This window comes from Lepus europaeus, chromosome 17 (genome assembly GCF_033115175.1).
Source record: "Lepus europaeus isolate LE1 chromosome 17, mLepTim1.pri, whole genome shotgun sequence".
Lineage (NCBI taxonomy): Eukaryota > Metazoa > Chordata > Mammalia > Lagomorpha > Leporidae > Lepus > Lepus europaeus.
Window position 1 is genome coordinate 16659232 of NC_084843.1, and position 144179 is coordinate 16803410.

Sequence of the window (144179 nt, forward strand, 5' to 3'; positions counted from 1 at the left end):
TGCTTAAGCAGGAGCAGAGAATCTCTCAGAACGAACACTCAGAGAGTTGACGCTGAGACAGGCCTTTGGACTCTATGTCCCAGCTTCTCATTGAGCAAACCAAAACCCAAGTCAAGGCAACCAACAGGTGGCAGGGCCAGGCAAAGGCTTCAGGGCTTCCGGCTCCCTGCCTGCCCGGGGCTCTTTTTTATGAAGCTACTGGCCTCCATATTTTTGCCCACATTACTTCATTTTTCATTCTTCAGGCTGCTAGAAAAATAATCCTTTGTTTGAATATAAAATGGGGACAGGAGTGGGAATAAGAGAACTGGGATCGTGTCAATGCTTGTTACTTGGATGTTATGCTGACAAAGACAGGAAAAGCAGTTCAAGCTGAGTTCAACCTTTGATGACTCCACTTGAGGGCAGACTCAGTTGAAGGGAAGGCAATGTTTGCCCAGCTGCTGGACCTCTGGCTGCTGTACTGGTTCTGGTGCCTCCTACACCCAAGGCAGGTCCCAGAAATTTCTAGAGACCAGAGCACTCTACTGCCTATGGACTACAGGCCATTTCCATGCCATCTTCTGTCCCTTCTAATCTAAAGAAGCCCCAAAGGGCAGGGAGCTTGTCACTTAGGTCAGGGCCATGGGCTGGATTTGTGGCAGCTAGCCTGCTAGGTCCCTTGAGGGCTGTAGTGTTGGTTGTGTTTGGTCTCAGCAGGTGTGTAGTGCAGACCCGGGGAGCAGGAGCCCCACGATGCCCTTGGTGTGAAGATGCTCTTCAGCGATCAGGTGAAAGGTCCAGGCTGCTAGAGGTGTCAGCCCAAGTTCTGGTGTGGCCCCTTCTGCACCTCTTCTTTCTCACACCCTCAGCATGAGTCTCTGGACTACTGTAAGCAGCCTGCCAGTTGGTATCTCTGCCATCGTCTTTCTTTGCACCTCCAGTCAACCTGACCCTTCCAAGGCCAGAGCACCATCCTGAAGTCCACCTCTGCCCAGGAATCCCTCCTCAACAATTCTCAGTGGCTCCCTCTTGCCCACAGGGTTGAATGCCTTCTCCTCTGTGCTCCTGGCCTGGGTCGTGCCACAACAGGTCTGCTTGTTTATCTCTTGGGCTGCCCTGCCCCCAGTGCCCTGTAAAGTCCATGCTGCTGGCTCCCATGGCATCCTCAGGGTGACCTGATGCTCACAGTCCTGCTGCAGTAGCACCGATCTGGAAGGTATCTGACTTGAGGGTATCAGTGCCAGCGACCCAGCCCACTGAACACAGCAGGAGTCTGTACCAATGCTGCTAATGTCAAAGGTGATATCAATGACACTAACAACCCTTCCGTCTGAGGCTGTGAAAACCATTGCACAAATGCCACTGACAAATGCTACCAATGCCTTGGGGGGTTCAGTGCCTTCTGTTAGGTTCTGTAGGGCCCCAGGACCTGAGCTCGCAGATCCAGGGCGTTGGAGGCAAAATGAAACGAGAGGCTCCCATCCCCACCCCAACACTACTCTCTGGCCTTTGCCGATGGCTCTCACTACCTTTCTCCTACAACAAGCTCTCAGCTGGGCAGCTCCTTGCTTCTCATGGCACCAGACCCCGAGAGGGACCATCCCACCAGCAGCCACAGTATGCCTCACTCCTAGAGCCAACATTGTCAGATGTTCATGGTATGAAGCAGGAAGGATCTCACCAACAAAAGTAAGACTAAATAGCGTGTATTCAGGACATCAGAAGAAAGAAAATTCTTTCAAGCCCGCATTCCTTAAAGTTTTTGTTAGTATTGTTGATGCCTGTTCATTTTTAGCCAGTAGCAGGTATTAAAAATGCAAGAGGAACGTGTGAACAAAAACTTAAAGTGGAGGCATTTCTCTCAAATAACTTCAGTGTTTTCTGCAGATCTGGAAAGGCCTCCCTTAATCCTCTATTTTCAGGAAAGGGTTCCAGGGTTCTGCAAAAACAGAGCTTAACAAATGCCAAGCTGCAGTTTGCAAAGGAAGAAAATACCCACTAGGGAGACTAAGAAATTTTCCAAGAGTTTCTAGAACCCAGGTTCCAGGCTTCCTTGCCAGCCCCCCACTCTTCTATGTCTCCACAGAGTGGGCTGCTGCTACCCCCGGCAATTGCGTGCAGACCATCTTGTCATGCTTTACAGATGATGTTACAAAAATCAGAGCCTGGCGCAATGTCCTTCTTTTCAGACATTGTATGTGGAAAAAGAAAAAACGAAGAAGAAAAACATAACCAGATCATTTTCGAAAATCACTCACAATCAGCTGGAAGGTATTCGGTGAACTTTGTTTTACAGCATTTTGTGGCCAGTTACAAATTTGGGTCGTGCCCTGCAATCAATCTCTGCCGGGAACTTTCACTGAGGCTATCAGGGGAATTCGAAATCAAATGTTCCAGGCAGGATCAAGAATGCACAGATGAGCTGAAGAATTGTGTGACTAGCTTTCTGGATGCGTGATGAAAGAACAGCGGGATGACTCCAGTTCAGCCCAGGACCAGGTTCTCATCCAATGTCACTCAGAATTAAACCTCTGTCTCTGATGGCACGGAGACTTTACTGACTTAAGCCCTGAGACCGAATCATCTCCCTGTGATTATTTTATTGGCTGCAAGATCCATGAAATAATAGCTACAACATGAAGCCGTACTGGGTCGGAGAGAGCGGGAGGGAACAGCCAAGTCTAACGGTTCTGTCTTTTCAGCAAGGACACACGTACCCTCTTTGCCTGAGAAACACAGCAAATTACTAACAGGTTGAGTGCAGGTCCCCCACAACTCAGGTGGGTGAAAAAAACCTTGGGAATCAGCACTGTGGCGCAGTAGGCTAAGCTTCTGCTTGTGGTGCCAGCATCTTATATGGGTGCCGGTTTGTGTCCCAGCGGCTCCTCTTCCAATCCAGCTCCCTGCTGGGGACCAGGGAAGGCGGTGGAAGATGGCCCTAGGATTTGGGTCCCTGCACTCGTGTGGGAGACCCAGAAGAAGCCAGCCCCAGTCATTGGGGCCAGTTGGGGAGTGAACCAGTGGATGGAAGACCTCTCTCTTTGTCTCTCCCTCTTTCTCTCTGTAACTCTACCTCTCAAACAGTAATAATAACTCTCTTAAACATTTGTCTTTCCAAACAAAACAAAACAACTGGATTCCATCCTCAAAAAGCAAGTCAGAGGAAGGACTGGGAATGCCATGTTTGTTTTTGTTGAAGGACCACAAAGATGTTTCATGTTCTTCCCAGAGCGAGCTATTAAATGGGGACTCCTCTCCTCTGGAGTCTTTTTGTTGTTGTTTTCTGAGAAAGTTGCACAGCAACAAAAATTGAAGGTTACATTCAAACTGCCAAGGTTTCTCCAGGATTTTAATGGAGAATTACACCCACTAAAACCCCAAATCCCACAGAAGAAAATTTGATCCTATATATGGAGATCCTTATTGACATTCCATTTGGTAAGCAACCCCTCTGGTTTTTTTTTTAGAAGTAAATTAAGCTATAAAACTAGTGGAAATAGTGGTCTGGACGCCTATCTTTGATCCCTAGAGGTGCTGGTTAAATAATAACAGTTATAGCCACAAGAAATAGCTACCATTAATGGAGCCCTTATATGTGCTAGGCTCTGAGCTAAGTGCTTCACATTAAATAACTTCTTTAATCCTTATAAGAATCCTACAAACTAGGGAGTACCACTATCCTTTTCTTACAAATAAACTGAAGTTCAGAGAAGTGAAGTAACTTGCCAAGATTACCCAACAGTTGGGTCATAAAGCAGGGGTTCAAACCTACTTAGCGTGACTCCCAGTCCTGTCCACATCTGAGACGGGAAGGAGGCTCCAGTCAGACACTGCAGGGCTGAGGAGACCAGAGCAGTGCTTGGGAAATACAAAGCCAGGGACCTGCTGGGGCCCCTCCAACGTAAGCAAGGGCATGCATTTGGGCCCCAATGCAGAAAGCTTGATGGCAGGGACAAGGTCAGAGGCAGGTGCCGGGGAGCAGCAGAGGGGAGGGAGGCTAAATGACCGTGGGTACCAGAAAAGGCCAAAGACATAAGGGCCAGGGAGCAGAGTGTCACCTTTTTAGAGAGATGTAGGCTTGCAGAAGTCCCTGCTTCATTCTTGGACCATCAGGCTGCCTGGCAAGGTTGTTATGGGACCAAGAACCATTGAGAAATAAAGTCCAGAGGCCCTGGTACTCAGGGTAATGATTACTGTTATCTTGACAGGTATTATTCCAAATTATCTGAAAGCTGATGTCTAAGACAGGACTAGACTGAGAGGTTTATTGGAGAAACGCAGTGAAGAGGAAAGAGATCAGACTGGAACACTGAGCTGACCCCCGTGAAGGAGACAAGGGAGGATGGTTGGACAGCAAGGGTCTCACGATCCAGTGCAGTTGAAAAAAGAGTCAGCCAGGGTGTTGAGGGCCGCTTGAACCACCATCACAGATTGGACGAGTCTTGTAGCTCTCTGCGAAGGGCCTCCATTGGTTCCCAGGCTGGGAACCACTCACAGGAAGTGTGGCCCCCACACAAACTCTGTCGTGGATCTACAGGGACAGCAGCTGGGCCGTCAGTCAAGTGTGCTCCCCGCCCGCCGCAGGAGGTCTGCACTGGGCATGTTCTGGCTGAGCACAACTCTGCTGGGAACCACTGGAATGAATGGTGAGTGGAGGCGCTAATGATGCATGCCCCCTCCAGGGTCACTCTACACCAGGCACACTGCAGGATGCCCAAGAAAGCCCCAGAGAACGGGGGCTATCGTTTTGTTGAGAAGTTTAGGAGGGAAGAGAGGTCTCCTGAGGAGTGACACCCACTTCTCAATCCCATCCTGGGATAACAAGCTGTGTCTTCCTAGGGAAGATTCTCAGAGTATCCAGAAACGTTGTCTCTTCCCTCTCCCTGCCCCTTCCTCTCCTCTCCCATCTAGGCAAGGGGACAGCCAGGTGAAGCTACATGTGGCTCCTTCTAGAACTCAAATCTCTCTTTGACCACTGAGTCTAATTTTCTAGAGCACAGTAAACTCAATCCACCTTTCTAAATGTTAGGTTGTACTTGCTCAATCTTTTTGAGATAAAGACCGGCTTCTGGGGGAAATGGCCTTGATTATAAAATAAAGGCAGATGGGTGGGCAGTGAGATGATGTTTGGGGAATCTACCAAAGGGGTAGGGAGGCCCTAGGCCACTCATATTGATTAGCAGGCTAAAGAAAATAGAGTCCCCTGCTCTGTTGACCCCTTGGGCAATGCCATTCTTGCCCTCCCTGGTGACCATTTCATTTAATTATTTGAAGGCAAAGTTTTATGGACTATTTGCCAGACCTCAGCTTTGTTGGGGGCATCTCGGGTTTCAGGCATTTACAAGAGTTGACCCTGGTTCAGATTCCCTTTGTGGGTTTCAGGGACAAGAGTGTGGGAAGGGGGAAGTGAGAAAGCCCAGGTAGAGGGACACTGAAAACATCCTTTTTCCTGAAAATAGCATTATGAATGAGTTTTAGAGCAATCTCAAAAAGAGACAATCGTCTACCCCCAGAGACCTGCTAAAACTGGAGGACTCTGTAACTGAAATGTGGTGGTCCTATCAGACGACACTGGAAAGATAAGCAGGCAAGGAAACTACGGAACAGTCACCTCCGTCAGAGTTTGCCATTGCCTTCCTGTCCCCGACCAAGAAACAACCCAATTTTCTGGTATTTGAGAATGAGTAATATTTAAAGGTTTAGGGAAAATTAGTCAAATGCACCTTGATTATAAACACATGTACCCATTTCACTTGGTTATTTTTAAATGCGGGTTTTAACCAGCTGCCATTAATAGCGAGTGCACGGCCCGTCTGTTTTTCCCTCTTCTTGTAATAGACACGGCAGAAGGGAAGAAATATTTAGCCCTTTTTGGATCTCTTTCCAGAGCAGGAAGAATTATTGAATATAAATTGTATCTTCCTATCTCATGAAACAAATGAAACCTAAATTAAATAAAAGGAAAATTAACAATCAGGATTAGGTAAAAAGCATTACATTTCCTTGGGGGTCGAGTTACAAAGATATGTTTTTGCAAAAGAAAGAAAGGTCAGTTACCACTATTAAACTTGTATATTGTTTTATACTAAGCCCTTTCAGTGGCCTCTCCAAGGGACCGTTTAGTTTGTATTACACTCTAATAAACTCCAGGTGTACAGGACAAACTGAATAATAAGAACCCGATGGCCCAAACTAGTTAAAAATAATGTGGTACATTCCTGGTTCTCTGCATTTAATTTATTGTTAATCATTGTTATTACTTACATTTATTGGGTAGGTTTTCCAGATTTATTAGGCACTACATTTAACAGTGTTATCGCTTGTAACTGACCATCAGTGGAATCGAAAACATATTTTCGTAAAGTCTCTTACCCTAATTAGTAAGTTGTTTCCCTTTGAGACTAAACAGACCCCCACAATGACCGTGTTATTTTCCCCTTGAGTCGCAGGGAAACTCTGGCGCAAACATTCATTTTTTGCCAAAGCCACCTGTTGGGTGATAAGGAAAGGGATATCCCTCTAGGACTGCGAGGTGGCCTTTTCGCTGCAAGCAGAACAGTGAGAGATTTAATTCTGCAGATCAGGTGTATATTCCTGTCCCATGGAACGAGGGGGTTCTCTAGGAAGTGGCTTCTAGGATGCCAAGGAAGGGAGGCAGGGAACCTGCCCCTCCACCTGCCTGGAATCCTTTTATCCAAAAGCAAGCCTTGGGTGACTGTGAGAAGGAATCCTTTCATTAAAATTTGCACTCAGCTGTTAATGAGCTCTCAGCCTTTGCTGTTCACCTGGGAGATGGACATCAAGCATTCTTGGCTGGGGGCCGGCACCTTGGCTCACTTGGTTAATCCTCCGCCTATGGCGCCGAATCTGCTCCTTTTCCTGTGTCGTGCTTTGGCCAATAGCAAGCAGCAGAAGTGACAATGCGCCGGTTCTGAGTGGAGGCCTCCTGAGGCTTCGGCGTTTCCGTATACTCCGTGATCCAGGGTCCTCGGGCATGAGGGGACACACGGACCAAAGCCTGGTCACCCCGGCCAAGGTCAGCCTTGGCCAACCAACAGGCAGCCGACCCTAGACACGTGAATGAGTTCAGCCCAGACCAGCGGTGCTGCTGTCCCCATACAGGAGGGCAGTCTCGTGGTTGTGTTATCCCACACAGCTGTGACAACGCATAACTGACATATGGTACCGTCAGATGGTCTCTAAGGACCACCCCACCTTCAAATGCCACCAGTTCCTTAGCACCGAATCCAACCAGTAGACAAACACCCAGCCCTAACTGTATCTCCAAGAGGCATTAGTGGGCCTCTTACCCTCCCTAGCCCTGGTTTCAATAGAGAACCATATTCCCTGTCCCTCCCTGTGTCTCTGGGCCCCTCCTAGGGGCATTTTCAAGGACAATGGAATATTCGACGTGGAACCACTTGGAACCATTTGAAACTCAGACTCTACGTGATTAGCTAATTCTTAGCCATACTAATGCTGCTACATCTTCCTAGGGAACTCATTAGGAAGCCCCCTAAGGTGTCATTAGTTAGAGGAAGAGCAAAAAATCAAGTAGATGTTGTTTAAATACCCAATCGGGTCTCCTACAAGGTATCCACATTAAATGATCTAAATTAGTAGTTTGGTGTCAGAGCCATGTAGAGCAACCACTTTTGCTGCCTCAGAGAGTCATTCCTCCCTAATTTTATGTTTTTGATCCAAATTGTTTTGACCCACGGTTTAGCTACACTGAGCCTAAGGAGAAGGTGAGAAAAATGGAAGGGGAGTGGAATGGAGGGACAGGAAGAAGCAGGAAGTCCCTCAGGCCCTCATCCATTCATTCATAACTGCCCAGCACGCGTCTGTTATGTCACAGGCTGGTGTCTGGCCCTGGGCTCAGGGTGCCGAGAGCAGCCCAGGCCCTGTTCTCCTGAAGCCTGAGGAGAGGAAGATGTTATACAGCGAACGGCAAGAGGGCGGCGAGCCAGATCATGAACTCCAAGCACGAGAGAAAAACAGACTCAAGCATTTGTACTGCCTTTCCACACAATCGGGATCTTACACTATCTACCTAGAAGTTGAGAGGAATTTTCTATTTTTAGAAATAATCCAGGTAATAAGCAAAGAAAGAAAATAAATTAGAATATCCTCATTTCTGGGTCTGGTGCTGTGGCATAGCGGTAAAGCTGCCACCTGCAGTGCCGCCATCCCATATGGGCGCTGGTTCAAGGCCCAGCTGCTCCACTTCTGATCCAGCTCCATGGGAAGGCAGTGGAAGGTGGCCCAAATCTTGGGGTCCCTGAACCCACACGGGAGACCCAGAAGAAGCTCCTGGCTCCTGGCTTCGGATTGGCCCAGATCCAGCCATTGCTGGAGTGAACCAGCAGATGGAAGATTCATTCTCATTTCTCCTCTCTCTCTCTCTCTCCTTCCATAACTCTGCCTTTCAAATCAATCTTTAGAAAAAAGGATATCCCCAGTTTTGCAATGAATGAATGGAGGAACTACACACAATCTGCTAACATAAAGAGAAAGACGGTCAGATGCTCCATGCCTCTGCATAGCAGACACCACGTCCTGTGAAGTGGTCTCTCCAAAACATGAAATCAAAGCCACCCCTGAGTCCAGTCCAGCTGTCGGCGTGGACTTCAGAGCCGCCTGACAGGAAACATGGATGACATGAGAACACATGAAAAACACCCAGAGGCCGCAAGCAGCAAAACCTGCAGGAAACGCGAAAGGGCACTCTGACTTTGTCACAAACGACTTGCAAGGAACAAAAACGGAATCTGCAGACAGACACAAATTTAAATGACATCCCAGAAAAGGGTAAAATTAAAAGAAAGGGCCCAGGGGTGCACACCCAGGAAATAAAACCAGGAAGGAGGAAGGTACTGGAACAAGGAGGAGACTGATGAAGTCAGGAAAACGGTGACTCTCCAGAGGAGGCACCAGCCCGTGGCGAGCTTTGGGGCTGACTGGCAAAATCCCACTGCTTGAGCTGTGTAGTGGCGTTTGTTTCATAATTCATGAAGCCACACTTACGCAATGCTCTGCGTCTGTATTCTTTTAAAGGAAAAAGGTAAAAACATTTAATTGTATATATTTCAACACATCAAAATGGGTCTGAATGTTTCCTGGTGATGTTCTGGGTGCCGGGAAGACTTAAACACTTTCGCTAGCCCACAGGGGAGACAGGCGAGGGAGACAGAAGCAGAGCTGCTGGCAGAGGGAACGGTAGGAGCCAAGGCCCTGGGGTGAGAAGAACATTGACAATCCTTGCTGTGTCTGCCAAAGAACCTGGAGATGACCAAACAGTAGGCCTTTTTTTCTTTTCTTTTTTTTTTTTTTGACAGGCAGAGTTAGACAGTAGAGAGAGAGAGAGACAGAGAGAAAGGAGAAAGGTCTTCCTTTTTCCGTTGGTTCACCCCCCAAAGTGGCCACCATAGCCAGCACATTGTGGCTGGTGCCCTGCGCCCATCTGAAGCCAGGAGCCAGGTGCTTCTCCTGGTCTCCCATAGGGTGCAGGGCCCAAGGACCTGGGCCATCCCCCACTGCACTCCCGGGCCACAGCAGAGAGCTGGACTGGAAGAGGAGCAACTGGGACAGAATCTGGCGCCCCGACCGGGACCAGAACCCAGGGTGCCGGCACCACAGGCGGAGGATTAGCCTAGTGAGCCATGCACCGGCCATAGGCCTTTCAATGAACGCTGATCGCATGGGTAAGTTATAGACCTGGCTGGGACTCGCTCAGTGAGTTTATTCATTTTTCTATTGCTGCTGCCACAATTTACCATGAACTTTGTGGCTTAAAACCACACACTTTTATTATTTCTCCATTCTGTAGGTTAGTCACTTTGCAAGTGTCACTGGGCTAAAGTCAGCAGGGTTTTGTTTTTTTTCTAGAAGCTCCAGGGGAGAATCCAGTTCCTTCTCCAGCTTGCTGAGGCAACCTCACTCCTTGGCCTTGGATCATCTTCTGTCTTCAAAGCCAGCAAAAGCCAATAGAGTCGTTCTCACGTGCATCACGCTAACCTTCGACTTTTTGGAACACTGTGATTATACTGAGCCTGGCTGGATAATCCAAGATAATCTCTATTTTCCAGTCAGTTGATTAGCAAATTTAACTCCAGCTGGAACCTTAATCCCCTTTTGCTGTGTAACAAAACACATTCACAGGTTCCAAGGATAAGGACTTGGACAGTTTGTGGACCCATTATTCTGTCCACCACACTGGGCAAACATTTGCTGAACAACTACTGTGCGCCAGGCTCTATCCGAGCACAAGAAAGAATGGACAGGTAAGGTCCCTGGGATCACAGAGCTGCAGCTCAGATCGGGGAGACAGCATGTATACAACAGACACACTGTGGGACCTGTAGACCCAGGTGATTAAAAAAAAATGAGAAGTAGAGGGAGATGAACGCAGTAACCCACCACCTTCAAAGATACTATTTGTTAATTTTCTACCTCCTAAAAACAAGAACAAAGACAGCATCTCCACTTATCCAACACACTACGTTATTCTGTTTCTAGTTGGTCTTCTATTTAAAAAATCTGAAAACAGTTAGACTTTTGGGGGAAAAAAAAACAAAACAGGTCCCCTTATGCTTATCTCTGGAATCCAATTTTACCTTGTTTTTTACAAAACATTCTAATGCAGCATGAGTGTAAAACTTTCCTGCTTCTGGTTTCCAGTGGAAATTTATGATTTGAGGGTAGACTTTTAAACATGTCACCCCTTGCCAGCATGCCTCAGGGTGTAAGTACAATAAATAAAGGGTATATTGAAATAGAATATTTCAAATAACTAGCACCATCATTAAAACATCAAATTAAATGAGCAGAAAACAAACAGATGCTAGTTTCCTTCTATAATCAGACAGTCTCTCAGGTGGGATATAGTACCAGCCACAGCAGCCAAAACTTCCCAGTTCAGTTCTTACCTTACTGGCCAGAAAAGTAAATGAAACTTCCTAGAAGAAAGGGGACGATGGCGGGGTGGGGAACCTCAGTCTTAACAGACAGACAAGATTACCGCGATTTGCTCAGAGTTTTACAAGATCTCCAACGGCAAGGGCAGATCTTCAATCCGAATCCTAAAGCGGGACCCCACGAGCACCGGCCCCAACCATGACCACGTGCTGGCTCCTTCTAAGGAGAGAAATGCTTCCCACTCAGTATCAGTACCAGAGTCCAAGGATTCCTCTTGTAGCCCAGGTTTCATGGCTTTTAGGGTGGGACAGTTCCTCCACGCATGGCAGCCTCCTTAGCATCCCCATCTCTCCCTCTGCAGCCCACTCTCCATCCTAATGAAAGGCTGGTCACCGAGTCAAACAAAAGGGTCACCAAGCATTGCCAAATTCTTTCCTGGGATGGAGGGTACTACCCCACTTCCAACAAAAGGCCTTCCTGGCAGCCCCAGTTGTAGGAGGCTCTGCTCATGGGAGGTAAGGATGCTCACTGCCATAGACTGTCACCATGGTACCCGTGCACCTGGCTGCCTGTGGGCAGATGCTCCATCCAGCTGTGTCTGCCACACCTGGCCCATCTCTGAGGATGGGATGAGATTCCAGTCAATGCCCAGAGAGGAACTGGGGAGCCAAGGGCTGAGAGCACAGGCCAGGCATCAAGGGATCGTGGCTTAAATCCAGGCTTTGTCACTTCCTTACTGTATGATAAGCAGTCACTTTACATCTCTAAACCTTGGATTCTTCATGAAAAAGTGGAGTAAGATACCCATTTCCCTTCTAGGTAATGTGAAGACTAAATGAAATCATACATGTAAGGCACTTAGAATCATGCCTGGCACTAGCAAACACACTGCAGACTGTCTTTATTATCAGCGATTATGAACAGGAAACAGCCCTTCAGAACGGCATGTTAGGAAATTTCCCATTCGTTCCGTATGTAGTAGATTCCCAGGATTTTTCTCTTGGTCTTTCTTTATTCCCAGGAAGGAAATCATTTATAGGTCTCAAGGGAATGCTTCTTACAGTTTACTGGAAATCTATTTCCACGCTGATAGTGCATGAAACCAAAAGGATCCTATTTCATTGGCCCAGGAAAGCCATTTACTGAGGAACGGTGGCAACCCTGGGAGCGCAACACCTGGGGACACTTGGTGGCTCCCTGTATCTCTGGCAGTGGCAACATCATTCACCACTTTGCCAAGACGATAAACCCAGAACTCGGACTTCATTCCTCTTTTCCTTCTACCCACTCACCCTCACCTACCCAACACCCAACCCATCAGCAAGTGCAACCTCCTAACCCTACCTTCAATCTGTCCACTTTTCTCTCATTCCACTACCATCCACCTGGCTCAAACCACCATCACCTCTCACCTAGCATTCTGCAACATGTTTCCTGATTGGTTGAATCTTACTTCCCATCAGGCAGTCGGAAATCCTTTAAAAATCAGACCAGGCCCTTCATTTTTCTACTTAGAAATCTTCCAGCGTCCTCTTGTTGCTGCACTTAGAATGAAATTCCAAGGCCCGATGTCATCTGGCTCCTATCTGCTTCTCTTGATCACATCATCACATCCCACGTCCTCCATGTTTATTCTGCGCCAGCCACACCGACCCTCCCTTTGAGCCTCAAATAAAACAAGCTCTTCCCCTCCTTTGTGTGCCTGCGCTTGCTCTTCCCTCTGCCTGGAATATCCCACACCAGATCCTCGCACATCCGGCTACTTCTCGCATCACCGGGATCTCAAATCAGATGTCACCTCCTCCGAGCATCTTGCTCCCTGCAGTCTCCCCGGTAGCCAGAACAATGCCAGGAACACAGTGAGACTCCTTATATAGATGCTTACAGAGAAGGGAAGGAATCAATAAACAGCCTAAACAGTTGGACACACAGCTTTTTAGAGGAGGATAACCACACCCAAGGCAAAGGGTGACAAGAATCAGTCTTTCCATGAGGCTTTCTCTTTGGTTCAGGGACAGATCAGTCCACCCCCACAAACCTTCCAGGCAACTGCCAGGAAAAAAAAAAAAAGCTTGACTCTTCAGAGAAACAATGAGCTACAAGTTGTGCTCCTTCGAGCAGATGGTTATCCTTGCCAAATGCCTCAGATGGCTTTTAGAGTTAAACAACCATTCTGTTGACAACAGCCCAAGAGAATGCTACAGCTCATACCCAAGGAGTATCTGCAGATTGGGCTGACATTTCAGCCCAAATTGGATTACTTTGTCCTTCCTGGAAATGCATGATCCGGTCACATAATAGGAAACTATTCAATTAGCAAGGTTCCTGGTTGTTCTGAAATGTATAGGAAAAGTGGGTGACTTTTAGAGGGAGCCTGCGACACAATGGAATCGGTTCCTGCTGCCCAAACACCCCAAGCTCATCTGTCCCAGAAAAGCAATCCAATGACATTTCCAACAACTGGACAGAAACTCTCCTCTCGTGGTCAGCTTATCATCTCCCCAGGAGGAATTTCCTGGGATGTCTCTCCGAGATCAGAATGCTCCTCGGTGAATGTCCAGAACCGGCACTGAACCAGCTGAGCTATAGCAATCCCACCTGTAAGAGGTAGCATCCTACAGAAATCAGAATGGAGGACATGGAAGAGGAGGTCATCAGAGAGGAAGAAATGTCAGGCCGGCGCCGTGGCTCAATAGGCTAATCCTCTGCCTTGCGGCGCCGGCACACCAGGTTCTAGTCCCGGTCGAGGTGCTGGATTCTGTCCCGGTTGCCCCTCTTCCAGGCCAGCTCTCTGCTGTGGCCAGGGAGTGCAGTGGAGGATGGCCCAAGTCCTTGGGCCCTGCACCCCATGGGAGACCAGGAGAAGCACCTGGCTCCTAGCTTCGGATCAGCACAATGTGCCGGCCACAGCGGCCATTGGAGAGTGAACCAATGGCAAAAAGGAAGACCTTTCTCTCTGTCTCTCTCTTTTTCACTGTCCACTCTGCCTGTCAAAAAAAAAAAAAAATGTCAGCGCAGGGTGCTGAGGCTGCCTGCAGAGGACGGGCAGCAGGCAGCAGCAGAGTCAAAACGGGGGCAACAGGGGAGGAGGTGGAGTGGGGCCCGAGAATCTTCGACCTCGAAGCCCCAGCCAGCAACTGTTTTCCTGATGCTCCCTCACCCCTAGCTGTCCTAGACCAGAAGCTCTTGAAAGGCCATGAAATTACCTAATGCAACTTTCTGTCTTTTCCTACTCGAGGACTAGCTCCGGAACTAATGATTATATCAAAAATATAAAGCATGGAGATCAGAATGTAACATTTTCTGAAACTAAAATTGCGACATCTCAGTTCAATATCGAGCAGAAAACCAAATGCCTGAAACTAACTAGCGTGTGGGTGCCATGTATACTGAGACCACTTCTGTGCTGGTCAGCTCAGGAGGTGGGGGTGGTGGGGTGGGGGTGGGGTGAGGGTCCCATGCCTAGAAGGGTAGAAAGGTGACCAACTTGTCCTTACTTGCATAACAGTGTCCTTATTCTAAAAGTGGAAGCCCCACGTCCTGAGAACCCCCTCTACAGATCTTTCAGCAAGCACTTGCTGGATGAGTGAAAGATTTGACCGCCTCATGGAGCTGTTGGAGGATCCAAGAAATTATACCTGCAAAAATGCTTTGAGAATTCTAAACTGTGTGCAACTGCAAAGTATCACCCAATGTCAAGGGTGATTATTGTGGGATTCTGTGCTGACTGGCACGGGGAGCAGCACCTGCCTCTCACGTTGAGAGTCAGATGCACTTGCCTACTGGTCCCCAGGGCCCTTGCTGTGGCTCCTTTACAGAATGACAGTCCTGGTGGGGACGTGAAGGTGGGACGGTGCAGGCTGTGATCCTGGGACAAGCAAAACTTGCTGGCCTGCACCCATGCCGAACTCTGAGCCTGGGGCTCATCATCCCTGTGTTCTGCTCCCCAGATCGGAGCATGAACTCACATTGCCGCCAAGTCCCTCCAGGTAGATGGGGAGCAGAGGTGACTGACCGTTGTCACTGACTAGGCAAGTCTAACGATCTTCTCCCCACATCCCCAAACCTCAGTCTACCTGCAGCGCTGGGTAGATTTTTGCTGGTGCTATTCTTTACCCAGGTAGCAGGTAGGTATGCAAATAGGAGAAGTCACAGGGAAATCAAACTGATTCACATCATAAATCAGTTGGATGCTGGGAGCAGCCAGTGGAGCAAGGATGAGATGTGATACACAAGCACAGAGCATCTTGATAGAGATGTGATGTGAGCAGGGTGCTGAATTTACCCCCTCTCACCCATATAGGGAATCCCTAAAAAGTTTTACTCTGGGGCCTTTGGATTGAAAATGCTCTTCCTTTTGGATGTGCGTAACTGGTTTTAAGTAAAACAAAACAACGCCCTTAGTGAAAGTGCTTTGGGCGTCACTTTCACTGCACTTGATCAGTAAGAGAGGAACTGAGACTCACCTTCAGATAAATAAGTGTTGGCTATGGATGATAAAGGTGGAGGAGAGGGAGAGGTGGAAGGGGGGAGGGGGAGGATGAGGGAGAGAGGAAGGGAGAGGGAAAAGGGGAGGGGGAGGGAGAGAAAGAGGGGGCGGTGTGGAGAGAAATGAGGATCCCAAAATTGGATCTGCCCTATTCCAGGATGAAGGGGAGGAGGCACTCACCATGGGGACTGAGAAAGTGTCAAAGCCTCCAGGAGCGCGTTAGGGGGCAGGGTGTCACCTTGCCTATGGCTGAAGTGGCATCTTCAGGAAATGCATTGTGGGCTTGTTTACGTCTACCGGGTCTACTGCGGATTCTGTTTCCTTCCAGCTACAAACCCTGAGAAGACCTGTGCAGACATGGGAATTACCGCATCACCAGCGTGCCTGACGGCACGGCCTCCCATGAATAACCCAAGAGATGAAACGCTGAAAGGACTTGTGTTCCGCAACACCCCAAGGGCTCTGCACACCCGGTCTTACTGATTCTGACTGTAACCCAGCAAAGGAGGCTCAGAGTGACTCCCCCAGTCAGCCAGAGAACAGAAGCCAAAGCCAAATCAGTCTGAAGTGACCCTCCCCTGGCCTGGGCTCAGCTGATACTAAAGCCCAGCAAGCCAACGCCTCCTATTTCCAGACCAACAGGAGGCGACAGGAAGCACCAAGGCCCTGGGAGTCTGACTGTGCACCTGCAGCAGGCACCCTCAGCTTAAGACTGACACTGATTCTGGAGAGGAATAAGGCGCTGTTCCACTGATTCTGGATATGAATAGGGGCAGTGAATAGAGCCTTGGGGCTTGGTTTCTCCTAGCGGTTTAATCAAAAATCTCCTTCAACTCTTTCTCCCTCTGCCTTTGTGAACACCGAGGTTGGAATCTAGACGTTCAGAGGGTTTCCTGTGAACGGTCAGCAGGGCCCTCTGGATCATTCTGCAAAAAGACCCAAAATACTCCAAATTCCTGAGGGGCGCAGGAGAATCAAAAGGGTAACAATGGCCAACCGGGAAGTCCTGAGGGAAGCCGCTAGGTCGTATTCCCAGGTCGGCATCAACACCTACTTGAAAGCCTGAGTCATTTTGCCAGCCCCAGGGGGCGGATGAGTCACACGGACAGACGAGAAGCCTCCTTTTTTCGTTAACCTAGTTCGCTTACCATTTGCAGGAACACTCACCGGTCTGCACTGCTCTTAAAATATCCAGATCGGTTGTATAAGATCCAGCACCATGATTGTTTGTGCAAGGTCACCGCTTGCATTCACTGATTTTGAGTCTTTTGTTACTCAAAATGAATGTTCTCATTTTAAAAAACTCAAACCAAGTCATAATAAAAAATAATTTTATATCCTCCCACAAAGATGGAAACTTAAACTCAATTTTGGAGGAATTGGGTTTAAGAATCAGAATTGGAAATGATTAGTTTAGGTTCCCAGTCCAAATTAAGCACAAAACTGCGGGGGAGGGGAGGGAACAGAGAAAAAAATGAATGGGATTTAGGACTTTCAATCTTTTCCAGAAAATAAAAGTTACCCAAGTGATTTGGTTGAACATCCTCAAATGTTATTTTTAATTGAAGATGCTTTTTGAAATTTGTTGACACAGTTAACAATTTTTTTTCCTATTTGTCAAATACAAACTGAAAGAGGAGTAAGGAAGCACGAGAGAGGGGGAGAGTTTCCTGCCAAGGTCAGCCTGGGTCAGCTGCACTTTGACACTGGGGATTCCATCTGAGCTCCTGCTTGGGAAGTTTTTAGCAACTTGACAGTCATGAACTATCTCCACTCCTTCAACATCAAAAGCCTTGAGCCATCCACACTGAGTTCTTAGAGTTCACCGTGGTGTCCACGAGTCTGTAACAAGAATATTTTAAGCCCTTAATCTGTCTTTAAAATGTCTTTTCTCCTTTCAATAAGGATGACACAGGGTGAAGAATTGGGATGGTACCTATGTTGCTCTAATTCCAAACCTTTCCACTTGGCAAGGAGGCCAGTGTCCACCTGCCTGGATCCCTTGAATGAGAACATGCTGGTGGCTCTGTGGGAACACTTCTGCGGAAGTCACAAACATCCCCAGCATCTCCCTGTCTTCACGTTTGTTTCTGCTTGGGGATGATGAGGCAGCTGATTAGCGATGGCTCTGCTCATCTCAGCTGGGCTTTGCCGAGATGAGCTAGATTCAGCAACTTGTGTCTTCTCACGCAGAGCCCAGGCCAGTGGAGCCTCATGTTGTCAGAGCAAAGAGCAAGTGCACAAATGGAAACGTGTGATGTCCTTATATGTCTCTGCTCGGAATCGGCACCCTGTCACTTCTGCCCACATTTGCTGGACAAAGCAAGTTAAATGGTCAAGGCTATGGACAAAGAGAAGAAATAGGGTGGGAGACAGTAACTATGGTTGGGTACCATCACCCAGTCTACCACAGTCTGCCCTCTTGGTCACCAATGTTTACTTTCCTCCTACCAGAACAGAATATTCACCTCTCCCATCCAAAACATTCCAAAGGCCTCCTTCACTTTTCGGTACCAGGCATACGGCCAAGGGTCTCATGATCTACATCAGCTGTGGATGTGGCTCCTCTTGCACTGAAGATCTACAGACTGAAAGACAAGTTATTGACACCCCCATGCCACTCACACATATTACAGAGACAAAACTAGCTGTTGCAAACACTCCCAGTTGAAAAGAAAAGAACACAGCACACAGGGAGGCACACAGCACCCAGCTGTTGTGATGCATCAACCCAGCTGGGCCATGGCACTCAGATACTTGGTCATAACAAACACGTGATGACCAAGCCCTCTCTCTGTTGTTTGTCTCAGGGTTGCTGGAGATACAGCTGCATTAACTCCACAAGTTCTCCCCTGTCCCCTTCCCCCGAGATGGAGGGAGGGCCCTGCAGGGGAGGCGGAGCCCTGAGGAATCTTCGAGGGGAATTACTGCAGCCAGTAGGAGGTGGGCATTCTGGGAGTGGACCCCAGGGAGGTGATGGCCCTGTGATATGAGTGAGGGGGCCAGGAGGTCAGCCCAGCTCCAACTGAATTAGAATGAGCCCTGTGAGGGAAAACGATGCTGGGAGGCTGCAGAGTTCTGTCAGATCACCAGGAGCCTTGACCATCTGCGTCAGCTCTGACCGCAGGGTACCCAGAGCTCATTTTGAGCAACCACGTCGTACAGACACAAGTCGCTGCAGATGGCCTTTCTCTCTCACGGTCAATACCTACTGTGCCTCATCGCGCCTTTTCGAGGCCATGTCCTCCTAGTTTCAAATCTTTGAAACAAAGCACATGTAGCCGGCTGCAAAGTCCAACCTGCTGTCACAGGCAAAGGGAAAGGACACCTCTTATGCAGACAAGCACACGGAGGGCCCCGGGGTGGCTTGTTACACAGACCTATGCTTTGCAATGACTGCATGTGACTCAGAGTGTCCCCCTTCCTGAGGCATCCCCCACAAGCCCAGGGCTCGGCCATCATCTCATCTTAATTTGAGAGACAGCAAGAAAGACAGAAGAAGGAGAGAGGGAGGGAGGGAAGGGAGGGGATTGCTCATCTGTTGATTCACTACACAAATGGGTGAAACAGCAGAGGCTGGGCCAGGCCAAAGCCAAGAGTCAGGCCCTCAATCTGGGTTTCCATGTGGATGGCAGGGACTGACTACTTAAGCCATCACCTGTTGCTTCCCAGGATATACATTCGAAGGAAGTTGGAATCAGAAGCAGAGCTGGAACTGGAACTCAGGCATTCTGGGATGGGATGCGGCACTCAAAGCAGTACCTTAGCCACTGCACCAAATGCCTGCCCAGCTTTCTGTGCTTAGATCTCCCTACCTGGAGATCATACAACCACTCAGAGAACCCGTGGAAAGGGTGTTTAGTAGGCTTTGCACAGAGACAATAACACATGCACATGGAAAACTCTTAACGGGGGAGAAAAACCAGGAATCCCAGACAGCAGACAGCCCCGCACAGAAAGCCACACACAACGTAAGGCTCCAGAATAGTAACCGCCAGATTCTCTGGGGATGCACTGTTCGCTTGTCCACCACAGTCGTCGCCTGCTTAGCATTTAACATACTGCAGATTTTTATCCTAACTAAAAAACAGCGACACGGTTCTCCCACCCTGGAGTGACTGCAGATGTTGTAGGAATTGGCCGTCCATGGTCTGACAACGTCTTGACCGCCAGATGGAATTCACGTGCTCCGGAGGAGAAACCAAAGGTTGCGTGGTTGCGTCACACTTGGTTTGTCAAGATGTCGCCGTTCAGGAGAGGAAGGTGCAAAAATGCAACCACTGATTTGTTAAGTTTTACTACTAAAGACTCTGTCCTCAGTTTCTCTTTACTTTTACAAAGAAATGAAGTCCTTTATGTCGTCACCACGTCTCACCTTAGCCACGCCCATGCTTTTATCTCATCAAGCGAAATGGGAAACTTGGCAGAATCGTTGAGTTGTCTCTCCTCCCTTCCACTACCGACACCTCCTCCAAGAGGCAGAGAAAGTAGATCTTCTGCTAACGACGTCTTCAGGCCTGCCCAGAAGAACCAAGGCAACGAACACGCTGAGCAAGGCTGAGTGGCAGAGAGACCCGGGGATAGGAAAGGCAAAATGGAAACAGACAGCTACAGAGGACCAGCTGTGAGTTTTTAAATAACTACATCCACGGTTGGTGGGAAGAAACTTCAGCTTGAACAATGAGTTCAGGGATACTTGGTATCATCGGTCTCAGTGCCCACAGCACGTAGGGCTCTGGCCCTGGGTTTTCTGGAAAGGTGAAGTGACAGAAGCAGCACAGAGCTCAATGAAACAGGGAAGAGACCCAGAGTGAGTGTGGGGGACCATGGTTCAACTCCCATGTCTTCCGCCAAGTAACCAGGGCCCTGCTATTCTTGGTGCCAGAGATAAAAAGTCACCAACGAGCATGTGAGACACAGCAAGCTAGGGACTTGACGAACTGGCTGCCAGAAAGCTACTCTGGGTTAACTGCACCTTCGCACCCTTACAGTGTAGGTCAGCCTACACATGCATCCCTGAACGGATCTGACCCACAATGTAAATGACAAACCAGTCACTCCTTGTGTGGGGCTAAAAGTTGTCCACACCTTCTTGAACATGTTCCCCATGAAGAGGTAGACTAATGCTCCTCCCCCCTTAAGTGGGTTGCCATGTGAATTGCTTCTAACAAATAGAATGGTGCCCATGGAGGTGATGCTGTGTAGTTTCCAAGGCTAGACCACATCAGGAGACAGACTGTCTGTCTGGTTCTTTGCCAATACATTTGTTTTTGGAGCCTGCCATGCTATAAAGAAGCCCAACCCATGTGGAGAGGCTGAACGAGTGTTGCAACTGAAGGACATTTGTACGGTGGCATTGTGTTGCATGGCCTAAGGAGAGATTGCCAGGACTTCTGGTGAGTGCTCCGGCCAGAGTCGCCCATCAGAGGAGTTCTGCATCCCACAGGAGCACAGTAGCCTCAGGGTCCTGATTGGCATCCCTGGCTGAGAGCAGTCACGCTCATGTGCACTGACGTCATGGCTCAGGGCAAGTCTGGCGATGGATTTCTGAGCTCGGCAGCTTCTGTTTGCAAATTCATTTAATTCAGCTGTGGGCCTGTCATCGGAACCATGGTACCTTGCAATCTGAGAGTTGCAGATAACTGGCGCTTGCTTGCAGCTGCTACAGAAACAAGGTGGAAATGTGAGCATCCAATGCCATTTGGATAAGGTATCTTCTGTACCCCTTTCCCAATTATTTCTGGGACAAATATGGATATCTGACATTGCCTTGTATTCCATTTGTCAGAATCCCTTGGCCATTCAGAGATGTGGCACTCCAAATCAGAGTTGGATCCCACATGGTTATTTTTTATAATTAATTTATTTTTATTTACTTGGAAGGCAGAGAGAGAGAGAGAGAGAGAGAGAGATCAATCTTCTATCCACTGGTTCTCTCCCCTAAACGCCTACAACAGCTAGGGCTGGGCCAGGCTGAAGGCAGGAGCCAGAAACTACATCTAGACACAGACCCAAGTACTTGAGCCATATCTATTGCCTCCCAGAATGTACATTAACAACAAGCTGAATCAGACGCAGGGGCGAGACTCAAACCCAGGAACTCCAATAAGGGATGTGGGTGTCCCACATTTGAGGGGTGTCCTACCCCTCAAATGATTCTTTACCAGAGTTCTCATTCCAAGATCAACCACAGAAGATACCAAGGTCACTTAACCCAAGCCCTGAAGGCGAAACCATGAGTGGAGATGGGAAGGCCAGATACCAGTGCTGGCTTGAGAAGCCCTAAGAACGCCCATGGGTAGCAGACGCAAGGTTCAGAACACAAGGAGGGCACAGGGATCACAGCACAGCGTGGAGCTGAGCAGGAGGAGCTAGTGCAATACCTAGAGCAATCTTGGGGCTCTCTACTCACTTTCATGGGAAATGGGCATATCCTCAAAGCATCAGTTACAGAGCAGGGAGAATAACTTTCCTTTACAAACTGTTTCAAGACCAGAAGCAAAATGGGTCACAGGACATAGAACTAGTAATTTTCCATTTATTCCATTTATTTATTTTTAAAAGTATCTGTTTATTTATTTGAAAGTCAGAGTTACACGGAGAGAGGAGAGGCAGAGAGAGAGAGAGAAGTCTTCCATGTGCTGGCTCACTCCTCAATTGGCTCAATGGCCGGAGCTGCACTGATCCAAAGCCAGGAGCCAGGAGCTTCTTCCAGGATCTCCCACGAGGGTGCAAGGGTCCAATGATTTGGGTCATCTTCTACTGCTTTCCCAGGCCATAGCAGAGAGCTGGATTGGAAGTGGAGCAGCCGGGACTCGAACTGCCATCCAAATGGGATGCCAGTACTGCAGGTGGCAGCTTTACCTGCTGTAACAGTGCCAGCCCCAAAACTAGTAACTTTTAAATGTGAGACATGTAATTTGACCAAAAGAAAATGAGCAGTACCTTTCAGAATAACATTAACACCCTGATGTATTAGTCATCTGTTCATTATTACTGAAATATATGAGAGGAGCCACTTAAGAAGGAAGGCTTGTTCTGGCTTACAGTTTTGGAGGTTCACAGTCCACGATCAGGTGGCCCTATAGGTCTGGTGTCTGAGAAGGGCATCGGATGACAGGACATGTTGGGAGGGAAGATCGCAGGTGAGACAGGAAACAGAGAGAGAATGACTGGGCCACACCCAGGCCTATTCACCCAACCATTCCCCAGATCTGAGGAAACACCCTCCACTGACCTTCCCAGCTCCTAAACTTCATAACTGGATCACATCAGACCCTTAATCTACTATCAATTAACATTAATCCATTAACCACTCACATAAGACTTGGAAAGGGGAGCAGGATGGCCACATTCTATGTTGGAGTACAGGGGGTTGAGTCCTGACTCCACTTTTGATCCCAGCTTCCAGCTAATGCACACCCTGGGCAAAAGCAGGTGATGGATCAAGTACCTGAGTCCCCTTCCCCAGTGCAAAGATTTGGCTTGAATTTCTAGCCCCTGGCTTCAGCTTGGCCCAGCTCCTACTGTTGAACATATTTGGGGAAAGAACTAGCAGATAGAAGATCTCTCTCTCTCTCTCTCTCTCTCTCTCTCTCTCTGTGTGTGTGTCTCTCTTCCATTGCCTTTCCAATAAGCCAACACAGTTAATAAAAGTTTTTTAAAATAAGACCTTGGGTGCCAAGTCCATAGAACATGGGCCTTTGGGAAACACCCAAACTACTGTCCAGACCATAACCCCTGATGGGTTGTGCATAACTCCTCTGCACAAATGGCTAGTTATTGCCCACCACTCCCACACACAAGAAAGCCAAAAGGAAATGCTGATTGATCCAGAATCTATGCCATTAACTTTGTAATCTGATCTTTTGCAAAGTAAAGTAAGTGAGCTGGAACTTCTTAATTCCTAGTTTTCAGTTAATATTGCACCTCATGGGCTGAGTTGTTTCCCTTTTTGACTTGGCTATCAGGAAGCTCCAAACTAAATTGACAACTCATTATAACAACTATCTGTAATTTTATATTCTGATTTTAAAAACTGCATTTCTTTGCTTCCTCTCCACCTCCCCTCCCCTTTCTGTCCTAATTTGCATTTGCCTTACTTCATATGCCTTATTTTTATCTCCATTTCTCTTTTCCTGATGATTTTTGTCCAAATACATGCTTTGCTGTATATACTTCCTGCAGAACACTTCAAATTCACTCAGAAATGACAGTAGTAACAGTCTAACAGGAAAAGCTAAACTTAATTGATCACTGTTATTTGCCAATTATTAACTGCTTTATGTGCATCGTAAGCTGTAGGGACAGATATTACCATCCCTATTTTATAGGTCAGGAAACCAGGGTTTTAGGAGCCACTTGTCCAAGATCACAAAGGGGAGAAAGAGGTCAAGTTTGACTACTGGAGGGCTGACTCCTGAGCGCCTGTTGTTCTTACCTACAGGGCTGTTGGCCTTGATGGATGAGAATGGGTCAAAGCCAGCCAGCCGGCCACAGGTGACTGTCACTGCACAAACACACACATGTGCATGTGCACGTGAGCGTACACACACACACACACACACCCTCAGCGGCAGACAGCTCAGGACATCACCTTCCCTGCTACGTGTTTCTCCTGTCTGGCAAACAGGCAGGGACAGCAAGCGGGGGCCAACGAAGGGTAACCCACAGGAGAAAAGGCGCCCAGAGGAGGCTCCTTGCAAAGGCCCGGCTGGAAGAGAAGCCGCGGCGCTCCTTGACCCCCGTGGCTGCTCCTTGCTCTGTCAGTACAGCTCTCCGAGCTGCAGACGACACACTGACATGGTTGTGCTTGCAGAACAACCTGACTCGGTGCCCCCAAAGCCCGCGGCTAAGAGCGGAGCCAGCTCCATGAGGAAAGGGCCAGGGGGCCAGGAACCGTGTGCATCGATCGCACCGTGCTCGAGCTGGCTTGAAAGTCAATACCTGCTTGGCATGCTGCAGTGCCCTCCAGGATGCCGGGAGCTGGCCCCTCGCAAAATCTGTTCTTCCTTTTCCCATAGCTGATGAAGCGGAGAAGGAAAAGGCAGGGGGCACTGAGTGGACCCAGCAACATTTGCAGCTCCGTTTATTCCCAAGCAATGGGAATGAATGGAATCATTTATTGGGAATTTATGGGAAAAGTGAGAAAATCATTTATGGGAATGATTTGGAATCATTTCATAGGAATCCTCAAGCATGACTTTGCGAGCAGGATACTCGATGTGAAGCATACCTGCCAGGCAGCCGGCGCCATTCTAAGCCCCTCTCAGGAGTGTTTGATTTAATGCTCATAGTCTACTAGGGAGACACCCATTGCCCCTGATGTCTTTGGGGAAGCTCTTGGGTACCACATATCACTTCTAGTCTCCTTTCCCTTCTTGTCCCCTCCAAAGATGGAAAAATGACTTCACTGAGGGGGGATTTGGGGAGTAAAACTGAGCATATGTGGCCGCATCCCCTCTCCACCTCTCACTGGGCCCACCCACCTGCAGGCAGAGTCCCCAGGCAGCTCTGGCCTCCTCCTCCTCAAGTTTACCCGTGGCAAGCTCTGCTCCTCTGGGTCCACTAAGTGGAGGGAGCTTAGATTTCACGCCAGGAGGGTGATTCTGTCTCCACAGCTCACTGTGGCCATGAACCCAAGCCACAGCCTCTCCAGCCCATGAAGGTCATCAAGATGGTGTTGTCATCTCCACCTGCCTGATTTCTGCGTCTCTTTCTCAATCAGAATTAACTTTGTTAGGGACCAAGGATCTGAAGGGCTCATAGACCTGCACACCCCAAGGCGATCTCTTAAGACAGATGTTATTATTAATGTCCCTTTTTAAAAGATTTACTTATTTATTTGAAAGTCAGAGTTGAGAGAGAGAGAGAGAGAAAGAGATCTTCCATCTACTGGTTCACTCCCCTAGAAGGTCACAGCAGCCAAAGCTGGGCCAGGCCAAAGCCAGGAGTTTCATCCGGGTCTCCCACATCAGTGGCAGTGGCCCAACACTTGGGCCATCTTCTGCTGCTTTTCTCAGGCCATCAGCAGGGAGCCAGATTGGAAGTGGAGCAGCCAGGACACAAACCAGTGCCCATATGGAATACTGGTGTCACACGCAGTGGCTTTACTCACTATGTCCCAACACTGGCCTTATTCATGTCCTTTCTCAAAGAAAAGAGGAGTCAGAGGAGTTGAGTCCTTTGCCCAGAGAAACACACAGTTGGCAGACCAAGCATATGCTGCCGGACAGTCTCAGCCCACAGCCTGGGCTTTTCACCATGGATCTCCCTTCCCTCTTATTTTAACCTCACAGTAAGTCCATACACTGTGCTTTATCTTTCCGTATCTTCAAGAAAAGAATTTAAGAACCTTCCACAAAGCTAAATTTGTGGAATGTCAAAGCTCTGGCACTTTTCATTCAAATGACTACACTGGGGTTCTACAATTTAATTAGTGTAATTGGCGTCTTGCTCTTTGATATGATCTGAGGTCCTGCAACATCGTGTCATAGGCCCATGCTCTGTGAACACCAAGCTGAGTGCCTCGCTGAATCTATCCCTAGTATGCAGGATCTCCTTGACACACCAGCAAACGTTAAGGTCAAACAAGCAATTTCCAACAGAGGCTACTTAATTTAGTATGCCCTTCGGTAAGAATTACTTGGGCCTCTCCAAATGGCCACACCAACAAGTAGCTGCTTATAAACTAGAACAAGATCAAGTCCTCCAAAGATAAATCCTTGATTCATAAAGAGGAAGCAGTTGATTTATGACCTCCCTAGCTCTCTGCCACTTCCCCTTCCCCTACCACAATCCTGATGTCAGCAATGCCACAAAAACTCTGAACATCATCAGAGCAGCAAACGTGACTCCCACATGCCACAAACTCAGATGTTTAAAACAAAGTCATTGTCTTCAACTAGATGACATTTAGCTTGATTTCATTTCTGACTTGAGCTCCTTGGGACACTGGTAGAAGACACTTAGTCAATGTAAGTAAAGTCATTGATTTCAGCATTTTCCTGTCCTATCTTCATCCGGATAGCATTCAAGTTCCAGGGACAATGGGGGGAAGGTGCGTATGACCCCAGCCACTGTCAGTCCTGGTAGGCATCAGCTGTGCCTTCCCATTCCTGTGGGTCCCTAGTAGACAGCGTCTGTCCTTGCTGCCATTTCTGAGAGGAGCTGATGTTTAGCCTAGGAGTTCAGACAGTGGCTATGCCTGCATCCCACCCTGGAGTGCATGGGTTTGATCCCTGGCTCCAGCTCCTGAGTCCAGCTTCATACCAATGAAGACCCTGGGAGGCAGCAGTAATGGCTCAAGTGATTACATTACTGCCACCTTGTGGAAGACCTGGATTGCATTCCCAGCTCCCAGCGCTGACCCCAGCCTAGTCCCGGCCATTGTAGGCATCTGGGAAGTGGACCAGTAAATGGGAACTAACTTTCTCTCTCCCCCTTCCCACTCTTACTCTCAAACTAATAATAAGCAAAAGACAGTCTCTGACAAAGGCACTGTTAGTCTTTATAGCTCTTCCTGGGCTGTCTCAAGCCTTCTCTGCCTCCACAGGCTTCTCACCAAGGTTCCCAGTGCCCAGGGTCCACACCCAGGGCAGGGAGAAGCTGGGATCAGGAGGCTCTCCTGGGAGCCATGTAGGAAAAGAAGGAATGGGAGGAGTGATTCCCTTTGTCCCAGATCTCCAAGTGTATCTGGAGGCTTTGCACTGAAATCCCGCAGGAGGGTATCAGACTACAGGAGACTTAGCAGAGCCAGGCCAGAGTCTGACTAATGCCCTGTGGCTCACCCTTTTTGTCTAATCCAGGGACTCACTCCCTCGTCTAGGTTACACAAACCTGTCCCTTGGGTATCCTTCTCTCCTGGACTTGGACTTCAGCATTTGAAATTCAAAAAAGGGATGCATCTGCATGACTGTGACAATCCTTAGTCTGAATGCACAGGTGGGTGATGGCGATGGCGATGACAGGGGGAAAGGGACTCTAAGATTTCTTTTTTTAAGATTTATTTATTTATTTGAAAGTCAGAGTTACACAGAGAGAGAAGGAGAGGCAGAAAGAGAGAGAGCCATCCACTGGTTCAGTCCCCAAATGGCCACAATGGCCAGAGCTGCACTGATCTGAAGTCAGGAGCCAGGAGCCTCCTCTGGGTCTCCTACACGGATGTGGGGGCCCAAGGACTTGGGCCATCTTCCACTGCTTTCCCAGGCCACAGCAGAGAGCTGGATCAGAAGTGGAGCAGCCAGGACTAGAACCAGTGCCCATATGGGGTGCCAGCACTGCAGGTGGCGGCTTTACCTGCTCCGCCACAGCACCGGCCCCTCTAAGATTTCTGAAAGCAGATGAAACACTCCTTAAAAATGTTTGTTCAAGAATCATCACAGCAGCCATTGCTGTATAATCAATTCCCCTGAAGCAAGGTGCCTTTCAGGCGCTATGTATAGTCACCTCGTTTCTTTGTAAGATTTATTTATTTGTTAGAGAGGGAGGGAGGGAGGGCGGGAGGGAGGGGGAGGGGGAGGGAGGGAGGGAAGGAGAGAGAGAGAGAGAGAGAGAGAGAGAGAGAGAGAATCTTCCATCTGCTGGTTCACTCCCCAAATGACCATAATGGCTGCAGCTGGGCCAATCTGAAGCCAGGAGCCAGGAGATTTTTCTGGATCTCCCAGATGTGTGCAGGGATCCAAGGACTTGGGCCATCTTTCACTGCTTCCGCAGGTGCATTAGCAGGGAGCTGGATCAGAAGTGAAGCAGCCAGGACTCAAACTGGTGTCCATAAGGGATGCTGGCACTGTGAGCGGCAGCTTTACCCACTATGCCACAGCACTGGCCCCTTCTCTTGCCATTTCTGTGGGTCGGGAACACAGGCACTGCTGAGCTATGGCTCAGCGTTTGTCACAAAGCTGCAGTTACCACGGGTCAGGGTTTTATTATCGGTCAGGGCGGCACCATCTCAAAGCTTGACCAGAAAAGGACCTGCTTCTAAACTTACTTATGCAGTTGTTGGCAAGATTCGGTTCCACGCAGGCTGTTGGACCGAGGGCTTCAGTTCCTCTCTGGATGTGAGCTGGAGGCCTGCCTCAGCTCCTTGCCACAGGGGCCTCTGGCTCACAACATGGTGGCTACCGTCATAGGTGGCCAAGTGAAATGGCAAAAATGAGACAGCAGACGTCACCACCCTTCATTCCCCTAATCTCACAAGTGACATCACTTCTGCCAGTACTCTTGGAACTGAAACAAGTCACTAGGTGCGGCCCACAGAAGGGGAAGTGAAGACACCAGGACCCAAATACCAAAGGCGCTAGCTGGGGGCCACTGACCGCAAGCTGGGTTGCCCCCACCTAAGCTGGCAGCACCCAGATGTGCCAGGTGAGCAGAGGAACACACTGTAGAACGTTCATACGATAGCATGGTACTCCGTGACGTAAAGGAACAGGCTGACATAAAAGGCACTTCTGGATTGCACAAGTGTTTTTGCATTAAAATAAATACGTATGAATTCTATTTTCCATGAACTTTTTCAAAGACCCCAGATAGACACAACATACATGATGGTCATAACCATGTTGAGAAGAAGCAGACACAGATGAGTACACGCTTAGAGATTGCATTTTTTTAAAGATTTTATTTATTTATTTGTCAGGTAGAGTTACAGACAGTGAGAGAGAGAGACAGAGAGAAAGGTCTTCCTTTCATTGGTTCACCCCAAAATGGCCGCAACGGCCAGAGCTGCGCCAATCTGAAGCCAGGAGCCAGGTGTGTCTTCCCGGTCTCCCACGCACGTGCAGGGAGAGGCCCAAGCACTTGGGCCATCCTCCACTGCACTCCTGGGCCACAGCAGAGAGCTGGACTGGAAGAGGAGCAGCCGGGACTAGAACCAGCACCCATATGGGATGCTGCTGCTGCAGGTGGAGGATTAACCGAGTGCGCCATGGGGCCGCCCCAGGATTGCATTTTATCAGGTTTTAGAACAGACAAAATTAATCTAGGGTGATAGATCAGTGGTAGCCTCTGGAGAGAAACTGATCTAGAAGGAGTCCAAGGAAATTTTCCAGAATGAAAGATGTCCTGAATTGTATGTGCTAGTATGGATCATGGGACTACACAGTTGAAAACTGTATATTTTACTACATGTAAATTATGCTTCATTTTAAAATAGACTATTGATAAAGCATCCCTCAGTACCTCATAATATTATTCCACTACACCACTACTATTCCTGTTTCCTTATCCCAGGAAGGAAGTACAATAAGAGATTCACTTACTATGTGCCTTAGGTAACCTTTTTAACCTCTCTGAGCTCACCCAGTCAGCAAGTTTTACACATCCACTCTTCTCTTTTTATGTTTATTGATTTATTGTTATTTATTTGAAATGCAGAGCAAGAGAGAGAGAGAGAATTTTTCATCCACTGGCTCACTCCCCAAACGCCTGCAAAAGCCAAGTATGGGTCAGGTCAAAGCAGAAGCCAGGAACTGCATCCAGGTCTCCTCATGGGTGGCAGGGACCCCTGTACTTGAGCCATCACCTGCTGCCTCCCAGGGTGTGCACTGGCAGGGTGCTGGATCAGGAGTAGAGCAGGACACAAATCCAGGCAACTTCAATATGGGACATGGCACCAGCTGGCAGCTTAATCTAGTGCACCACAAAGCCTGCCCCCCACATCTATTCTCTATGAGGTTTGTGGGATATAAAGGAGAAACAACTCAGTCAGCACTCTTCAAGGGCCTGTAACAAGAGTGACACACACATAATGAATGTAAGGTTGGGAGACAGGAGTACTGGGATGGATTAGTGATGTCTGCCTCAGGCATGAACTATGAAAGTGGTATTTGTCATCCCTGCCCTAGGGGATTAGAAGATTTAAGTGGAGCATCTGTTTCCTGAGTCCTGTTAAATCTGGTGGCAAGACCTTCCTACCTCCTTGTTCAGTGTAATTTAATTCAAAAGACATTTATTTCTTGGTTGCTTTCTGTGTACCGGGTATATTCAAACATTCTTTAATTTTTGTGATATGTCCATCTGGCCATTATAAACAAAATCTTAGCTCAGTTGCAAGATGCTTGTTGGAAGATTTCACTATGAACTCCCCATGGAGGGCAAGCCCACATACCATTTTTTCGACCTTTAAAACTCACCACAGAGCTTAATGGCAACATGTGACAAACACAGAACATGACTCTGTTCACAAAATCTGACTTTGTAAGTTAGCAAAGGAGCAGCCAAGAAGCACCCTTGCAATGATTCCATGACGTCATCACACGCCCTGATCCACACGGCACTCAGCCTTGCTACACTGCTCCACACTTCCTCACAGCAAACATGAGGATGCCTCTACCATCACCCGCATCACCCCCACTTCACAGGAGGAAGCCAAAGCTCAGGAAGTTAGCCCTTTGCTGAATGATGGGCTGTGATGGACGAACACCTTTCTCTACAATTCCTTCCATCTTGCTATAAAGCCATTTTTAAATGCTGAGAAAAACTACAATCCTGAGCTAAACTTTCCTTGTGGGCCATGCCAAAGCACTCAACATCACGTCCACTGAGCCCCAGTTCTGCCAGTTTGATCAGAACACCACTGACAGGCGACCTGCGGCAACTTAGTTCCTTTCTGGGGCCCCCGTGTCCCCGCCTGTGAAATTCAAGTACTCAACTTAGTGACAACAGAGTTTCTTCCAGATCAAAACAAAAATTTTACAATGCATATTTAAAAATGTTAAGAATCCTAAGAAAAATCATATATACTCTACCTGTGGCATAAAATTAACTTAATAATACTCCCTAGTTGATAATTAGGTTACCATTTTCTCCTAGGGACAAGTGGGGAAGTGGTTCTCTTTCCGGGTCATTAAAAGTAGACACTGCAGGAACCATATTTGCAAGATGTCATGCCAATCCCCCGCCTTCATCGACACTAATGTATTCTAAAAGCCATTTTTAGCATCTGGGAGTCAGATTATGTTTCCAAGTCAAAATGTAGTAAAGTTCATGTTCAGACAGATTTCGTCATAATCCAATAGTACCTTAATGGGTCTGTAAGCCTCAAACCACATTTTAACCCCTGAATTTTCAGGGAGAGCTTGGTCATATCATTTTTCATGGTTTATTGATTTTATCCAAGAATAAGAAAAGGCACTTACAGAAAAAACAGTTTGGTTTAACTTATAAAATCAAATGGATCCTGAGCTAGGAAGTCCAAGGAGTCTTCCACGCTAAAACAACACTGAGTGAATTGCATATAAACAACGGGGCCCGGATGAATAGCGATGATTGTCTCCTTTATAGAAGACAACAACAGCAGCACTTCATCGAGGACAAAAGGATTTCTCTATTATGCGCTGCTAGACTGCAAGATGCAAGTGTTGCATCCCCAGCAGCTAGAAGGTTGCTCTCTTCACGGTTCTGAATTTTAAAAGAAAAGAAAGCAAAGGAAATGGAGCAAAAGTGAGAAAGAGGAGCTTAATCATGGGAGCACGTTCGTGGGCGGAGGTGATTTGCTTGATGGGCCTCAGTCAGTTCACCTGGTTGGCTTTCTTCTTGGGCGTCTTGACAGCAGCTCCCTTCATTGGGACCTTTCCCTTTCTTGATTAGATGAGGAAAGAAGAGCTACCCCCACAAAGGAAGGGAGGAGAGAGGTGACAGGACCTTGGCCTTGGAAGGGACTTTGGATGCCTGCAACCTTTGGACATCTGCACTTACAGATAAGAAAACCAAGGCAACTGAAGACTGACCAAGAGGTGAAGACATTGCCTTCAGCCTCTCACAACGGAAGTGGCACCACTGACCCAAGATACTGATCTACTTTTCCAGGCTGCCACTGGTTCCAGAACATCTCACGGTGTTCCTCTAATAATGTACCTCACAGCCATCCCCAAACCTTACAAAATCTTAGGTCATTTCTGGAACAATGAAAGATCAGTATAGATGAGACTTCCACTCCTAACAGCAAAGTGAATGGGGTGGAGAGGTTAGAATCAGAACCAAGTTATCCACTCACATTCAATAATTACCTGTTATCAAGTGGAGCCTAGCAGATCAGATGAAAGAGAACATCACATCTTTTAATCAAAATAAGCAAGTATTTTGAGCATCTTCCAAGTGTAATGGGGAAAAGAGCTATCACAAGGCCCCTCAGCAACTGAGTAGCCTAAATTCAAACGCACAGGATCCTATGATGAATACAGTCTCATTAACACAATACCTGAGCAAGGGATAGTCCTATACCCTAACCAGAGAGGAGACAACAGAGGCAAAGCCAGAACCCTGCACCATGTGCAACACCTACCAATGATCAGAGATGGTTTTTGTCTTTGTCCCTTATCTAAGATCAGGAATGCCAAGAGAGAAGTTAAATCCCAAAGCCCAGGTGTTAAAACACTTTCACACACTTTCTACTCTGCCAAGAGGAATGCACCACACCTTTGCTGATTCAACAAACACTCATCAAGTGCTTGCTTTACGCTGGGTTCTGCCAGAAGCTGTGGATGGAGCCAACAAGTTCAGGCTCCTCGTGGAGCTCAGGGCCCAGTGGGAAGAATAGATCTAAGGATGGGAAGGACTAAGGCACCAGGAGAGAAAACAGGTGTGTGTGTTGGGGGTTGGGGGAGATCCTAGTTTAGGCCAAGAAATGCCTTTCTCAGGACATTCTCTTTCATCTGTGACCCGAGGCAAGAGAAGTTGCCACCCTGGGGAAGCTGGAGGAAGCAGCATCCCAGGTAGAGCATCCAGAGGGGCTGAGGTCTATACAGGGCAGTCAGAGGGAGGGGCCAGGAGGTGCAGGCGGGCAGGTGGGGAGGGGAGGGCAGGCAGTGGTGTGAGATGAGGCTGGAGCCCTGTGGGCCTGGGTGGGGGGTTTGGGTTTTATCCCTTGCACAATGGGAGCCCATTGAAGGGTTTAGGAACAGTCAATAGAAAGGAGCACAAAGGGCCTACCCGAGGGCCCCAGGCAGCCCCGTAAGCCCCACATTCAGGACCTCCCTGAGTACTAGCCGCATTGTCCCCAGTGCTCCTTTCACAAGGGTTTCTCAGCCCTTGGCTTTCCCAGTTCTTTCTCTCGGTGGCTGTCTTATGGCTCCAAAATGAACACGAACAAGAGAGAAAGAAGAAAAGCCCCCGGCCCCAGGGGCCCACGGGACTGCCGCACTTGGCGGACACACACACAGCGAGGCAGGAGAGTGAGTGCGGCCGCTCTGGGCCGAGGGGAGGGAAGGCTGAGAATAGAGGGCCAGAGGGCCAAAGGGCCAGACGCTGCACGTCAACAAAGGCCAGCCTCCCCTGAAGCCTTCCCAAGGGATGGGGAAGCAGAAGGACCCTGTATCACGCCTGAGATGTGCCTGCTCCTACATCCCCAGCCAGAAAAGAGCACAGGAGGAGGAATAAGACGCCTCTGGCGAGGGACAGAGACCATCCTGGACAGACTCCGCCGGCCCCAGATTCACCCTCCGCCCTTTGTCCCTGCTGTCCGCCTTCTGCCCTGCCAGGCACCCAGCTCCTCCAGGTCCCCTTGGTTGTGTGTGTATGTGTATGTGTATGTGTGTGTGTGTGTGTGTAAGAATTATTTATTTGAAAGACAGAGTTACAGAAAGTGGTACAATCAGAGAGAGAGGTCTTCCATTCCACTCTTACTCCCCAAATGATCGCAACAGCCAGAGCTGAACTGATTCAAAGCCAGGTCCCAGGAGCTTCTTCCAAGTTTCCCACATGGGTGCAGGGACCCAAGGACTTGGGCCATCTTCTTTTGCTTTCCCAGGCCACAGCAGAGAGCTGGATGGGAAGAGGAGTAGCCAGGACTCAAACCGGCACCCATATGGGATGTAGGCACTGCAGGCTGGGGCTTTAACTCGCTGCACCACAGTGCCAGCCCCTCCCATTGGGTTTGACCAACTGGAGGCCCTGGTGGGAGGCTGGAAGTTCCTAGGAGAGGCAGATTTTGGTGTTTACTCTCGCAGCTCTCTCCCCTGGAGCTGGTGGATTGTGTTCGCTGCTGCGGTTTTCTGAGGGCCCTGATGCCTGCCAGGCAGCCTTGTCCATCAACAGCAGCCCCCTCTCTTCACCCTGCTAGCCTGGGGGTGGTGACGGCTGCCTTCTGCGGCAAGCTCTGGGTGTTTCCTGTTCCCTCACTGGTCTCCTTACCCCTGCTCCCCCTTCAGCAACCTTTCTTCATTTTGGGCCTTCTGTTTCCTCTCCCCTCCTAACCAGTCCAAGGGGCAGTTACTGTGAGTCCTTCAGACTCGGTTTCTCCCATTGGTAGAAGCCCTTGTGAGAAATTCTTGTGGAAAACAGATCAAGCCAGATGATGCCCAAGAAAGCCTATTAGCTATTCACAATACCCAAAAGGTGGACACAGCCCAAGTGCGTATCTACAGATGAATGCATGACTCCACTGTGACCCATGCACACAACGGAATAGTATTCATCCCTAAAAAGGAATGCTTCATTTCAAGGATGAACACTGAAAACACTATGCCAAACAAAAAGCCAGACACTAAAGATCAAGCACCATATGATTCTTTTTTAAGAAAAATATTTATTTTTATTTTTATTTTATTTGAGAGGCAGAGTTACAGAGAGAAGAGGAAAGACAGAAAAAGAGAGAGACCTTCAACTTACTGGTTCACTCCCCCAAATGGCCACAATGACCAGGGCTGAAGCGAGGAGCCAGGAGCTTCATATCCAGGTCTCCCATGTGGGTGGCAGAGGCCCAAGCACTTGGGCCATCCTCTGATGCTTTCTCAGGCACATTAGCAGGGAGCTGGATCGGAAATATAGCAGCTGGAACTCAAACTGGCACCCATATGGAACGCCAGCCTTGCAGGCAACAGCTTATCCCCTATGCTACAGCACCAGCCCCTGTATGATTCTATTTACATGAACTACTCAGAGTAGAAACTCTATAAAGACAGAAAGCAAGCTGATTGGCTAGAGGGAGGGAGAAATGCAAAGAAACTGCTTCCTGAGGAACGGGTTTTACTTTGGAGTGAGGGGAACATTTTGGAACTAGAGGTGGTAGTTATACAATAGGATGTGTTTGTTAAATGTCACCAAATTTTTGGCTTTGATGTTATTTGCATTTCACGTCAATAAATTAATGGTTTAAAAAAGGAAGCCTGCTAAAATCTATAAAATGCTGAAGAATTTTTCTGATAACATTATCAGAAAAATATACACACATATATGTGTGTATGTGTGTATATGTGTGAGTGTGTGTATATATATACATATATATAAAACTAACAATCCAACACATGCACAAGACAAGGCTTTCATATAGCTAGTACAAGAGCAAAATGAGTGGGTTGGGTGATCACTGGGGCAACCGAGATGGGAATGGATTCCAGCCTGCGGCCAAGCAGCAAAAGCCAGGCCTTGGTGTGCACTGTGAAGAATGAAGGTCAGAGCTTCTCAAGCCGGTGTCACAAGGAAAGTTTTGAAGGTAACATGATCAAGGGATTGAGAACAGTGGTGAACAGTGTGGTAGGAACAGAGAGGAAGCTCAGAAGGAGAGGGGAAAAGTCGGCCCAAACTTGGTTGTTTGGACTCTCAAAGAAGAGTGAAGTGGTCCATGCTTTATTCTAGAGGGGTGGGGGATGTCGTTAGGGTCTCCAGCTGGCACGAATCAAGGGAATTTTAGGAAGGTGTGCTTGATGGCACTGCCAAGTGACAGGGTAGATAATCTACAGTCATGGAACGGCAGTTGTGGGGGCAGTAGGAGCTGCCTAGGACTGAAAGGCAAAGGTACCCAGCAGGGATTGATTTGACTTTCAAAGCCAAATGGGTAGATTGATGGGGAGGCAGCCATGTTTATTTCTCAAAGTGTGTCCCAACGAGGATTTTCCAAATAGATTTGAAAAATACCATATTAAACAAAACCAGACATGTTTGTTTACCACAGGGGTTCCCAAAGGCTTTAATTTGCAAACGTGCATTAGGGAACAGCCAGGAGTAGGGCTGCCAGATTTGGAGGGGCGGGGCAAGCCGCTTCACTGAGTCAGAATTGTATCATACAGACGATACTAAAACATTATTTGTTGTTTATCAGAAATTTCAACTTAACGGGGCATTTGCATTTTATCTGGCAGTGTTTCAGAGGGAGCCACAGTCTGCAGCCACTGTTCAGGTAGCATCTGCTGGGCCAGTATTCCAGAGCCACATGGTGGCAAGTGGCTGGCATCACAGCAAGACTACACAGGCCTCGGGTCAGACGGTGCCGGCTGTGTGATCATGGGTGAGTCACACAGTCTTCCTGGGGTCTCCAGTCCTTCTGCAAGATGGAGATGATGGTAATCATCACCTCTCTGGATCACCAGGGAGTGTAGACGATGCAACAGGAAGCAAGATCAGTAGAGTCCCGGAACAAGCTATGGAAGCAGCACTGTGCAGCAAATATCGGGGAGCTCACACACACACTGCCCCTGGCGTGTGGCCTCGGCATGTGGCAGGTGTGAATGTAACACCACCAAAGGCCCTACATAGTGACAACTTTCCAGTAGGGCTCATCAAAGCTTTCCCTTCAGCTATTAAAAGAGAAGCTCGCATTTGACCCAGCTGTTAAGACACCTTAGAGAGCCTGAGACCCATTCCTGGTTCTGGCTCTTCATCTCAGCTTCCTGTTAGTGCAGACCCAGGGAGGCAGCGGTAATTGCTCAAATGCTTTGGGTCCCTACCACCCCTGTAGGAGACCTGAATTGAGTCCCTGGCTCCCAGCTTCAGTCTAGCCCTGTTCTGCCCATTGTAGGCATTTGGAAAGTAAACCATCTCTCTCTCCATCTCTCAAATAAAGATTTTAAAAAAGAAAAAGTTAGAAAAATATGGTTTTGGCCAAACAGGCAGCACCTCTGAGGACAAGAGGTATGTGCGACCTGAGTGAATACTTCTAAGGCTATTCATGGACTTAGGTTAGTCCTTCGCACTGGCGAAGCTGTCCGGGTTAGGTATTTGGAGGACAGTCCCGGGGGAGCTCCTGGGGGAGCCACAGACCTCACTTGTCATGGGCCATCGGCAGCTGGAAAGCTGGCCTTCCAGGACACAAACACAACTCTGACTTGTAGCATCTGCCGATTTCCCTGGTGTAAATTCTCCCACCTTAGCTGATTTCAAGCCCCAGGGTGGTATCACAGAGCTCAGAATTGGGCCAAGATGCACACAATCATTTCTCACAACCTGCTAAGGGGGCGCTGTCATGCTCCTGCCCCAAGAATCCTCTAGAAAATCCTTTGATGTGGACTCTCAAAGTAAACAAAGCAGTAGGTATGCTAGATCAAGACTCACACAGAAAAGTCTTTATCTATTACGGGCACAGTCAGGGCAAAAAGGAAACATTTCCTCCTTCAGGATGGTGGTTTCCTGGACGGGCATGGGCTGTGCTTTCTAGCCCCAGGTGGTCAAGGACACTCACCTCACATGACTTTCATTACAATCAGGAAGTAATGTTTGTGCTTCACGTGTAGGAGATGTTAAATATTAGGAAGTCACAATAACAGAACTTTGAATTTGTAGGAAACCTTCCAGGCCTGAGAATCAGATAGCAGTGATTTTTCCACATGGACAGCCGAGGAAACTGGGGCAGAGAGAGTGGGGACTCGCAGAGACAGCCTGGAACCCTGGACACCTGCACGGAGGCTCAACACTGCAAAGCCAGCTTCCTGCACGTGCATTTGCAGGTGAGTAGGTTCAGCTTCAGGCGGTGGCCAGGTAACGGTGAAGGTGGGGCAGAGGGCCTGATGGAGAAGAGGAGGAAGCTGGCCCCCAGGGACCGCAGAGCAGGTGAGAGGACTTCAGGGAGGGGTGGGAGGAAGAGCTGAGTGGCTGCTGATCTGCGGTCCCCATAGAGGAGCATCCAGACCTGATTTTACGTCACAAGATTAAACAAATCTGCAAACCGGGGACATCAAGTGCTACATAGGAATCTAAAAGGCAATAAATAAATACCTGCGGTCTGACCTTTCTCTCTGCTGTGGCCCCTCTCACCTGAACATATCCCCTCCTTATGGCTGGGGGAGAAGGAAGGCGGGGTGACTGTAAATGTCTTTGGAATTTAGGAGTCAAAGATTGTTTTCAGGAAGGTGGCCAGGTCAGGAGGGACCCCATGAACCCCATCTACACCTCTAGTCTTGCATTTCGTCCCTCCCACCCATCAACACAGCCATATGGTTAACATTCTTTATTCTTTATCTGGAGATGATCGCAGACTCACGGGAAGTTGCACGTGCCTTTGCTTTGAGATGACCTCAGGCTTACAGGAAACAGCACGTGATGCCTTGGACATTCTGTGACATCTTTTATTTTTTTTTAAAGATTTATTTATTTATTTGAAAGCCAGAATTATACAGAGAAAAAGAGAGGCATATATAGAGAGAGAGAGAAAGAGAGGGGCCTTCCATCTGTTGGTTCACTCCCCAATTGGCCGCAACGGCTGGAGCTGTACCGATCTGAAGCTAGGAGCCAGGAGCTTTTTCTGGGTCTCCCACATGGGTGCAGGGGCCCAAGCACTTGGGCCATCTTCTACTGCTTTCCCAGGCCATAGCAGAGCGCTGGATCAGAAGTGGAGTGGCCAGGACTTGAACTGGCACCCATGTGGGATGCCAGCATCGCAGGCAGCGGCTTTACCCACTATACCACAGCACCAGCCCCTGTGACATCTTTTCTAACTGTGGTGTGATAGTCAAACCAGAACACTGATACTGGCATAAAATATTAACTAGATTTCAGCCAGTGTTCAGTTTCTACCAAGATTTGTATGCACTGTGTGTGTGTGTGTATGTGTATAGTGCAATGTGATTTGATCCTTCACATAGATTCACAGGATGACCACCAAATAGGATACAGAGGATTTTTTTCACCATAAAGAAACTCTCTCGTGCTACCCTTTATAGATTCATCCCCCCACTCTATTCCTGGCCCCTAGCACCCACTAATCTCTTCCCTATCCCTAAAGTTTTGTCACCTGTGTATGACATATAAATGGAATCACAGTCGTGATCCTTTTCACAGAGCACCCTTATCCACACTGTTACATATAACAAATTGAATTATGTTCCCCTCAAAATTCATATGGTGAAGTCCTAGCCCCTAGGACCTCAGAATGTACCCTTGTGTGGACATAGGGCCGTAACAGATATAAATTCATTAAGATGATGTCGTACGGGTAGGGTGGGCCTCTGATCCATTAAGACTGATGTCCTTATAAAGGGAGAACACCAAGTGAAGGCTGGAGTCTGGCTGCCGCAAGCCGGCCAATGAAGTCCCGGAACGTAAGAGAGACCTGTCAAAGACCCTTCCCTTGCACCTGCAGACACAGCCTGCACTGACGGAGTCCCACACTTCAGCCTCTCACTGCTCGTTGCCAGAACCATGAGAAAAATGGCTGTTGTCTGGGCCATTTCACCCACCGGGTTTTGCGGCCCAGGAAAACAACCACCTTGCATTTCTCCAAGTGAGTGCTCCAGTCTATTGTGAGTTTCTTCCAACTGTTCACTCACTGAAGGACATCCTGGATTGTTTCCAGTTCTAGGCCATTACAAATAAAGCAGCTATGAATATTCACAGATAGGCTTTGGTCTGGAGACAGGGTGTTCATTTCTCTGGGAAAAAGTGTCCAAGGGTGCAACGACTGGGAATTAAGTCAAGCATATGCTTAGTTGAAAAGAAAAATTACCCAATAAGGTTTCCCTATCATTAATCTTTGTAATGAATAGATTCTCTCCAACCTCTGTGATGCACTCGTTCCACTTTTAAAGACAGTAATGGATCCATAAAGGGAGGTGTGAAGAGGGAGAAGGTGGAGTCCCTTCTAGAAAGCCTGCAAATAGGACAGAGCTGTGGCATCTGATGACTTCAATGCTGACAGTGGCAGAGCAGGTTAAAGAAGAGTCATGGCCAGCCTTGGTTACCTGAAGGAAGTCAGCAATTTGACAAAGGTTGACTCAATGCTTAGCGTGTGCCAGGCTCCGTCCAACCTGAGCGCTGGGAAACCACACACAGGTGGAGGGCACTTGTTCCTCAGATCCCTTCACTCGGCTTCACAGGCAGGTAGCAGACAGATGCACACCAAGGCACCAGCTTGTGAACCACATGACTGAGTGGGCAAGGGATGGAGAGACACACGTCATGCAAGACAGCAGAGGAGCCCAGAGGTGTAAGCGTTAGAGCTCTGGAGGGGATGGAATGTCCTCGCCCCCTTCCTATTTCTTCTGAGGTAGGATGTGACTGCCTGAAACACGAGTAGGCGGCTTGGAGATGAGGTTGAGATGAAAAATGATTACTGGACAAACCAGAACACGGACACCAAAACTCAGAGTCACTTTTTTGACATCTGGAGCAACTGGAAATAGTAGGACCATTTTATTAGCCACAAGAAAAGCAGTATTTTGCAGGATTAGTGAGATCATCCATCTGGTTGAACCCATTCAGTCAGAGATGGCCCATTTCTCATGGTCTCAAAGCTTCTTTCACGGGAACACTTTCACTGTCCACCAGTTTGCTTTGTCAGTCTGTCTCCTTTTCCCCTCCTTGCCCTGTGGGGGAAAAATTATCTATGGAATTGAGACTGAGCCCTAATTAAGGGCTATGGGCAAGTTTTTAAGTCTACTGTCTCTTCTCAACTGAGAGATTTTAAGGCCCCAAAGACTAACTCAGCATTTAATCTAATCAACAAAGCTCTTGTCAATAACATGAATAGCTCTCACTTGCCCTGTCCTGAGGATTTTTATTGATCTAAAACATCTCCATGTATGTTTGACTCTATGAGTCTTTAACTTGACATCTGTCACTCGCCTGTCTTTCTCCTTCCATCTTGTCTCAGGGAAAGCTGACATAATGGAGAGCTACTCTGGAGCACACATTCAAGAACAACACTTGAGATCCTGGGTCCTCACCTCTGTGGAGTCACCTCATCAACCAACTGCTTATTCTTGAGCACGCCTGAGAAAGTGAAATTAACATTCATCTTTCCTGTTGAAGCCACTATGACTCTGGTCTTTGAAATAACAGCTGAATTTGTATTCTGAAAATACATGGAAAAATCCAAAGGAGAGAGCCAATTGATGGATAAGATAGAAAGGAGAGAGAAAAGAGAATCAGGGGCTGGCGCTGTAATGTAGCAGGTAAAGCTGCTACCTGCAATGCTGGCATCCCATATGGACGCTGGTTCATATCCCGGCTGCTCCACTTCCAATCCAGCTCTCTGCTGTGGCCTGGGAAAGCAGTAGAAGATGGCCCAAGTCCTTAGGTTCTTGCCCCAACATGGGAGACCCGGAGGAAGCTCCTGGCTCCTGGCTTCAGATTTACACAGCTCCAGCCATTGCGGCCATCTGGGGAGTGAACCAGTGGATGGAAGACACCTCCTTCTCCCCCTCCCCCTCTCTCTGCTTCTCCTCTCTCTGTGTAACTCTTTCAAGTAAATAAATAAATCTTTTTTTAAAAAGAAAAGTAAATCAGGCAAGGCTCCATTAGGAAAAGTAAGAGACTGAGATTGGTACAACCAAGCAGAGGGGATAGCTCACTGGGCTGAAGCATGTGGGAATCACTCAGTTAACATTGGTGGGCTCAAAAGCTTCCTCCCAGCAGACAATGTCCATTCCACAAACACAACATCCTCTGTCACTTCCTGGCCTACGCATGTGCTTTCTCCTTTGCAGAACACCTTTCTCACCTTCACCATCCTGCACACTTGGGTAAATTCTATTCATCTCAGATTTACTCCCAAGTGTTACTTTCCCAGAGAAAGGTAAAAGGAGGTACTCCCTCCCCAGGTACTTCCCTTGGCACTACCCCTGCCCATCAACCTGCTGCCCGTTTGTCTGTCTCCCCCTCCAGACAAAGGAGGGCAGGGAGACCACACCTGCCTGTGAGCCACCGAATCCTCAAGGCTGGCCCACCAGGATGTTCAACGATCACTAAATAAATGACCAAGCCAGAGGCTGGCTTTTGAGGGCGCTGGCCGGGCACCCATGCCCTGAGGCTTTGAGTACACAGCAGACCCTCTCTTAGCAAACCCCTCCTTCTGGGGAGACCCAGCCAGATGCCCTAATGCCTGTCCTTGGGGGAGAAACAATTGGAGCCTCCATTTCCCATTTACAATTCTTGCTACTGACTTCCCTCTCTACCTCGACCTGGCCCAGGTGACTCCAGTTGAGTTGGGGTTGCTTTCCCCCCATTTCTCTCTCGCTTCCCGCTGTGACTTGCAGTTTCTAGTGGTCGTCCTGCTGTTTGGAGCAGAGCACCTCGCGGACAGCACCCTGGCTGCGCTCCCCTACACTGCCTCCACCCCGTCACCTACCTGCCTCCACTGAGCATGCGGTTCTGGGATTCTCTGCTCCCAGCGCCTGCAGCACCAAACAGAAGCTGTGCTTTCATTGTCAAATACCCTTCACCTCCTAGTTTCTCATATCCTAATAAGGCTCAAACCAGCTGAAGCCGTTTTTCAAAAGCCACACAGATTATTCAAAACAACAACAATCGAGAAGGAAGAAAAACAGCTAAACGGCAGAAGTCATCCTGTGGGCTCAACCTTTGGTCTCGTACTGTCTTTGATGACAGGGAGTAGAGAAGGCTCACTGGGAAAACCACCTCACTTTCTGCAGCCCCACATCCCTCAGGGCCTGTGTTCCTGCCAGGAGCAAAGTGTCCAGGCCACAGATGCCACAGTCGTGCAAACGTGGGACCCAGGGCTCAGGAGGGACCCATGGCAGCCTGGCGCTCTGCCGCCCTGGTCTTGAATTCTTAGTGACTTTTGAACATGCGCCTTCCTGCCACAGTTTCATGATACGCTGGGCCCTGCCGTAGGCACTGGCTCTGGAGACCCACAGGCCGCCATCCCCCCAGCGAGGCCATAGCCTCCCAGTCTCATAAGGACTCAGAACCAAGGCCTGGAAGGGCCATAGGACAAAGGACACAGTCTCGAGTCCCACCTCGCCTTTACTTAGCTTGCAATTCACCAGCACACAGCGCTGAGCCTCAGTTTCCCCTCCTGAGAGTGAAGGAAGGTTGTTGAAGGAGTCAAAGGGCATCACGGGCTATTAACCAGACCCCCAGGAGAGACTGGGACTTTGAATATTTCAAATTGGTAAAGACATTTGTGGAGTTTTGGACAATCTCTTTAGTCTACGAAGGAAAAAGTGAATTTATCTTTGGCACAGGTACTCCCTTTTTTCCAGGAGGGGCTGTGCCCAGAGCCCTTTTGGTCCTGCTGGTAAGACCAGCTCTCATCCTAATGGATACCATTAGCAAATGTCCAGGGGAGAATCTTCAGATGAAATCTGAAGTCAGAAATCCTTTTTCTGAAAATCATGGAACTTTGACACTGCCTGCCTGCAAATTACCAGCCGTTCTTGGGAGATGAGTCTGTCTTTGTGACCCAGACGGACTCGGGAGGGATCAGGCACCAAGACCTGCATTTGGCTTCCCTGAATATTGATGTAAAGATCATGAAGACTCTGGGCCTGGCTTAGCCCTCAAAACAGGACCCAGGTTACTGAGTCGCTCCTAGGGGCTACTGAAGAAGCCAGAAGGGGTGAAAGGTCAGCGATGACTGTGAGTTGCCTGGTACTGCCCACAGCCTGGCAGACGGCAGGGGCACGTCCTTCAGAATGATGGGAGCCCACTGCTGGCCTTCCCAGGAACTGCCTTGAACCCTGGTTATGCAGATGAGGTGGACTCTGGACTGGAAGGGAGGAAGCACTTCCTTCTCAGAGAGCCACCTGCTATTTACCAGTAGAAATGTTCCACAGGTCCTGTTGGGTCCTCTAGCCTCATGAAGACCCTTGGAGAAGCTACACAGGGGCCAAGCTTACTTTTTGAGTCTAATTCCCTTGTTCCCAAACAGCAAATAAAGTTATACCAGTTCTATCCCATTTTAGCCATGCCTTAAGAGACTGAAGAAAGGAACTCATGTCCATGTTAGGAATAAAGATATACAAGGGTGAGTGTCAGCAGCTTGGAAAACAGGATGCTAAGGGTACCCAGCTGAGCTCAAGGCAGGCAAGAATGCAGAGCTGGAGGCTGGCAGGGGTGGCAAGCCACTGCCTGTGTAGACCTGGGCCACATACAGTCCTCGGGATGCCCAGAAATACCCCAGAGGAGGGGGCTTCCTGGAAGTGTGGACTTCCTTAGGGGACGTGACACCAGGAGAACAGGCAACAAAAACAAACAAGTAAGTGGGATAACCTCAAACTAAAAAGCTCCTGCACGACACAGGAAACCATCAAAACGAGAAATGACAACCTACAGAAATAGAAGAAAATACCCCGAACCAATTTATCCAATGAGGGGCCAGTCTCTACAATACGTAAGGAACTTCTACAATTCAATAGTAAGCCAAAACAAACAGCCCAGTTAAAAATGGCCTAGAGATTTGAACAGACATTTGTCCAAAGAAGACATACAAATGGCCAATGGGTATATGAAAAGATGATTCATGTCACTAGTTATTACTGGAGTACAAATCAAAACCATAATTAGATATTTCTTCACACCTGTCAGGCATGGCTATTATTTAAAAACAAAAAGAAAAAAAGTGTTGGCAAAGGTGTGGAAGGAGTGAGCGTTTTAGGTAGCAGTTAAGATACCACCTGGGATGGCCACGTTCCTTATAAAGCACCTGGGTTTCAGTCTTGTCTCCACTTCTGATTCTAGCTTCCCAGCAATGTGCACCCTGGGAGACAGCCCAAGCACTCAGATCCCTGCCACCCACATGGGATACCCAAATTGAGGCCCAGGATCCTGGTTTTGAGCTTGGGCCTAACCTAGTTATGGTCATTATGGGCACTGGGTATTTGGAGGATAAACCAGTAAACATAAGGTGTTTGTCTGTCTGTCTTTGTGTCTCTCTCTTTCAAATAAATAAGAAAAGTTTTTTAGATGTAGAGAAATTGGAATCTTTGCACTCAGTTGTTAGGAATGCAAAATGGTATAGCCACTACGGAAAACAGAATGGAGAGTCCTCAAAAACTTAAACAGAGAACAACCATGATTCAATAATTTCACTTGGGGTACATTTTTTCCCAAGAACTGAAATGAGACAATGCTGCATATACATACAATTCGCTACTACTGAGCCCTACAGAAAGGAGGGGCTTCTGCAATATAGAACAACACGGAAGAACCACGACAACATTATGCTAAGTAAACAGGCACAGAAGGACAAATACTACCTGATTCCCCTATACAAGAGGACAAAATAGTCAAATTCCTATCATCAAGGAGCAGAATGGTGGTTTCCAGGGGCAGGGGGAGGCGCAATGAGGAATCAGTCATCAGCAGGCATAGTATTTCAGTCTTACATAAGATGGATAAGCTCAGAGATCTGACGTCCAATAGTGTACCTGCGGTCAACAATAGCGAACTGACAAAAATTTAAGAAGGTAGATCTCATGTTAAGTGTCTTTCCCATAATAAGAGACAAAGGGAGTGGACTTCTTTATCCTATAAAACAGGGTTTGCATTATTATTATGTAGCCACAGTTGCCTGAATTGGGGTGGAAGTGGGGTGAGCTTCCAAAAGGGGGAGATCAACTGGACTCCACAGAAAAATGATTTACTCTGACATTTAGTGGCCAATATAATAATTGTTATTTTCAGTTGAGAAAATTAAGGTTTAGAAAGCTGAACCACTGTTTCTAAATGTCCTTTATTTCTTTGTCCTCTGCACCCCTTTATTGGAGAACCTGCCCAGTTCATGGCTCTGGGAGGGCAACCCAGGGCATCAGGGAACCCATTTCCCCAGTCACTGCTAATTGGACCAGGAACTAGCACCTGGCCCAAGAGAAGCCAATCAAATTCTCTCTCCTGGTATTTAAGGGAAGTCTCTGGGGCCAGGGCTGTGGTGCAGCAGGTTAAGCCTCTGCCTGTGGTGTTGGAATCCTATATGGGTGCTAGTTGAATCCCAGCTTCTCCACTTCCAATCCAGCCCCCTGCTAATGTGCCTGGGAAAGCAGTAGGTGACCCAAGTTCTTGGGCTCCTGGACCCACCTGGGAGACCCGGAAAAAGCTCCTGGCTTCGGATCAGCCCAGCTCTAGCCATTGCGACCATTTGGGGAGTGAACCAGCAGACAGAAGATCTCTCTGTCTGTCTCTCTCTCTCCTTCTCTCTGTGTATCTCTGCCTTTCAAGTAAATAAATAAATCTTTTAAAAAAAATAAATAAAGGACATCTCCAGCACTAAGTTGTGAGGAGCTCAGAGCATCAAGTCTGAAACCGGTACCACGGTCAGCCAAAGCCAGGGGCAGCTGACAGAGGAAGAGGCAGAGTGTAGGCATGGCTAGCAAAGTTGGTCTGTGGGGAGGACAGATGAGCAAGTGTCCAAGGAGCTGCAGAAGTAGCCATCTACAGGATGGCAGAGAGAAATGGTGGTTCCCACTCCTGGGAGGCCAGGCTGCAGGAGCCTGGCCTACAACCGGCTCCCAGGAGCTGCCCCTGCCTACTTAATACGACTCCTGTGTTTCACTTGAACTGAACTGAACGAGCTTCTTTTCTTTTCTTTTCCTTTTTTTTTTTTTGGCAGGCAGAGTGGACAGTGAGAGAGAGAGACAGAGAGAAAGGTCTTCTTTTTCTGTTGGTTCACCCCCCAATGGCTGCTGCGGCCGGCGCACCGCGCTGACCCGAAGCCAGGAGCCAGGTGCTTCTCCTGGTCTCCCATTCGGGTGCAGGGCCCAAGCACTTGGGCCATCCTCCACTGCACTCCCGGGCCACAGCAGAGAGCTGGCCTGGAAGAGGGGCAACTGGGACAGAATCCAGCCGGGACTAGAACCCAGTGTACTGGCATCGCAAGCAGAGGATTAGCCTATTGAGCCGTGGCACCGGCCTGAAGGAGCTTCTTTTCAGTACACCCAGCAATCCCTCATTGCCAGAGAGTGTGGAGACAGGTGGACTCCTCGCCTAGTGCTCTTGCTGGGCCACCACTCTACCTGCTTCTCTGGTATCAGTGGGATCTGTCTCGGGATTCAGCAGTAAAAAATGTGATTTTTCTATATCCTCGCAAGGTTCTGGATATGGCATCATGGCCAGAAAAGACCCAGGCCTCCATGCTGAATCAGGGACGGTCACATGACACCCGAGAGCCAACCGGGAGACACGAGGCCACACAGTGGCGCGAGCCAGCTCAGGCACCAAGGCAGCCTTTGTCTGTGGCCTGGCAGGGCTCCCTGTTCTGGCCCAGGACTCACGTTGCAAATTCTCGTATCAGGTGATTCCCAGAAAACAGTGTGACTCGAGCCCCGGGTGGCCAAGTCCCATGGATTATTTCCCTGCTAGGAAACAAACAACTTGGCAAGAGAAATCACTGGGTACTCCCCACCCTTGGTGAGAAAGCCAGGACCCATTCACTCTGGGCGTGGCTACGGGAATAATCCACTTCACTCCACCCCCCATCACTGTTTGCCTGCCATTCATCTGGGACCCTCCATAAAAGATAAACCTCCTCAGAAATAACAGACAATAAGAACCATTACCTCCAGGAACCTGTACAATTTCTCTCTAGCTCCAAAACTATTGTAAAATAGGGAGCATCCCTCCATCTTACAGATAAGTAACAGAGGCTCAGAGTCCTTCACCATCGCCGCTGTAGTCTCTCGCTGGCCAGTGATACAGCTGGGGTCTGCTGGCTTAACCCTGCTAACGCTAGCATTACCAAGCTTTTCAACTACAAGCAGGCTGCTTTGTTCAAGTGCTTCATTCATTCATCACCAGCAACCCTAAGGTTGCAGTTATGCTAGTGTATGGATAAGAATCCAAAGCAGAGAGCCTAAGGAATTTGCCCAAATTTGGTAGAGAAGAGACTTGCACTGCACTCTGCCTGGAAGCCCTCCCTAGGTTTCTGGCAAACCTAGGCCAGGGCTGGCGGATAAGAGTATGCTGAGACTCTCACTGATGGGCTGAGGGGACATCCTCCCCGCCAGCGTGCATTTTTCCCAGCGTCCCTGCTGGTACCCCATGCAGCATCCTGTTGGAGCTCACAATCACCTTGTAGGGTGGGCAGATCACATCCCCGAAGAACCACCTCCCAGATGGGAACAGCAAGGCTGGGATTGGTGCTGTGGTGTGATGGGTAAAGCCGCTGTCTGCAGTGCCGGCATCCCACATGGGCACCAGTTCAAACCCTGGCTGCTCCATTTCCGATCCAGCTCTCTGCTATGGCCTGGGAAAGCAGAAGATGGCCCAAGTCCTTGAGCCCTTGCACCCACGTGGGAGACCAAGAGGAGGCTCCTGGCTCCTGACTTCAGATCGGCACACTCCAGTCATTGCGGCCATCTGGTGGGTGAACCAGTGGATGGAAGACCTCTCTCTCTCTCTCTCTCTCTCTCTCTCTCTCTCTCTGCCTCCCCTTCTCTCTCTGTATAACTTTGACTTTCAAATAAATAAATACATCTTTAAAAAGAAAAAGAAAAAAAAAAAGAACAAAGCTCAGAGAGATGCTCTGTTCACTCCTAGATCACACAGCTGAAAAATGGGGCTTGAATACAAGTTCTCTCCACAGAACTACAGAGATGCACGACAGAAAACCAGAACACTAGGTAGAAAGAAAAAGAGCAGTAAAAGGGCTGAATTTGAGGAAGGTGACAGAAAACATCTCCCATCCCAAAGCCCCCAAAGTTGGGCCACCACAGTCAGAGATCTCAGGGGTCCTGAGGGGACAGTTCTGTGTCCAGAGACACCTGTGATAGTGGTGAATCAAACAGCCATGGCGACTATCCAAGAGCAGATCAGCCACACTTGAACCAACTCTTATTTCCTCTCCCTTGAAACAGGGAAGACCTTGGGTCAGTGGGCAGTCTTCCTGAAGAGCAGCCTGAGAGTAGACTGTGCACGCAACAGGTGTCCTGTGGAATGCCCCTGGGATGCACAGAAGGGGAGGCCAGAGATGGAGCAGAGACGCACTCACACAGAGAGCCCTGCTGTTCCCACAGGGAGCCCTGGAGCTGGGAGGAGCCTCATAGTGTCCTGAACGTGGGCAGGGGGCTGAGCCCTTACACTCCTATGTGGCTCAGTCATTGCATGCAGGAGTGCCCGGCACAGGGCACACATGAGCAAGGCGGCTCCCCTTGGGTGAGGGCAGCCCACGCTGGCTGTGAGCCGCCAACAACCACACTGTCAGCAGCTGAGTGAATGAGCACTTTGGTCCTCAGTAGGGACCTAGGGGTCCACCGCAGTGTCCACTTCAAACAGCATTTGGGATGTACATGGTGTGAGCACATACCGCTCTGTGCATATGCTCTTGCTCACTCGCTCGCTCACTCTCTCTCGCTCGCTTGCTCTCTTTCTCTCTCTCTTAGTCCTGCCCTGCCCAGGCCTCTGCAGCCTACCGCTTCCCCAGCCAACTGGAGCAACGTGAAAAGGATGCCTGCCTCATGGCAGAAAATCCGCAGGGCCAAAAACAGCTGGCTATTGTATTTCAGAGTCACTTCATCTGTCTGGGGCTACCTGGAAGCTGAGAGGGCGTTACCCCTTCTGTCTCCCTGGACCGACTTGCAAGGGGCCTCCATGCCGTCTATAGTTCAATTGGCACAGGCCCTGCTAGTCACTCCCCGGTCCTCCTCCATCCTAACGATTGCTGTTGGATGAGGTCCAGACACCAAACCTGAAATGTGAGTCCTCTGGTGAGGACAAACGTGCTCTGGGCTGCTTCAGACGCAGTCGCTCCTCTCCACCAAAAACAGGAATTCAGTTTGAGGGAAAGCACTGTTAGACACCACCCTCTGAGACAGACACTGAATTTCCCCCCAAAGGTTTGCTTTTCCAAGAGCTAAGTAGGGAGAATGAACAAGCCCAAGTCCCCCAACTTTATGATGGCTTTGGCCAAACCTACCCCCATTATAGGGGATTATGTTGTTACTCAATTACATAATAGATGGTTGCCTGATTCATCCAACTGTATATAGATTTTTAAAAATCCATTTCCCCCCATAAACAAGAGCATAATTTTAACCACCAAACCACTCAGAATCTTAACCCCAGCCACCTTATTTGCATTTTTTCCCGACAGAGCTTACATTTTTCATTTCTTTAATTGGACATTTTCGAGCCCTGAGCCTGACCACCGGCTGTGCAGGGTGATAACACCCTCACTCTGGGGTCCTACCCCTTCCTCTGCGACTCCCCACTGCCTGAATTAAAGGAATGTTTCATGCCTCAGGCCACTTCCGGAGTGAAAAGAATGTAGGAAGATTTGGGCTCAGGCTATTGGGTCAGGAGACGACACCAAGGGAAAGGAAACGCCCCCTTCTAACCGTGACATCACAATGGTGGCCACAAATGTGGGGGCTCTGAAACATCCTCAAGTCTTCCTTCCCGGAGTCCCGAGAACCTCGGGGAAGCTCTTAGAACCGTAGGGAAAATGAGAAGAGGACACAAGAAAAACCAGTAAGTCATCTACTCCCCAAATCCTTCAAGTATTGCCAGGCCGTATCTTCTCCCAACTCTTCATTTAATTACCTCATCTTATGAAAAGAAGCAGCTGTGACCCACGCTGACAGGACCAGCTCCATCCATTTCCCTATAGACTGGCGTGATAAATTAATATGGGCACACCTGTCATAACATGTACAGAGGGCAGATTTACAATCTAACAGCTTAAAAACCTTCCTAGAGGATTCTCTGCTTGCTCATACTTTGGGGGGGGGGGGTGTATTTTATCAGTGTATTGGGTTGTTATTATTACTGTGATTGTTGCTATTGTTTTTAATCTTCCAAGTTCTTGGAATATCCTTCCCCAGGGCGAGATCTTTGGGGGCCTTTTAACACCAGAGTAGCTTTGCAGTTAACTTGCAGCCATGGTACCATTCAAGATCAAAGAGGCAAGGCGGGATTAATGGCAAGGAATTGCTGTTCCTTTGTAAGAACTGCTGGATGTTAACCATCTCTGACCGTGTGTCAACTCCTTCCAACTCCATTCATCAATAGACTCTCTTGAAACCTCATGGATTCCCTGGCCTGTAATCTTTTGTTTCTGTAATGAGATGAAGGGAAATAACTTCCATTGAAATAAGTTGCAATTAATTATGCCTCTGAGTCAATCCTTTGGATCACCATCAGTGGCTCACAGTCGGAAGTGCAAACTCTCCTGGACTATGTGTGCGTGCTTGCTTTTGGTTTCGTGCTTCTTTTAGGAAGCAAGGAACATCAGGCAACAATAAAGGAGCTCAATAACTGATTGCAATTAAATACTTGGAGGAGGATACCAGCGTTGGAAGATGAGGTTGATATGTCTTCAACTCTTCTGGAAATAACCTCTGGCTAGAGGAGTTGGATTTGGGTCTTTCCTTTTAGATTTAAATGCTATGAGATGATTAGATTGCCTATATTTCAACTTCTGGTAGGGAGTGTGGGAAGAGGGTAGAGGGCAGGGAACAGGGACAGTAACCAAGATGAGACAGAAATGTTTATTAAAACCAAGTAAAGGTTTCATTTTACATTGCAATTTTTGCCTGGGGAAGGTTAACAATTACTTTTCAAAGATTTATTTATTTATTTGAAATGCAGAGTGACAAAGGAGGGAAAGACAGAGACAGAAAAAGATCTTCCATCCACTGGTTCACTCCCCACATGGCTACAAGGCCGGGGCTGAGCCAGGCCTAAGTCAAGAGCCCGGAACTCCAAGCAGGTTCACAAACACATTAGCAGGGAGCTGGATGGGAAACAGAGAAGCCAGGACTCAAACTGATGCTCCAATATTGAATGCTAATATCTCAAGTAGAAGCTTAACCCATTGTACCACAATGCCAGACCTGACAATTGTTCTTACAGTCTTTCCAATGCTCTACACAATAGTGTATAGAGTTTCTAAATTCAAGGATCATTGGCCAGCAGGTAATAATTTGAACTTTACAGAATTTTCCTATATATAGATTGCATACAAAACCCAGGGAAAGAAGACTCAGCCAGGAATGCCAGAGTAGCAAGCAGAGTGCTTTGGGAAATGCCACCATTTCAAAGGGAAGAAGTGAAGGAAGGGGTTCCAGGAAGCCAAACGGAGACCCAACTGCCATCCTTTACTGAGCCAGGTGTCGGGCACAGAGCTAAGAACGTCTCAAACATGAGCATCCATCAGTCTTGTTTTCAGACAGTGGAACTAAGGCTCAAGTTCAGATTCTGTTAAACAAAAGAACTGGCATTCAAAGCCAGGCCAGCCTGGGGCCACAGTATGAGCTCTTAGTCACCTCACTGTGTTGCAGGCTGATAAGAAGGAAATTCTGCAGGGACCTGGGAAAGAATATTGTGAGGAGGACGAGGAAGACATCTCAATAGCGAGGAAATAGTGTTTCTCTTGAACTATTCAGAAGAGTAAGAGGGTAAGTATTGAAGAGTCAGCATTGAACTTGACAACTAGGAAGCAGGTCACCATGCGACTTAACAGGTGTGTTTGCTCTTTTTTCCGAAGCTTAGCACAAGTTCAGGGACCACATAAGCTTTTGCCTGAAAACAGTGTCATTCTCTGGAACACCAAACTTTTCCTATAAAAAGACCAGAGAGTAAACACTCCTAAGTGTTGCAGGGTTTGCAGTCTGTTCCGTAACTCCTAACTCTGCCACTGGAGAACAAAAGCAACTGCAACACACATGCAAAGGAAGGTGCTTCCCCTAGGAACAAGCAGCGGGCTGGATCCGACACACAAGCCGTAGCCAGCCAAGCTCTTGTCTAGCGTAACTCAGCCAGCCTTCCACGTCCTGGATTCCAACATCTGTGTACTCAACATCTGCTGATTGGAAACCCCGTTTTAGGCCGATGATGCTCATAGGTTGTCGTTATTCCCTAAACCATACAGCGTAGCAGCTACTGACGCAGCACTGATATTGCGTCAGGGATTATACATAATCCAGAGATGGTTTAAAGCACACACGAAGCTGTGCATAGGTCATGCGCAAATACCGTGACGTTTCATAGAAGCGACTTGAGCATCGGTAGAGTTTGCCATGCCCTGGAGCATGTTCCACAACCAATCCCTCCTGGATGTCAAGGGACCGCCGTACTCAGCAAATACCAAATTTCCTTAACTAAGAGTTAGCTGGACCTCATTAACTTTGGGCTCAGCAATGTCCTGTCTAAGATTTTTTATCTTGAAGAAATATTAGAGAATGCTGTCTATGACATGTTAGAAGGATGGATGCCCACTGCTTCACTGTTTGTAACAGAAAAGAATGGGAAACACCAAAAATAAGAGCTTGGTTAAATGAATTATGTTACATCCCCCTAACAGAATGCCAGGCAGCCATTTAAAATTAGATACCAGAAGAACACTTGATGTGGACATGTTTCCTACATACCAAGTGAACAAATCAAGTTACAGAACAATTGGAACAATCCATTTTGCTAAACACATATTCATTTTAACGTACACAGACACAAAACCAATGACAACAAACTGAAAAGACGTGTATCAAAATACTGGCCGTGGTTGAGATGGGGATAACTTAAATTTTCTTAATGCTTTTGCATATTTTCTAGATTTTCTCCCTTGGGCAACTATTCCAGAGAAAACATGTTTTTAAAATCATGCACAACAAGGTTTCAGAAGACTGAACAGAAAAAGAGGATCCACTTACCCCTCTTCAGGTCGCCTGTCTCCTGCATAAGCCCGGCGCCACCCTGAAGAGCTTCCCCGGAGGTCCACAGACTCTGGTGGCTCCACAAACTGCAACACGAAAAGTTGGAGTCGAATGGAATCCCCACAGCCAAGCTCCTTCCTCAGGTCGGCACCCACTGAGCTGGAGAGCCACAGTGGCTGCCCGCACTTGCTCCTTCTGGGGTGGGAGAGGCCAGATGTGCACAGCACAGTCCCGCGGGTCCCTCTGACCTCCCCCTGGGAGACGCAGGCAGCGTCACCGGGGTCAGCAGTTGCGGGTGGGCGGGAACAAGAAGATTCCTCTCCCACTCTGCCCGAGAACCGCATCTCATTTAACTGCTCGAGGACGCCTTGGAGGATGCCCTGTCGCTGCTTGTAGAAGAGGAAACCCAGAGCCTGAGCTGAAGCGAAGTGGGCTAAGCCTCCGCCCACGGCACCAGCATCCCTCCTGCGGGGCAGGTTTGTGTCCCGGCTGCTCCTCTTCCAGTCAGGCTCTCTGCTACGGCCTGGGAAAGCAGCAGAAGATGGCTCAAGTTCCGGGCCCCCGCACCCACCGGGAGACCCGGAAGGAGCTCCTGGCTTCTGATTGGCCCAGCCCTGGGCATTTCAGCCATTTAGGGAGTGAACCAGCGGATGGAAGACCTCCCTGTCTCTCCCTCTGTAACTCTGCCTCTGAAGTAAATAAATATATCTTACAAAAAAAAAAAGGGAACAAGTCCAGGTGGCCTTGGGACACGAAGCAGTAGCGCTGGGGAAGACTTTCTCTCCCAGCCCCTCTGATCTCTCGAGTTCTTGCTCTGCGTCTTACGGTGTGAGAAATGGAAAGCCACCCTCTGCAAGTGGATGTTCTACTTGATTTTTAAAATTTATTTATGGCCGGTGCCGTGGCTTAACAGGCTAATCCTCCGCCTTGCGGCGCCAGCACACCGGGTTCTAGTCCCGATTGGGGCGCCGCTTTCTGTCCCGGTTGCCCCTCTTCCAGGCCAGCTCTCTGCTGTGGCCCCGGGAAGGCAGTGGAGGATGGCCCAACTCCTTGGGCCCTGCACCCACATGGGAGACCGGGAGAGGCACCTGGCTCCTGGCTTCGGATCGGCGCGATGCGCCGGCCACGGCAGCCATTGGAGGGTGAACCAACGGCAAAAGGAAGACCTTTCTCTCTGTCTCTCTCTCTCTCACTGTCCACTCTGCCTGTCAAAATAAATAAATAAATAAAAATTTAAAATTTATTTATGAGAAAGAACGCTCACATCAGTCAGTTCACTCCCCCAAATGCCCACAACAACCAAGGGGACCAAAGCCAAGAGCCAGAAGCTCAACCCAGGTCTCCCCACATAGGTGGCAAGCAACCCATTATGTCTGCCATCACCGCTGCCTGCTAGGGTCTGCATTAGCTGGAAGCTAGAATCAGGAGCCAGAGCTAGAAGCTGAATCTAGGCATCCAATGTGGGATGCTAGTGGTTTAAATGCTAGGCCAAATGCCCACCTCAGATGTTCTACTTTTTATTAAAAAGGGTTCCAAGTTCAAAGATTTGGTGGAAGTGGCATCAACTCTTCTAGCACACTGAAGGCCCTGATAAGTCCTGCAGTGAGACACCTGCCAGAGCATTTTCCACGCACCCGGCACCAGGAAGCCAATTGTCCACATGCCATCTGCTCATCCCCTGGGTACCCAGGAATCTCAGCCTCTTAGGCAGGGAGAGGCTGTGTATGACGCACAGCAGCTCAGCACAGAGAGATCACACCCTGAAGGGCGAGGGAGGCGCTGACAGGCTCAGCCGGGGAGACAGGTTACCATATCCTCTGTGAGACTCCAGCAGCTGGCACGCCACAGCCAGACTGTGAAGCCCCTCTCCCTGGACGGCAAGGGGGGGGGGGGGGGCTCAGGATTTGCGCCTGCAACGATGCAGAAACCTGGGAGGCTGTGCAAAGAGCGCGAGTGACAGCCACGCTGGTGACAAGTTAATTTCCCGGTGCGGACCGGAGCCCGCCTGACCCAAACAGGCACACAATTTGCCTAATGTTCCCTCGAGGGACTTGTCTTCCCTCCTCCAGAAGCCACCAAGGAGCTCCTCCCTCTCTCTGGTAAACAGCCGTGGATAATGTCTCCCCCCATGATCTTTCCACCGCGCCGGCCTTTGGACGCTCATTTACCCTAAATGGCTGACAGCTTCGCATTGCTCCCTGGGGGCCGCAGCCTACCTGATAGGCAGCGCTCTCACCCACTTTGATCAGCTCTTCAAGCACCTGAGAAAGTGCACAAGGGTGCGCCCTCCAGGAAGTCTGCACAGTTGCAGGCCTGGGGGTTCTAGGACTAAAGCGCCGATTGAACAAAAACCAGGCCACATTTGCCACCAGTGCTCAGCACACGTGTGTCCTTACCATCCACACACCTGGGAGTCAGCACTGCCTGTGAACCTGTACTGGCTGTGGGACTTTTGAACAAGAATGCAGCCTCTCCCAGTCCCAGACCCTTAGCCATAAATCAGGACTGGGATGAAGCGAGGTGACAGATGCCAAGCACCTAGGACAGAGTCTGACTACAGCCCCAAGTGATGATGACAATGGCCGTGGTGGTGACTGACTCTGACCCAAAGGAGTCCCTATGGCTGGGGAGAGAACATGAGCAAGTGCAACCCCTGGGAGAACTTTTAGTCCCCAAAGCTTGGTTCCACCAGGGCTGTTTGAAGAAGAAAGGCCCCCGGCACCAGCAGACGCAAGGAAAGGCCACACAGAGGGCGTGGGGTCATGAGCAGAGGAGCAGGCTCACGAGAGGAGCAGAGCACGAGGAACAGCACCAGCGAAGGCTCAGAGACAGCCGAGGCTGTCCCAGAACAGGCTGCCGGCTACATCCGAGACAGCCGGGCCCAGGAGATGAGCAGGAACAGGCAAGGGCAGCCAGAGGCAGACAGAGCCACTCAGCCCCACGCCACGAGGACACACAGAGCCCTCGGCGGCTCCACAGCTCAGGAAACAGGGGACTAAAACGATCCTGGAGAAATTCATGACAGCATCGTGACCTCTGGGGGAGTGACGACAGGAGGAAGGACATCTGGGGACAAGCGAGAGCAGCTTGCCATCAAAGCACAGTAGATCTCACCCGGAGACAACAGGCGTGTGTGGTCAGATGGGACACCAGAAACACACAGCCCACCTCAGGGCGCCTCCAGCTCTCATTCCCAAGCGGTGGGCACGTAGGGAGAGAGCCGCTCTAGCCTTGTGGGTAATGATTTAATTTTTACAAAATTGGATTAATGCATTACTTGTGTAATGAAAAATTAATTTAAAAACACAACAAGTAAGCAGTCAAGCTTCCCGGCTCTCTAAAAGAGGATCCCTCTCAGGGATTTCTCTTTGATTTGTGGGCAGAGGTTTCCACAGATTAGTCAAATGAAACACCAACATCCCGGGAAGAGTTGCTTTCCAAGGCCTGGACGCTGCCTACACCCGCCTCCTTGCCAGCCAGGGTGTAGACATGAGGGTGTCTTTAGTGAGTGTTCGCTGAAATCAACAAACCAACAGGCTGTTGTCTCAGGGTTTCTCCTTTCTCCCAACGTGCCCCTTCGAAGCCCCTTCCCGGGACTGCCGCCATGCTGTATGCTGGCAGTGGCACCAGAGATGCCACCAGAGATGAAGTTTCATGGTGCCGTAGTCGTTGGCATCAGCTGGTGACAGGGCTGATCCCCAGCCGGAGCCCCATTTTACATGCCTGCTCCTCACCGCCTTGTCAAAGGTCCCTGCAGTGCCCTATCAGCGTCAGGAGGAAAAAAGACAGAAGGCTGTGCTGGCTGGGCAGTGATCAGCAGCATAGAAGGTGCCAAGGGAGAGGGAAATATGCAGCATTAATATTTAATGCCCCTTTTCCATTTTCCCCTAATAAGCTGAGTGCTGTGGCGGGCAGAGCTGATTTATTTTGTCAGTAGTGGAAATATTTCAAGTATGAAGCATGTCACTGGGTCACACGGAACCCATCACACACAAAAAAAACACACACTGCAGAAGCTTCCAAGGGAAGTCACTTCTGGACTTGATCTCAGAGTCTGGGCTTCGGGAAGTCTTGCGAACAGCACGGGATTTCAGTAGAGATTGTTTGCGGGCAGGTGTGGGGGCAGGCATGAGAGTCATGGTCTGTCCCCCGGACGGGACAAAACACTGCACTACGGGCCAAAGGGCAAAGACTTTGGACCCATTTGGCAAACAGCATCCGTGTCCCACACTGGTGCCCTCAGCCTGTGCTACTCTCCGTCGGCGCGGATGGCTATTTATTGTAAACTCTTGGTCTGAAGGGGCCCTCTGTAGCCGCCAGAGCTTGCACTGCCTGTTAGCAGGACAGGCTGGAAAAGCCAAGGAGTTCATGCTTCTGGAATTAACCCATTAAACTGCTATCCGACGGGAGGTGGTGGATCAACAGTACAGGTTCCTTACTGCTCTGAGGTGGCCTCTATACCAACTCCCATGGGGTTGAATGCCAGCTACCCACAGCAACATCTAGCTCCTAAGTACCCTTGGTTTAGGTTTCCTGTGCTCCCTGTCCCACTTCTCCCCTTGCTCACCAGTTCTTCCCGGAATCAACCCCCAAATAGACTTGCACTCAGATCGTCATGGCAGATTCTGCTGGGCACACAGTTTCACTCTTGGTTTTCTCACTGGTCAAAATGCTGGCAGCAGCAACCATCTTGCTGGTTGTTCCGAGAACCAAATGTTGTAACGCCGTGAGGGTGCCTGCATGCTGAGAGATCAAGGCAAGACTCACTCATCTCCAAGGAGAATGTGGGTTTCTTGTGAGCCAGGCACCAAACCCTGATACTGAGACATAAGATGAGTCTTCATTCTATCCCTATGTGAATATTAATTTAGCCCGACCCTAGTAGTGTCATTAACATTCTCCTTACCATGAGCAACAAGCACATTGAAGAGGAGAGAAAACTAGAGGAAGTGCTAAAAAGACAATGGCAGAAAGAACGTTAGCTCTGAGTCAAGTAATCTGGGTTAATGGTGGTGATTATGGCTTCCCCTCAAAAGATATTTCCAAGCCCTAACCCCGCAGCAATGGATGTGACTTTATATGGAAAAAGTATACAAATGTTAATGAAGGATCTCAAGAGGCGATCATCGTAGGTTAAGGAAGTGAACCTTAAACCCAAGGACAAGACAGAGGAGGGCAAGCAGGGGAGGAGGCCAGGTGGGGATGGCAGCAGAGGCCCCATGCTGTGACCACCAGCCAGGGATGCCTGGAGCCACCAGCAGCTGGAAGAGGCAAGGGAGGCCTGTCTCTTGGAAGCTTTGGAGGAAACACGGCCCCACCAACATCTGGATTTCAGATTTTTTGTCTCCAGAACACCACATTTCTGTTGTTCTAAGCCTCTTAATTTGTGGTCATTTGTTACAGCAGCCTTGGGTAGTAACACACTGGGTACCATGAGCCCATTTCCCATCTCAAGGTCCATGAACCCTAATTCTCCTGCATGGCCCCATGTGAGTGCAGGCCTAGGACACAATACCTGGCCTTGTGCCAGGAAAGCACCTGTATTCATGGGCTCCAACAGTGATTGCCAAAGTCACAGAATCAATGGCCAAGAGTCTGGGCAGCCAAAGCAAGCCAAGTTCACACCACGGGATGACGCCGGGTAGGCTCAGCGGCTGCTGCGACCTGGAAGCTACCATGCGCTCCTCCCCACCCCCAGCAGTGGGCACTGAGGCCCCCTCCTCAACATCAGCGGCACGCTAAAATCACCAGGAGCTGCCTTTGGAAAACCAGCATTGCTTCCACCCCATGCCATTCTGATGGAATCTGTCGCAGGCTTTGGATGCTTTTCAAAACCCCAGGGATGATTTCAAGGTGTAGCTGTTCTGAGCTGTCTGACGTTATCATGACATCTGCTATTTTTCAAGAAAGAACTTTCCCATAGATTATCTCATTTAATCCTCAAAACAACCCTATGAGCGAGGGTAGACCGATATTGTGGCCCCTTTTCACAGATGAGGAAGTCCCTGGGGTTCCTCCTCCATGAACCACAGCTGCTCAGAGCACAGCCAGGACACAGACTCAGGTCTACACGGTCAACTCTGGTGCTCCAGGCAAGAACTCTTTTAGGCAAGACAGCTGGCTAAACACTCCACTCCCTCTTCATGAGGGAGGCCTCAGCTCATGGAAAGGCTATAGCGAGACCCGGATTCAGGACCCAATGTCCTTTTTTGAATATCAAATCCTAGCATCTAATGAGAAGACTGCCCCGCCAGCCACATGCCAGCAGTTTGGATGTGAGGCTGTTTTACCCCTGAGGTGTGCTGGGTACTGTGCCTGGGGCCACCACCTTTGCAAGTGCTAGAGGAGTGGAACATCGTCGGCTCTGAAATACTGAAAGCCAAGTGCAAGCTAATAATACATAAACACTTGATTGATATATACAAATGCCAGGACTGACCAACTAGTCGGCATTAACATTCTATAGCATTTGAATGCAATTTGTAGGTTAGATCTTCTTGCTTTGCCTTGCACCATGAGCTGCAAAACCTGAGAAACTGTGGCTAATCATAAAATAAATGAGTGACTCGGAGCCATATAATTTCAAAAGCGAAATCATAAAAGTCCTTTGAAGTTTTTTATAGCAAAATATAAATTTTGCTATAACGCGGGAGCCTTTCATACTGTTGATATCATGTGAGGCGGGCCCATCAAGATTAGAAACTGCCCAGGGCCAATAGAGGACTTAAAATAGCCCTGGTTATATGAAGGCCATGGTGTGCATTGCCCCCATCCCAAACCACCCTGCCCACGGCTGCTGGTGATAGGACCAGGATAGCCACGCCCACGGGCCCTGGCCTCCCCTATGCCTGAGGAGCAAGCCCAGGAACCCCCACCGTTGGTCTTGGTGGGGCAATAGAAAGATTTTGCAGATAAAAATGAGGACTTCCTCATGGCTTTATCAATGTTGATTGATGGAAATCTCCACTGGGCTTTGATTTCTTTTTAACGTTCTAAGTTCTTAAAGTCTTAAAATGATGCAATCTATAATTTATTCTCCTCCTTGGCTCCCCACACTTCCATGAACAGCTTTCCCACAAGTTCCTCCGTGCTCCTCGACAGCTTACACTTGATTAGACCAATGGGCCTGTCAACCGAGACTTGGAATCTCTGATACATTTCTCTTCCTCGCCCCTCCTTAAATGGTTCCCTCCTCTACTCTCTCCTTGCTTCCCTCTTTCTCCTTCCTTCCCCCTATTCCCATCACATTCAGCCTCTACAGTGGTAGATACTCAGAATATAGAACTGACAAGGGCAGGAGACCCACTGTAAGAACTGAAATCTAGTCGAGGGGGAGATAAGGTAAACAGATTTTTCAATAAATTATTGGAATCCAAGATCATGCAGGCATATAAGTGGGATCATAGGTTTACAGAAGAGGATGTAGAAATGAGAGGAAGAGGCTGGCGCCGCAGCTCACTAGGCTAATTCTCCGCCTGTGGCACCGATACCCCGGATTCTAGTCCTGGTTGGGGTGCCGGATTCTGTCCCAGTTGTTCCTCTTCCAGTCCAGCTCTCTGCTGTGGCCCGGGAGGGCAGTGGAGGATGGCCCAGGTGCTTGGGCCCTGCACCTGCATGGGAGACCAGGAGGAAGCTCCTGGCTTCAGATCAGCGCAGCGCGCCAGCCATAGCAGCCATTTGGGGGGTGAACCAACGGAAGGAAGACCTTTCTCTCTAACTTTGCCTGGCAAAAAAATAAATAAATAAATAAAAATAAAAAATAAATAAATAAAAAGAAATGAGAGGAAGGAAGATTATAAATCTCTATTTGAAGAAACCAAAAAAGTCTTCCCTAAGAGCATCCCTCGACCGGCGCCGTGGCTTAACAGGCTAATCCTCCACCTTGCGGCGCCGGCACACCGGGTTCTAGTCCCGGTTGGGGCGCCGGATTCTGTCCTGGTTGCCCCTCTTCCAGGCCAGCTCTCTGCTATGGCCCAGGAAGGCAGTAGAGGATGGCCCAAGTGCTTGGGCCCTGCACCCACATGGGAGACTGGGAGAAGCACCTGGCTCCTGGCTTCGGATCAGTGAGATGCGCCGGCCACAGCGGCCATTGGAGGGTGAACCAACGGCAAAGGAAGACCTTTCTCTCTGTCTCTCTCACTATCCACTCTGCCTGTCAAAAAAAAAAAAAAAAAAAGAGCATCCCTTGCCCAGGAATGCAATGTTGTTCTGATTCTATTGTTTAAAGGCAATTTGGGGGAAAGTTGAGGGGAATAGGCCAGAAATGCCACCGTCTAAAATACCTGTGTGAGGGACGTGGTCATTCTGTCAAGTTAGGGAATATAATTTTATGATGCTACTGAATATACTTTAAAAAACATTCATTTAATAACTTTCTCCAAGGGTTTGGACCCAGAGATGTGCTTGTCTTCCTACAATAAATTGGCATTAGACCATGAAAGTGAAGTAGTTAACTAAATTTCCCTTTTTGCCTTAGCTGCCAGGAAGCTTAGAGAAAAATTCCATGCCTATTAGGAGGAATATCTCATCCTTAGGCTCTTGTGGAAGATATAATTCATGATAAAAACTGGTGATCTCCAAATTTATAGCAGGGCCCAGCCCACAGGATGGAGTTCCTGGCTCCTGGCTTTGGTCTGACCTAGCCCAGCTCCAGTCATTGCAGCCATTTCAGGAGTGAACCAGCAAAGGGAAGATCTCACTCTCTGTCACTCTTTCAGATAAATAAATCTTTTTTTTTTCTTTTTAAAGATTTTTATTATTTATTTGAGAGAGAGCATTAGAGAGATAGAAAAAGATCTTCCATCTGCTGGTTCACTCCCCAAATAGCCACAACAGTCAGAGCTGAGCCAGTGAGGAGCCAGGAGCTTCTTCTGGGTCTCCCATGTGGATACAGAAGCCCAAGCACTTGTGCATCTTCCACTGCTTTCCCAGGCCATAGCAGAGAGCTAGATTGGAAGAGGGCAGCTGGGACTCAAACCAGTGCCCATATGGGATACTGGTGCTGCAGGCAGAAGCTTAACACACTACTTCAAAGTGTCAGCCCTCAAATAAATAAATCTTAAAAAAAATTATATCCAGAGTGTTAAAGTAACTCTTACCCTTCAATAGTAGTAAGACTTAAAATCCAATAGAAAATGGGCAAATTGCTTGAACGGGCACCTAAATGAGATGCACAAAAGACTAATAAATGTAAACAAAGGAACTCAACCTTAGAAGTCATCAAGAAATGCAAATGAAATTCAAAAAATACTAGGTTTTTCTGCTAGAAGAAGTAAATGAAACAAAGCAGTTGAGCTAATCCCGAGTCAACATGTGGCCCCACTATGCAGCCTTAGCCACAGTGCCTCCCCCAGGCCAACAATTCCTGAACCAGTCAATCCCCTGTTGACCAAAACAAGTCTACGAATCACGCATTTGGGTATTGGCCATTGCCAGACTGTCGTAGATGTTCCTAAATATTCAGTCTCACATCCTGTAACTGTCTCATGGCAGAACAGTAACAGTCGATGGTTAGCACAGGTCTGCAGGCAACACTTTTTGAGTATTGGTGACTTATAACTATTGTTGCCAAAATTCAGTAACCAAGTAGAACAAGACGATAAGCAGATTCTCTTGCAGAATGAAGCATTCGCCAGGTTTGATTCAGCGAGGTGGGCTGCACTGTTAACTAAGGGTTTTCCTACTTTAAATCAACAGATAGGGAAAAGACCGCTTATTCCAAAATCGCCAAGAAAACTCAAGATAACAGCTTAGGAACTAGAACTGGGTAAAAGAAAGCCGAAGTACACACCTGAAGATAACTTTGTATACTCTTGGAAATAGGAGATGATGCCCAGAAATAATAGCCCGAGGGGAAGCTGGCCAGGAAAAGGTCAGTCAACAATTTGAGAATCTTTTCCCGTTAGCCCGAATCTCTGAGAACAGCAAAACCGGTCCCTGGAGAATACACTTAGAAGGTGTGTGTCCCCTCCCTGAGGGACTTGGCACAATATTGTTTCTATGCTGAGGTCACAAAAGCATTTTTACAGAAATCAAGGGGTTCAGTCCCTGGGGGTATTGTCTTTCTTATTTCCATCTGCCTCATGGATTTTTCTCCTTCCACTTCTTTCCTTAACCCAGTGATTCTCAAAACTGCCTTTGCAATAGAATCATCTGGAAAATCTCAACAAATGCTGATGCTTGGGTCCTGCTCCCCAGAAGTCTATTCTACTTGTGTATAATGACATCCAGACATTTATGTGGTTTTAAAATCTACCTAGGTAAGTATAATGAACAGGATCGAGATCAAAAGTCACTTGATCTTCCATGGGCAGTTGGTTGTAACCAATGCATCTGTTAGCTGCCTTACTGAACTCCTGTTGTACACTGGAGATGTGAGGACAACTTACTGGGAGGCATCCAGCCGGGCTCCTCCAGAACAGAGCTGTCAAAGTGTGGTCCTTGGCTCTGCAGCATCAGAATTACCTAGGGATTTGCTGGAAAGGTAAATTCTGAGGCCTCACACCACATCTACTGAATCCGAAACTTTGGGATACAGACCCAACAAGGTGTGCTTGAAAAAGGCCTCTAGGGGTAGGTGTTTAGCCTAATGGTTAAGATGCCCGCCTACCCCATTGGAGGACCTGGGTTCAGTTCCTGGCTCTGGCTTCCTATTCCAGCTTTCAATTAACACAGACCCTGGGAGACAACAGTGATGGCTCAAGTAACTGGGTTCCTGCCACCCACCTGGGAGACATGGATTGTGTTCTCAGCTCCTGGTTCAAGGCCCAAGCTGTTGCGTACCTCTGGGGAGTGAACCCCAAGGATAAGAACAAATGTGTGTGAACTCCTCTCTTTCTCTGTCTTATCTTTGCCTTTCCATTTAAAAAAAAAAAAAAAAGCTCGTTAGGAGGAAGCAAATTTATAGAGACAGAAAGTAGAATGGCTGTTGCAGGGGGAAGGTGGGAGGATGAATGGGGAGTCATTATTTAATGGCTGTGGAATTTCAGTTTGCAAAATGAAAAATATTCTGTGGATGGATGGTGGTGATACTTGCACAACAATATGTGTGTACTTAATATGACTGAAACGGTAAAAATGGTAAATTCTATATTACATATATATCACTTTGAATAATCTTTTCCCAAAACCTGTTAGGTGACGTGGACAGATGCACAGTAAAGCCCTGAGGACTGGCCATTCATTCATTCATTCATTATGTTTCATGTACCAAGTACCTCTGCGTCCAAAGAGAGTGTGCCCCTTCCCCTGTAGGAACATCATCACTGGCCCTTGGAGTTTAGAGTCCACTGTACAGGCAGACATTAATCAAATGGTTATATGCTTTATTATTTAATGCCAATTGCAATTGTACCCCCACAGGTGGTATGGAGTGGGAGCTTATAACCCATCATGGGGCAGTCGTAAAACAGAAAACCTCTCTGAGGAAAGGAAACCCTGAAATATGATTAGGAATTCTCCAGGTGAAAGGTTGTGGACACTGCATTCTAGAAACAGGGAACAGGTTTTGCAAATGTGCCGAGGCAGGAAGGCGCTGGGCGTGCACGAGGAACTGAGGGAGGACTAGTAGGGTCGCAACAAAGCACATTTGAGGGGCAAACAGTGAGGAATGAGTCTGAGCAAGAGCTGGAGCCATGCCATGCAGGGCCTTGTGATCGCGTCAGGGATGCTGAACTTAACCCCATGGGCAAGGGAGGCTAGTGAAGATTTTGTAAGAAGGGGATACCAGAGCAGGGCCTCTGGGCTCATGTCAGAGGATTTCTCAAGAGGGTGACTTTACAGATTTGTGATTGGGTGCTGGAAACTCAAACTACCAGTGCCACGGTCAGAGGTGCGAGTTGAACATGCCCTGTCCTTTAAGATCTTTACAGCCAAGTTGAAAAGCCAGAGCTGGCACATACTGAATAACGTCCTGAGCATATTTCTATATTCATTAAAATGTTATTAAAAATCCAAGTGGCTTAATGTGAATTTATTTCTTGTTAATGCTACATGTGCAAAGGAGGTCAGCAGAAAACTGTTGCACACGGTCACCCAGGGACCCAGGCTGAAGTCACTGCAGCATCTAGAAGTCTCCTTGCTCACTGCAGGAGAGAATTCTAGAGCGTCAGATACCTGCTGTGGATTCTTGTAACACGTAAGTGCGACACTTTTCACGATGTGAAATCGCTGACTTACGGTCCACTGCCAGGTTTAATCACATGACCTGCTGGACCAGATGGAGGGTTGAAATGTAGACACACACTGTCTCTGGCAAGCATTCAAGGTCCTATCCTTCAATAACATACGCCAAAGGAGGCAGGTTTCTCACAGCACTGCTGAGTTACAGACATCCTGTTCATGGACACCCAGGTGAGGGTGAGCTGAGCTTGACTTGGCCCTGAAAAGATTAGCTGGGTCAAGGAGGTCTGAGTCTTCCTGACAGCCCAGTACCTCAGGGAGAGCGGTGGTGGGATTGCTCCCTCTTATTCATGTGCCCCAGACAGACCAGAGTTTCCTCTAGACTTCTCTCAAGCACCGAACTGTACCGTGTTAATGCTGGATGGATAAGTCCTTTAAAATCATTTAATCCAGTCCTCCCTAAGGTGGAGGTAGCCCAGGCTACTTCAGAGAGGAGAAGTAATATATCAAATGCCATAAGTTAGTTACTTAGATAAGAATAGAGTCTTGTTTCCTATCTCCCAGTGCTATTCTTACTACCTCCCCAAGAACATGATAAATTATATACAAAATTTCCAGACTTCAGGGAAATAAATAATTGACACAAACCTCAAAAATTCTATCTAAATACACAAAAAAGAAAACAACATAAATAAAAAATAGACAACAGAAAATATAAAGCATCAGAAACAAGCCTAAAATATTCAACATTACAATAAATGTGAATGGATAAAATTCTTTCATTAAAAGTCCAAGATTTTTCTACCCATGATTCAGCCCAGAAATGAAATGACACAGAATGGTTAAAAATAAAAAGAATGACAGAGAAGCTAATCAAATGGTAATAGACTTGCTGTGATAATATTGATATCAGAGAAAATAAAAAAAATTAATTAAAACTTTAAATATGACAATCAAATTAGGAGCTTTGGCTGCTTTTCTAATTGAAAAAATTGCAGTCCTAAGAAGTCAAAGCATAGGTTGTATAAGGGGTACCAATATGGGAAAGACAATGTGAAATATCAGAGATGTGTGTGGGTTTGTGTGTGCATGTGTGTGTATAAATGTGTGCATGTCCTGTGTGACTCAACTGCTTCTGGGCTCTATAAATCTATCCCATTTCCCTTTAAAAATACTTAGTCACAGTACTACACTGAGCTTAACTCTCTGTCCTCCAGGAGCTGACCCGCCCATGGGTATCTCTACAGAACAACACCATCCCAACAGGGTGCAGAATTCTGCCAGTGAGGAAACCAATATACACTCACACAAAGCCTTGGAGGAAGGGGAATAACAATTTCTCTGTGTTGTGTGAGACTAACTCGGAGGATCAATGCCTGATCCTCACAGCACAACCATGGCTGCAAAGCACACTGGGGAAACTCCAGAACTTCCAACTACTTTTTCAAGGGGCAGCCAGCTCCCTAGACCCTGGGCTGGGCCTGGTGTGACCCCAGCTGCTGAGAATTCCTTCACAGCCTCTGCCTTGCTAGGTGCTTCCAAAGCACATATCGCAAGGCCCACACTAGGACCATCTACTTCCGATTTTGAGGAGTGAGTGCCACACATACGAGTTTGTTAAGCACTTCTACTGAAGGAAAGAAACAGAAACAGCCTCCTAACATGGCCTAAGCAGTCCTCCCTTGTCTGCACTTGTATAGCAGAGCACAGGGCACAGGGCAGCAGAGGGCCTTGGCAGCATGTCAGTGAACAACACAGCTTCATAATCTCTGCTCCCACCCATCACAACTCCATGCCAAAGCATTAATGGGGGCATGCTAGACACTGGGCATGTATGGCCTGGGCCACTAGCTGTAGCTGAGTCTTTATTTCTAAGAGCATCAAGGAGCCGTGGGGCTGGCTGCTCAGGAGTGGCAGGCTTGTAGGGAGGAGGGTGTTGAATGAGGGTACATGAGAAGCTGGAGGGAAAGATCATTTCCGCAGTGGGACTCGGGGTCAGACGAGAACTGCAGCCGCTGCTGGGAACTTGACCGCCCGGCTCTGTGTCTTTTGTTACCTCCAATTGTCCCTCCCACAGTCCACCGTGGGGACCCCTGAATGCACTGCAGACATTTTTGGCAGGCTGGCCTCGGTGCTGGGCTGGCGTTCATTAATCTGCCTGCCATCAGGCCCCTGTGAAAAGAGGAAATTGATTCACACTCGCCAACAGACAAGGGGAAGAGGGGCTTGGAGCGGGACGAAGGCCCAGACTGGAGCCCGGCAGCCGGGCCTGGAGTGCTGGGGCCGCGGCGTCACCTCCACTGTGCCAGGGAGAGCGGCCCCTTTGGGGAGCAAGGAAGCCCTTCCTTGCAAGGACCTTGCAATTCAGGCAGCTCGACCGCTAATTAACCCAGTAATGGGGGCTGGCTGGGGGTGCTCAGCCTGAAAGCGTGGGTCTGAAACAAGCGGGGCCTGTTTTCTGACAGAGATGACAAACGGAGGGAGCGCGAGGGGGCTGAGAGCAGACAGCGAGGCCAGGACAAATTGCTGTAGGGAACCAGAAGGGCAGGCTCTCGAAGTAAGGGGAAGACGCCAGTGTCACCGGGCCCATGTGGGGCCTCCCTTTCAGCCCCTCTCTCAGCACAGCCCCGAGGCCACATCCAAGCGGCCTCCCCCGCCAGCACAGGGCTGAGCCCTCTGTTCTTTTGGGACGAGTGGCTCTCCAAAAGGCATGGGCTGCTCACCCTTGGTGATGTCTAGGTCCCCATTATCACATGTGATAGGAAAGGAGTTGCAATCTGTAATACAAGAAAGATCCTTACCAGAACACAGCTTCTCCTTCAGCTGGGAACGCCCTGCAGAGCGGGGCTGGGAAAAGCTGGCTCCATGCAACAAAGGGGAGAGCTTGGAGCAGTCAGGAGCAAACCAGGAGGGAGTGGGGAAGAGAGGTGGAACAAAGACAAGATGGCAGCCAGATGCCAAAGGCCCAGCCCTGGCCTTGGGGATTCACAGGCCTGCCTCTCCCACGGGTCACATGAGGGTCGCCGTATCATGGTGACAGTCCCATTCTTTGACTGGTTCCCTCAGTCCCTGTCCACCCACCTGAATATCCAAACGTGTTCCTCGTGTCTTTTTCCCTGTTTGCTAAGTGGTAGCAGACAAACAGTAGAACGCTCTACAGCCATGTGTCTCATGATGCTTCAGTGATGGACCCCAAATCCAACGGTGTCCCCAGAAGATCAGGAGCTGAGGAGCAGGCACTCAGCGCAGTGGACGATTGCTGCTTGGGATGCCTGCATGCCATTAAGGTGCCAGGGTTTGAGTCTCAGTCCCGTCTCAGAGTCCAGCTTCCTGTTCGTGTCCACTGTAAATGGTAGCAGGTGATGGTGCAAAGACTTGGGTCCCTGCCACACACGGAGGAGACGCAGCAATTGTGGGTATTTGAGGAGTGAACTGGCAGATGGAAGATCTCTCCATGTCCATCTTTCTCTCTCTGTTGCTGTGCTTTTCAAATAACACAAAAATAAAGTTTCAGGCCGGTGCCGTGGCTTAACAGGCTAATCCTCTGCCTTGCGGCGCCAGCATACCAGGTTCTAGTCCCAGTTGGGACGCCGGATTCTAGCCCGGTTGCTCCTCTTCCAGGCCAGCTCTCTGCTATGGCCCGGGAAGGCAGTGGAGGATGGCCCAAGTCCTTGGGCCCTGCACCCGCATGGGAGACTGGGAGAAGCGCCTGGTTCCTGGCTTTGGATCAGCACGATGTGCTGGCCGCAGCAGCCATTGGAGGGTGAACCAATGGCAAAAAAGGAAGACCTTTCTCTCTCTGTCTCTCTCTCACTATCCACTCTGCCTGTCCAAAAAAAAAAAAAAAAAAAAAAAAAAAAAAAGTTTCATAGATTAGGAGCTGCAAAAGCCCTATTGTCCAATGACATTGTAGCCACCAAAATGTTGTAGTAAGGCATATTTCTCAGATGTTTTTGTAAACAAACCTACTGTGCTACCAATCATGCAAAAGTATGGCACACACAATATGGACAGTGCATAATACTGGAGAATAATAAACAGTCCTGGTATTATTCCCAGATTACTACACAACCGTTATTTTGGAGTGTGCTTCTATGTGCGAAAAAGTTTAACAGAATAAGCTGTGCAGCACTGGCAGTGGCCGCGTACTTCTTTTGCATCTCCTGATTGCATTAAGAAGCCACAATTTACTTTTTTAATGCACGTACTCTTCAGCTGATGGGCATCCCACTTGCCACGATGAATAAGGTTGCCATGAACACTCACTTCCGGGTTTTTGGGTGTGCCTGTGTTTCAGTTCTCCCCCATCATGTCTAGGAGTGAAACTACCAGATTATATGGTAACTCCATGCTCGACCATTTGAGGAAGCAGCCAAACTGTTGTCCAAAACCGCTGCTCCATTTACTGTTCAGCAAAGGCACTTTGGAAGTGGCAAAGTAGGTGAATGGTTGCCAGTTCGTATCACTCGTTGAAATGGCAGGGATAACTGCCCAGCATGGTAACTTCGACAGTATGACGTGTCTAAAGTAACACTCCCCTTCCAGCCTCTCTGCCACTGCCCCCCTCTCCCCCCCGAGCAGCGCTACGCACAGCCGGCAAGAGGCCATCCGCCCTGTTTCCTTTGCTCAGCACGCACATGTCAAACTTGCGGGGGCAGATGTTTGGCCCAGTGGTTAAGATGCCACTTGGATCCCGCCACTCCCTGTCAGAGTGCCTGGGTTTGAGTCCCAGCTCCGCTCCTGATTCCAGCCACTCTGGGAGGGAGCAGGTGGTGACTCACGCAGTACTGAGGGCCCTGTCACCGACACGGGAGACCTGCATTGAGTTTGGGGATCCTGGCTTTGGCCTGGCCCAGCTATTGTGGACATTTGGGAAGTAAACCAACAGATGAAAAATCTGTCTCTCCCTGCCTGTGCCTTTCAAAGAACTCTTTCATTAGACCTACATACTTTTGTCAATATGAAAATGCATTCTTCATGTGCATGGGATTTCTTTATTAAGTTTTGTATTCTTAAAATTGGGGTAAAATATCATTTTAGTCATTTTCACAAAATCCCATAGAGTACAATCATACAGCATTTCTCCCTTTGTGACTAGCTTATTTCACTTAACATATTGTCTTCAGTTTCATCCCTGGTGTAGCACGTGTCGGAAGTCCCTTCCCTTTAAGGTTGAACAAATACAATTCCTTATACCCCACATTTTATTTATTCATCTATCCATCAATGGACACTTGGGCTGCTTCCACTTTTGGTCATTGTGAACAATGCTGCATGAATGTGGGTGTACAAATCTCTCTTCATGTCCCTGCTGTTTCTTTAGGTATATATCCTCGAATATTCTTTTTTTAAAAAAACTTATTTATGGATTTGAAAGGCAGAGCTAGAGAGAGAGAGATCTGCCATCTGCTGGTTCACTCCCCAAATGGCCACAACAGCCAGAATTGGGTCAGGCTGAAGCCTGGAGCTTCTTCCGGGTCTCCCATGTGGGTGCCGGGACTCAAGCACTTGGGCCATCCCCCACTGCTTTCCCAGGCACATCAGCAAGGAGCTGGATTGGAAATGGAGCAACCAGAACTCAAACTGGTGCCCATACAGGATGCTGGCATTACAGGCAGTGGCTTTATCCACTGCAATGCCAGCCCCTGACATCCTTTTTTTAAAAATTAAGTAGCTTTTTTTTAAAGATTTATCCATTTACTTGAAAGTCAGAGTTACACAGAGAGAGGAGAGGAGAGGAGAGGAGAGGGAGGGAGGGGGAGGGAGAGAGAGAGAAAGAGAGAGAGAGAGAGAGAGAGAGAGGTCCTCCATCTGCTGGTTCACTCCCCAGATGGCCACAATGGCCAGAGCAGCGCCAATCCAAAGCCAGGAGCCAGGACCTTCCTCCAGGTCTCCCACATGGGTGCAGGGACTCAACGACTTGGGCCATCTTCTACTGCTATCCCAGGCCATAGCAGAGAGCTGGATTGGAAGTGGAGCAGCCAGGTGTCGAACCAGCACCCATATGGGATGCTGGCATTTCAGGCCAGTGCGTTAACCCACTGCACCATAGCACTGGCCCCAAGTAACTTCTTATTGAAGTATGCATTACATTTAAAATCTTAACAGCACACTGATGTGGTTCTTCTGTTACTAAATCACCTTCATGCTCAGATGGCTCCATTTTCATGCAGAGTGTTTTATAATCTACCTTACCATCTCCATTCACAGGACATTGAACATAAATTACTAGAGGATGTTTGCTGTGGTACAAACCTCTTCACATAATCCCTTGAGATGGATATAAATGTTAGTGTCATTTCAGAGACAATGAACTTGAGAGGTAGAGCTGAAGTAACTTGTGCAAGGCTATTCTACTGCTAAGTACTAAGGTTAGAACTCAAAGCATATCTGGCTCCCAAGCCTGCTTGCTTAATCTCAGTATCCTAACTAGTAACATTCCTGATGGTCTGTTTTCTCAGTTGGCCAAGGAATGGCCTGTGAAGGGGTGAGGGGAAGGGCAGTGGGAAGGGAGGTGGACTGGACCTTCTAGGAGCCATGGGGCTGATTCTCCAACACGGGCAGAGCTACTGTTCGGCAACGGATCTCCTTTCTCAGAGGTGAGGTTTCACATAGCCCCAGAAAACCACCCCAACAGGTGGGATCTGTCGGATCACACTTCCTTTTCTGTTAACGTCTCACTTGCCAATTCTGCCTCCCGTGACTCCACCACCATACTCCTCCAGACCATCCAGGTTCAGAAACCAGAAACCCAGCTCAGATTCACTTACACAAATGAAAAGATTTGGGTACTCCTTTAACTGGGAAAGTAGGAGTGCATCTGACCTCCATCACGATTGGATCCAGAGGCTTGGATGATGTCATCAGGCTCTTATCTCAGCTTTGCTACCCTCCGGGTGATGACTTAGCTCTGTCCTGTAGGAGATAGTCTTTCTCCAGAAAGTGGGAAAGCTGGCCATCAGTAACCCCAAAACGCTACAACCATCAGTAACTCCTAAACCATCAAAGCTCAGCTCTTCCACCAGAAGGAGGACCAGTTGCAGTCTCCCAGCTTCCATATAGCTATCTCAGGGAAGGACTCTGATTGGCTCTGCTCGGGCCATATGCTAATTTCTTAACCAACCACATGGCTAGGAAGAGGCAGTATCAGAACTTCGGAAACTTAGGAAGGGACAGGGAAAATGGTTTGAGCTACCAGAGAAAGCAGAGGAGGAAGCAAGTGTGCTACGCATTCAGAAATAACAGTCACTCCCACACTTTGTCAGCCTCTGGACAAATGGGTCCTCCCAGAAGCAGCAAACTCTACCCCTACCCCCTCCTTCCCACACATACAACTTCTGTAGTCTCTGCCACCATCACCACTCAGCTCTACCCTGGGGAGTGCAGGAAGCTTAAACACACTGCTTTGGAGAGAACGCACACCTCAGGTCTATGGAAATATCCAACCCGTGCAACCCTGGCTCCTCTTTCTGGAGAAGACACTGTACTATATAAATATTTGCATCATCTGCTGCGTCTTCCAACGGACTCCCCAGGCTTGGCTCATCTTTCAGCAGGCTCTGCTGCTCCCCTACGCCAAGGTATGGGAACATGAGGTGCCCAGATGTACCCCTGTTTACACTGCATAGAGCGTGAGGCCATGCGTGTGGCTCTCTGCTCATCCCTGGCTCCTTTTGCGCTGCAGTCCCAGGCTCTGATGATTGCTTCAAGCCCAGCGGTCATGGAGAAGCCTGGTCATTTTGCTGCCTCTTCCCCTCGACTCACTGCAGGCCTGGCCGGATGAAATATCTGCTTTCCTCATCACAGAGAGGCCTCGGGTTCCTTCGCCACTTGATTGACTGTTAAATGAAAGCCAGGTCCTTTTGTTTGCTGTGGGTGTTGTGTTTGGTTGGTTGGTTTTTTACAGTGTGTCACGATGAATTCCTTTCTGGCCTGCCTCCATGGACAAGCTAGAACACCTGGCACCTTTTTCCTCCTCTCTGTTGCCTGCCCCTTCCCTTCCTGCATCCCAGCCCCAACTCGGTAAAAAGAGGGTCACCAACTACATCTTTAGGTGAACTTGGACCAATATTTCAAAGCTCCCGAGGGCTAGGACTGTGGGAAATAATAGCAGTGTGCAAAACAGTCAGATGCTCCTAAACCATCTGCCAGTGCCAAACGGAGAATCAGGTCACAAAATGCAAACCAAAGAAGCAGAACCACAAAACTTTCATTTTCAAATGAGTCATTCACAAGCTAAAGAAACTCGAACAGAAGGAGCCACTGGTGCTCTCTTGCTTACCACTTTTCCTAATTCACGCAAAGGCAATGTGTGTGTGTGAACTGTGGCCCGACATTAAGCAACCCCTTTTCTGAGCCTCTATGGTGATTTGTTCCATGAACCCTTGCGGAGCCTCCGCTATGGGCCAGGTCACTCAAAGATCAGGGGGCTGAGGCAGGCACTTGGCACAGCAGTTAAGATACCTCTTGGGATACCTGCATTCCCCATCAGCATGGGTTCAAGTCTTGGCTCTGCTCCTGAGTCTAGCTTCCTGCTTCTGTACACCCTAGAAAGCAGCAAGTGATGTCTCAGGTACCTGGGTCCCTGCCACTTACATGGGAGACACAGAACAAGGTCCAGGCTCTTGGCTTCAGTCTTGCCCAATTCCAGCTGTTGTGGGCAGTTGGGGAGTAAACTGGCAGATGGAAGACCTCTTGTCTATCTACCGCTGTCTCTTTGCCTTTCAAGTAAATAAATAAATAACTCTCTAAAAGATGAGGGAGCCACGTGCCTGCTCTAGAGGTGCCAAGGTTCCAACAGGAGAGACGGGCACGCGGAGCAAGGAAAAGCCCAGACACGGGGCCCAGGGAAGCCACGCCTGACTCTGCAGTTCTTCTCCGCTAAGGGCTCCCTATTACATTCTCCTACTCCTCGCTCCCCCTTTCTTGGCAAATCAGAATTTGGCCTGGCAGATGCACAGCCCCATCCCACCAGCTGCTCTCCCGCCCATCAGATCCCCAGCTTGGTCTGACCCAGTCTGGTCACCCTTCACCCCCAGGTGTAGTCAAAAGGTCCTTTGTCTCCGGGGATTGTGGGAAATTCCTTCCTTCCTCCCTGCTTGGGGACCTGCCACTCTTAATAGGTTCAGTTTTTGATTGTCAGCAGATGGAAGGTCAGTTCTCCAAAAACAAGGGCTTTGGGCCTGATTGTTTCTTTAAGTCTCTCAGACTCTCCCAGGGTCCCAGGCTGAATCTAAAATCAATCAGACCCCAGCCTACAGAGCAAGAGGCTGCAAATACAGAATGTGACCTGTGGCACAGGTGCCACACTTGGTTCTCCAGAGCATGCACGCCCTTTGTGCCCCAGCAGCTTCTAGCACAGCACAGACATCACACTAAGGTAGCCAGATCCTTTCAAAGATACCTGACAACAGCAATCAGAAAAAAATACCCATGGAGCATTTCAAACCTGCCATTTATTGAAATTCTGTTTTCCAGAAATCTCCCCCACTTACTTAAACACAGCGTGGCCACTGTGGTCTAATCCTCCCCTCACACACAGGCTCTTACAGCAAGGAAGCCAGGGGACTTCAGAGAGAGAGAGACAGCAAACCAGGGCACCATGTGGACTGGGGAGGCAGGGTTCCTGCTTTGGTGGCCTTTTTAGAGAGCTCTCTCCCCTTCTGTCCTACAACAGCCAACCCTGGTTTACCCAGGCCATGACAGCCACCCACACACCCTGATACCACTCCACAAGCCCCAGAAATCCAGTTATTAAAACAAAGTCACTCAAAGGCGCCATTCCCTGTGCTACTAAAAATGTCACCTTGGGTGGAAACAGCCAATGGGCATCCTCACAGCTTAGAAGCTGAAAGTCAAACACACACACACATACACACACACATACATCCCTTCCTCCCCAGGGAGGTCCCAGGGCTCCACGCAAAGGCTCCCCAGCTTGAGCCTTCCCCTTTTCTCTCCCCTCCTCTGGTTCTGAGCCTCTCTCAGTGCCTGCTTCTGTCACCAGCACAGAGTGGTCAAGGGAAAATGGCAAATAATATAATAACTCACCTTCAGGAGGCATTCACTATATAAAATAGCAGGTGCATCGCTATAAATAGCATATTGGGCTATATGCAAATCACAGGCAAATCCACCTGAGAGCTCCTACTCTATTAAATATTTTATGAGCACCAAACAACTGACTTGTTTCATGGGGCAGACACATTCCTGATGGCTAGCATTTATTGAGCACTTACTTTATGTCTACACCGGCTTCCCAGAGTGCTCAGGCATAGATTCAAAGAGAACGTTTGGCAAGATGAGTTTGAAATGGAGCGGAAGTGGTGCTCCGCCCCCACGAAGACCCACAGCAAAGGCCTGGAAATAGGGATGGAGGTCCGGAGCAGGCCTGCCACCAAGACCTGTCCACAGAAAAGACTGCTTGTTCTGAACCAGAATCTCAACAGAGGGCCCAGAGCGTGACCCAGGGCTGCATTTCTCACGGAGGCAAGGCCAAGTTTCAGAATTTGCTTCCTTGCCTGGCTCCCTTTATGGAGCAACAGAGCCCAGAGCCGAGCGAGGCAGAATGGCTGTGACAGTTTCATTTTATTTTGTTCTAAACAAGAGATAATATGAAATAGGCACCTGGGAGTGGTTTGAATTAACAACCCCAGCCCCACGCACAGCTGCATCCCAGAGAGGGGGGCGGGGGGAGTTTCCTGCTGAGCCATATTTCCTTTCAGCAATATTACATTAACACTTATGAAATACAGCCGAAAAGTCGGGCAGTATTTAGGGGAGAGAGAGAGGTACTTCCACGCACTGTGCAAAACGCACTGCCAATTAATTGGCCGTGTAAGTCTGTGTTTTCAACTCATCTGTGGCAGTCTCAAGGTCAATGAAACCATTACACATGCACGGATGCTGCAGGAGGGGACAGTGAGGAAAGGCACAGCCAATGACACTCTCTGCCTCGCTCTGCGGCCAGGGCTGTTCTTATCTGCCAGTGCTTAGCAGAGTCAGGTACGTGGGCAGCGTAGGCGTGCGTGCGTGGGCATGCGTGTGTGTGACCATGCTAATGAGAACAATTATATTTCTCCATCTGGACTCCATTAGCTGTGATTATGATGACAGACTCTCCTACCCTTATTACTATCAGGATTAGCTAACCCCATTATTACCCAGGCCCCCTTTCTCAATCTGCTCCACGAAGCCGAGGAGACGGCTTCCTGTCATCTAAGCCGTCTCGCTCTCCCACTCCGGAGCCATTGTAAACTCCCTCACCCCGGCTCAATTACCAGAGCCCTAAGAGGCCCTCTCGTCCCAAGTGACAGGCCCTGCAGGTGCAGAAGAGGCAGGGGAGGGGACAGCCAGCAGATCGTGCAGCCACGAGGCCCGCACTCACTCAACCCTGCTCACGGCACCCGGCCTGCGTCTTGCAGGTGTTCAGCAATTATCTTGGCCTTGGTTACCTCACCATTTTCAGGGTGGGTGAAAAAAATAAATAAGGCACAGGAGAAGAGCTGTTATTAGAAAATAAGAAGAGCTTGAGTGGCAAGCAGGACCCCACGTACAAAGCTTGAGGTCTGCACTCCAGCTGATGGCTTGCAGAACTGGTCTTCTCCCAGGTGCTTTGAGAATGGACACATAGAAGGGACCTGGGGTGCTCCCTGGCTGAAAACCCCAAGAAAGCTATTAAGAGTTTGGGATGTTGGGCTGCCCTCTTCCCTAGCTGGCCCCTTTGTACCTGCCCTCCCCCTCCTCCCACCCCTGCCAGCCAGAAGAGCAAGCAGGTGCATAAGCGGCAGCAGGAAGCAGGGCTCTGAACACTACGTTGGAGGAAAGCATTTGATATTTCCCCAAAAGTTCCCAACGAAGCCACTCCGGGTGGGGTCAGAACGCTGTGGGGTCCGCGGAGGTGCACTTCACGCTTCAGGAGGGTCTCGGGCTGGTAGCAGTGCGGCTGGAGACGTGCGCCATGGTGTCTTCCAGGACTCAGAAGCGCGGTGTCTCCGAGGTGCACCAGACACGGAAGTTCCTCAGCCTTCGGGCAGCTGGAGCAGCGCCTCTGGCTGGAAGAAGACGCCTCCAAGAATGCTGCATGGCGTGGACAGCAGTGTCTTTGTGCGCAAAAAGGAAGGTTGGGAAGTCCGGCCCTAGAGGCCTCCTTTTCACCCACCTGCATCCTCCCAGCCCTCTTTCCTCCTGCTTCGGAGGTCAGAGCGGTCCAGGCCCTGCGCTTGGCCCAGCGTGTCCTCCTTTGGCCAGGAAGGAGAACCAGGCCCTGATGGCTGCTGACTTGTCTATATCCTTGGTAGTGGCTGCCTCCACCCTTGGGAAATGTCCCCAAGACATTTCCTCTGCTTTGCCACTGGAGGCAGAACCCATCTCTGATCCCTTCCGTCTCACCACCTCTGCTCTCCTGATTGCCAGGTGTTGATTCAAACCTCCAGGCTTCAAACCGGAACAACCGTGGTGTCAGGAAGCAGTTGGAGCCAGAGCACGCACGGTTTCCTTGCATCCTGACCCAGAGGGCAAGGGCAGCACCTCTGTTGGAAGCTGCCTGGCCTGGCTTCCGTCAGGGCACAAGGACAAGCCTGTCCTGGCTAACCCTGGTATCTCAGAGGGGCTGTGGCGACTGGGGGAAGGCTTATCCTGAGTGCTCATCCCCCGTGGCCATTGGTACTGGGGTTGCCAGGGGACGGACCTAAGTCTTGCAGATTCAGAGGGGCCCGCTTCAAGGCAGCCATTCTAGGGGATACCCCAAATATCTGCTTCCCAGACAAATTCCACAGTCTGCACTTGGGGCAACAGGTGAGTCTCCGTGACACGCTCTGTATCCTGCGTTCATCATCAGACCCACCTGGAGCCCCAGCTGAGCACATTTGTCCCTGTGTTCAGAGAGGGGAGCGCCATTTCCGGTACTATGTGACTGTCCATCCCTCATCAATAACAGGCTTCCCGCTCCAGTTAGGGCGGCTTAATTGTAGTAGCATTTTGGGTGATCCAGGAAAGGAGAGAAACTTTCCCCTAAATCTTTACTTGGGGGGGTGAGGGGTACAGATCTATTCTGCCTCCAAAGCTCACTCCTCAGGGTCAAATAAGCAGGTGCCACATAAGCTGACATGTCTGCCCTCAGAACACGGGCATGACATGTCCACCCTCAGAACACAGGCATGATGCCCGGCGTCACCTAAACTGTGCTGGCAACCATTCGGAAATCAGGTGAAAAAAATAAGATCATTACGTGAATCATCTGAAGAACTTCAAGAGCCTTAAAAGGAAATAAATAATAATAGTTAGTGGTGGGGCCTGTGCTGTGCACAGCTGGTTAAAGCCCTGGCCTGGAGCACTGGCATCCCATATGGGCACCAGTTCTAGTTCTGGCTGCTGCTCTTCCCATCCGGCTCTGCTATGGCCTGGGAAAGCAGTAGAAGGTGGCCCAAGTCCTTGGGCTCCTGCACCCACGTGGGAGACCTGGAGGAAGCTCCTGGCTCCTGGCTTCAGCTGTTTGCAGCCATCTGGGGAGTGAACCAGCAGATGGAAGACCTCTCTTTCCATCTCTACCTTTCTCTGTAACTCTGTCTTTCAAATAAATAAAATAAATCTTTAAGAAAAAAAAAAAGGAAAGAGCACCTGGTATGGTTATTTTCTTCCCAATTTAAAAAAAAAAATAGTTAGTGGTGACAAGGAGACTGGGAAAAGGACAGTTTCCTAAGCTGTTGGCAGAAATGAAAATGGAATGGCAATTTGACAAATATATACCAAAATGCCTGAAAAAAATGTGCATACCCCTAGACTCAGCAATTCTAAGAATTTTACCCCAAGGAAATAATCAGAAATGTGTACAGAGACCCACATGTATGAATTCTCATCTTTTTGTGCAGTAGAAAAAAATATAAAAAATAACCTGAATGCCCAGGAAGGGAATTAACTCTTAAAAAAACGCTGCATCGCCGTGGAGCCACTGACAACAGGAGATTCAAATTCCCCATACTTTTTCCATACTGTAATTGTAAGTAAAAAGAAGTCAGGCTATGAAAGTTTCTACAATATTATTCCAATTTTATTACATCTATGTGTATTACATGTGTGTGGATATTGTATAAAACATAGATTTGATGCCTACACACAAATTTTTCTACATTTTCAACAATGAATATGTGGGTGTATTGTTTTTATATTATTTGGGTATATTATATTCATATTATTCTAAAGAATTTTGTGACTACAGAAAGACAATGCAGTATAGCGTGTCTTTCCTTACTTACTCATCTAAAATTCTCAGCCCTTACCCTAAGTTCTCAAAAGTTTTTTCAAAATATCAGATCTTGTCCAATCAATACTCATGCAAGGCATAAATTTAGTTTTATCAGGTATATTTTGCACTGTGTAATTTTCTAGGTAGAGTTAGTTTTCATACTGCTCACTTGTGAGAAAATACATGTATTTGCACGTCTGATGTCTGGGTCTGGCATGCTCCCAAACTGAGAGAGCTAGGACTTGTCCCGCCCATTTCCCTAGGATATCAACCCAGGAGTGGCTTCACATCATACTTCAAAATCACCTGACCTCCAGGCCACGCCTTCTCTTGTGAGCAACGTCTACCTCTACCATTAGTCCTCTTTGGTCAGCTGACCCTACCTGGTTCGTGCTCTCCCAGTCTAGTGAGCTCAGTTACTTCTCTCTCCTCCCAAGCCATAGAAAAACTATTTCCCGGGAAGAGTTGGTTAGAGGCATGAATAGAAAAGCAATCTGATCAAATTCTCACATTCCGATAGAAACCTCTATGGCCCTGCCCCTCTCTATCTTTTAAATGACAGTAGCCCATCTCCTTTCAAAGGGTGGCCTTTGAACCATCTACATCAGAATCACCTGGGAGCTGGGTAAAATTGTGGGTCTCTGGGTCCCTAATGCACCCCAAAGTTTGATAAGTGGTGGTGGTTGGAGGAGAAGCCCCTCCAGCTCCATGGCCCACTTCCCACTCCAGAGGGATCCCACATCTTTCACCAGGAGGGAGTAACGCCAGTAGCATTGCCTAAACAGTAGGCAGCAGGCACTGTTACCATGCAGTTTGTAACAATGGGGAAACTGAGGCTCGGAGCGATTAGATGGCTGCCTCCAAGGTCACCCAGCCTGGAAATGCTGGTTCTGGTTGTTCTGAACCCCAGCAGCCTTCAGAAAGACTCACTTCAAACACCGTTACAACCTGTCTCAGTCACAACTTGGCAAACTTGAAAGGCTACGCAGACATCCCTGAAAGGAGAGCGGGCAAGCGAGAAGGGGAGGGGGCGAAGCGAACTTAAGTGGTGAATTACTTAGAACGCCACACCGTGTGTCAATTCTCATTGAACATTTTGGACACCAATTTAGGCTGGTTGATGTATTATAGGTTTGCCAGAGAAGGCTCAGAACTTTGAAACTGCTCCCTTTTGTGCTTTGATTACACATTCATTCTGACTTGAAAAAGGATTATGTTGTAAGGAGCCACACACTCCCTAGCACGGCCGGTTGTAGCTGTTTCCATCTGTAATGATTGTTTAATGACTGTGTAAGAAAGTGCTGCCTGAGGTTCTCTAATCACCCAGTTTTTATTAAGCACGCAAGGAAATGGCACAGGTGCGGAATGGCCTAATTGACAGCAAAGGCTGGAGTTGTGCAAAACCTTCTTCCTACAGAGGAGGAAATGCAATGCTGATGGCAATGTGACAGCCCCTCCCCCAAGAGGGGGACCCTCCACAACATGGGGGGGAGGGGGGAGACTAGCACCTGGATTCCTCCAGAGGGAGGGAAAGTGGAACTATGAGACAAGACCGGAGAGAGAGGCCGGGAGCAAGGGGAACAGAGACTCTGAATAAGGACTCACAAAGATGAGGGAGGAGATGGCAGTCAGGGATCCTCTTCTCCCTTCTCTCATAAGCATCCTGGAGATCCAAGGCTCATCACCCCCAAGACTTGGGGAAATCTTTAACCCTAGTTAGGATGAGCTATGGAGCCGAGTCATTTAATCAATGGGCACTGAAGCCGTGCTATGAGATTGAGACAAATATAAACCAAGCACAGTTCTTTAGCCTTGAGGGGTTTGGAGTTGGGGTGGGTGGGGAGATGCAGACAGAAGGTTATAGCAATGCCCACCACTCAGGTAGCCCTTATAGGCGAAGTGGTGTGCTGACACCACTGAGGGACCGTGTTCCCATCTCCAGGCGAGAAACAAGACCTAAAGTAGTGAAGTGTTTACTCTCCTTACCTGCAATCAGGTGGCTCCTACGTGATGGAGCCATAGACTGAATACAAGTCTGGCTCCAAAGTCCGTGTCTGAACCACTCGTGATGCAAAGAATCTAACCTGGAGTTATTGTATGTATGAAGAGCCAGATGTGCCCATGTGTGGAGGGAATACAGAGAGTGGGCCCTTTTAGCCCAGTGTGGATTCAATTCTGTATCTACTACTGACTGAAAAACAGGAGACCTTGGGCAAAGAACTTAATCCCCCTCAGTGTTCTCCAGCTCAAAAACTGAGACTATGAGCCACGTAGGACTCTCCCAGAAGGTGAAGCATTCAACACAGCAGCCCCTGAGAGGTCACATGGTAGGTGTTTGTATTGCTGCCCCTCTCCTTTCTGGCTGCTTTCCAACTGGGAAATGGTGGGAGCTGGCACCTCAAAGCAGAAATAGACTCCACTGAACAAGAGGAAACCAGGATGCCCATGTACTCCTGGTGAGAGGGTAGCCAAGGGCAGCCGTTGAGTGGCACATGCTACTGTGACCCAGTGAAAATTAAGTCACCCAACCCGTAAGAGAGGAACATGTGGTGTTCATCACCATCTGTGTGCAAGACGGCAGTTGGAAGCCGTCTAGATGCCCACGACTTGGAAGTCAGCAAGAAGATCATGGGCGATGCCTATTATGAAATATGACATAGGCGCTAGCGAGAAAGTGCTATACACACATACATCATGGATAGAAATTAACAACATAAATGTGGAGCAAGAGAGAGTCCGAAAGAGATCTACAGCTTAATTCCATTCTCATAAAGAATGCTTGCACAAGCAAGTCAATAGCTCATAGTTTGCCATGATGTCGATGTAGCCAATGCATTTATCTGTATGAACATACAAGGATGTCCACATCCAAACCCCCAGAATATGTGAATATACCGTGTTATATGGCAAGAAGCAATTAAGGGTGCAGATGGAATGAAGTCAAATTGCTGTTCAGCTGACATCAAGATAAAGGGTTATTGTGTGTAATTCAGGTGGGCTCAAGGTAGCAATGGCCAGGTCCTTATAAGTGAGAGGAAATGAGAGATACACACGAGAGAGAAAAGACAGCTATTCCTGGCTTTGAAGGTGGAAGGGGACCAGGAGCCATAGACCAAGGGCAGCCTCCAGGAGCTGGAAAAGGCAAGAAAACAGATTATCCTCGAGAGCTTCTAGAAGGAACGGCACCCACCCAACAAATGCAACTCCTGCTGGCACCTGACCTCCAGAATGACTAGCTAATGAAGTGGTGGTGTTCAGCAACACCCAGTGTGTGCTAAGGTGTTAGATTAGCGACAAGAAACCAATACAACATCGAGCACGTGGAGTTGGGGAGCAGAGTGGAAGAGGTGGAGGAGAAGACTAGAAAGGAAAGAATGTAGTGCACGGGCCACAGCATGCTACGCCCTGCGCAGGAAAGTCTGCTGAACCCAGCTCTGTTCTGGGGCGAGGGAAAGAGAAGGAAGGGAGAGGAGGGAGCGAGGGAGGCAGGCTGGCTGCTCATGTGGACATGTCATCCTGGGCCCCTGGAGACTGAACGCCTGGTACCGAATAAACACATGCATGGATGAGACTGGAAACCTACAAAAGGAGGTGCATAATACATTTTAAAATGTTTAAATACAGAAATGCACTAAATATAAAAAACATGTTAAGGTAGGATAGATTACAACTTCTAGACCCACTAGAGTCACGGCTGGGGCTTCCTCTGGTGCACAGCCATCTTTCCTGTCTCACTCACCCAAAGATACTTCTGCATTGGGTGTAGAAGACCAAATGAAGATAATCAAGTCTGCCTTTACAAACAGTGGACTAATGCCAATTTTACACAATCTCCCCCAGGAACGAGAAGAGGACACATCACTTCCCAACTCATTTTCTGAAACTAGCGTTACCCTGATGCCAAGACCAGATAAAGACAGAACAAACCAAGGCAATGACAAACCAGTATCACACTTGTTCAAGACGCAAAACTTCTCAACGAAGCATTAGCAAATTGAATCCAGCAGTGTACACAAAGCATTACAGACCATGACCAAGAGGGATTTATCCAGGTATGCAGCCTGGCTAGACACTTGGAAATCAATCAGCGTAATCCACCATGTCAACAGGCTCAAGAAGACAGAGCATACGATCGTACCAACTGATGCAGAAAAAGCATTGGACAGAATCGAACACCCACCCATGACAAAAATTTATCAGCAAATTAGGAAGAGAGGGAAACTCCCTTAACTTGGTGCAGACATCTACAAACACCCACAGCTAACATGGTGCTCAATGGTGAATGCCTAGCGCTCCAACTTAAGACGTGGCCACTCTCTACTCTCATTCAACACAGTGATGGGAAAAACAATGCACTTATCAGGCCCTACTGGAATGCCTAACAGCAGAGGCTACCATCTGTACATTTAGCTCCCCTGGAGGATGAAACCCCCAGGATCTAAGTCTCTAAACGACCCACACAGCAGCCTTTCAGTCTAAGGTCACTCCCCCCGGACTTGCTCACAGCCTTAAAAAATTTATTTTTATTTTGGAAGACAGATGAACAGAGCTCCCATCCACTGGTTCAGTCCCAAAATGCCCACAATGGTCAAGGTGGAGAAGTCCCAAAGCCAGAAGCCAGAAACTTGATCCAGGTCTCCCACATGGGTGGCAGGGACCCAACTATACTTGAGCCCTAGCTGTTGCCTCCCAGGGATTTTGCATTAGCAGGAAGCTGGACTCATGAGCAGAGTCAGGATTTGAACCCAGGCACTGTGATGTAGGATGCACGTGTCCCAACCTGCAGTTTAACCACTAGGCCAAACACAGGCCCCAGCTTCAATATTTTTTAATAGACTATTTTCCCTTGGTATTGATTAATGGATCCAAACCTGCACATCACTCCCTTATTCTTTTGAAGCAAAAAAAGCTTCCCTAGTTGCCACAAAGGTATTCCAAGCTAAGAGGAAAGAATCTGAATTGCCAGTTATTTCTCTCTAGCTGATACCAGAACAAGAGCTCACCTTTTGCAAGTCTCATAATAGCAAAGTGCTTGCTCGTCCATGGGCACAGCAGATCAGACCCTCTCCTCTCACCTCTGTGCCTTTCCTTGGCTCCCCCATGGCAAAATTAATTGCTCCCTCTTCTGAGCCCCCCCGGCACTTCACAGGAGCACCTACTGCTGCACCGGCCGCTTTGTGCCCCGTGAGACCTGCAGGGACCATGCGGTGATTAATTTAGCATCTTCGCCTCCAGCACCCAGTGTGGGCTTTGGTGTGGGGAAGGGGCCCAGGAGCGGGTTGGGGCGTAGTTCACCAGCAAGGTGGGGATTCTTGGCACACAGAAGGGACTCCGTGACTGTAGCTGCTGTGGCACGTTGGAGAGATGAAGCCGAGCGGCAGCCACACCAAAGGACTCCATCAAGGACACACAGCCAGGCAGTGTCAGAGCTGGGCTTTGACACAGATCTTTTGCCTTTCATTTGGATAAACAGACACTTTTCACCTGCTGATGTCCTGCCCTGTAGCTCTGGAGGGACCCTACCCTGGGAAAGCAGCCGAGGGTTTAATTCATGCCTCAGCGTGCAAGCTAAAGAGAAAGAAAGCGCATTGTTCCTGCCGTGCCGAGACGCCGCACAGAAGCAGAAAACCCGCCGGGCCCCTAAGAGCCCTTGCAAACAGGATGCAAACCACAGAGCTCAGCCTATCACAAGTTCAACAAAGTTTTTCCCGACTGAACTCTGAACTTTGCGAAGTCTGGAATCTTTCGCAATTGCTTATTGCCTGCAGGATAGATGCAGTTAGCCCCGTGCCTCCTGGGCATGCCCTTAGCTGCAATCCTCATTGAAGTTGCTATGCTACTGCTTTCAAAACTGCTCAAATTCCTTCACTCAAGTGTTCTTAGCACTTATGTTGATAGGGAATACTTCAAAGGGTACATCTTTACTTTATCAAATCTGATCTAATTTTGCAGATGGAATCAAAGAGGTTCATTTTGAGTCTAGTCAAGTTTGCGAGCCATCCCGGAGAGAAGGCATCAGTGCCTTGGCATCTGTGTAATTAACCTAAACAGAGAGGCTCCCGAGACATGGTTGGGGGTGCGCAGGGGGGGTGGGGGGTGGTGTTTGGCCAGGCGGTCCTGGAGACCCCCGGACAGAGGCAAGTGCCTCCCTCAGTGGGGGGGGGAGGTGGACACAGGGAAGGGAAAGACAGGTCCCCACCACTCAACGCCATCCGTGGCCGGTCCTTCTCCGAAGCTGTCAAAGACAGGATGGGTGTTCCAGGGGAGTTCTCTGAAGGCGAAAATCTAACGAGCTGCAGTGTGCCTGGCGGTCTTCAGAGAGCGCTGTGTGGGATAAGGGAGCCCGGGAAGCAGGGAGCCAGGGCCCCGAGTATTAACCTTCACCCTCGGCTGCAGGAACAATCACATTGCTCCTCTCCCAACCTGGCACTTTTTATAAAATCCAAAACTTGATGTCGGTGCTAATTTGCCCCTGATACCTGCGTTTGAAGCTGGATCCAGGCCCAAATTCAGCTACCTAGCTAGACAGACAGTTCCAGCTGAGCTATTATAATTGTTACAGTCAAATGGCTGTGTGCATACAACACACCAGGGCGGTGGGAAAGCCATTGATTTGGGGTATTCAGAAAAGCTCTCTGTGGCTCAGAGAAGAGACATTTCTGGCTGGTTTGACTTTACTTTATAAATATATGTATATACGAGGGCAGCCGTTGCACATCGCAATTGAATGCGAAGGCCAAGAATTCAGGGATTCAGCGCGCACTGTCCTCAGCGCTGGGGTCCCCCTTTTAGAAAGCTCTTCAAAAACTCCCACCCACAACCGGCCCCCGCCTCCTTTGGCTTTGGACGTCGGAGGGAGCCACGCTCATCCAGCAGCCTCCAGGAGGCCCGAGGAAAACCAGCTCTGAGCTTTTGTGCAAGGCCCATGCAAATCGGCCATGAAAAGATTGCACAGCCCAGATCTCTGCCCATGTGGCCTGGCCATCAAGAGCCTGGGCCTCACTCGCCTTTCACACAGACGAGGAAAGCAGGCCAGGCCTAGGAGGGCAGAGAACCCCCAAGGTTCCTGGGATCTTTCCCCACCTCCCGTTCACCCACCCGGCTGCCCTCCAAACACATCTCTCCCCCGCAGCCAGGGTCCAGCAGCCCCGCAGCCAACCATCTGCGGGTGCTCCCAATGCTCTCAGGACAAAGCCCGAGCATCCTGAACGTAGCCGTGAGGCCTGTGAGGTGCCCCAGCTCTCTCCCCAGCCTTCTATCTCACACTCTTGGATGTGTGTGACCCGTGCAACCACCCAGAGCTCCCCACACATCGAGGGCCCCCGCTGTCACCGTCTTGAAACTCCTAACAATGTTTTTCAATGAAGAGCCCGCATTTTCACTTTGCCTTGCAAACTATGTAGCTCGTTCTACCTCCCATCATGCTCCCTCCTGCCAGAGCCTTCACACATGCTGTTCCCTCTTCACACATGCTGTTCCCCTACATGGGCTGCACCTGTATTTCCCATCCCCACCTGTGACCCCTCCACTTCTTTCACTCCTGCTCATCCCTTGGTTCCAACTGAATTGTCACTTCCTCCAGGAAGTCCTCCTTTCCCTTCCTGAGCCCCCTGTTACAGAAGCTTGGCGCACCCCACTGCCCTCCCCCAGTTGCTATTCTACGTTTACGATGCGTTTAGCTACATCGATTACTGTCTCCTCCTCTGGATGTAAATTCTAGAGAACAGAAATCATGGCTGAATGTCTTGCTGCCAGAGCCAGTCCAGTGCCAGTGCCTAGACACTTAATAAACCTTGTCACGGACATGTGCTGAGCTAATGACATCATATCATGGGCGGGGCAACCAGCCTCACACCTGCTGCTGTTGCAGGCTGTGCTGCCCCAGGTTCCTTTCTCCTTTTGAAAATTTTTGTTGATTTTATTTTTTTGTATTTGAAAGGCAGAGAGAGAGAGAGAGAGAGAGAATATCTTCCTTCCATCTGCTGGTTCACTCCCCACATTATACCAACAAAATCAGGAGCCATGAACTCAATCCTGGTCTCCCATGTGGGTGGCAGACACCCAAGGGGAGCCATCACCTGCTGCTTGCCAGGGTGTACACTGGCAGAAAGCTGGAACCGGAAGCAGAACCAGGAGTTGAATCCAGGCAGCCTGATACAGGACGAGGGCATACAGAGTGGTATGTTAACCACTGCACCAAATGCCGCCCCTCAGGTTGGGTTCCTAGTGCCTCCGTTCTAGGCTTGTTTTCTCATCAGGATAGAGTGGATAACTCAAGAGCAATTGTGAGGGGCCAACATTGTGGTGCAGTCGGTTGGGCCACTGCCTGCAATGCTGACATCCCATATGAGTGCCAGTTCGAGTCCCAGCTACTCCACTTCCAATCCAGCTGCTTACTGATGCGAACAGAGTGGCCCAAATCCTTGGGCCCCTGCACCCACGTGGAAGATCTGGATAAGACTCCTGGCTTCAGATTGGCCCAGCCCCAGTCATTGCAAACATTTGGGGAGTGAATCAATGAATGGAAAATCAACCGAGATCTCTCTCTTTCTGTCTCTCTTTTCTCCTTTTCTCTGTAACATTGCCTTTCAAATAAATAAAAATAAATCTTTCAAATAAAAGTCATGAACTTGTGAAGAAATGATGTACAGGTAAGAGCTGAGACCATGCCCCCCCCCCCCCCCCCCGCTACCTCAGGAGGGCTGGTGTGCACCGCCCATAGGACAACTCAGCATCTCCGATCCTGGGAACAAGGTTGCATAGCAGCAATTACTGGCCCAAGGTGGCACAGCCAGCAGGTGTCCCGGCTGGAGACCATCCTTTGTCCTGCGGTTGTGTCCAAGACATGGCAGTGCAGAAAGGACAGCAGCTGGGGTGAGCAGAAAGCGGCAAGAGGCAGGGGTCAAGTTCTGGCCCCATTTTGTACTATTTGTAAGGCCGTGACCAATTTTCTCAGCCCTCTCAGGTCTCTGATAATGAGAGAGGTAGCTCACAGAGTTGCTGTGAGTATAAAAGGCGACAAACCCTGGGCATAGTCAGGACCCGGTCTGGGTTAGCTCTCTGAGGGCGCAGCCCCGAGTGGCTCCTGTCCTGTGTCCTGCAGAAGCGGCTGTGTGCCACCTCACTTGCAGAGCTGACTTCCTGCCCCAACCAGAGGCACCATCCTTCCCAGAGAGAGGTGGGATTGCCCACTAAGGAAGCATTCTGTAGAATTCCTCCAACTTCCAATGTCCCTAGATGAATTGTCGTGCGCTCAACACCTGCGTCTTCCTAGACCAAGGGGCCCTGTTCCCTAGGGTCGGGGAGGTTTCAGGAGACTAGAGCCCTGGTACAGGCCTCTGAGGCTGCTCCTCCTCTCTGCCCACCTCCTCCTGGAGAAGACAAAGGCCTGGAGAGCAAAGGGTTAACCCTAGCAGGTCGTGTCTCTTCTCCACCATCAAGAGGGTTTTCCAGCCTGCAAGGTGATCTGTGAACTCTGCCTTCCTCAGGAGGAGCCCAGGCCAGCAGTGCTGTGAGCCTCCCAGGGAGGGAAGCCCCAGGGCACTGATGGGGACTGGGGAGGTCCCGAAGGTGGAACCCCAGAGTCCCGCCCCCTCTTCAGTCAGAGCACATGTACTGGGGCTCCAGCAAGGGCTTGCTTTTGGGGGCACAGAGTCACTTTTTAAGTTATTGCTAAAAATGAATAAAAAAGTGATTTTTGTCCATTTTCCTTGGTGTACACAGAATAAAAGCTGCAATCTAGGGAAGGCTCCGTGGCTTCCCTAAATCGCTCGTTATCAGCCCCGCCCAGCTCACAGCGTACAGAGCCTGATGCATGGGGGCTTGGGAAGAGTGGGCTGGAGACCTGCAGATGAAAATGATCTGGGGAGGAAACAGGAAAATCACAGAGCCAGAGGAGACTCCAAGGGAGTCCCCATTCTTGTTGTCAAAATAGGTAGGACTAAAGCCAGCCACAGACCCTTGGAGCTTCTGTGCCTCTCACAGCACAGCACTGAGGTGTTCTTTGCAACAGAGAAGTGGGTCACGCCCATTCCCGGGTCCCTGTACACAGTTCCAGGACATGAGCCCCTTGGTCCTCTCACCATCAGCGGACGCAGGGCATCAGTGAGTGGCCATTAGCTGGTCTTGACTAGGGGTCCATACCACTGGGCACTCATCCCTGCATGTCTCACGTCTGGTCTGAGAGTGTTGGAGTCCCTGCCTAATTCGCTGGCCATGAGGATGCTACTAATCAAGTGAAGGAAAATGTCCTTCAGGCAGACAACCCTGGGCGTGCATCTGTGACCTGGGAGTATTTAGCGGGACGCTTCTCTGGGATGCTCTGTACTTGCTGCTATCCCTCCTTTTACGGTAGGCCATGAAATCCCGAAGATTCTGAGCAGGGAGGGACATTCAAGGTCATCCATCCTAATGACTTGCTCTGCAGATGAGGATGCTGAAGCTTGGAAACAGAAAGCGACTTGCTCAAGTAGAGAAAAAGAACATGTAATAATAGACCTGTGCCTCTGGGGTAGAAGAAACAACTGTGTCTCATCCTTTCCCCCACTGCCTGCCTCACCTCCAACCAAACAGTCTTTCTTGACTGCCAGGGCTCTCTGCTCAATCCCCTTCCTCCTCCCAAGCCCAGATTTTATTCTAAAAGTTGCTGTCCCGTTGACAGGAAGCCCTTGCCTCTGGATAGGTCATAAGTCCCCAGCCTTCTGCCTCCCCAGTTGTCTGGGCCACACAGGAGACACTTGCAGTAGTCAGTGGTCCATGCAGGCAGTACTAAGCCACTGAGCTGAAGTCGCTCAGTGTCCTTGACACCGATTCAGGCCACATCTCAAGGCCTTGAGGGTCTCCATCAGCTGAGTCCTCCCCACTCTCTCCTTCCAGAGCAGAGAGTCAAGTTCGCACGAACCAATCTGGAGGACATGGGTTGGTCGTGTTAGCCAGGACTCGTAGAAAGGGTTTTCCATGTAGTTAAAGAGGCATCAAAGTCAGGAAACTGATACCTTAGACTTGGGATCTAGGAAGCAACACGAATGAGCCCCAATTTCCAACCCAGACAGCAAATGTAACATTAACACAGAAGAAATACTTGCCCTGTTCAATCAAAATTTTAAAAGATGGTGATTATGAGCCAGGAAGGTGTTGATGGGGAGGCAGTGGGAAAATTTTCATTTTCTATCTTGTCAGACGGATTAGCTTCCTTTAATCAATTCCATCCACCTCTCTTTCAATCTTTAAAAGTTCCTAAATTTTGCCTTTCCTTATTCATTTATTAAAAAAAAAAAAAAAAAGTCAAGGTCAAGATGTTGGCCAAACCCTCACCACCACTTGACATATTCTTTCCACTCCCCAACCAGCCTCTCCTCCAAAATGAGCCCAGGATAAAAGTGCAGCAGGCTCTGTGCATTTTAAAGAGTTAGCCTATTTTCAACTATAAAATAATATGTGGCATAGAAAACAGCATGTAGGATGAAAAAAGATCCTGTTTAGTTTCAGTGTGACATTTGCCTGGGGGAAGAAGTGCAGAGCTCATTGGCAAGCCGATTGTTGAAGCCCTGACCAGTCAGTTACAAAGTGTCATCATTTAATATGCCACTCAGCTCTGCCTTTTCCAGGCCAGAGGGGCCGAGGGTGGGAGTGGGTAGCAGAGGAGACGTAGAGTAGAGCGGGGTCGAAATGATAGAACCAAGAGGGTTGAGTGCCCACAAGAACAAAAGATTACAGAAAAGTGTATTGCTCAGCCTTCGGCCCACCTCCAGGGCCCCAGTGACTGGTGCCCATTGGCGCCAACTAGCCAGAGCCCAGTAGTTCTTGGTAATGGTAGCTGCCCAGGTGAGACGCCCATAAAACTGAGGATTCCTGCCCAACCCGTGCCCCAGACACATATACATGGGCCCCAAAGCCAAAGGACTTCATATGTCCCCTAAGATCTGGGGTCATTCTCTGGCCCCAGCCACTACCAGGAACACCAGCCTGTAAAGTTTTGGGCAAAAAGGTCAACAAATCTGAACCCATTAGCACCGCCTGCAAGCTCCACACATTTCTGTGTTCAGACATCAGTGCAAGATCCCAGCTCCCTTTCATGACTCTGAGCTTTGTATCCACCTTGCCATTAACAGGGTTCAGCCAAGGCAGGGCTTTGACTCTCCCTCTCCCCCCACTGCGGCCCCCTCTCTCGGTCTGTCAGCCTTTTCTTCATCAACTATATTTGTTACAATCAAGTGCTGTCAACTGTCACGGCTTACATACAGACTGCCAGTAAATATGTCTTTCCACTCATTAGACATTCCTCCTAGTCACCTTGGGATTTCTACCTTGTCTATCTCACTCCAAAAAACTTTTGTTCAGAAGTACGAGGCACCCACTGAGCAATGTCAGCTTGCGGCCATTACCTCAGGAAGTGACAGAAAACACCCAACTGTCACTCATTAAGATCCATTTTTTCCAGAGTTGATGTAAGTCAGACTTTGCCCCCAAAACGAATCATGATTTATTTAATATATTTGCTTCTACAAGTGTCAGCTCATCAGCTTAAAATGTTCCTCCTTTAACTCTATTGAGGACTGTACAGCAAGTTGGCTTTGAAACCTAGTTTTTGCTTTAAGGCTTAATAATTAAAACAGAACCAAGAACAGTCAAGACTCTGCTCTATAGGTGCACTTTGGTGGCCCCTGGTTTTATAATTATATGTACAAAGCAGTCGTGTTGGAATTATCACTGGACACGCTGGGAAAATCACCTCCCACTGAGCAGGCTGGCTTTCTCTGCCGGGCACGCGGGCTGGGGCAAGATGAAATGAAAATCCGAGATGGTTTGAAAGCAGGGACAAAAAATAACAATTAGAGAAGAGAGGAGGAGGGAGATGCAGTTTCTTAATTGCTTGGTCCCTGAGCCAGTGGGCAGCTCCCTGTCACACCGCAGGAGCGTGGGCACCTCGGAGGACCTGGCGCTGTCCGGAGACCTCAGGGACTCACACAAAGGTGCCATCAGCCACAGCTTTCCGGAAAAGATGCCTGAGGCCTCACTTTGACCTGGATTTGGGGAGAGATCAAAGCCTGAGCCCAACAGGACAGTGATTTGATGGGCTGGTGGCTTCCTGTGGGGGTCTCCAGCCCAAGGTCATTTCCAGCCTCTCTCCGCTCTGTTTCAGATTCGCTCTGCCCGTTCTTTCTCCCAAGAGAGGAGGGGCTGAGCTCCATGGGAGGGGCCTCTCGGAAGGTACCTGATGTTCCCCGAGGCCTGGCAGCAGGATCTCTGGCTGAGTCTCACCCAGCTCTGAGGTTTGCTTCCCTCATCCCAGGGCCCAGAGACCCAGAGTGAGATTAGTCCTGGGCCAGCTCCCATCACTAAAAGGACTTAGCCACAGATCCAACGTACACCTGGGTCAGGGTGAGTGCCAGGCGGTGAGGACAAACCTGAAGAGTGGGAAAGAAAGGAGGAAAATCAAGCCTGTGGGGTGCCTGGGATGAGATCGGTGGTCTGGGGAGAAAGCGGGGCTCCTCTTCCTTAGCAGGTCCACACGCAAGAACTGCTTGTTGGGGTGTGGCACGGAGAGCCCAGCCTCCTGTAGGTGTCTAGGCAGACACTCAGCCCCCTGGGTGAAAAGCTAAGAATTCGAAGAGTACGCGATTTTGCCAGGGGTAGGAATAGTGATGTGGTAGTTTAAGCTGCCACTTCAGATGCCTGTGTTCTCTATCAGGGGGCCTGGGATGGAGTCCCACCCCCGCCTCCAATCCAGCCTCCTGCTTACTCGCATCCTGGGAGGTAGTAGGTGATGGTTCAACTACTTGGGTCACTGCCACCCACATAGGACACCCAAATGGACTTTCCAGCTCTTGACTTCAGGCTGAACCAGCCCCAGCTGTTGCGGGCATTTGGGGAGTGAACAAGCAGATGGAAGACTCCTCTGTGTCTGTCTGTCTCTCTGTGTGTGTATCTTCCAAATAAATATATTCTTAAAAAGATTTTTCTAGACATTATTTTTTTTTTGATAGGCAGAGTGGACAGTGAGAGAGAGAGACAGAGAGAAAGGTCTTCCTTTTGCCGTTGGTTCACCCCCCAATGGCCGCTGTAGCTGGCACGCTGCGGCCAGTGCACCGCGCTGATCCGAAGGCAGGAGCCAGGTGCTTCTCCTGGTCTCCCATGCAGGTGCAGGGCCCAAGGACTTAAGCCATCCTCCACTGCACTCCTGGGCCACAGCAGAGAGCTGGACTGGAAGAGGAGCAACCGGGACAGAATCCGGTGCCCCGACCAGGACTAGAACCTGGTGTGCTGGCGCCGCAGGTGGAGGATTAGCCTATTGAGCCGCGGTGCCAGCCTCTAGACATTATTTTATTTACATATCACCACCCCACTAGTGGGCCTCCATCCATAAAAGCCACTCCCCAACACATCACACACACGTGGCTGAAGGCTCAAATGCTCACCCAGGGCCTGACTTTTGGGCTAGGCTATCCGTCTGTGACAGACACATGCCCAGGCATGGCAGGGGAGCTGGGATACAGTGCCTTGACACAGGCTCTGACAGGCAGGCACTAGAAGGTGGAGGGGACACCACACTGTCTAGGGACCTCCCTGCCCACTCAAGTGATTGGCTTTTCCCCTTCCTTCTCTGGCTCTCATGCTTCCAGCAGCAATCAGTGATATTTCTAAAACAGAATTGATCGTAAAACTTCACATTGGTACCTTCCAATGGCTGCCCATTGCTTGTAGGATAAAAGTCAAACCCCATAGGCAAACCAGCTGACCTGGCAACTCTGTCCCATGCCTCACTCACCTCAGCTTCATCACAGCTTCCACTGCCTCTCCTGGGTGCAGCCTCTGATTTCCAGGTCATTATGCAGGCCTTGCCATACCTTAGAATTTTGGCGTCCCCAAGGTCTTGTGGATTCCGTGAGAAATTAGCGCACATCCTGCTCTGAGGCAGGGGCATCTTACAGTGGAAACCAGCACTGTGACTGCCCAGGAGATGAAGAGGAAGGAAGGGATGCATGGATTGGGGCAGCAACCAGGACTTTGCATGGTACCCATGCTTCTAATGGATTTTCCCTAGACAGGGGAGCCTGATGGACTGAATCCTGATCAGGTACCCAAGAGCCAGCTGCCAGGAGGGTTGAGAAAGTAGCCATGCCATTTCCACTCCTATGCCCTTCACAACTCAGAGTGGCGAGGTCGCCAAAGGAGTTTCAGGTGCTGGGCCCCCGGTGATTAAAAAAAAAAAAAAAAAAAAAGTCCCACCGCCCCAACTCAGCTCTTTGCTGTCCCAGAGACACTGGAAAATCCCCTAACAAAGCCTAATATAGTGACACTGTGCATCCCTCTTGCTCCCCAAATGCCAGGACTAAGACTATCTACTACCAAGCACCCACCACATCCCCATCCTGCCCCCTCCACCTGACATGACTGGCAAAACGCCAAGGGGAAAAGACGCATGGAAAATCAGCCTGCAAATGGATCCCTTTCATGTTGCCTACGATCCACAGCTCCAAAAGTAAGATCAGATATGGACGCGTTTGATGGAGTTAAGTCCATTTCCAACCTTCTATTCCCTCATTTAAAACCATCATGTGTTTTAAGAAGTGAAAGGCTTTCATGTGCTGGGGATGTGGAGGGAGCTGGGCCCCTGCTCTCTGTCCAGCACCAGGAGGCTGGGACTGTGGAGGAGAAGCCCCTGTCTGCGGAGCTCGAAAAATGATTGCTAATGATCCACAGCTGGGCCGCCCAGGGGCCTGCACTCATTATAAATCAGGGTGGGCGCTGTTCCGGACTGATGCATCTCCTTGGAGACCCTGAGCTCAGGTAGGACCCCCTCCCCAGGCAGAAATGAAAGAAAACAGATGTGTGCTTCTCCTTGGTGCAGAGGGAGAGGCTGACCCAGAGCCCCCACCAAAATCCCATTTTCTCTACCACGAGGGTCTCCTCGATCCTGAACTCCGAGGCTTATGTCACCTGCACCCCCTTGTTTCAGCCTTCAGATGGGACCTCTGACACATTTGTTCAGGAAGCCCCAAGCCATGCCAAGTGCCATTCAGAAGGTTGGAGGTAAAAGGCACCTTGAAAAGACAAGGAAACTAAGACAACCCTTAGAGATGGGGTTGGAAGTGGGGGTGGGGAACGATTTGCCCCAGGTCACACCTGTCTCCAGTGGGGCCTCCAGGCTCTCACAGCTCCCAACAAGCTGGTCATCGCTGATGGTCAGTGTCCTCTACCTGCGCTCTGTCCTGTCGCAAGCAGCTGTCATCACTCATCTCTGCCCCACCAGACTGTGGGCTCAAAGGGCAGGGACTCTGAGCTCTGGTTGCCCTTTTAGAATGACCTAAAGAGGCTTAAAGATGACCAATGGCTGCTTCCGCCCCAGGGATTCTGATCTCATTGGTATGGAATCTGGGCACTGGGAAATTTTTTTCAGCTTTATTTATTTATTTTGAGAAGAGAGAGAGCAAGCTTCCACCTGCTGGTTCACTCCCCAAATGTCCATGGTGAGCAGGGCTGGCCAGAGCCAAAACTGGGGGCTGGGAATCCAATCGAGATGTCCCATATGGGTGGCAGGAACAGTCCTTGAGTCTTCACCACTGCCTTCCAGGTTCTGCATCAGCAGGAAGCTGGCATCACAAGCCAGAGCCAGGATTCCAACATGGGCACTGCCACGAGGGCCCTGGGATGTTCAGCACGCTGCCATGTGATTCTAATCGGTGTCCAATCACTATTCTAGCCCTTTTTTTTTTTTAATTTCTTGACAGGTAGAGTTAGACAGTGAGAGAGAGACAGACAGACAGAAAGGTATTCCTTTGCCGTTGGTTCACCCCCCAAATGGCCGCTACAGCCGGCGCGCTGCACTGATCCGAAGCCAGGAGCCAGGTGCTTCCTCCTGGTCTCCCATGAGGGTGCAGGGCCATCCTCCACTGCACTCCCGGGCCACAACAGAGAGCTGGACTGGAAGAAGAGCAACTGGGACAGAATCCAGTGCCCCAACTGGGACTAGAACCCCGGGGTGCCGGCGCCACAGGCGGAGGATTAGCCAAGTGAGCCCCGGCGCTGGCTGTCCATTGCTTCTTAAATGTTAATATGCATGATGATTGGTTAAAAAGCAGATTCTGATTCAGCAGAACTGGGCTACAGCCCAGGATTCTGAAGTCCTAAGGAGCTCCCAAGTGACGCTGGTGCCACTGGGCTTCAAACCACACCTTGAATAGGAAGCCTCTGGAACCATGTTCTCCGACCTTACAATGCTTGATATTTTCAGCTGGATCATTCTTCGTGTAGGCAGGGAGGTGTGGAGGAGACCATCCTGTGCATTATAGGATGTTCAGCAACGCACCACGCCCAGGGTTAATAGCAGAAGTGCTAGAGCTGTGTATGCAACCTCTAATACAACTATCAGATGTGGGTCCTAGGGTTAGTCTCCCATTTCAGATAAGGTAACTGAGGTTAGAGAAATTGGGGAATTTTCCCAATCACACAACTAGTAAGTTTTAGAAATAAAATGTAAAGACAGGGCATAGAGTCTTTCCCAGTGGAGTTCATAATTATACAATCCATACAGACACTAATGCTGCTGTCTCTACTCCAGTGTGACGAGGGCTAGGCCAGCAGCTGGGAAGAGGAGCACACAAAGAGGGCAGTCAGTTCTGCAGCCAAGTGGGCAGCCAGAGGGGAGAAGACCTCGTGTGGGAGGTGACAGTTGAGCTGGGTCTTGAAGGACAAGAGGAATTTTGCAACAATCCACTCACTTGTTGATCCCCCCACTCCCACAGCACTCTGAGCTTCTTAAAGGTAGATACAGTCTCTTAGTCTTGGCGTAGTGCCAGGCACACAGCAGGGGTTCAAAACATAGTTGGTAGATAAATGAATAAAGCTGAGAGGAGCATGAGTGAGAGTCTGGAAGTGTGTGAGCCCGTGGCATGCCAAAGGAAGAGCAGACAGGCCCCTAGACAGAGCATCAAGGTAGGAGGGGCAGGGGACAGGCAGGTTTCCGACACCCTGGTCCCCGCTCAGGATGCACTGGGGTAAGGCAATGGGATTTTGAGAAACTCCGGGATAGTGCCTCCCAGCCCCATGTTCCTCTCCTGACATCGTAGGACAGGACACAATTCTGATAGGTGCAGTGAAGTAAAATGAAGGAGTGTGACTCTAATTAGTCAGTATATTCTTTAAATATAAAAGCCCACCATGCCAATGAGCTGGTGGAGCCAAGCCTTGATGACTCCAAGCGGCTAAAGTCACAGAGAGAAGCAGCCAGACATCTCGTGCCTCCTGATGGAAGGACACATCACCACTCAGCAATGTGGTCCAGGGCCTTGAGGAGCCTCTCAATTTACAAGAGACACCGAAGACAGAGGAACAAGTTAAATGTCACCACAGGGACGCAGTCAGCACAAGCCAGACTGGGAAACTCCATGAGACAAGGAACTTGGTTTCCTGAGCGGGTGCATCTCGAGGAGGACAAAAAATAAAAGAAGCTGATGGAGGACCTACAGATAAAAGGACAATGGGAAACATTTCAGTAGGGGCTGGTAATGTGGCACAACTGGTTAGGCCTTGTCCTGTGATGCTGGCACCCCATATGGGCATCAGTTCTAATGGCAGCTGCTCCGCTTATGATCCAGCTCCTTGTGCTAGTGCCCCTGGAAAAGCAGCAGAGGATGGCCCAAGTGCTTGGACCTCTGCACCCATGTGGGAAGATGCTCTGGGCTCATGGCTTTGGCTTGGCCTGGCCCAGCCCCAGCCACTGCAGCCATTTGGATGAAACAGTGGACGGAGGATCTCTCTGTCTTTGTCTCTCTCTTCCCCCCTCTCCCTCTCCTGCTCCTCTTTTACTCTCCTCTCCCCCTTTCTCTATAACTCTTCCTTTCAAATAAATAAAAAATAAACCTTAAAAAAACATTTCAATGTAGACTTAATTGGAATCTTGATTCAAACAACTGTAAAAACAGAAACTAAGTGAAAATTTGGACATTGGCATTTAATGATATTAAGAAATTATTGCTAAAATTTAGGTGTAATTATAATTTCATGGTTTTATTTTGGAAAGAGCTCTTACCTTTTAGAAGAGAATGCTGAAATACAAGTGGGTAAGGGGGGAAGGGGAAGATATGGGCTGGCACAAGAATGGCTTGAAGCTGGTAACTGTTGAAGCTGGAAGATGGGTATACATCCCTGACTGTATAATTCGATTTTTGCTTTTTTCATAGCATTGTTTCATTAAGATGTGATTTATATGCCATATAATTCACCCATTTAAAGCACACAATTCAATGACTTTGAGTGTATTTAGAGTTGGGTGCCCATCACCAGTCAATTTTATAACATCCTCATTCCACCATCCCCCCAACAAAAACCTTGCACCCGAGCCATTTCCACCAAATCCTACCCATAGCCCTAGGAAACCATGAATCTTTCTGTCCTGTAGATTTGTCTCTCCTGGACATTTCTTAGCTGTGGCCATAGAGTATATGGTCCTATGTCTAGTTCTCTCACTTAGGGTAATGCATTCAAGATTTAGCCATGTGGCAGCATGAATCAATGCCTCATTTATTTTCAAGGCCAAATACTCTATGTAATGGTTGTACCAAATTTTGTTTCTGTATCATCACTTCATGGACATTTAGATGATTTTCACATTTGGGTTGTTAGAATAATGCTATGAACCTTGTGTACTAATTTTTGCATAGTTTTTATTTCTCTTGTGTATACACCTAGAGGTGGAATCATTAGATCATATGGCACCTCGAAGTATAATCAGTTAAGACATCACCAAACTGTTTTTCAAAAGTTGGCTGTACCATTTTACATTGCCACCAGCAATATCCTGTCTCGTTTTATGTATGTTTGAAGTTTTTCATAAAAAAAAAAAAAAAAGCCCAGCCTACCCTCAAGGGCTGAAAATCACCAAAGGCTCATTGCTGTGTCAGCATTTGCAGCTCGAATGCATCTGAGCCACTTGTACGGACGCGGGCCCTGTGAGACAAGAGCCTGGCCCATCAGCATTTTGAATATGTTCTTGTTTGTCCAGTTTTTTAGGTACAGATCTCCATTTCGCTTTGGGGACAGAGCTCTTGCCAAAAAAAAAAAAAATTAGAGACAGTAAATGACCTTAGCAAGTTTCCAGAGCGGGGAGAATTAGAGGCTAAAGTCATCCTGCAGGGCAGCTAAGTAAACGCCCGTGCGATGCCTGCCCCAACGTAATTACATAAAATGGAGGCCACAAAGGAAATAATTGCTGTGGTAAGATGAGGGGAGGGGAGAGAGTCTTCAGAACCCCAAGGTTAAATGCTGGGGCATAAAAAGATGTAAACAAGAGAAATCTTTCAGCACAACAATCTGGGGAGTAATGCACACAGAGTCCCATTCTGCAGGTGGACGCGGGCACTTGGCCGCATTATTCCATCTCGGGTTTCCATTTTCTCTGCTCAAGAGGTCTTTGACTGAAGACACAATTGTCTTCCAAAGAAAGGCTGAAATGCCCTGTGAATGACTTGAGTGACAGGCTGTAACATCTTGGATGCTCAAGAAAAAGCAATGCTAATGGATTTGTACTAAACAACATGAAAAGGGAGCAGGCAGAGGCTGCACCCGGTCCCTGAAGCAACAGCACAGGGCAGAGCCATCTTTGGGGGACTGAGGCTTTGGGTAAAAAAAAAAAAAGACAAAGGCCACCCGGGTTCCTGGAGTCCAGGCAGGACACTGCTTCCCCACTCGCAGCCGCCCTAGGGTGAGCTCTTTCTCAGTCTCTGCAGGGAATCCCTTACAACCTCCTACCAACTGCACGTCTGACCCAGGCCCTCAACAGCCCTTCCCTCTCAGACACCCCCAATAGCATAGTGTCCCAGGAGGTTGCCTAGGACAGCCCGCCAGGTACAAGAGTCCAACCCTCCCCTGATGTTTGCACACTCAAGAGCACGCACACATGAGCCGTGTTATGGGAGAACAAGAGGAAAGAAGCAGCTTCAAAGTCAGGCTCGAGAAAGGCCGCAGGTGCGCCTGATCCAGCAGCTCCTACGAAAAACGAGACTCCAGGAGACAATCAACTCTCTACGGCCACAGACTCAACTGGTGCCAGGCTGTGCGACTCCACCCTCCTCCCCCATGGAAGGTGGAACTCGTTGTGGGGAACATGAAAGAATAAGACTCAAGAATTCCAAATGCGATGTGTCCCATTCTAGGGTCAGGGAGACCTAGGATAGTTCTATCTCTAGGTTCTAGATAATCATGACCTAGAAAGCACATCTCAGGAGTTCCTCTTGAAGATGACAATCACTCTTACTGCAGGTTGTGTTGTACTTGTGTGGGAATGCCAGCAATGGGGAGGGGATGGTGACTTTGGGGGGGGGGTGATCACATGGTGCATACAAATGGGGAAACTGAGGCACAGAGTGGGTGAGATGTCCCCAGGTCACAGAGCTGATTCTCCTCCAAACCTCATCCCTGCAAAGAGTTCACCTGTCATCTCTCCAGTTAAGGAGAGGCACCATCAAGTTGTACCTTCAGCATGCCCTCCCTGTCCAAGGTACCCTAATCTCTCCCATCCTGAGTCCTCTCCACTCTCTCAGCCATCACCTAGAGTGCTCTCTCAATACCTCTGGTACGATTCCTCCTACACTGGAGCATCCGCCATGGCCCAGCCCCAGTCATTGTCAAAACTGCACCAACAGCGATCATTACAGTGATGCTGCTCCCCCTTTAAGGCTCCTCAGTGGCCCTCAAGATAAAATCCAGAGGCGGCACTGCGGCGTAGAGGATAAAGCCATCACCTGCAGTGCTGGCATCCCTTATGGGAGCCGAGTCCCGGATACTTCACTTCCAATCCAGCTCTCTGCTGTGGCCTGGGAAAGCAGTGGAAGATGGCCCAAGTGCTTGGGTCTCCGCACCCTCATGGGAGACCCAGAAGAAGCTTCTGGCTCGCTCACTCTCGCTCTCGCTCGTTCTCTCTCTCTCTCCCTGTGTGTAACTCTGCCTTTCAAACAAACAAATAAATATTTTTTAAAATATCATTAAAAAACAAAAGATAAAATATCTGATCTCATTGTCTATGAAGCCTTGCCTGGCTCGGCACCCTGTGTGAGCTGTCAAAGGCGTTGAACCCCTTCTCACTCCATTCTCCTTGTTCAAGTCACTCTGTCCTTCTTTTCTCCTTCAAACACACCTCTTTCCCTTCCACCCCAGGGCTTTTCATGAACGCTGTTCCCTCTCTGGAAAGATCTTGCCCCACTCTCCCATAACTCCCTTGCAGCTTGCAGCTCTGTCTTCCCCTGGAAGACTTCTCTGACTCCAGCGTTAGGTGAGGCTCCTTCGCATCGTGTTTCCTGGGAGAGTGATCATCCCAGCTTACAACAACATGCTCATTAGTCTGATGACTTGAATACAGTCAACCTCACTGGACAACAGGATGAAATCTATTGGGTTTCACTGTTATTCCAGGTCCTAGCGGAGGGCCTGTACCAGGCCCATGCAGTCACTATGTGTCTGTATGACAAACCACTACTAAAAAATTGGAGAGTTTCTGTATCTGATGGTAATCAATCTCCCAAAGGTCCCATGGTGTGCAACTGACCTATCCCCTCCCCTAGACCACCCCAGAATCCAGTAATTAAAGGGATAGTGTTAGGCACAGCACTTGGATAATGCTAATGTTTTAATGTCACTCCAGCCTGCATACAGTAGACACTTAATAATTGTAACCTGACTGAAGGAACAAGGGTAGTACCAGTAATTCAAGCTAGAGCTCTCAGCTTCCTGTGACTTATTCTTTCTGCTTTGGCCTGCTGCCCACCTCTCCACACTTCTTAGTTGGTGAAATGTTCATTTTTTATTTTTGTTAAACATTTATTTATTTATTTGAAAGGCAGAGTTACACAGAGAGAGGAGAGGCAGAGATAGAGAGGTCTTCCATCCGCTGGTTCACCCCCCAGATGGCTGAAACAACTGAAGCTGCACCACTTTTTCCAGGTCTCCCACGTGGATGCAGGGGCCCAAGGACTTGGGCCATCTTCTACTGCTATCCCAGGCCATAGCAGAGAGCTGGATTGGAAGTGGAGCAGCCGGGACTTGAACTGGCTCCCGTATGGAATGCCGGCACTGTGGGCAGTGGCTTTACCTGCTACTCCACAGTGCCAGCCTTGTAATATGTTTTTTTAGCAAGCTCTGGAGCGTGGCATGGTCAGGGTCACCCAGGGGTCCTTCTCCCCACTATTTAGCATTTAAGCCTTCAAGAGCACCACAGCCGGCAGAAGCCCCCTTTTGCCTCCCTGGGCACAGACATCCACAGCATATGGTTGGCACCAGCGGCAGAGGCCACGCCGGTAAACCTGCCTCACCATCTGCCAAACTCTCTGGGGAGCCCCACTTCAGCAGGAGTTGTGAGACCCTGGAAAATCCATCCACCCTTTCAAAAGAGTAAGACCACCAAGATATCAGCTCTTTATACCCATCAGTGCCCCCTCTGGAGCAGCAAGGTACAAGGAGGAAAGCATTTCTGCCATTAAAGAATGCAATTAACCGGGGCCGGCACTGTGGCGGAGTGGGTAAAGCCACCACCTGCAGTGCCAGCATCCCTATGGATGCCAGTTCAAGTTCTGGCTGCTCCTTTTCTGATTCAGCTCTCTGCTATGACCTGCGAGAGCAGCAAAAGATGGCCCAAGCCCTTTAGCCCCTGTCTCAGCATGGGAGACCCAGAGGAAGCTCCTGGCTTCGGATTGGCCCAGCTCCCGCCATTGCGACCATTTGGGGGAGTGATCCAACAGATGGAAGACCTTCCTCCCTCTCTCCCTCCCTCCCTCTCTCTCTTTCTTTCTCTCTCTCTCTCTCTCTGCCTCTGCCTCTGCCTCCTTGTAACTCTGCCTTTCAAACAAAAAATTCAAAAAAGAATGCAATTGTAACCACTTATCAATTTTGGGGCCACTCTCACCATGGTGGAGCTCCCTAACTTCTGGACAATGAGAAAGCGGTGTCTTTCTTAGTGTGGATGTCCCCAAAATCAGAGCCTGCGGAAAATAACAGATACAAGCAGGATGAGAGCTGAACCAAGGTGGGAGAAGGGAAAGAAGACCAATAAAGGGTATGCTAATGAACAGGCCACTCTGTGGGCCAAAGGGGTTCAATCCCATAGCAGACCTGGAGAGACTGTGTGGAGCCTCCTTCTGAATTGTCTGTTGGAAGGGCAAGGCAGCCGAGATATTTATCCTCCAATTTGCACCCTCCATTGGTTGAACAACCCTCTGGGGATTTGTTCTTTGGCACTTCCACCTTGCCCTATGATCTGACAAAGCACAGGCAGGAGCCATTGGAGTGATTGGAAGCTGTCTGCCAGTGGCTTCTTGGAGGTCAGAGTGATGTGTGTGAGGAGGCCCAACAGCACCTGCTGCAGTGTTCACATGCAGTAGAAGGGAAAAGTCTTGGAGGCCCTATGCAGGTGTCCCTTCTTCAACCAGTGTGGTACAGTTGGAAGCACTCCAAGTCTTGAGCTTGAATCTCCACTGTGCCATTTACAAGCTGGGTCACTGCATGAATTAACTTATCTGTACCTTACTGTTTTTTCAATCTGTAAAGAGTATACTGAAGACTAGGCTAAATCCTGTATGTAAAATGATTGGCCAGTGCTGGTGCATACAAGGCATAGTACTGGATATATTACGGATAGCAATTAACAAACATAATTACCACCTGAATAAAGTCAATCATTCACTCTTGGGTTTCTCATCATCTAGAAGACGCATCAGACTGAGGGTGTAGGACGGACATCTGCTTTATTTAAAGGTAGCAGCAGACAAGTTTCATCTTGGCTTTCTTTCATTCACTCATTTGTTCACTGAACACGTATTTATTAAGAAAGTATCTAATTTATACCTAGTTGGGCCAGCACTGTGGCTCACTAGGCTAATCCTCCACCTGCCGCACTGGCATCCCATAAGGCACCAGTTCCAGTCCTGGCTGCTCCTCTTCCATCCAGCTCTCTGCTGTGGCCTGGGAAGGCAGTGGAGGATGGCCCAAGTGCTTGGGCCCTGCACCCGCATGGGAGACCTGGAAGAAGCTCCTGGCTCCTGGATTTGGATCAGCATAGCTCTGGCCATTGACGCCATTTGGGGAGTGAACCAGTGGAAGGAAGACCTTTCTCTCTGTCTCTGCTTCTCACTGTCTGTAACTCTACCTCTCAAATAAATAAATAAAATAGGAAATTATACCTAGTCAGACAAAAGGAGTGCTGCATTAATTGCTGTAGTAGTTTCTCAGGTACACTCTACATTTACCCCCTTTCAATCTTCCACTGTTCTCTTCAGGAGAGACAGGTTACAATAATGGAAAAATACTGTTCTAACAGTATGGTGGTATTTAAATACTGAGGCCGGCGCCACGGCTCACTAGGCTAGTCCTCCGCCTTGCGGCGCTGGCACACCGGGTTCTAGTCCTGGTCGGGGCACCGATCCTGTCCCGGTTGCCCCTCTTCCAGGCCAGCTCTCTGCTGTGGCCAGGGAGTGCAGTGGAGGATGGCCCAAGTGCTTGGGCCCTGCACCCCATGGGAGACCAGGAGAAGCACCTGGCTCCTGCCATCGGATCAGCGCGGTGCGCCGGCCGCAGCGCGCCTACCACGGTGGCCATTGGAGGGTGAACCAACGGCAAAAGGAAGACCTTTCTCTCTGTCTCTCTCTCACTGTACACTCTGCCTGTCAAAAAAAAAAATACTGATCCTACCCACATAGCAGCTGCATGATTTTGAGCAAGTCTCTGAACTTTCCATACCTCTTCATCTGTACAATGGGCATAATAATACCCACTCCCAGGGCTCCTGCAGAGCTTACAAGGGTCTACATTCGGCAGTGTCAAGTCCATGACAGGAAACTCAGTACTGTTGGGTCCTCTCCGTCATTTCTGGGGCTCACATGGTTCAATAGCTAAATGAGGAAGTATTAAGAGGCAAGCATTCCACATCTCTGTGTAGAGATGAGAATGACACAACAGGCCAGGGATGAAGCTCAGCTCAACACTTCCGTGTTACCTGGAAGTACAAGTCCCGGCAGACTGTGCCAGCCACAGTGGATCTTAGCTACTCATTCCCCACTCCCGACTCACTGGCTGCACTAGTCAGGACTTGATCACTGTTTGTTTATAAGAAAATGAAACCGATCCAGCCTGCCTTTCTGAAAGGAATAACAGCACAACAAAAGTGCACTTCAGAGAACCTGCCATGGACATAGTCACACTTTTTTTTTTTTTTTTTAATTTTTTTGACAGGCAGAGTTGGACAGTGAGAGAGACAGAGAGAAAGGTCTTCCTTCTGTTGGTTCACCCCTCAAATGGCTGCTACGGTTGGTGTGCTGCACCAATCCGAAGCCAGGAGCCAGGTGCTTCCTCTTGGTCTCCCATGCGGGTGCAGGGCCCAAGCACGCGGGCCATCCTCCACTGCCTTCCCGGGCCACAGCAGAGAGCTGGCCTGGAAGAGGAGCAACAAGGACAGAATCTGGTGCCCCAACTGGGACTAGAACCCAGGGTGCCGGCACCGCACGTGGAGGATTAGCCTAGTGAGCCAGGGTGCCGGCCATAAGTTACACTCTTAAGGACAAATGTTGAGCCATGCACCACCAAGCTGGTTTGTCTTTGAGTACCAGGAAATGCCACCAACATTCTAGCTCAACAGGGCAACATATTTGCTAAGACCAGGATCTACCTACGTTATATACCACTGGACTCATGGGTCCTATTATTAGGAGAAACACCTGTGCTATAATCATTGAAGTTGTAGGGCAGGCACTGTGGCATAGTGGACTAAGCTGCCGCTTTGAATATCCATATTCTTTACAGGGGTGCCAGTTCAAGTCTTAGCCCCTCCACTCCCAATCCAGATTCTTAATGTGCCTGGGAAACAGCAGATTATGGCCCAAGTGCTTGGGCCCCTGCCACCCACGTAGAAGACCCAGATGGAGTTTGAGCTCCTGGCTTTAGCCTGCCCCAGGCCTAGTTGTTGCAAGCTATTGAGAAGTGCACCAGCAGATGGAAGTCATCTCTTTCTCTAATAAATGAATCTCAAAAAACTAAGTTCAGGGCCAGCATTGTGGCACAGCAGCTTAAACCACCAATGCAACACTGGCATATCATATGAGCACCAGTTCGAGTCCCAGCTGTTCCACTTCCAATCTAGCTCCCTGCTAATGTGCCTGGGAAAGCAAAAGATGGGCCAAATTCTTGGGCCCCTATACCCACACGGGAGATCTGGTTGGAGTTTCAAACTCCTGGCTTCATCTTGGGTTTCTTTCTGTTTCTCTCTAACTCTGTTTTTCAAATAAATAAATAAAACTTTTAAAAATTAAGTTTGTGGGGGCTGGCGTTGTGGCTTCATGGGTATAGCCACCACCTGCAGCACCAGCATCCCATATGGGCACTGACTCAAGTCCCAGCTGCTCCACTTCTGATCCAGCTTCTTACTAATGTGCCTGGGAAAGCAGCAGAAGATGGCCCAAGTCCTTGGGCCCCTGCACCCACATGGGAGACCTGGAAGAAGCTTCTGACTTCAGATCAGCCCAGCTCTGGCTGTTGTTGCCATTTAGGGAGTGAACCAGCAGATGGAAGATATCCATCTGTCTCTGTCTCTCTCTCTTTTTCCCTCTCTAACTCTGGCTTTCAAGTAAATAAATCTTTTAAAAATTAAGTTCAATTTATTTAAAAAAAATACAGTTGAATCTCTGCAGATTCTAAATCTGTGGCCTCAATCAGCTGAGGATCAAAAATACTTGAAAAATAAATGACATCTGCACTGAACACGCAGTTATTTTCCCTTGCTTTATTACCATTGCTTCCTAAGCAATACAGTATAACAGTTTTCACAATACTTACAATTAGATACTACAAGTAGCCTAGAGGTGATTTGAAGTATAACGAAGGCTATGTGGGTCATATACAAATACTTCCCCATTTAATACAGAGGACTTGAGCATTCAAGGATTTGGGCACCTGCAGGAATGCTGGACCCACTCCTTCCCGGCTATGGGGAGATCAGTATATCATTATAGCCTCAAAGGCAGAAATATAAAGAAGTGCAAAATGGCAGGAAATTATCAGGCCTTTACTACTCAAAATGGGGTCACCGAGCAGTGTGGGCACCACTTGAAGATTTGTAAAGCAAAGCAGAAGCTCGGGCCCCAGCCTGGGCCTGTGGGAGCAGAACCTGCATGGGACAAGCCCCTGACCCGGTGCTCAAGTCTGGACCACTTTGACACTGGCTTCCTACTTTGCCCATGATCACCTGGCAAGTGCTGAGTCTACCTCCCAGACACTCCGTTATTTGGCTGGGAATGCAGCTGGGGCAATGTGGGTGAAAGTGGGATTCTCATTCACAACCCAGGTTGCTTGTTTCCCGCCTGCTCTAGCCCCAGGCAGCCAGTGCAGAGAAAGGCCCCATGTCCTCATAGGCAATCACTTCCCAGAGTTCTCCAGGAGACTGAATCTCTGCACTTGATGTCAGCAGAGCCAAGTCCCCACTAGGCCGGGCCTCTCCCTAGTGAGGAAAGAAAGAGTTAACCCCAATCCCTCCTTCCCTCCGCTGTTCCTGTGTCCACACTGAGCTGAGCCCCTCTCCCACCCCGCAGCCTGGACATCTGCTTCCATTCCATCCCTCGGAATGCCTCCCTTCTCATTGCTTCCCGCTCCTCGGGGACCGCTCTCCTGATTCCTGCCCAGAAGAGTGACCTGGAGCCAGCAGGAACTGGCCCCAGAATGTCCCCACTGCCTCCTCCCAAGTCCAGACTTGCAGGTGGGGCTTGTGAAGTGATTACATCAGCCCGTTCATCAGAAATGTTCCAGCCCTCCCAGGAATCTCTCTGGGACAAGTACAAGGTTCTGGCTAATTTTAAATGTAATTAAAAGATTTTCTTCCTTTCTTTCAAGGCACGCTCAATTTCCACAGCCCCCCACCCCCCCCAGAATACAGTTCCTCTGAGGTCTTTTTCCTTATTTTCCAGCCCCCCCCCTCCCCCAATGAGAATACTTGCAACAGATGCAATCCTTTGCTTCTTTGGCTTAGTTTATCAGCAGATAGTTTTCTAAAGCAAAAAGATTTTTAATGGGATATGAAAATGTCTTTCCTCCTGAAATACTACTTATAAAAAAAAAATCTCCTTTTCTTTATTTTCTTCAAATTGCTTTATATAACCCGTTCAGCATTTTCAGGAACATAATTAAAACATCAAACAGTTTTCCTGCCGGTTAAGCTAAAATTTGAATACTTGAGGCAGCCACTATTATTAGATATTAAAATGGACTTGAGTATTTATTAAAAAGATCCTCTTAAGTAACTATTCATTTGGGTTTGTTCTGTTTAATATAAAGACAAGCCCCATAATGTGAAAATACCTGTTTCTAATAAAGATCATAATTGGTAGCAGGAGGATTTTTTTCTTATATATAAAATATGTATTTTGTTCACTATTTTTCCAGATTAATGTGGCTAATTTCCCCCATTCAACTTTATCCCTAAGGAAAAATATAGAAAGAAAGGCTATTACCAATACATGAAGTGCAGTAGTTGGCTTTCGTTGGGTATAATTGCAATCGAGAAGGCTAGTAGCTGGGTAATTTTGGTTACAATGAGAACATTGCCTGAAAAAGGATCAATTAACCTTTGGAGAACTGAAATGAGATTCCAGCGAGTGATTGTTCTAGCTAAATGCACACTTGGTCCAGGACAGGAGGGAAATACTCCTGGGGAAGAAAAGCCCATAAAACTCAAAATGCCCACTTAGCAGTGTGGGGAGAGCAGGGCACCACTCGGAGAGAAAAGGGCGCAGCGGGGATGGGGGAACCACGCGTGTGTTCGCCTTGCCTTGCCGGGGTTTACCGTCTAGATAAAGTTTTCTCTTTTCACAAAACCCCAGCAGGCTTCTTGGGTCAGGTCAATTCCTTCGACACATTGTCATTGCTAGCATGCAACATGATGGAGCTGTGTCAGCTACACAAGGGACAAGGGTGGAGTGACTGTGTGAAGGCCACGTGAGACTCGGCCCTGTCTCCCTGGGGCCTCCTGTGGAAAGAGAGGCTGGTGGGCACATCTAGAATGTGAGATGGTGTGGGCCATGGTGCAGAATAAATGAGCAGAGTATATTCTCTTTGGTTCAGGACACAATGGAAGGCTCCTCAGCGGAGGTGGCGTGGAGCATTTTGACTTTTCAAAGCAGAGAACTTCAGAAACATGCCAACTAGAGAAACCACATCCGGCTAAGCCCTCACTATGCTAAAGTGAGTCAAAGCTCCTGGAATTAATTTCATGCCTTCAACTCTGCCTACACGGACTCATATCAATGAATTCAGCCCTTGCTTTCCTTGTAGGATGGAGGAAGAATGATCAGGTGATTCACAAACATTAACTAAATGCCTACCCCCCTACCATGCTGAGAGGGTGCTGGAAAGAGCTAACAGAAAACAAAGGTAGCAAGTGCAATTCAGAGTCAGTGTGAAGTTCTGACAGTCCAGGAAGTAAACAGTAGGTAGCTAATGATTGCCACAGCGGCTGTAGCTGTGGAAGGCGAGGATCTGCCTGAGCTCTGAGGCCCTGGCAGCTGCAAAGACTCGCTTAGGAACATCGGACTTGAACTCACAGTGCGTGCATACACTACAAAGCTTGGCTCGGGTGAAGAATCGAGCAGTGGAACTCAGGGGAGGTGGGGAGGAGGTCCTTGGCTGAGCCAGGACAGGCTCGTCCAAGCCAGAGAACAGAGAGTTGCAATAAGGAGAGATTTCCCAAAAGAACGATTCCTTCCTCTCTCCGCTTCTTCTGCCCTTTCGAAGCACATCCCAGTGCCTATTCCCCCTCCAAGTTGACGACGCTGGCCGGTGTTATCTGCAGGGGAACTAGTGCTGGGAAGGTGCCCTTGCCAAATTTCTGCTGCTGATGAAAGACTTGCACTCCCAGTTCCATAACCCCCAGCCGCCCACAGACGGCCGGCCCAAAACTCCGGGTCCCAAGGTTAAGGACCTTGCGCTGCAGGTGGGGAGCGCACCTGGGCATGTCACAGCCCGGCCCATGGCCTCCCAAATGGAGCCCTGATGGATGGTAAACTCCAAAGAAGGGGTACGGCTCAGTGGAGCCAGTGTCGAGCGCATATCTAAAGCCAAAGAATTTTGTTTCATTACCCTCTGTTGAAGGAAAAACAGCTCCAAGAGTATTCCCTGGAGTGCGAGCCGGTTCTCTCATCACACGCGGTTCAAAGGCACTGGGAGGCGTGTAGCATAGCTGAAAGTGTCTGTATATAATAATGCCTTTATGATGTTGTTTTGTTTCTGGCTTGCCTTTACCTGAATTATCTGAAGACATTGTTTGAGGCTATGAAAAAATATGAATAATATTAGGCCTTGAGATCAAAAATCATTTTTTATTTCCACGGTTGTTCACTGCCAATATCCCTTGCACAGCTCTCAATTTCCCAAGCAGCCCCGAAATGCTTGGGAGAGAGCAGGTGAGGGATCTTTTTTTGTTTCTCTCTCTTTGTTTTTATTTTTATTTTTGTTATCATGCACTGGTCTTGATTTCTGAAACTGTTGAAAACTGTTTGATGCAACAAAACCAATCAAGGGAGGGAAAGCAGTTTCAACGTGAGATGAAAAGGGACCGTGCATGCCTGTGTATCAGAATGTCCGTCCAAGGGAACAAACTTTACTACCTCCCAGGAGGGCCCCGTGTGCCCCAGTGTCCCTTGAGAGGAGACGCGGACAGGGTCAGGGACCAGCTGCAGTCCTTGCAAAAGGACAAGTCTCTGCCCTGTCTTTCAAAGTGGTGAGAAACACTTCTTGTTTCCTCTTTCATGGCCCTGCGCGGTCAACCTGGCCCAGGGAAGAGCCGAGTTTGCAGAACGTGGGCAGAAGTCAGACCTTTTTCGCCCCCAATGCCTGGGCAGCCCTCACCCTGTGTTCCAACAAGCAATGAAGGGCCAAAGTCCCAGGCGACAGGAGTTCACCTCTGCATGATCTGTGGACACAGACTCCTGGGCCCCTATGGCTGAGCCTCATCCCACACAGGATCGCCAACAGCCGCCATGGTAACGCTTTCCCAACCAGAAGACAGAGTCGCTGGCTTCTGGTCCAGTGTCACCTCTAACTAGGTCACAAGTTTGCACAAGTGACCCTTGCTTCCAGGCTTCCACTTCCTTATGCTTTCTCCATTCGCCCAGCTAGCAAGACTCAGAGTCAGTCTTCACTGGCCATATTCCCAGCAAGTGTCTGAGTCACGGTCATGGCCTCAGGCCACCCCGCCCCATGCTGGCTGCCTGTGCCCTGTGGGTGGGCGTGGGCATAGGGGTGGGGGGTCAGACATCGCCTCTTGCTTCCACTCTTACCGTGGGCTCTAAACCCATCTCCCAGTCTCCACTTTCTCCCCTCTTCCCTTTCTCCACTCTACCCTCACTTTCAGATTCATCACAATAAATGCTTTTCTCATCCTATTCTTAACCTGTTCAAAGCCCACCAGGGGTTCACGATTCCTTTTGGTTAAGTTTGGACTGCTTGGCCTGCCAATCACGGTTCTCTACAACCTGCCTCAATCTCCCTGTTCATGCCCACTGCCCCCACTGCACCTACCCTCCAGCCGGGCAGTACATCCTGCCCTTTACACACACGTCTAAGTGACCACTTCCACACACTCATTCACATGGATTTCTGTACCGTGCCACCCTGCCCACCACTGTCTCTACCCTCATCCTGAACTCTGGACCACAAAAGGCCTTTCTACTTGACTTCTGTGTACAAAGATTCAACAAAACAGTATTCATAATTATGAGAGAATAGAGACAAACTGAATATCTAAGTGGAAAATAGTTAAATTTTTGGATGAGCATGCAATGACTTTTTTAAATACGTCCTTGGAGAATTAATGATATGTGAAAACCCATTGCTCTATTAGCTAAATAGATCTCAAAAGTGCTGACTCATTATAAACTCAATTTTGTGAGATATGTGCCTGTGTGTGTATGTGAAATATACACACAGGTACACACAATTCAAAATCTGGGAAAAATACATCAAAATGTTACCTGTGGGTTTTCTCCTCCTTTGGGTGCTAAAATTATGAGTACTTTAACTTTCTTCTTTATATGTATTAATGTTTTCTATAATGAGAGTGTGTTATTTTTATAAGTTCAAAGTATCACAAATAATTGTTATCCTTCAATGAGTGAAGGAAATTCTGCCATTGTGCAAGTGTCATCTCCACACGCAGTCTCTCTTCCAAGCGTTTGACAGGGGGCTTTCTCTAAGGGGCCACTGACTTATACCAAGTGGATTGAACTTTCTCTTCATCTGAGCCCCTTGCCAAGCACATGACCTACGCTGCCTTGTATCGGAGCTACTGCGACATCTTTTATCTGTCCTCTCCCCCTAAACTGGGAACACAACTACTTTCTCATCAGCTCAGGCACTGAGCGAGGCCCCCACTGGGGTTTTCCACTTGAAGTGGCCACACTTGGGCTCCACGGCTAAAAGGCGCTTGCTGTACCTCTATAGTCACAACATCTCCATCAGCCATCCCGGACAGCCCGGTACATCTTCCTTTGTTTGTTTTTGTGGTTCTACAGGGAACTAGTTTGAAGAGAAGTAGAAGTAGCTTGAGCAACCTTTATTTATTTACTCATTTCTTCAGAGAAGAGGAGGCAGCCAGCTCCACAGCACCTCTGGTCTCTTCTTGTTAGCAAGTTCAAGAGATACTTGGCAATATTGATGCCAGAATACAAAGCCTGCATTCAAGGCTTCTTAGCTGATGCTTGTGCCTAAAAACAAAGGGCCTCCTTGTTTTTAAAAACCTACGTAATAAATGTATAGCCACGACTCCAACCCTTTACCACCTTGGTCCTGGACCAGGAAGTGTCAGATGGTACACTGAGACCAACAAAGCCAGGAATCTCACAATAATCTCTAGTTTCAGGCTCCCCCAAGAGTTGTCATCCATGGACACCCCAGCTCAAGAATCTGAAGACTCCAAGAACCCCACGTATAAGGATTTTCTCCCTTGGCCTCCTGAAGCCTTGCTAAGAGGACTACTTCTGCTCTCTTCCTCTCTCCCCATGCCAGAAAAATGCAATTCCTGCTGTGTGCAGGAAGAATGGACAGAAACCACCCAGCCAGGTGGTGCTCCTACACACGGGAGTCAACAGGTGCCATAGAGCAGCCCCCACGTGTGTCCACTCTTGTCCAATTGCTTTCCATCCTTCAAATCCCACTCATATCCCAGCCCCTTAAGAAAATTCTCTGAGAATTCTCACCATCACCGCTTCCCTCTCTGCACCCTCCCAGCCAACTCAAGACTCACCCTGTGCAGCTTTATGAAAATGGCTGACACTGACAATAAAGCATCTAACACAGGGCTGATGTAGCAAACACGGGGTAACTATTATTAAGACATCATGAAGTCTTTATCAGGGCTGATCTCATCAACTGAATGTGGCGACCACGGCCTCAGAAGCAATGCTTAACTTCTCACCATCATCAAGAATTGAGTTGTTCTAGATCTTGGGATTTCTGGGACAGTTGCGGGTCTAATTCTTTGAGTACTGCATTCAAAGATTCTTCGACTAGTTCTGGCTATTTCTCTGCAACCTCCCTTGAAGCCTAACCTGCACATCAGAATCTTGGTGGGTTAGGCTGGTATCCCCAAGGACTGCTGAGGTGTGCAGGGATTCTGAACTCCTCACCACACAGCCATCCTCCTTTTCTCCTTCCTCGCAGACTTCTGCCTCCGTTCTCCCTCCACTGTTTGGAAGTCAATCCCTTGGCCCCTGGCCATGGCACGTGATCACTTACCTACCCCCGGGGACTGCTTCTGGTCATGGACACTCCTTCCATTTCTCTCTGCCTGCTCCATCCAGTCTTCCTTTTCTTTTCTTTTTTTTTTTTTAAATCAAGTCAGCCAATTTTGAATGTTTATTAATTAATTAATCTTCCAGCTACTTGGAAAATAGAACAACAGAGAGAATATGTGGGAGAGAAAAAGAGCAATCTTCCACTGGTTCACTTCCAAAATGTCCACAACAACCAGGGCTAGGCCAGACTGAAGGCAGGAGCCCAGAACTCTACCAGGTCTCTCACGTGGGTGGCAGGACCCAAGGACGCAAACTATCACTGGCTGCCTTCCGGGACACACATTAGCAGGAGGCCGAATCCAACGCACAGGAGGCAGAACTAACAGAGAGTGCCGACTTCCCAAGCTATAGTTTAATCCACTCCACAACAACACCTGCTCCACTCTTCTCTCTTGGCTCCCCTCAAACATCTTGGCTCCTGGATTTGTTTTATTTATTTATTTATTTATTTTCATTTTATTTGAAAGGCAGGGAAAGAGATCTTCCATTCACCAGTTCACTCCCCAAATGAACCACAGCAATCGGACTGAGCCAGAAGCTTCGAACTCCATCCAGGTCTCTCACTTTGGGTGGCGGGGACCCAAGTATACGAACCATCACCTGTTGGTACGTTAGCAGGAAGCCGGATCAGAAGTGGAGGAGCCAGCACTTGAACCAGACACTTAGATAGGGGATGCAGACATCTCACCTGGTGTCAAACACTGGCCCCAGCATCGTTTTAATGTGTGGGCTCTGCTAGGTCTTACGAGATGTCACTGAGCCTCTGGGGTCTTGGGTCACCTCCACCACCTGTGTCCAACTTCCCAAGGTGGTTCCTTTTCTCTATTCCCAGCTATCTTTTGTGGATAGTGATAATGAGCTTGAAGATAAAAGAGGCTTTTGCTCCCCTCTGTAACAACAGCCCATTCCTAGTAGAGTTAAAGAAGTTCACTATTCAATAAAAACCAGCCAGTTGATGGGGCAAAGTCACCATTGAGCAAGAAATCGTAGGTCGGAACTGGATTTGGCCTCAGCCTAGAAAGGTTGAGCACGAGCCACAGAGGCTTCCACAAGCCATCCAGGGCTGTGCTGAGTTTTGAGGGGAATACAAAGTTTTAGGTGAGTTGGTTTGATTTTTGTAATTTCCTAAAGACATTTGACATCAGAAGCTTCCAGGGCTCCAGACGTCTGGGTCTCTGTGGCGTGACCCAGCGTGGGGCAAGATGCGGAGAGAGCAGCCACGGCGCCTTCTGCAGCCCTCTGCAGATAATTAGCACGCCTAAGGAGCAAACAAATGCAGGCCGACTGCTCTGTCTCGGCGGCTCTCGGGGAGGTCTGGGAGAGAGGGACGTTTTCTTCCTCAACCGAGGCACGTGGAGGTGACTGGGGAGACACGCGGGGAAGATGAAAACGCCAGCCCGCGAAGCAACACCGCCACTCGCTCTGTGAACTTCTTCTGATTTGCAAATGAAATTTCTCCTACAGACAATGCAGGCAGCACCAAGGCCTGATTGAAGACACCACTCAGGAAAGCCTCCAAGTCGGAATCAGAAAAATCTCCAGCCACCGAAGGCAGAAGGCAGCGCTGGAAATAATGAACTGCATTAAGTAAGAAATTGCAAAAGCCATCTTTATGAGACAGCTGTGCGGGTCAAAAGGAAACCAGACGAGAGACATCAAGAGGAAACTCAGCTCCCCAGGATAATTGCAGCGCAATTAAGCCAGGGTGAGTCACCGCCCTGGTGGACGCGGGATCAGCTGCAGCTACCAGGGAGAGCACACGCAGACCCATCCCGCAGTCTGTCAGCAGCGACTCCCCTTCCTTGCCATCTGTGGGACCCAAGGAAACAGCCCCAGGAAATGGGTCAATAAGATGACGTCACGACAGAAAAATCAACTGCAGAGTCCACGGACATCAACACAGAAAGCGGATCTCTTAGAAACCTGGAGGTGGAGTTAAACGATTGCCCTGGGGGCTCTCAAGCCTGTGGGGGCCCTGATAGTTCCACTGAGGGGCAGCCAGTCACCCAGAGAGGAGCGGAAAGAAGTGAGCTGGAATAGCCTGACGATGCTGGGGCAATGTTTCCTCCCCATAACACCACGGGCTGAGCGCTTCTATTCCCGTTTCATAGAGGGAGAAACTAAGTTTCAGAGAGGTTCAAGAAAAGCCACTCAGGAAGAAAACACAAGATTATAGGTGGGGCATAAGAGGAGAGAGAACACTAATTAATCTACGCAAAGTCCCCCACACTCTCCTCACCCCCATCTTGGCCCCTTTACACTGCTGAATTTTAAGAAAGGCAGAGGTCACCGTACATTAAAAAATAATAATAATAATAATCCCATGATCCTCTCAAAACCCACACTGGAATCCCATGCGGCACTGAGCCATACCACAGCCCTACTGGAACACACAGCAGGTGCACCAAGCCAGGCACAGACAAAGGCCAGGGGACAGCATGCGTCTGTTAACTGCCGCATGTGTTGCAAGAGCCAGCTCCCTTGCAGTCTCTGGATTAGCAGGTGATCATGACAGAGGAGCTGCCAGGTATCACAAAGCATGGTTCAGATGTCGTTTGTCCCACGAGCGTTCAGGGGTTGAAAGTCTGGTCCCCAGCGTGGTGGTGTGAACAGGTGAAGCCTAATGTGAGGTCCTTAAATCACTGGGTGTGCCCCCAGAAGGGACCAAATTAAGGTGGTTCTTGTGAGACCCTGAGTCAGTTCTCTCAAGAGCAGGTTGTTTAAGAGTGAGCCCAACCCTTGGATTGGCTCTTTGGCTTCCTGTGGTGTGATGTGAGCTCCTGCACCTGCAAACACCCCCACTACGTGGTACTATCCCCCATGAGATCCCCAACCAGAGCCAAGTTGATGCCATGGCTGTGACCTTGAGCCTCCAGAGCTGTGAGCTAACCAAACCCCTTTTCTTTATAAAGTTACCTATCCTCAGGTCTTTCATTACAGTAATGCAAAACAAACTAACAGACCACACTTTGAAAATACAATCTGAAGGGCCGGCAACCATGGCTCACTTGGCTAATCCTCCACCTGTGGCACCAGAATCCCATATGGGCGCCGGGTTCTAGTCCCAGTTGCCCCTCTTCCAGGCCAGCTCTCTGCTGTGGCCGGGAAGGCAGTGGAGGATGGCCCAAGTGCTTGGGCCCTGCACCCGCATGGGAGACCAGGAGGAAGCACTTGGCTCCTGGCTTCGGATCAGTGCAGCGCGCCAGCCATAGCGGCCATTTGGGGGGTGAACCAGCGGAAGGAAGACCTTTCTCTCTGTCTCTGTCCCTCACTGTCTAACTCTATCTGTCAAATAAATAAATAAATAAAAGAAAGTTTCAAAAAGAAAATACAATCTGAAGTTTTCATTCCTAAAACTGAAAGTGTCCAGGGCGAGTGTTATCAAGCATTTCCCTTCCCCGCCAAGACTGCCTGTGCAGATCTGAGAAGGTCAACATGCCGAAGAGCAGAAACAGATCAGCCAAGAGTCCCGATTCCCACTGCTGGCATCTGAATGGCCCTATGGGAAAACAAGTTCATTGCAGCTGTAAATTGTAAGCAGTGCTGTACTGAAGCTGGCTGCTACCTTCCCACAAAAAGTCCACTGCTACATATTCAGAAATTTGCAAGCCAACAGTTTAAAGCTCCGAAACTTGACATCAGCCGTGTGGACACCATAGGAATTGGCCACCACTGAAAATCAAGGCTTTGTTTTTCTTCCAGAGAATGAGGCTACTGGTTACAGGTAGCAGAAAGCCTGCTCACACCAGCCTAAGTAACACGTGAGATGTGTTTGTTGTGATAACGAGGAAATCCAGGGGTAGAACCGCCTTTCCCGATGGCTGGATGCAAAAGCTCAAAAGAAACTGTTACATCTTGGTCTCTTTCTCCTTCTTTTCACTCTGCCCTTCTCTGCGTCAGTTTTATTCTGCGGACAGGTTTTCTCTATATAGAACAACTTCCTGCTCCATACTCACATTCATCCAACCTGCACATCTCCAGGAAATGAAGACTATCCCCTTTCTAGCTCTTGGAGAGAGCGAGCCTGGAAAGATTTGTATGAACTTCAGTTCATATGCATATCCCTGACTAAGCACAAGGGGATGGAGAGCTCTAACTGGACAGCAAGGGTCATGCACCTGCCTTACCAGGGAGAAGTAGCCCCAGTGTTTGACATTAGGAGATTTTGAAAACCTAAGCTTGGGATTGAAATTTGATGAGCCCCTCTGACTTCTATGAGACCACAGACGACAGCAGGCAAAGGTTTTGCTTAGTCTATCTGTGCCCCAGAAAATGGAAAGGATTTACAGAGTTCATAGAAATCAGGCCACGAGAAAGTCCATATAAAATTGTCAAGGCCTGGGCTGTCCTGTGGCTTAGCAGTTTAAGCTGCCATGTGCAGCACCAGCATCCCATAGGGATGTGTTTCGAGTTCTGGCTGCTCTGCTTCCAATCCAGCTCTCTGCTACTACACCTGGGAAAGCAGAAGATGCCCCAAGTGTTTGGGCCCCCTGCACCTACTTGGGAGACCTGGAAGAAGCTCCTGTCTCCTGGCTTCAGCCTGGCCCAGCATTGGCTGCTACAGTCATTTAGGGAGTGAACCAGCAGATGGAAGAACCCACCCCACACCCCCATCCATAATTCCTTTCAAATAAATATTTTTTAAATGGTCAAAGCAATCAGATGGGAAAATGGGAAATGTAAGTGTATCCCAGCCAGGCGGCCCTGGGTAACATTAGCTTCTAACCCATGAGGGCTGAGTGAGATTTGCATGGACAGGCAAGTCAGATGCCCAGAATGTGAGTGCTCAGTAATGGTAGCCATTGTCGTCGTCGTCATCAGACATCATCAACATCATCAGACATCATCAACATCAGCAGCAGCTATAGAAAGAAAATGGTGGCAATTGGACCTGCCTGTGCGGTGTTGAGATATTCCTGTGCTGGGCCTGGCCTACCATAGCCACTCCGTAAACAGGGTAACGAGTCTTATCACAAGGAGACAGTACTTCCTTAAGATGCCATTCCTCTTGCCTCAGCTCTTTTGAATCATCAAAGTATATCGCTGACATTTTTTGTTTGTCCTCTGAGTACATTAGGCAATAGCCAAACAAGATAACCATTTTTGTCTCCAAAAAGAACCTTCTTGGAAATGTGTCTCTCTGGCAGTTTTTCCAGAGCAGGTGGGTTTGGTTGGAGGAAAGTCAGATGCTAGCAAATATTTTCCTCATGCTGATTTCCCAAGAAAATTGTGCAACTTCCTAAAAGACTAAAAAAAAAAAATCCTCCACATCTCTAACTTCAAAAAAGACATGGAAGCAAGTATAGCGACACACCCAGGGCAGGTTACTGATGCTTGTTGCTACTTTTGAGGCAGCCTTGATGACAGGAATAGGGGCAGAAGTAGAAGTTCAAAAAAATAATAAAATAATTCAAAGAGGCTGATGGGAAGTTTTGTCACCCAAAGAATAATAAATGCTTGTGATGGCCCCCTGGGCACAGCTGTTGAGGGAAGAACAGTGGGCTGGATCGAGTAGTGGTTAGAGCTATCCTGAGGGAAACACCGTAAGGGAGAGCATCAGTGCGGTGAGTGGCTTCCACGCCCCTAAGGCTGCTTGTGCTCTTCCCCTACTTTCAAGGCTTTGCAGCCCCAGCAGAGCCCATGAGAACAGACATTAGGGCCCAGCAGCGCGCCCTGGGAAACTGGGCCAAGAGAAATGATGCCATCTGGGCGGGCCCACCATGTGACTCTCAGGGATAACATCCATTTCATTTGCATGGATTATGGGTCTTGAGAGACACAGCTGACACCAGGACAGGGAGTGCAAGCCCTTAGGTCGCCATCAGCCAGGCTCAGCTGCACCCGATTATGCCACACAGCGCCTGTTACGTTCCTGGATCAAGGAATTCAAGGTCACATACAAATAGGGTGTTAAAGGTTGACAGATCCAAAGAAGGCCCACTGGGCAAAGGCCGTCTTCCTTAGAAGTCCACCCTGATCTACACCTATCAAGTTTCAGGGCGCTTCATGCTTTTTCCCCCAACACGAGTGAAAACTACGGCCTGCAGATGTCTTCCTCGACACATAGTGTCCAGACTTCATTTGTTCTGTGATATTTCACATGTATTCCTTTTTTAAAAAATGACTTATTTATTTGAAAGTCAGAGTTACAGAGAGGGGAGGTGGGAGACACACACACACACACACACATACACAGATTCCATCTGTTGGTTCACTCCCCAGATGGCCCCAATGTCCAGGGCTGGGCCAGGTCAAAGCCAGGAACAAGAAGCTTCTTCCAGGGCTGTGGCAATGACCCAAGCACTTGGGCCATCTTCTGCTGCTTTCCCAGGCCATTAGTAGGGAGCTGGATTGGAAGTGGAGCAACTGGGACAGGAACCAGAGTCCATCTGGATGTCGGCACTGCAGATGGTGGCTTCACCCTCTACACCACAGTGCTGACCCCTCATGTATTCTTTTTTTTTTTTTTTTTTTGGACAGGCAGAGTTAGACAGTGAGAGAGAGAGAGAGACAGAGAGAAAGGTCTTCCTTTTTCATTGGTTCACCTCCCAAATGGCCATTACGGCCGGTGCGCTGCGCCAATCCAAAGCCAGGAGCCAGGTGCTTCCTCCTGGTCTCCCATGCGGGAGACCATCCTCCACTGCCCTCCCAGGCCACAGCAGGGAGCTGGACAGAAAGAGGAGCAACCAGGACAGAATCTGGCGCCCCCACCGGGACTAGAACCCGGGGTGCCGGCCCCGCAGGTGGAGGATTAGCCAAATGAGCCGTGGTGCCGACCTCATGTATTCTTTTTAAGGTCTTCTAAGTTTTGGGTCAAAGATATAATTCAAGTTTCTTTATTTCAATACCATGATAAGATACTAGCATAGTAGCAACTCCCAAGTCAAATATAAGAACAAACAATCTTGGATGTAAAGGAAAAGAGATGGTTGAGAATAATTAAATATTTGATAGGTGCCAATGTTAAACATAAGAACTAAATCTGAGGTGAGGAATTAACTTGGGCAAGAGAAAAAATATTAGGATTTGCAAAAGACAGTCACATAAAACTCTTGAGAATCAAATCCTGGACATAGAGCTAATTGATTGCTGGGCTAATAAAGAACATGAAATAGATGAATAACTTCATCATTTAGAAAACTGAGAGGATACTGAGACAGAATACAGTATAAACTGACAATGAATTCAGAAGATAGTTGCTGTAAACTTCATCTAACAGCACTGTTGGTCCAGATGTCACCTTGTTGGAAGGAATGTAGGAAACAGAGCAGAGGAAATAGAAGGCTTTAAAAAAAAATTGTGGAGGGGCCGGCATTGTGGGGCAGTGAGTTAAGCAGACACCCGCAACACGGGCATCCCATGTGAGCATTGGTTCGTGTGCCAGCTGCTCGGCTTCTGCTGTAGCTCCCTGCTAATGCACCTGGGAAAGCAGCAGCAGATGGCCCAAGTGCTTGGGGCCCTGTCCCCACATGGAAGACCCAGATGAAGCTCCTGGCTCCTGGCTTACCTGGCCCAGCCCTAGCTGTTGTAGCCATCTGGGGAGTGGAACAGTGGATAGAAGCTCTTACTCTGTCTCTTTCCGTCTCTCTCTGTAACTCTGCCTTTCAAATTAAATAAATAAATCCTTGAAAAAAGAAGTCTAAAAAAACTTAAAATATTTGTAAAAATCTCCAATGATGCCAACGTGATAGCACGAGGAGATGGGGAAGGGGTTAATAAAAGCAAGCGAAGATCACAGTGTATGTCTGTGTATATGCACCTTAGACATGACAGAAGACAAAAATTTAAAGAACGTGTGTTAAAAGCCTAAGGGGAGGGGATGCACACTTGGCCTGCAGTTAGGACACCCACATTACATATATTTTTAAAAAATATTTATTTATTTAAAAGGCAGAACTACTGAGAGGCAGAGACAGAGAGAAGAGAGAGAGAGAGAGAGAGAGAGAGAGAGAGAGAGAGAGAGAGAGTCTTCCATCTGCTGGTTCACTCCCCAGATGGCCGCAACGGGCAGAGCTGCGCCAACCCAGAACCGGGAGCCGCTTTGCTGGTCTCCCACTCCACATTGCATATTGAAGTAACGGTACTGATGGTCAAATCTGTCTCCTGACTCCAGCTTCCTGTGATGTGAACCCTGGGAGGCAGCAGTGACGGCTCACGTGATTCTGTTTCTGGATGGTGTTCCCTGCTCTCGACCCAGGCATTTGCGGAGTGAATCAGCAGATGGGACTTCCTCCCTCCCTCCCTGCCTCCCTCTCCCTCTCCCTCTCCCTCCCTCCCTCCCTCTCACAATGACAGGGTAGTTCCCTTTGGCATAAACCTCCTTCAGATACTAAATGCAAACTCTGAAATAAACGAAGCAGTCACCTGAGAGAGACGGAGAGTAACCAAAGCAGACAGAACCTGGGAGAAAGTCGGCACTCGGATAAAGAGAGCAGTGATAGGTGGTCTTGACACATAAACGGCTCCTCATCTGAGGACAGGAAGTGCCAGGGAGGGCAAGTAAACCTGGGTAGGAACCACCGATCTCACCAGTCTGACGGTCCATAGGACAGAATTTGTCATAGAAGCTAAAGGTGAGAAGCAATGTCTCAGAAGCAAGAGAAGCCGAGGAGAAAGCCTCAATTTTATAACCCATACCAACTCCTAATTATGCTGATGTGGGGCAGACTCAGCTAAACCAACAACCACAAAAGACTGAAACCTGAGTCCAACAAAGTGAAAAGTCTGCTAAAGAAACACACACACAACTTCTTTTTTTCCAGAATATTACATCAAAGTCCAAAGTCTCAGCAGTTAAAATGCTCTTTAGGATGACCACATCCCATGTCAGAGGGCCTAGGTTCAAGTCCCACCTCTGCTTCTAATCCAGGTTCCTGCTTATGCACACCCTAGGAGGCAGCAAATGATGGCTCAAGTATTCGGATCCCTGCCCGTAACATGAGGGACCCAGCTGGAGTTCCAGCCTCCTGACTTTGGCTTGGTTGAGCTCTGAGTGTGGCAAGCATTTGAGGAGTAAACCAGCAAATGGATAATCTTTCTCTCCATGTCTCTTAAATGAGAATAAGTAAATAAATACTTGAAAAACATTTTAAAGCTGAAGTATAAACATTTGCTTAGATTTTTACAAAATTATCCAAAGTCTTTATATTATTCTAAATGTCATGGACACAATCCCAAAATTACTAGACATGTGAAGAGACAGGAAGTTTTGATTTCTTCCTGAAAGCGAATGACTAGAGGCTTACTAGATGAATCAGATATGAAAATTAGCAGATAAGAACTTTAAAAAAGCTGTTCCCGCTGCACTCAGGGTGTAAATGAAAATGTTCATATGAATAATGAAATCACAGCAATTAAAACAATACAAAATCAAATAGAAATCCTATACATTAAAAAAATATAAAGTTCCTTAGAATGGAATTAACAGCAGATTGGCTAGAACAAAGGAATAATCAGTGAAATTGAAGACAGAAATAAACCAATTAGAGGAATAAAAACAATTTTTTAAGTGAACAGAGACATAGTGATATGGGGGACAATATCTAATATAAGGTAAGAGAATTCTCAAAGGGAGTAGATAAAAAGAAGGAAGCAGGAAAATAATGTATAGTAATAATGGCCAGCCCCCCCCAATCAAATTTGTTGAGAAACATAAGTTTACAACTTTAAGAAGCCCAGCAAACCCGAAATAAATAAATACAAAAGAAAACCAACCTTAGTCAAATCACAATCAAACTGGTAGGAAACAAAGATAAAGAAAATTGGTTGTAGCCAGACTTAAATGACACATTAAATAGGGAAAAATAATAGTACATATTACAGAAAAATACATTTGAAGTGCTGGGAAAACAAAGAAATTGTCCACAGGAATTCCATATCCAACAAAAATAGCTTTCAAGAATGAGAGTGAATAACTATACTTTCAGATAACCAATAAACCTGAGCTATGAGAAATGCTAAAGGAAATTTTGAGAGTGAGGGGAAATTTGGGTTTTCAGGAAGGAATGAAGAATAACAGAAGACATAAATATGTGGGTAATTCGAAATATTAGCTTTCTATTAATTTATTTAAATTAGCCCATGCCTCTATCTTAAACAAAAATAAGAAATTGCAGTGTGAAAGCTACAACAGAGGTAAATGTAATATATACAAGTAAAACCATAGCATAATGTATGTTGGTCAATCTGCATTTGTAAGGTTATTGACTTTTATATGAATTTGAAGTCTAGATAGACTATGAAAAATTAGAGAAACATTGCAACCCTTGAAACTAACTCTTAAAAAACATTGAGAGTATCATAATGAAAATTAAAATGGAATTTTGAAAGCATTCAATACCTCAAAGAGAAATAGAGAAACAAACAAACCCAGATGGGTTAAACTGAAAACAAACAGAAAAACAGTAAAATAAAATGCAATCATATAATAAATTATATTAAATGTAAATTGGGCAAAATACTAATTAAAAGACAATTTTATGAAAATGTAAATAAAGATCAACTCTAGGCAGTCAACAAGAAACATGATTTAAATAATAAGACCCAGGTGATTCACAGAAAGTAGAAAAAACTACATTATGTGAACAGCAGTCCTAAGAAGGCTAGAGTCATTAAGTTACTATAAGACAATATCAAAACATGATCACACTTCAAGGACAAAGTATACTACCAGAGATGAGGAAGAACATTTTCCAAAACTAAATGTTTTAATTTATCAGGGGTACAGAAAAATCATAAATGTATTTATCTGATATAGAGCTTAAAAATAGATAAAGCAAAATGGACAGATTCATGGGGAGAAATGATCAAATTCACACTCATGGCTGGAGATCTGCCACCTTTACCAATTGAAAGAGTGACTAGATGGGAAATGAGACATACATTTCTGAACAATACTGTCAATCACATTGATCTAATTGATGTTCAAAGAACACTATGCCCAGAATCAGCAGAATACACATTCATCAAGATAAGAAACATGCTGATAGACTACATGCTGGAGTTAAAACAAGTTTTAATAAAATCAGGAGATGAAAACCATAGAGTACATTATCTGACCACAACAGAATTGAAAGTAAAAAAATATACAAACCTAGAAAAATTCCCAAATATTTAGAAATTAAATAACACATTTCTAAAAAATAAAATCTGGCAGATCAAAAGTATGGTAAAATATAAATAGTTGGTCATTGTCTCCAGTTCCTAGCACAGAGCTCCTAAAACACTTGGAATTTACTGTCTGTTTTACACTAACAAAATGACTCATGGCAGGGGAGCCCTGTCCAGCTTTGCAATGGGGACTGGCCACCAGGTAAAGTGAACGACACGAGAGAGTTGGAGCTTTCAGCCCCGACCCCTCAGTCTCCAAAGAGGGCACAAGCAGCGGAGATGGAGTTCAATCCCTAGAGGCCAAGACTTAATCAAGCCCATGTAATGAAGCCTCCATTAAAACCCCTAAAAATGGGGTTCAAACAGGTTCAGGGTTTGTGAACACATCAATGTGCTAACCAGACAGGGAGAGAAGCTCTGTGTACCCTGCTCCTCACCCCATTCTATACCTTGTCACGTGCATCTCTTCAATTTGGCTGTTCTTAAGTACACAAGAAACTGGCAGACACTTCCCGAGTTCTGTGAATTGTTCTAGCAAATTATCAAACCCAACGAAGGAGACGTGGGGACCTCTGGATGTGTCCCTGCAAAGTCTGCTGGTCAGAAATGCACCCCATGTGTGGCTGGCACCTGAAGTACGGGAATGAGCACTTGACTTTGGGCTGTAAAAACTCTGGGTAGATACTGCCAGAAAAGAAAGGAATGGAATTTATGGACACTTGGTTGTTGTCAGAGAATGAGAGAATTGGTTGGTATTTGTAAAAGACATACACTTGGTGTCAGAAGGAAAAAAAAAAAAAACATGTAAGAGGAAATTAGAAAATATTTTGAACTAATGATAATGAATGTACAACATATCCAGTAATATGAGCTCCTACTTATTGCTGTAACAAATAACCTTGAAGTGGGTGTCTTAATCCATTTTGTGAAGCTATCGCAGTATACCACAAACTATGTAACTTAAAATAGACAGATATGTATTGGCTCATGGTTCAGAACACTGGGAAATTCAAGAACCACATCTGGAGAGGCTCTTCTCGCTGGGTTATCCCATGGCAAAAGCACACAGGGAGGGCTAGAGACAGAGGAGCAAACTGGCCCTTTCATAACAGATCCACTCCTGCGATCACAATATTCCATGTATGATGGCTGAGCCTTTGTGGAGGGATGACTTCTAACTGTGCCCACTTCCCAACACCGCTGCATCGGGGGTTAAGTTTCCAACACATAAGCTGCTTTTGGGGGCCATGTTCAAAACACAATTGATGATTTTTGAAAAACATGAACAGGTTGATTCTTTTGGAAAAAAAAAGATATTTATTTGAAAATCAGATTACACAGAGAGGTGGGTGTGGGGAGAAAGAGGGAGGGAGGGAGAGGGAGAGGGACCGAGAAAGAAAGATTGCCCATCCACTGGTTCACTCCCCAGATGGCTGCAAAGGCTGGGGCTGGGCCAGGCCAAAGCCAGGAGCCAGGAGCTTCATCTATATGAGTGGCAGGGGCCCAGGCACACAGGCCGTCTTCCACTGCCTTTTCCAGGCAATTAGCAGGGAGCTGGATTGGAAGTGAAGGAGCTGGGACTCGAATAAGAGCCCCTATGGGACACCAGTGTCACAGGTGGTGGCCCAACCCATTACACCACAATGCCAGCCTCAAGTTGATCATTTTACAGTTCTGGGGGTTGGAATTCCGAAATCAGTTTCCCTGGGCTGATACCCTGATGGGTAAGGCTGTCCTTCTCTCCAGGCTCTGAAGAAAGAATCCTTTTCAGCTTCCAGCGGCGCCTGCACTCCTTGGCTTGCGGCCCTGGCTCCACGCATCATGCTAACCTCTGCCTCACCACAAGGCGGCTTGCTCAGACTCTGACCTCTCCGGCATCCGCCTGACGAAAACCACTCTCATTACACGGAGCCCACCTTGATCATGCAGAACAATATCCTCATCCCAAAAGTCTTAGCCAAATCACACCTGTAAAGTTCCTTTGGCCATGTATGGTAGTGTTCACCAATTCCAGGGGTTCGAATTTCCCCAAATTGAAATGTGCAAGTCTTTAGTTTATAAAGACAGGATGAATGAAAACAACTGCTACATGGGAAAAATATAAAATTTCAAAGCATCAAGAGTAAAGAATAGAATCTTTTGGTGATCTTAGGAAAAAAAAAAAAATGGCCTAAACAGGAAGAGGCACAGACTGATATCACATTTTCCCAATTTTCATTAGGACCCTGGATAATAGGAGATGATAGAAATGCTTTAGATAGTGTTTTTGTCATATAATTTTATAGCAAAGATAGCACTGAAGAATGAAGAATAAAACTATTTTCAGACATGAAGGACTCAAAATTTTCCCCTCTTTTGTATTCATTCTTTGGAAGCTATTAGGAGATATGCTGTAACAACATACAGGACTCAGAAAGCAGAAAATGCAGAATTTTGCAGAGGATAAGCGAGTCAAATAAGGCAATAAAAGGAAGCCCCAGAAAACAGCTTTGTTCTGGACTTAAAGAGCAATAATTTTAAATTTATAGGTTCCTGGAGGACCCGAGGAAGGACAAATCTAAGAAGAGGGAGGTAACAATTTGGAGGATAATAAGAATGTGATTTTTAGGTATAATAAATAGCTTCTATGGGTTTAAATTATATTTTACAATATGAATGTAAAAGGTTAATTAGTTTTCAGAGAACCTGATGTTATTCTTGGGAGTAATTTTGTTTTATCTCAAGTGAATGTTGATGAAAATACCACATATTTCTGGGGAAATTCTCTTGTTCTTCCACTGAAAACGGTTGAAACAAATCTTGAAGAACAAAGAATAGAATGGGCCAGAATGGGAGCCTATGACTGTGATGTAGGATTATGGGAAGAAGAGTACTTGGGACTTTAGGACAAATATGCAGGAACCAATGAGAAAGGAAGAGTTCCAGTGAATTCTTTGACTGTGAACTGACATCTCCAACTGTTACTATTTCTTAGGCCTACACCAGAATGATACGAAACTCTTCCAGAAGCCAAAGCCTTCCCTCTGGTCATTACGTTGTCAAGTCACAGCATCACCTTAGTGCGCTATTGATTTAAAAGGCTATTGATGCACGGCATCAACTTCACAAAGTTAAGAAAAATATGCAGGTTATAAAGTCAAGAGAAGAAGAGGAGGAAGGAGACTGGAAGTGAGCATGGCTGCTCCGTAGGCTGCATTTTATACTGGACAGCACTTTAATGTGCCTCCCGGCACAACAGCTAGACAAGCAAAAGGCTACCAGAAATCTTAAATTCATTTTTTTTTGGCCCAAATAGATACATCCAGAAATCTAGGATAAGGAAATACTTACATACACATATGTCAGGAGTATTGGTGACAGCATGGTTTGTAACAGTAAAAGTAAGAAATGTTAATGACTTAAATGTTGACAAGTAGGAAGCTGATGAACAAAGTGTGGTACAGCCACACTGAGGAACACCACGCAACCATTTACAAATACATATACAGTTATGTGTAGCTTAACTACCAGGCACACATCAGGGCCTTGCTCGGAGAAATGCGTGATCAAACAATTCAGTGTGAAAATGAATGTGAAATCAGCGTGTACTTACACAAACTAATTATATTATGCTATCACCAAGTGACATAACCTCATGGGACCACCAGTAACTGTACATGGAAATGAATTCCAAGAAATATCACTAAATGAAAAAGCAGAATGACCTGGACATATGAAAATGGTGTTGGCCGGCGCTGCGGCTCAATAGGCTAATCCTCCGCCTTGCGGCGCCGGCACACCGGGTTCTAGTCCTGGTCGGGGCGCCGGATTCTGTCCCCGTTGCCCCTCTTCCAGGGCAGCTCTCTGCTGTGGCCCGGGAGTGCAGTGAAGGATGGCCCAAGTGCAATGGCCCTGCAGCGGCCATTGGAGGGTGAACCAACGGCAAAAAGGAAGACCTTTCTCTCTGTCTCTCTCTCTCACTATCCACTCTGCCTGTCAAAAAAGAAAAAAAGAAAGAAAGAAAAAAGAAAATGGTGTCAAGGAAAAGTGTACATGTGTTTATATACACCAAGAAGAGACGTGAGCTCTAAAGAGTGGGACTGAGGATGAAGGCAAAGTGGATAAGAACTTCAAGACGTTGCTCTATATATTTTGATTCATTGCATCTTTAACAAGCGAATGTATTCATGTTTAATTTCAAAATGAACTAACTGCCAAAAATCAGGTCCCTGAACTCAGGCTACACAGTAAAGAAGAGGACTTCAGACACGCAGGGGCCTTCCAGCACTGATGGACACAGCAGGGCAGCCTGACACCACGTTCTGAGCACCAGCCACAATCAGCGAAGGGCATGCACAAATTGAATCAAACCCAGATGACAGTAATCAGGAAGGGGAAAGATCTGGAGAATCATCACGGCAGAGAACCAACTTTAACACAGTGGCAATGTTTAGCCAGGAAAAAAAGACATGAAAAGGGAAGGTTATGATAGCTCTCTTGAAAGAGGGAATTTATTCTGATGGAATTAAACTAATGCATGGAAGTTATAGAAATATTTATATTTGCTAAGAAAAATAAAGTAAATTAGTTTTTTTGAAAGCAACATTATGTCATCTAACAAGTTGGTAGTTTTTCAATTAAAATGACAGTACCTGGGTGGTACGAGTAGAAATGGCCATTCTCATTTACAGCCATCTAATTAAAAGAATCTTTAAAAGAACAATCTGGCACTATGTAATAAAAGCCCTATCAAAATGTCCACTCTTCAAGTTAATAATGCCAATTCCAGAAATTAACCTGAAATAATAAAAAGTTTTACTGACATAATATTTAATGAAATAATAAAAAGATTTAAATAAAAGGTTGTTCATCACAATGTCATCTCTAATGTCAAAAAAGACTGGAAACCATTTAGGTATCCAAAAATGTGAATTTTGCTAATTAGCTTATGTTGCATTCATTTAATCCTAGCCATGCAGTCATTAAAAGCTGTGCTTAGAGGCCAGCACTGTGGTGTAGTGGGTGAAGCCACTGCGTTCAGTGCCGGCTGCTCTACTTCTGGTCCAGCTCTCTGCTATGGCCTAGGAAAGCAATAGAAGATGGCCCAAGTCCTTGGGCTCCTGCACCTATGTGGGAGACCTGGAGGAAGCTCTTGGCTTTAGATCAGCGCAGCTCTGGCTGTTGTGGGCAATTGAGGAGTGAACAGTGGATAAAGACCTCTCCTCTCTCTCTGCCTCTCTTTCTCTGTGTAACTCTGACTTTCAAATAAATAAATAGACCTTTACAACAACAACAACAAAAGCTGTGCTTAGAAAACAGAAAGCACAAGAGCTTGGATATTTTGTAATCTCTTTTGCTAAGTGAAAAATTAGTTTATGAGACAATATTTATGACATCTCCAATTTTGCTTTGTAAAGTGTATGCATATCTACAATGTGTTTACACAGTGATATACAAGCAATGTTGTGCATTCAGCAAATATGAATGGAGTGTCTACTATGTGCCAGTCTTTGTGCTGGGCACTGGGAAAATTGGTTGCTAGGTACAGAACATACAGCTACCAGGTCCCTACCTTTAAGATGCTTGGGGGGGGGGGGTGTCAAACACTGGTTTTGCTGGGGTCAAATCAATAGCCTGCCCCTTAAGCCTTTGAGTTTGCCACTGTGGGCTCTTCCAACATCCTCCTTGCACTGGGATCTTTAACAAACATCATCTTGCATCCTTTAGGGATCAGGAAGGTAACCTACATGGGTTCTCACTTAAAAGTCCAAAGGGGCAGCCACCGTCCAGAAGTGGGAACTCTCCAGAGAGCAGCAGCCCCACCCATTCCCTCTCCTGTTTTCTCTTTACTACTGCTGGTAAGGATGTAAGGAACCCAGTGAGTGGCTGCACTGTCAAAGAAAACTACAGGGAGAGTCCCCTGAGCTCAGTCTGTCCTTAAGCCACTCACTCCGCCATCATTAGAGCTGTGTCTCCTGCAAACTTATACTGAAAATTAATCTGCAAGGCAGCAGTACTGGCCTTTGGGAGATGACTGAGTCATGAGTGGACTCGTGCCCTTCCCAGAGCACTTGATGGAGCACTTCTCCCCCTGCTGCCTTCCGCCGTGTGAGGACATAGGGTTCCTGCGCTACAGAGGAACACTCCTGGAAGCAGCAAGCAGCCCTCTCCAGACATCTGGTCCTGCCGCACCTGGATCTCAGAATTCCCAGCTGCCAGAACTGTGAAGGCTAGCAGTCTTTGTACCCTCAGATTCAAGGGTCTGGTCCCCCAACATCTTGTGTTAATAGCACTAAGAGGCGGAAAGCCATCTCACAGAGTTGGAGCTGGGGTCTTTCAAAGGTGATGGAACTGGGTTGGGTTGTTAGGTTAGAGCACCCATGATAGAACCTGGTGGCTTCCTAAGAGACCAGGTAGATCTAGACAGACACATGGACATGCTCCAGCTCTCTCATCACGTGACGCTCTGTGCCACCTGGGGCCTCTGCCACGGAGAACACCATCAACAGAGGCTGAACCATGGGCTTGCCCAATCTTGGACTGTGAACCTTCAAACTTGTGAGCCAGAATAAACCTCTTTCTCATAAAGCCAGCCTGCCTCAGTATGCCATTAGTGACAAGAAGCTGACTAGCTGACTACGACAGTAAGAAAACACATGTTTGCTCTTTACAAATGTCCCCATCTGCAGTATTTTGCTACCACAGGACAAATGGACTAAGGCAGACTCTGATTGAAAAAAAGTCTTCTTGTCTGGTCCTTCCATCCCCAAGAGCCTCAAGGATGGCCTGAGCCCTCCTCCAGGGGCTTGAAACCAACAGCCTAACTCTTTTATCCACTACTCCCACCCTTTCTCTTTTCTAGCCCTGGTTGGGAGGGGAGGGGCCACAGTCACTCCAAGTGGGAATTATGGGTCCAATCCAGTGGTACCACCATGTTGAAGATTGAAGCAGATATATCTTGGGTATAGTTCCCTAAGCAAATAGCGTGGCCCTGACTAACCTTGAAAAATCTAGGAGCAATCATCTTTATCTTTGGACAAGATTCACATCACTGGTGTACACATTGCACGAATGGTGGCGAGGAGAAAGGGCTGTTTAACCAGTGTTAGGGCTTCATGATTTTGAGTTGCACATCACCTCTTCCCATGATCTTTTTTGAACATGTGCCAGCTTATTTAACTTCTTACAACAGGAGTTACTAACAGGGCAGGAACTGCTGTCCTTGTTTTATAATGCGGGCACACGAGGCATAGACAGTGTAGGCCACTTCTCCAAGGTCACCTCGCTGCAGACACGGATCTGAATGTAGAGATGCCTGACTCCCAAGCCAGAGCTCCCAACCAGTTAAGTCAGTCACCCTCCAACAGAAGAATGGCCGAGTTGGGACTCCAGCCCTTCCACTTGCCTCTGCTGCTCCGTTTCCAGATAACTCCCAACCATGGAGCTGCAATGGGCATGCTGAGCTGGAGATGATTCACGGCCCTTCCTGCCTTCACTGCGATCCCCCAGCACCCTGCAGCTGCCAACACTGGAGCTTCAGGCTGCTGAACACTTATCCCAGTTTCCAGCAAGCACTGTAACAGTTGGAACAATCGCTTTTTAAGACCCTGGTTAAGAATGGGGGCTTGGGGATCAGACAAACCTGATCCAAAGTCCAGATTTGCCACTTAAGAGCAGGGGTTATATTCCTAAATGCCTCTGAGCCCTAATTGCTTATCTGGAACATGAATGATACTCTGACCCCTAGGGCAGGTTACGTGGTTACACAAGAACACACCTGCAAAGCACCGGCCGGGCACTGCGACCTCTAACAATGTCAGCCATTGAAATGGTTATTAACAGTAAAGGCTCCACAGGGGCTCTCATTGCTGAGGTCAGGGACCGCTGCCCAGTGTTCTTGCTGACCCAGTTTTCAGAGTCACTTCAGGACACTGAGGCAAGCACCCTGGAACGTCCAAGCTGCCCCGCGCACCGCTTGTCCCATCATTGTAGGATTCTGTTTGGCCAGTAGCTGGCTTGTCTCCAACTCCACAGGGATCTCTCAGTAACAAGGACCCTGGGAGGCAGGCAGCATTGTCTTCCGTGGAAATCCAGAGGAGCAAATCGGCCCAACAAAACTTTCAGAAAGGGCCAGAAGTGGAACCGCCCCACCCCGGCTCCCTTCCCCTCACATCCTTCAACTGTGTAACATGGTAGATCCCCGTTCACTAGGAAATTGGGGAGCACGGGACCCTCTAGAGGTAGGCAGGACCCTCTGCTGGGACTTCTCTACAGCCAGGACAGTCAACTCCCAGGGCCAGCACCTCCAGAGGCCAAGCCGTTGCCTGCTCAGCTCTGCCAAAAAGCATGCGGCTCAGCTACACTTGACTCTCAAAATAAATACTTTAAGTCAGAACAGATGCTGTCAGCTTGGCCTGGGGCCATCGGTGGCACCAACAGCCTGCAGAAGGCACTCGGAGCAGAGGGAACATGGTCGGAAGCCCTACGGAAGGTGCCGTGCCAGGCCTGTCAGGACCTCTGGAACGTGTTCTGCTGCCTACGAAGACACACCCCGGGAGAGAAGGGGTTGTGGGACAGCATGCTGAGGCCAAGGAGCTCCAAGTCGATTCTCATCCCAGTTATGCAGCTCCAAGCAAGTGGCGTGGTTTCCTCGACAACCAACAGAGATCACACTGAAGGTGCAAAGAGCCCAGCACACTGTAGAGGGCTCTCCTGGGGTGAGAGATGGAGCCACTCCGGATATCCCCTGTTGCTACCATCAGGACAGGAGACAAACAAAAGGGGACCAGGGGGCTAGGACAAGAGAAGGCCACCGAGAGAATTGGGACCCCTTCCCCTTTGTCTCCAAACAGGAGAGCCTGAACACAAGGTGCAGGTTTTCCCCGTTTGTTTGACTTCTCCTTTCTTTCTCCTTCCCTTCTTTCTACTGTATGGATCAAGCCATTGGAATTCCTCTTCACTCCTCAAGCAGATCTCACATTCTCTCTCTCATCTCAGGGCCTTTGGACATGGTGTGCCCCCTCTGTGGGCCACTCATTTGGGAGATGAGGGAGATTATGGACTCCTCCGGGCTGGTAGAGGGGCTGCTTTTCTAGATTCTCCTAGTGCATTATGTCCACAATTCCATCAGTAGTTCTCTGAGGGGAGAGACTACTTAACCATTAGCCTCCCTTAGAGTAGGGGCTTGGAAAATGTGCACTGGTTGGCTGCATAAATGGACACTTCTCAGGGACCCAGAGCTAAAGGATGGGACCCAAGGCCTCTACAAGCCTAGTGTTCCCTCACTCAATTATTCACTCATGAAACAAATGTGCATATTTATTGAGTATCTTTCACAAGTCAGGCATACGGTGGTAAAAGAGACAAGGTCTTCATTCTCAGGGAAAGACAAGAGACAACAGACAATGAGAAAAATAGAGTGATGAGTACTACGTGGAAAACCAAAATAGGCCAATGTGACAGAGCTGGAGCTGATGGGTACTTCAGAGTGGACGGATGGGGAGGACCTCACGAGGGACCAGGCTTAGGGGAAATGACAAGGGGGAAAAGCTAGCCTTGTAAATGTGAGAGGGAAGAAGAGTGTTCTGAGAGAGCATCTGGTGACAGGGCCTTAAGATGAGAAGGTGACGGCCAGGGAAGTTCAATGTGCTGGGACGCACTGGGCAAAAGGAGGAGGAAGGGGATGTTTTGTAGAGCAAGATAAGGAGGTTCTATTTCAGTCAAGTTGTCAAGTGCAATGGAAGTCCCCTGGAGGGCTTTAAGCTGGGAGGGATGTGATATAATTCATGCAGAAACTGAATGGAGGAGTTGGAGACAAGGGTAGAGGTGGACCAATCAGAGAGGAGACTGTTGACCTCATCCAAGCTAAGCTCATCAGCTTGAAATTGGATGGTCATAGTGATGATGAAGAAAAGTGGAATGGTCCATGCTGGAAGAATTGTTTGAACTTGGTCATGTCCAGAAAGTAGACTCGATTAAGTGCTCATGGATTAGCTGTGGGAGATAAGGGGGAAGAGCAAAAACAGGGTGGGTGAGACTACCCCTTACTATGTTGGAGGCTGAGGAGTGGAGAAGGCTTGGGACAGATCATCAAGACTGCTTAGGCCTTGTTGATTTCTAGTTGCCTATTGGCCAGAAATTCTAAAATCAGGGTTGGGAATGCAACTTGGGGGATCATCTGCTTTAAGGGACACTTAATATTATGGGTCTAGATCAGATTACCTGGAGAGAAACAGGTAGTTAGAATGCTATGGACTGGGGCTGGCACTTTGGCGCAGCGGGTTAAGACCCTGGCCTGAAGCACCAGCATCCCATGTGGGCGCCAGTTCTAGTCCCAGCTGCTCCTCTTCCTATCCAGCTCTTTGCTACGGCCTGGGAAAGCAGAAGATGGCCCAAGCACTTGGGCCCCTGCACCCACATGGGAGACCTGGAAGAAGCTCCTGGCTCCAGATTGGCACAGCTCTAGCCACTGCAGCGATCTGGGGAGTAACTCGGATGGCAGATCTCGATCTCTGTCTCTCTGTCTCTCTCTCTCTCTCTCTCCCCCTGCCTCTCCTCTAACTCTGACTTTCAAATAAATAAATCTTAAAAAAAAAAAAAAGAATCCTATGGACTGAATGTGTGCTCCCAAAATTCACAGGTTGCAAATCTCACCCTCAATGTGACAGTATTTGGAGACAAGGCCCTTGGGACTGATGACAGTGATAAGCTGAGCTCTCACGGATGGGACTAGTGCCCTTTATGAAAAGACACAAGAGAGCTTGCTTTCTCTCTCTCTCAGCTCTCCACTATGTGAGACTGCCATCTGTAAGCCAGGAAGAGGCCTCGCACCAGATACCACATGTGCTGGTGCCTTAACCAGCTTCTAGAACTGGGAGAAACGCGTGTTTGTTGTCTGAGCCCCCCAGTCTGTGGTGATTTGCTACAGAAGCTGGGACAAGACAAATTCATGTTCTGGGTGTGGATGAGATTACCTGGAAAGAGGACGTGCAGGTTGAGAAAACAATCAGATCTGAGCTCCAATACTTGGAGGTTTACAAAAGAGGGGGCATCCAGCAAAGAGACCAATAAGGAACATCTGGAGGAGGAGGAGGAAAACCGGGAGAGAGAGAAAGTTCCAGAAGCCAAAGCAAGTGAGGTTCCAGTGGTCTTTCTTCTGTTACTTTTTTTTTCCAGTTATCTATTCCAAAACTTCCCACGTGCACCCCACAACCTCTGCCCGGACCTCACACGAGCTGTTCTCAGTGGCATCACATTCACCCCTCTGACCAGGCAGCCGGACAGGCAGGCCCTACAGTCCCCTTCAGCATCGTGGCACTAAAGAACTATGTGGTTCCTGCCAGACCCTCGCCCTCCCAGGTCCCCGGTTCTTCCTGGGACACACGAGGAAACCAGAGACAATGACTTCTTGCTGACAGCCTTCCCATGCCAACACGACTCCAGGCCCAGCCTCTCCCTCCCCACACCCCGAGCTCTGAAGTCTGGGCTTTCCTTGGGCATGGCCCATGGAGTTCAATGTCATCTTGTCAGGCCTCTCTCTGCCAGAAACGATGGTGATCTCCAAAAACAATCTAGTGAGGAAGGGACTGCTCAGGGCATCACTCACAGGTGGGCTGCATCTGATGGCCGTGAAAGACCACTTGGAAAGAAACCCAAAGGAGTGACAGGGCAGGGGCAGGGCCTTGGACCCCGGATTCCACATGGATGTCCATGATGCATTCGGGGTGCTCTGCTCCTCAAGGCAGGGTGCTGAATGTCTGCATTTGTCCAGAGAGGGCAACTGTTTTTCTAACTTGCGTAAAAGTGCCACACAAGCAGCACCATGTGGCCGTTTGGGACCTGGCACCTGTATTCCTTGGTGCTGACACTCAACTCCTTCAAGTTCCCTGCCTGGTTTCAAGGCCCCCTGACACCTCGGTCAGATAGCTGCATTACTGGGGCCCGTCGCCATGGCTCACCTGGCTAATCCTCCACCTGTGGCGCCAGCATCCCATATGAGCTCCGGGTTCTAGTCCCGGTTGCCCCTCTTCCAGTCCAGCTCTTTGCTGTGGCCTGGGACGGTAGTGGAGGATGGCCCAAGTGCTTGGGCCCTGCACCCGCATGGGAAACCAGGAGGAAGCACCTAGCTCCTGGCTTCGGATCAGCGCAGTGCACCGGCCCTGGCAGCCATTTGGGAGGTGAACCAATGGAAGGAAGACCTTTCTCTCTGTCTCTCTCTCTTTCACTGTCTGTAACTCTACCTGTCAAATAAATAAATCTTTATTTTTTTTTTTTTTTGACAGGCAGAGTGGACAGTGAGAGAGGGAGAGACAGAGAGAAAGGTCTTCCTTTTGCCGTTGGTTCACCCTCCAATGGCCGCCGCGGTAGCGCGCTGCGGCCGGCGCACCGCGCTGTTCCGATGGCAGGAGCCAGGTGCTTATCCTGGTCTCCCATGGGGTGCAGAGCCCAAACACTTGGGCCATCCTCCACTGCACTCCCTGGCCACAGCAGAGAGCTGGCCTGGAAGAGGGGCAACCGGGACAGGATCGGTGCCCCGACCGGGACTAGAACCCGGTGTGCCGGCGCCGCAAGGCGGAGGATTAGCCTGTTGAGCCACGGCGCCGGCCAAATAAATCTTTAAAAAAAAAAAAAAGATAGCTGAATTACTGAGGTGCACACCCTAATGCCCTGGCTGCCTCCTGAAGTCTTCGGGTCCACCTGCTTTTCTCCGGGTTTGCTCTCTGGCTGATGGAAGCCTGTTGAGTCCTAACTTGGTGCTGGCTGTGAGCCTGCGCAGAGCCCTGGGACTTGGGCTGTGGCTACCTGGAACCTTGATGCAGCTCTGCAGGGCCGCTGTCAGGGAGAAGGGATAAATGTCACCGTCTCCAGCCTCCAGTGTGACCACTGGGACAAGGCCAATGACTCTGCCATGCTTTGAAAAGAGTGTTTGTGTGGTTTGTTTCCCTCCACGAGACCCCCAGGCCAACCCCCCAGAGATGGATCCATTTACCCTTGTGCCTTTTCGTGGTGGTGGTGGGGGTAATCCATGTTTAATAGGGAGCTGTATGTGTAGTGCCCCTGTGCTGCTGGCTTGGCGCTCAGCGCTGGCGAGGCAGGTAGACAAGGAAGCCCGGCAGCAGGGGTGGGAACAGGCCAAGAAAAACCCCCAGGCCTCAGGCTGCACAGGAGGGCTTGCCCTGGCTGCCTGCTCACCAAAGCCTGGCCTGGCCTCGTGCCAGCAGCCCACGGCTCCGCCCCGTGCAGAGAGCCTAGGAGACAAAACAGAGCCCTGATTTTTAAAACAGAGACACAAAGTAGTCTCTTCACAGAGCCCTGTGGCAATCTGGACCAGCACAGACTGATGTTTTCATGCAGGGCAAGGAGCCTCCAGAAGCGTAATGTACAATCTCCATCACACACAAGAAAGTCAGGTTTGGACAGAATAATAAATAACGCACCTCACGTCTGACAGACCCGTCTTGCACAGCCCGCAGCGTGCTAAGTGCTTTGCACAGACACGTCAACTAACTTGCACCAGAAGACCACGAAGGCACTGTTACGGTCTCCGCAGATTACAGAATGATGTTCATACACCGACCAGCGTGGCTAACAGTCTCTCAACAGATGACGTCAAACGCTGGGGAGGATGCAGGGCAACTGGAACTCGTGGATACTGCGGAGGGGATGCGAAGTGGTGCCTCAGCTTCAGAAGCTGATCTGACAGTTTCTTAGAAAGTTGAACATAACCGTATGACCCAGCACGGAATGAAACAAATATGTAAGTGTCCATAGCAGCTTTCCAACCCCCGAATGTCCTTCAACTGAGGTATGTCTACACAAGTCAGCTCTTCCAGAGCAGAGGATATTATTTTGCAATAAAAAGGAACATATTGCTGATCCATGGAACACCAGGATGTATCTCAAATGACTTATGCTAAGGCAAAGGATACCACAGCCAAAAGACCACATGCTAGGACATTTGTGACATCCCCCCTATCAAGGAAAAACTAGAGAAAACAGATCAGTGGTTGCCAGGGACTGGGGTCAGGTAAATAGAAGGCACTGACTATAAAGGGGCACAGGTAAATTTTTGGAGATGTTCTCTGTATCGATGAGGACCCATTGAAAGGTTGGTAGAAAATGGAATTAAAAGGTAAGCTTGTTTTAACACAAAGTATTTTAAAATCCCTAGTCTTCATAATAAGCATTCTCCATGAAGGTTTTAAATACTCTTCTAATATTTTGGTTGTGGCAGTTGGTCCGCCATTTTTTATGTTTTTCAACCCTTGCAGAACTCCATAGTTAAATGGGTGAATATTATTAAATGCAAATTCAATCTTAATCTTTAAAGCTGGGGATAAAATAAGAGGTTAGAGGAGGTCGGGTAACTTACCCAAAGTCAGCCAGCCAGGAAATGACAGCCAAGATTCAAACCCAATGTTTTGTTTGTTTAAGATTTTATTTAGTTATTTAAGAGAGAGAGTTACAGACAGAAAAAGGGAGAGACAGAAAGAAATGTCTTCCATCTGCTGGTTCACTCTCCAAATGGCCACGACGCCCAGAGCTGGGGCACTCTGAAGCCAGGAGCCTGGAGCTTCCTCTGGGTCTCCCACGTGGATACAGGGCCAAAGCACTTGGGCCATCCTCTGCTGCTTTCCCAGGCCATTAAGCAGAGAGTTGGATTGGAAGAGGAGCAGCCGAGACATGAACCATTGCCCATATAGGATGCCGGCACCACAGGAGGAAGTTAAACTACTACACCACAGTGCTGGCCCTCCAACCCAATGCTTTAACCACTGTGCTAAGCCACACAATACTAGTTATCCTGGAAACCATATGCTCAGAACTTCCTTTAGCAAGAGAGCTGCACTTTCCAGGATATTTAAGGAATGGTAATAGCTTCTGCTGTGTTTTTTCTTTTTTCTTCATCTTCTTTTTTTAATTAACTGAAGGATAAGCTCCAAACCATTTTTCACGTTCCTCTTCACCTGTCACTATTTGCTGTGTCACCTTGGACATGTCACTCACTCGGTCCAGACCCCAGTTTTCTCATCCACAAGAAGAGGATCACTGTGTGGAGCTCAAGATTAAATGGGGGCCGGCGCCATGGCTCAATAGGCTAATCCTCCGCCTTGCGGCGCCGGCACCCCGGGTTCTAGTCCCAGTAGGGGCACCGGTTTCTGTCCCGGTTGCCCCTCTTCCAGGGCAGCTCTCTGCTATGGCCCGGGAAGGCAGTGGAGGATGGCCCAAGTCCTTGGGCCCTGCACCCCATGGGAGACCAGGAGAAGCACCTGGCTCCTGCCTTCGGATCAGCGCGGTGCGCCGGCCGCAGCGTGCCTGCCGCGCCGGCCATTGGAGGGTGAACCAACAGCAAAGGAAGACCTTTCTCTCTGTCTCTCTCTCTCACTGTCCACTCTGCCTGTAAAAAAAAAAAAAAAAAAAAAAAAGATTAAATGGGGAGAGCGAAGGAGTCCCAGAAGCTATTGCTCTAAGTTTTCAGGATCTAAGCAGCCATTTTTTAAAGTTGGGATTGATTCGCTTGCCCAATAACAATAATTGATTGTCAACACTTACTGTTTATGATGTGCTATGTGATTCTCACGGCACTGATCATTTAGTACTTCTAATCTTGATGTTCAATCTCGTCATCTAGCCTGAGGTGGTGCCACACCATCTACCAGGAGGAGGCCACGTGATACCTCCAAAGGAAGCAATTTCTCAAGTCCCCACAGCTGAACAGGTGAGCCGGGAGTGAGGCCAGTGTCTGATTCCAGGGCCCACACACCTATTTGGCCCATTCACCTCTCCAACTTCACCCCCCGCCCAAGGTCAGCTTCCCACTGCCAGCTCCAGAGTGGGAACAGGAGCCGCACACCTCGTCCGTTACGGGAGGGGCATCTTCCAGACAACTTCTCCCCCAGGGAGTTCAGAGAGCCCAACGGCAGCCACGAGAGTGTGCTGGCCTCTTGTTGGACACGTGCCCTTTCAGCCAGTCCCTCGATCAAGGGTGCAGGGGGAGGACAGCAACGACAACAGAGGGTCGCTTGGTGCTGAGAGAGGGAGGCGAGGAAGACGGCGAGAGAGGGGCCCCTTCGCAGGGAGAATGGGCGAGTGTCGACGCTCTCGCTGCTCAGTTCGGGTGCATTGTTCCTCATTATCAGAGCTGACTGTGTCCAGGCGAAGGGCGAGCGTGTTCCTAAATTTCCGTCTCTGTGTGCGACCACGACAATGCCTGTTTTGTGTGCTTCTCCCTGAAAAACTCCTCTTTTGACACGGGCGACCCAGCCTGGACGTGGGCTTTCATGTGCCTTACCCACTCCGACTGGCACCTGCTGGCAGATTTTTCTTAAAGTTGAAAATGAGGGGCTAACCTTCTCGTCTCGGCTTTTTCTTCTGCGCTACCTATAATCTTGATTTGACTCACACAAAAGTGACTCAGTGGGAAATTCACTCAAGAAGGCTTTAACGAGGAACAATGGACGGCACCTCTACAGAGGCCGGCCCGCACCGCGAGAGAGGCAGCGGATTACAGCGCAAGGATGTCACATATGTTAACCGATCAGTATCGGTTTTATGTATTGTGTCAAAGGGACGGCAGTGAAGCCGGGCCCGTGAGGGCGAGGGGGAGCCGAAGGAGGGCGCGGTGGCCCCCGCTCGCTCTGGCCAAAGGCCTCGCCAGAGATAACGAGCCCAAGGAGCTGGAGGGCTTGAAAGGTAATAATAACAATAATAAAGAAGAAAGGGCCGAGAGGAGATTGTCACGGGATTGCTGTGTGTGTCAGCTTTGTCCTTCCACAATGGTGCGGGGCCAGGAGCCAGGCAGTGGTGGGGGCGGCCAAGGAGCGGCTCCTGAAGAAAGCAGATGCGGCTCATTCAGCCGGGGGTGGCTTTCTTCCCAGACAATGCTCCTGGGGGCTCCCGGAGCAGTCGGACGCCCCGGGGAGTCATGGGACGGCCAAGGACAACACTAGCTCCCCGCTGGCCGCCTCCGATGGCCACACAGCGCACAAGAGCCAGGCCGGCCAGAGCCTGCCCGGGGCCTGACCTTGCTTCTCAGTTCATGAGAGGTCTCCCACAATGCCCTGCTCTCCTGGCAGGATGGCAGGGGAATGGATTTGGCCACTGGCACTTCTCATCCCCGAAGGAGAGTGGAATTCCCCGCTCTGGTTTCTCTGGACCTCCGAGTCCTTTTCCTTTCCCCTGAACCTTCCTTTTTGTGAGAGTTGCTAGAATTTTCTCAAGCAGTGAATAGGCTAAAAGTTGACAATCTTTGAATCCTCCTTTGGAGGCGGTGTGGACGCCTATAGGATGGGCAGAGCTTCTCTGGGGGAGGCCAGGCACAGCCAAGGATACGTTTGTGGAGTTGTTGTCCTCAGGACTTGAAGGATTGGCAACAAGAGGGGCCAGCCTGGCAGGAAGGGGTGCCCTCAACACAGAGGCCAACAAAGGGGGGCTTCAGAGCAGACGGCTGACCATCCACCAGCCCCGGGGTCAAATCCGAGGCCAAGAGCCTCCTGGATCCAGTTCCTCCTGGCTTATGCAAGTTGATGGTGAACATGTCAACAACTGTGCAAGCTATATAAACTTGCCATCACATACAAGTCAACAAACACACAACACTCGTCACTGTGCTCTCGAAGCTAAGCACCTTCATTGTGTCTGCGTGGTTTGTCTCTTCCCAACTCTATGTACAATGACGTCACGCTGATAGCTCCAGAGTGGCCACGGCAGAGGATTTAAACCACAGAAATCCACAAATGACACAAAAGAATTGCATGTTAGCTGCTTATTATAGATTGGTGCACCCTTTAGGAGGTGGTCAGGTCCAGCCCCTTGGTCACTGGACCAAGTCACTTCCTCTCTGCATGAAGCCACCATGGTGATATGGGCAGCAGAGAGAATGGTAGACTGATCTAAAGACAAACTATATGAAGCTCAGACCAATTTCTGACCCTCTGACCCCATATTCAGGCATGCAGCCATCCATTCTGTTTTTCCCTCTAATCAGAGGTATTGGG